The sequence below is a fragment of the Spodoptera frugiperda genome, chromosome 20 (genome assembly GCF_023101765.2).
Source record: "Spodoptera frugiperda isolate SF20-4 chromosome 20, AGI-APGP_CSIRO_Sfru_2.0, whole genome shotgun sequence".
Lineage (NCBI taxonomy): Eukaryota > Metazoa > Arthropoda > Insecta > Lepidoptera > Noctuidae > Spodoptera > Spodoptera frugiperda.
This window is the reverse complement of record NC_064231.1, coordinates 7,276,024-7,420,202: the sequence shown is the minus strand read 5'-3', so window position 1 is coordinate 7,420,202 and position 144,179 is coordinate 7,276,024. Positions and strand designations below refer to the sequence as shown.

The 144,179-nt window shown below is 35.0% G+C and overlaps 14 protein-coding genes across 17 annotated transcripts; all 14 read right to left on the bottom strand.

Moving 5' to 3' along the window:
* Nucleotides 1–1,101: 1,101 nt before the first annotated feature.
* LOC118282346 (larval cuticle protein LCP-22-like) lies at nucleotides 1,102–5,693 on the bottom strand. Of its 2 annotated transcripts, none has more exons than XM_050701295.1 (4): nucleotides 5,606–5,693; nucleotides 2,049–2,230; nucleotides 1,770–1,941; nucleotides 1,102–1,417 (listed from the first exon to the last, which is right to left on the bottom strand). In XM_050701295.1, the coding sequence occupies exons 1-4, from the start codon at nucleotides 5,615–5,617 to the stop codon at nucleotides 1,334–1,336; spliced, it is 450 nt and encodes a 149-aa protein (XP_050557252.1). In that variant the 5' UTR covers nucleotides 5,618–5,693; the 3' UTR covers nucleotides 1,102–1,333. The 2 variants fall into 2 exon arrangements, with proteins under 2 accessions (XP_050557252.1, XP_035459277.1); XM_035603384.2 differs by lacking the exon at nucleotides 5,606–5,693 and adding an exon at nucleotides 2,322–2,468.
* On the bottom strand, nucleotides 4,680–11,812 carry LOC118282347 (larval cuticle protein LCP-22-like). Of its 3 annotated transcripts, none has more exons than XM_035603387.2 (4): nucleotides 11,658–11,812; nucleotides 5,333–5,514; nucleotides 5,054–5,225; nucleotides 4,680–4,877 (listed from the first exon to the last, which is right to left on the bottom strand). In XM_035603387.2, the coding sequence occupies exons 1-4, from the start codon at nucleotides 11,667–11,669 to the stop codon at nucleotides 4,794–4,796; spliced, it is 450 nt and encodes a 149-aa protein (XP_035459280.2). In that variant the 5' UTR covers nucleotides 11,670–11,812; the 3' UTR covers nucleotides 4,680–4,793. The 3 variants fall into 3 exon arrangements, with proteins under 3 accessions (XP_035459280.2, XP_050557253.1, XP_035459281.1); XM_050701296.1 differs by lacking the exons at nucleotides 5,054–5,225; nucleotides 5,333–5,514 and adding exons at nucleotides 11,106–11,277; nucleotides 11,385–11,566 and having other exon boundaries at nucleotides 11,658–11,811; XM_035603388.2 differs by lacking the exons at nucleotides 4,680–4,877; nucleotides 5,054–5,225; nucleotides 5,333–5,514 and adding exons at nucleotides 10,568–10,751; nucleotides 11,106–11,277; nucleotides 11,385–11,566 and having other exon boundaries at nucleotides 11,658–11,810.
* Nucleotides 11,813–13,933: 2,121 nt separating this feature from the next.
* On the bottom strand, nucleotides 13,934–26,516 carry LOC118261726 (uncharacterized). Its single transcript, XM_050701518.1, has 7 exons — nucleotides 26,182–26,516; nucleotides 25,948–26,055; nucleotides 24,812–25,446; nucleotides 23,695–23,853; nucleotides 19,597–20,269; nucleotides 16,171–16,379; nucleotides 13,934–14,484 (listed from the first exon to the last, which is right to left on the bottom strand). The coding sequence occupies exons 2-7, from the start codon at nucleotides 25,966–25,968 to the stop codon at nucleotides 14,007–14,009; spliced, it is 2,175 nt and encodes a 724-aa protein (XP_050557475.1). The 5' UTR covers nucleotides 25,969–26,055; nucleotides 26,182–26,516; the 3' UTR covers nucleotides 13,934–14,006.
* Nucleotides 26,517–32,388: 5,872 nt separating this feature from the next.
* Nucleotides 32,389–35,295, bottom strand: LOC118282342 (larval cuticle protein LCP-30-like). Its single transcript, XM_035603380.2, has 5 exons — nucleotides 35,174–35,295; nucleotides 34,881–34,927; nucleotides 34,410–34,625; nucleotides 33,222–33,440; nucleotides 32,389–32,959 (listed from the first exon to the last, which is right to left on the bottom strand). Exons 1-5 carry the CDS (start codon nucleotides 35,186–35,188, stop codon nucleotides 32,491–32,493), a joined length of 966 nt encoding a protein of 321 aa, XP_035459273.2. The 5' UTR covers nucleotides 35,189–35,295; the 3' UTR covers nucleotides 32,389–32,490.
* Nucleotides 35,296–44,322: 9,027 nt separating this feature from the next.
* LOC118282344 (uncharacterized) lies at nucleotides 44,323–54,965 on the bottom strand. Its single transcript, XM_035603382.2, has 7 exons — nucleotides 54,814–54,965; nucleotides 54,259–54,626; nucleotides 45,859–45,931; nucleotides 45,444–45,736; nucleotides 45,083–45,155; nucleotides 44,906–44,995; nucleotides 44,323–44,548 (listed from the first exon to the last, which is right to left on the bottom strand). Exons 1-7 carry the CDS (start codon nucleotides 54,823–54,825, stop codon nucleotides 44,450–44,452), a joined length of 1,008 nt encoding a protein of 335 aa, XP_035459275.2. The 5' UTR covers nucleotides 54,826–54,965; the 3' UTR covers nucleotides 44,323–44,449.
* A 5,856-nt stretch (nucleotides 54,966–60,821) lies between these two features.
* On the bottom strand, nucleotides 60,822–61,602 carry LOC118282304 (endocuticle structural glycoprotein SgAbd-8-like). Its single transcript, XM_035603324.2, has 2 exons — nucleotides 61,528–61,602; nucleotides 60,822–61,301 (listed from the first exon to the last, which is right to left on the bottom strand). The coding sequence occupies exons 1-2, from the start codon at nucleotides 61,537–61,539 to the stop codon at nucleotides 60,915–60,917; spliced, it is 399 nt and encodes a 132-aa protein (XP_035459217.2). The 5' UTR covers nucleotides 61,540–61,602; the 3' UTR covers nucleotides 60,822–60,914.
* A 3,964-nt stretch (nucleotides 61,603–65,566) lies between these two features.
* Nucleotides 65,567–74,857, bottom strand: LOC118261727 (uncharacterized). The gene is made up of 9 exons (XM_050701517.1): nucleotides 74,718–74,857; nucleotides 74,107–74,435; nucleotides 73,694–73,784; nucleotides 73,443–73,518; nucleotides 72,426–72,706; nucleotides 69,245–69,382; nucleotides 68,855–69,030; nucleotides 67,760–67,880; nucleotides 65,567–65,916 (listed from the first exon to the last, which is right to left on the bottom strand). Exons 2-9 carry the CDS (start codon nucleotides 74,433–74,435, stop codon nucleotides 65,755–65,757), a joined length of 1,374 nt encoding a protein of 457 aa, XP_050557474.1. The 5' UTR covers nucleotides 74,718–74,857; the 3' UTR covers nucleotides 65,567–65,754.
* A 3,766-nt stretch (nucleotides 74,858–78,623) lies between these two features.
* On the bottom strand, nucleotides 78,624–79,577 carry LOC118282151 (larval cuticle protein 1). The gene is made up of 3 exons (XM_035603089.2): nucleotides 79,417–79,577; nucleotides 79,186–79,301; nucleotides 78,624–79,070 (listed from the first exon to the last, which is right to left on the bottom strand). Exons 1-3 carry the CDS (start codon nucleotides 79,525–79,527, stop codon nucleotides 78,854–78,856), a joined length of 444 nt encoding a protein of 147 aa, XP_035458982.2. The 5' UTR covers nucleotides 79,528–79,577; the 3' UTR covers nucleotides 78,624–78,853.
* Nucleotides 79,578–85,079: 5,502 nt separating this feature from the next.
* On the bottom strand, nucleotides 85,080–86,808 carry LOC118282159 (larval cuticle protein 1-like). Its single transcript, XM_035603102.2, has 3 exons — nucleotides 86,648–86,808; nucleotides 85,765–85,883; nucleotides 85,080–85,463 (listed from the first exon to the last, which is right to left on the bottom strand). The coding sequence occupies exons 1-3, from the start codon at nucleotides 86,654–86,656 to the stop codon at nucleotides 85,247–85,249; spliced, it is 345 nt and encodes a 114-aa protein (XP_035458995.2). The 5' UTR covers nucleotides 86,657–86,808; the 3' UTR covers nucleotides 85,080–85,246.
* Nucleotides 86,809–90,672: 3,864 nt separating this feature from the next.
* LOC118282178 (larval cuticle protein 16/17-like) lies at nucleotides 90,673–91,581 on the bottom strand. The gene is given in 4 exon segments (XM_035603125.2): nucleotides 90,673–91,116; nucleotides 91,232–91,268; nucleotides 91,271–91,346; nucleotides 91,573–91,581. Coding segments are annotated over 4 exon segments (339 nt in total). The 3' UTR covers nucleotides 90,673–90,899.
* Nucleotides 91,582–95,419: 3,838 nt separating this feature from the next.
* On the bottom strand, nucleotides 95,420–96,593 carry LOC118282167 (larval cuticle protein 1). The gene is made up of 3 exons (XM_035603114.2): nucleotides 96,427–96,593; nucleotides 96,002–96,117; nucleotides 95,420–95,867 (listed from the first exon to the last, which is right to left on the bottom strand). Exons 1-3 carry the CDS (start codon nucleotides 96,433–96,435, stop codon nucleotides 95,651–95,653), a joined length of 342 nt encoding a protein of 113 aa, XP_035459007.2. The 5' UTR covers nucleotides 96,436–96,593; the 3' UTR covers nucleotides 95,420–95,650.
* A 3,406-nt stretch (nucleotides 96,594–99,999) lies between these two features.
* Nucleotides 100,000–101,270, bottom strand: LOC118261853 (larval cuticle protein 1). The gene is made up of 3 exons (XM_035572853.2): nucleotides 101,098–101,270; nucleotides 100,769–100,890; nucleotides 100,000–100,476 (listed from the first exon to the last, which is right to left on the bottom strand). The coding sequence occupies exons 1-3, from the start codon at nucleotides 101,161–101,163 to the stop codon at nucleotides 100,260–100,262; spliced, it is 405 nt and encodes a 134-aa protein (XP_035428746.2). The 5' UTR covers nucleotides 101,164–101,270; the 3' UTR covers nucleotides 100,000–100,259.
* A 4,739-nt stretch (nucleotides 101,271–106,009) lies between these two features.
* LOC118261996 (origin recognition complex subunit 3) lies at nucleotides 106,010–116,444 on the bottom strand. The gene is made up of 12 exons (XM_035573079.2): nucleotides 116,306–116,444; nucleotides 115,625–115,771; nucleotides 114,869–115,044; nucleotides 114,383–114,491; nucleotides 113,617–113,831; nucleotides 113,048–113,195; nucleotides 112,423–112,548; nucleotides 111,688–112,002; nucleotides 110,749–111,132; nucleotides 109,276–109,509; nucleotides 108,704–108,888; nucleotides 106,010–106,219 (listed from the first exon to the last, which is right to left on the bottom strand). The coding sequence occupies exons 1-12, from the start codon at nucleotides 116,330–116,332 to the stop codon at nucleotides 106,123–106,125; spliced, it is 2,163 nt and encodes a 720-aa protein (XP_035428972.2). The 5' UTR covers nucleotides 116,333–116,444; the 3' UTR covers nucleotides 106,010–106,122.
* A 763-nt stretch (nucleotides 116,445–117,207) lies between these two features.
* Nucleotides 117,208–135,579, bottom strand: LOC118282254 (T-related protein). The gene is made up of 8 exons (XM_035603243.2): nucleotides 135,284–135,579; nucleotides 123,989–124,150; nucleotides 121,195–121,315; nucleotides 120,704–120,847; nucleotides 119,143–119,419; nucleotides 118,798–118,914; nucleotides 118,248–118,587; nucleotides 117,208–118,111 (listed from the first exon to the last, which is right to left on the bottom strand). Exons 2-8 carry the CDS (start codon nucleotides 124,147–124,149, stop codon nucleotides 117,865–117,867), a joined length of 1,407 nt encoding a protein of 468 aa, XP_035459136.2. The 5' UTR covers nucleotide 124,150; nucleotides 135,284–135,579; the 3' UTR covers nucleotides 117,208–117,864.
* Nucleotides 135,580–144,179: the final 8,600 nt, after the last annotated feature.

The following is a 144,179-nucleotide window of genomic DNA, read 5'->3' as shown; positions in this document are numbered from 1 at the left end:
GCTTTCTACTGGATGTGGATGTTTCGATGAATTACATGAATTCTTGCTGAACTCGATGGCCGTAGGATGCCTCTCCTTCCCCAAGTAACTCAACGTATGTTGAGTCGGAGGGTCCATTAATTGAGTTTGCTAGTGACCCCCTGCCTGTTTATCCGTAAGTATCAATATTGATCAGGAGCAGGGGCCATAGTATACCATACTTTACCGGTTAACTATTCTATAGCCACCCACACCCATACCCCTATAATTTCTTTTTACCATATCTTATGGTTAGTATAGTTCTGCATCAACGGAGGATTGTCCTTGGGTGTACTTCCATAGTGCATAGAGGGATAATTGTTGGCTGATGTCCCATTTCACTTAAAAGAAAATAGTTCAACGAAATTTTCGAACGAACGTTCACGAAATTTTATTAGACTGGAATTGCATTAACACTGAGATTGAGTTCAAGAGTAAACGCACCAGTTCTGGAAAATGCTCTTGATATTCCATGTAACCATTGAAATCACATTTGTTGGCAACTTGGAAAACCAAGACTGCACAATCTTTTTTTATCACTTTTTGGCATTCTTTTTTTATCTTGGGAGCTCAGAACATTCCTTGTCAGCTCCTCTAGACTAATAAGCTGTTCTTAGCTTTGCTATATAATCAAATAGGTATACTGATAATTTTAACATTAACTCCAAAACAAACCTTTTTATTATAGTATGAGTGTGCTGGATTATGGGAACTATGAAGAAGATCAAGTGAAAATTTTCAATATCTTGCTATTGACATATGTCAATAGTCAACATATGTTGATGTTAATAATCATTTTAAATCTTTAAGGAAGATAAAATTATCTGCTATTTGTATGCAAATACATGAGTCTAAAATTGTCATTCGCTCCAAAATTGTTTTTTTTTTATTTTTATTATTTAAATTACTTTACGCTGTTGTAGTACAATGTCAAGGTATTTTTATTCTTTGAATTCCATTTAATTTTTGTCAGCTATTTCTTTAATATTTGAAATATCTTTGATAATTAAGTATATAATGCTCTAATTAATTTACATTGGGGTTATTAGGTGAGTATAAAAAGTATGGGATTAAAACAGAAAATTTGTAGATATTTTTTAATGCATGTTCTTAATTTGTAAACCGTTACATTATAAATAATAATTTATTTCCAATTTAAATATCACGTCCTGCTTATGAGCGATATAGGCATCGTTTTGATTATTCAGTACTAACATTCATAAGTAATGAAGTACGAAATGCAGCTATATACAAAACTTAATGAAATCGTGGTCCAGTGGTTGATTTAAATTGGTCAAACTAGTTTATTCGTCGTTTACTTCTTCTGGACCTTGGAGAGGTACTCCAGGGACCTGAGGATAGCTTCAGGGATTGCGGGGGCGGTGGGGATGGCGTCACCCTGCAAATATAAAAAGCAAATGTCAGTTTAACAAGTGAAAGCATACAAATTCAGGAATCAGTATAAAAAGTAAGCAACAGCCTGACTACATTGACACGTGTGTTCAATATTCATATCAACCTTTCGTCTTCCCGCACATAATCTCCTTCGCTCATGTGTATCTCTAACCAGTTCCTCCAAATCTGATCAATGGACACTCCTGGGACTTTTAGACGAGTTTTGTTACTTTTTTCTTGTAATTACGGAAGCTTTGGCATTTGGATCACATCCGCTTTTAAAAGAGCTATAATGGTCATCAATAAACCTTAATTTAGCAACCATGTTGTATAGTTTGTCAAACACTGATACTTACAGTGGGCTGGTATCCGTTCTCGTCAGCGACGTATGAGATGACGATGGGCTGACCCTCAGGAGAGGTCCATGAGAAAGATCCCTGGGAGACGACTGGGACTATTGGGGGGTTGCCGCCGAAGTCTCTGGGGGTTCCTTGAGCCGCAGCAGCGATACCGTTGTCGGTTTCAAGACTGTTAAAAATAAGAGAGAATTATAAAAATGGGCACAAGAATAATATGTAAAAATTCAATGTTATTGTTTTTGATTGAGGAATGATAAGGATGTATGAGATACATACGCGTAGCTGTAGCTGCCGTCAGGGTTGATGACGTTGTCGTAACGGAGGACGTTGGCAGCTTGGTCGCTGCTGGAGACGCGGCTGGCAACCGCTGCGGGCTTGGAGGGGGCAGCGGGCTTGTAGCGACCGTACTGGTCGAATCCGGCGGCTGAGACAGCCATGATGGTGGCGGCGAAAACCAACTGAAGAAAAATAATAAAATTTTAGAAAAATCTTATTCTCACAAACCCAAAGATAACTCAATACAATGTTTCTTATACTTGTTATACTCACAGCGAATTTCATTTTTGTAAAGATTGTTTTTTTTTTCTTTTTAAGAAAAGATGAGTAGATCTGATGATCGTTTATTAACTGATGTCTATTGAAGATTTTTTTGATACTTTTATACCAATCCAATCCATTTATTTACGCAAGACGGCATTGATATTGTTAAATGTTTGCATATGTATTAATTACTAAAGGATGCAACATTTAGTTGTCAACAGAAAGCATCGACTTACTTTTTACTCTTCATCTTAACCGTAAATTATACATATGTATGTAATGTAATTTATGTCTTAAGGTACGTTGATAAGTTAGTTTCTAAGAAAATTTCGATTCAGCTAAAAAAACCCTTAATTTTTTTCTGATGAAAACTTGTTACAGTCATTAATCAAATAGGAATGAAACCTTTCATTATACTTAGTCTGGCCATAAATACTGTTACACTTAAAAACAAAAATATTACATTTGAATTTCGAATCTGTCATTTTTTTACGATTGTTAATAATAAAATTGTGTTTTCTCATTTTGGCGCCAATACATTATACAACCGAATCACTGTGATTGCATCACACAAAGTAGGTATGGAGCAAAATGCAATTTTTAAAACTCTCCATACACTTGGTATTAGTAAAAAAATTTTGTGTACCGGGCGGGGTATTAATAGATACAATGAGACTTCCTCTGTTTGTGACAGAAAAAGATCTGGCCTTTCACGTAGTGTTCGTACGAAAAAGGTAGCCAAAGCAGTAAGCGAAATAATTCGAAGAAATCCTGTCCGAAAGCAAAAGATTTTGTCGGAAGATTGCTAGTTGGGATAACACCTAGAACAATGTCGCGTATTATAAAAGATGGCTTAGGACTTGCAGCCTATAGGAGACGCACTGCTTATTTCTTAAATGACAATTTAAAGAAGAATAGTGTGGTAAAATCGAAACAACCACTGAAGCGGTACGAAAAGGGAGGTCACAGAAAAATTTTGTTTACGGGTGAAAAAAGTTTTACAATTGAGCAACATTTTAACAAACAACATGACCGTATTTACATATGCTCAAAGCTCTAAGGAAGCTTCCCAATTAATCGACAGAGTGCAACGTGGACTTTATCCGACTTCAGTGATGGTTTGGTGGGGTGTTAGCTATGAAGGAGTGACTGAGCCTTTTTTTGTGAAAAAGGTATCAAAACATCGGCACAACTGTATCAAGATACCATTCTTGAGAAGGTAGTTAAGCCCCTTAACATCACCATGTTCAATAACCAAGTATGGTCCTTCCAGCAAGACTCGGCGCCGGGTCATAAAGCTCGGTCCACGCAGTCTTGGTTGGAAGGGAACGTTTCGGACTTCATCAGAGCTGAAGACTGACTATCGTCTAGTCCCGATCTTAATCCACTGGATATGATTTATGGTCAGTTTTAGAGAGTATAGCTTGTTCTAAACGCCATGATAATTTGGAGTCCCTAAAACAATCTATACGATTGGCAGTGAAGAATTTTCCCATGGACCGAGTGCGTGCTTCTATTGATAACTGGCCTCAACATTTAAAGGACTGTATTGCAGTCGACTTATTCGTCAACTAGTTTTACAGTTGAGCACCCACCTGCGGGGCAGAGGGAGATACATACAGCTTTATGTAAACTTAATAATGTAAACTTAATAACTAGCTTCTGCCACCGGCTTCGCCCGCGTACCCGTGGGTTAAAGTTGACATTAATTCAACTCCCAATCTCTGTTTCAAATTGCATCCTGTACCCTTAGTATGAGTGTGCTTTACGTTTAAAGAGATCACATTTGTGCAACTTGGAAAACGAAGACTGTGCTCCTCTTGGCATTCCTTTTTGATCTTGGGAGCTCAGAACATTCCTTGTCAGCTCCTCTAGACTAATATGCTGTTCTTAGCTTTGCTATATAATCAAATACTTATTACTAAAACATTGGTAATTTTAACGTTAACTCCTACTGTAACATTTTTTTTATTATGGTATGTGTGTGCTGGATTATGGGAACTATGATGATGATCACTTGATCATCATCATACTTCAAAAATGTATACTTGTACATTTTCGATTTATTGCTATAGCCATATGTTGATCTTAATAATTTTAAATCTTTAAGGAAGATAAAATTATCTGCTATTTGTATGCAAATACATGAGGCCAAAATTGTCATTCGCACCAAAATTGTTTTTTTTTTTATTTTAATTAGGTACTTTAAGTTGTAGTACAATGGCAAAGTATTTATGAATTTCATTTAATATTTGTCAGCTATTTCTTTAATATTTGAAATATCTTCGTTTATTAGGATAATGCTGTGATTAATTTAAATTAAAATTATTAGGTAGGTATCAAAAGTAAGGGAATAAAACAGAAAAATAGTTGATAATTTTTTAATCACGGAAACCATTCGGAATGGCATGTTCTTATTATAAATAATAATTTATTTTCAATATAAATATCACGTCCTGGTCAAACTAGTTTATTCGTCGTTTACTTCTTCTGGACCTTGGAGAGGTACTCCAGGGACCTGAGGATAGCTTCAGGGATTGCGGGGGCGGTGGGGATGGCGTCACCCTGCAAATATAAAAAGCAAATGTCAGTTTAACAAGTGAAAGCATACAAATTCAGGAATCAGTATAAAAAGTAAGCAACAGTCTTACAACATTGAGATGTGTGTTCAATATTCATAATTATTAACCTTTTGTCTTCTCGCACATAATCTCCTTCGCTCATGTGGGCTGGGTACTTACAGTGGGCTGGTATCCGTTCTCGTCAGCGACGTATGAGATGACGATGGGCTGACCCTCAGGAGAGGTCCATGAGAAAGATCCCTGGGAGACGACTGGGACTACTGGGGGGTTGCCACCGAAGTCTCTGGGGGTTCCTTGAGCCGCAGCAGCGATACCGTTGTCAGTTTCAAGACTGTAAAAAATAAGAGGGAATTATAAAAATGGGCACAAGAATAATATGTAAAAATTCAATGTTATTGTTTTTGATTTAGGAATGATAAGAATGTATGAGATACATACGCGTAGCTGTAGCTGCCGTCAGGGTTGATGACGTTGTCGTAACGGAGGACGTTGGCAGCTTGGTCGCTGCTGGAGACGCGGCTGGCAACCGCTGCGGGCTTGGAGGGGGCAGCGGGCTTGTAGCGACCGTACTGGTCGAATCCGGCGGCTGAGACAGCCATGATGGTGGCGGCGAAAACCAACTGAAGAAAAATAATAAAATTTTAGAAAAATCTTATTTTCACAAACCCAAAGATAATTCAATACAATGCTTCTTATACTTGTTATACTCACAGCGAATTTCATTTTTGTAAAGATTGTTTTTTTTTTCTTTTAAGAAAAGGTGAGTAGATCTGATGATCGTTTGTTAACTGATGTCTATTGAAGATTTTTTTAATACTTTTATACCAATCCAGTCCATTTATTTACGCAAGACGGCATTGATATTGTTAAAATGTTTGCATATGTATTAATTACTAAAAGATGCAACATTTAGTTGTCAACAGAAAGCATCGACTTTCCCTTTATTCTTCATCTTAACGGTAAATTATAAATATGTATGATATTGTAATTTATGTCTTAAGGTGCGTTATAAGTTAGTTTATAAGAAAATTTCGAATCGAAATTCAGCTACTTATAAAAACTCTTAATTTTTTTCTGATGAAAACTTGTTACAGTCATTAATCAAATAGGAATGAAACCTTTCATTATACTTAGTCTGGCCATACATACTGTTACCTTAAAAACAAAAATATTACATGTGAATTTCGAATCCGTCATTTTTGAAACCAACCTTCACGGAGCAGATCAGCACCGTCATCCTCATCGCCATCTCCCTCACCCATCACTTCTCCGCTGAGCGGTAATCAAGTCGCAGCCAACCAGCATCCTCGGCCTTATCAGGGACCACCACACGCTACATCGAAGATATGCAGCCTGGTTCTTCCCTACGGCCTCATCAGCGTCTAGGCAACAGCACTTTGCACACGGTCTGAGGACGTCTTCCTCCCGTCAACGCAGACGCCAGCCACTACGCACCTACCCTCGCAGCATCTATTCCCCGACTCACTGTGGGACACTGCGAGCTTCATTACTCCGACTCACTGGAGTATCACCCTGCACCGCGCACCCGACTCACTGGGCATTCAGCGGCACAGTTCCGACTCACTGGAACTAGGGACATTCTTCACTGGCTCTGGCACCGCTCATCTCAAGCATCGACAGCCGTCTCAACAGGATCGACCTCCGGTCTTGGGGGGGAGTGATGTGGCGACACTCTGACAAGTGACAGATGACAGATGACAGAAGTCGCACATAGACTATCGACGAGCAAATCAACGGATGACGTCACAAATATCCTGCATCGCACATACGAAGTTTACATGCGAATTAACACGGATAGAAAATCCCAACGAACAACAGTTGGGCAGAAAGCCCGCCAGGCTGATCACCTCGCCTGGTCGGAGGATCCTCCTTTTCTTAGGTAACTTTACTCTCTGTTCCCTAAACAGTCATTAATCAAATAGGAATGAAACCTTTTATTACACTTAGTCTGGCCATACATACTGTTACACTTAAGAACAAAAATATTACATGTGAATTTCAAATCTGTAATTTTTTAGGGTTCCGTAGCCAAATGGCAAAAAACGGAACCCTTATAGATTCGTCATGTCTGTCTGTTTGTCTGTCCGTCCGTCCGTCAGTCCGTATGTCACAGCCATTTATTTCTGTTGGGCTTACATAGTTGAAACTTTGTAGGATGATGTATTTTGGTAACCGCTATTCGAATTTTGAATAAAAATTTAGAAATTTAGAAATTAAAGTGGGGCACTCCATACATGGAACTGATTAAATTTGTTTTTTCAGCTAACATATACGTAATGGGTGTCTTTAAAAAAAACATTATGTTTCTAAAACCAAAGTTAGACGCTTCCAAAGTGGAAAAATTTAACCCCCCCCTTTAACTTTTAAAGTAAGAGAGTGAGAAAACTGAAAAAAATATATGCTGTAGATTTCAATGGAAACTAACAACGAAAATTGGTGTGAACGAGATATCATTATTAGTTTTTAAGAAATAAAACATTTTCAAAAACCGCAAATATAACTTTGTCGTTCATACAAACTCTATGTAAAACCATGTTATTTTACAACTTTTATATTATGTCATCTACTTGCTGTTAGAACCAGAACCCTTCATGGGCGAGTCCGACTCGCACTTGGCCGGTTTTTTATTTTACGATTGTTAATTCTATTTTCTCATTTTAGCGCCAATACATTGTACAATATTTTGCGATAATATTAAAATGGAGTGATGGGTGATAGAGAGAACCGAATCGCTGTGATTGCATCACACAAAGTAGGTATGGAGCCAAATGCAATTTTTAAAACTCTCCATACACTTGGTATTAGTAAAAAATGTTTGTGTACCGGGCTATTAATAGGTACAATGAGACTTCCTCTGTTTGTGACAGAAAAAGATCTGGCCTTTCACGTAGTGTTCGTACGAAAAAGGTAGCCAAAGCAGTAAGCGAAAGAATTCGAAGAAATCCTGTCCGAAAGCAAAAGATTTTATCAGAAGATTGCTAGTTGGGATAACACCAAGAACAATGTCGCGTATTATAAAAGATGGCTTAGGACTTGCAGCCTATAGGAGACGCACTGGTTATTTCTTAAATGACAATTTAAAGAATAATAGTGTGGTAAAATCGAAACAACTACTGAAGCGGTACGAAAAGGGAGATCACAGAAAAATTTTGTTTACGGGTGTAAAAAGTTTTACAGTTGAGCAACATTTTAACAAACAACATGAGCGTATTTACATATGCTCAAAGCTCTAAGGAAGCTTCCCAATTAATCGACAGAGTGCAACGTGGACTTTATCCGACTTCAGTGATGGTTTGGTGGGGTGTTAGCTATGAAGGAGTGACTGAGCCATATTTCTATCAAAACATCGGCACAAGTATCAAGATACCATTCTTGAGAAGGTAGCCTCTTAACATCACCATGTTCAATAACCAAGTATAGTCCTTCCAGCAAGACTCGGCGCCGGGTCATAAAGCTCGGTGCACGCAGTCTTGGTTGGAAGGGAACGTTTCGGACTTCATCAGAGCTGAAGACTGGCTATCGTCTAGTCCCGATCTTAATCCACTGGATTATGATTTATGGTCAGTTTTAGAGAGTACAGCTTGCTCTAAACGCCATGATAATTTGGAGTCCCTAAAACAATCTATACGATTGGCAGTGAAAAATTTTCCCATGGACCGAGTGCGTCTGGCCTTAACATTTAAAGGACTGTATTGCAGCCAATGGAGACCACTTCGAATAAGCTTTTTATATTTTTAATTGTTGTATATTTATGTATTAAACTAACACACTGTCAAAGTAATAAATGTTATTCGCAGTTAAAAAATATTTTTTTCTTTATTACAATATTTATGGCAAGACAAATTGAATTAAAGAAACAACAGGAACCGTCAATTCTTTGATGAAGCCACAAGCATGGTGCTGCTGTAAAATATCTATATATTAATACGTGATGCAAAAACTTTGGACCACTTTTTACGATAATTGCGCGGACGTAGGAGCATAAAATTTGGTACACTTATAGTTTATGTGTAGGAGAAGTACAGAACGCTAATATTTTTCAAAAATAATACTTATAAAGTACATTAAATCAATAAATAAAACATTACACACACATGCATAGTATCTGATCGTATTTGACAAAACGTCAAAATCGATAGACATTGCGATGATATTCTCACGTCTCATATGAAAAGAGTTTTATAAAAGAGTTTGAGTTAAATAAAAATTATCCTTCAACGTACGTTAAGTGGTATTGTAAATTAAATCATATATGGTCGAATTTCGGCCACTAGGCGACCACTAGTAAAAATGATTCGCTGAATGTGTTTCTAAGCGCAAGTCTCGATTTCCCCACCTGCGGGGCAGAGGGAGATACATACAGCTTTATGTAAACTTAACTAGCTTCTGCCACCGGCTTCGCCCGCGTACCCGTGGGTTAAAGTTGACAGTAATTCAACTCCCAATCTCTGTTTCAAATTGCATCCTGTACCCTTAGTATGAGTGTGCTTTACGTTTAAAGAGATCACATTTGTGCAACTTGGAAAACGAAGACTGTGCTCCTCTTGGCATTCCTTTTTGATTTTGGGAGCTCAGAACATTCCTTGTCAGCTCCTCTAGACTAATAAGCTGTTCTTAGCTTTGCTATATCTATACATTTAATAAATCCGTAGAAGGGTCAATTCTGTACATTGAAAATATTGAAAATAAATAGCAGGGGGTGTTACTGGATCGATACCAAACCCAAATATGTGATTTTTTTTTTTGTCTGTCTGTCTGTATGTTCAGACATCGATGAAACTTGATATAATTATACCTTACTATCCTGGGCATACAAAATTATAAAATACCTATATCCTGGAAAAATACGTAGATTTTTTTTTTCAGTTTTATACTACAGAACGCGAGCTCAATAGCAGTAGCTCAATACAGGGATCTCCTTAATTATTATGGGCCTAGCCGTATTTGGGTCCAATAGATATATGTCATTGTCAAAGTTACTCAAAATGGAGTAATAAAACATACACGCGAAGACCAACATCCGCCCGGACGAAGTCGCGGGCGGAAGCTAGTAATCAAATATTACTAAAATATTGGTAATCTTAACGTTAACTCCTACTGTAACATTTTTTTTATTATGGTATGTGTGTGCTGGATTATGGGAACTATGATGATGATCACTTAATCATCACCATACTTCAAAAATGTACACTTATACATTTTCGATTTATTGCTATAGCCATATGTTGATCTTAATAATTTTAAATCTTTAAGGAAGATAGAATTATCTTTTATTTGTATGCAAATACATGAGGCCAAAATTGTCATTCGCACCAAAATTGTTATTTTTTTTATTATTTTAATTAGGTAATTTAAGTTGTTGTAGTACAATGGCAAGGTATTTATGAATTTCATTTAATATTTGTCAGCTATTTCTTTAATATTTGAAATATCTTCTTTAATTAGGTTAATTCTCTGATTCATTTAAATTAATTTTATAAGGAAGGTATCAAAAGTAAGGGAATAAAACAGAAAATTAGTTGATATTTTTTAATGCATGTTCTTAATTTGTAAACCGTAAACATTATACTTAAATAATAATTTATTTCCAATTTAAATATCACGTCCTGCTTATGAACGATATAGGCATCGTTTTGATTATTCAGTACTAACATTCATAAGTAATGAAGTACGAAATGCAGCTATATACAAAAGTTAATGAAATCGTGGTCCAGTGGTTGATTTAAATTGGTCAAACTAGTTTATTCGTCGTTTACTTCTTCTGGACCTTGGAGAGGTACTCCAGGGACCTGAGGATAGCTTCAGGGATTGCGGGGGCGGTAGGGATGGCGTCACCCTGCAAATATAAAAAGCAAATGTCAGTTTAACAAGTGAAAGCATACAAATTCAGGAATCAGTATAAAAGTTTTATGCAACAGTCTTACAACATTGACATGTGTGTTCAATATTCATATCAACCTTTCGTCTTCCCGCACATAATCTCCTTCGCTCATGTGTATCTCTAACCAGTTCATCCAAATGTGATCAATGGACACTCCTGGGACTTTTAGACGAGTTTTGTTACTTTTTTCTTGTAATTACGGAAGCTTTGGCATTTGGATCACATCCGCTTTTAAAAGAGCTATAATGGTCATCAATAAACCTTAATTTAGCAACCATGTTGTATAGTTTGTCAAACACTGATACTTACAGTGGGCTGGTATCCGTTCTCGTCAGCGACGTATGAGATGACGATGGGCTGACCCTCAGGAGAGGTCCATGAGAAAGATCCCTGGGAGACGACTGGGACTATTGGGGGGTTGCCGCCGAAGTCTCTGGGGGTTCCTTGAGCCGCAGCAGCGATACCGTTGTCAGTTTCAAGACTGTAAAAAATAAGAGGGAATTATAAAAATGGACACAAGAATAATATGTAAAAATTCAATGTTATTATTTATGATTGAGAAATAATAAGAATGTATGAGATACATACGCGTAGCTGTAGCTGCCGTCAGGGTTGATGACGTTGTCGTAACGGAGGACGTTGGCAGCTTGGTCGCTGCTGGAGACGCGGCTGGCAACCGCTGCGGGCTTGGAGGGGGCGGCGGGCTTGTAGCGACCGTACTGGTCGAATCCGGCGGCTGAGACAGCCATGATGGTGGCGGCGAAAACCAACTGAAGAAAAATAATAAAATTTTAGAAAAATCTTAATCTCACAAACCCGAAGATAATTCAATACAATGCTTCTTATACTTGTTATACTCACAGCGAATTTCATTTTTGTAAAGATTGCTTTTTTTTCTTTTTAAGAAAAGATGAGTAGATCTGATGATCGTTTGTTAACTGATGTCTATTGAAGATTTTTTGATACTTTTATACCAATCCAATCCATTTATTTACGCAAGACGGCATTGATATTGTTAAAATGTTTGCATATGTATTAATTACTTAAAGATGCAACATTTAGTTGTCAACGGAAAGCATCGACCGCATACGAAATTGAATACCAAATATATTTTAATCGTGATATGGTGAAAAACATATCGAAATAGGTTCTAGTGCAGTCACTTGGTGATAGTCAAGGAGATTGGTCACGAAGCATCGTTACGTGTGTATCAGGTAAACCAAAAAAAATACGGGAACAAAATTATTCAAAAGTAATTAGCAACTATGAAGTCAAATCCATAATTGCATGCCTACTCATAAAAATAATATACTTATGGGTAAATCATTTTGAACTAATTAATTAATTTATAAATTCGTACTTCATTGTAGATACCGAACTTAAAACATTGTAAGTTAATATACTTTTTATTTCAATATATGTTAAATCTATATCTTAACTTAAATCGTCAATTTTATTATCTGATTTTTATGTAGTCTTTCATGATAATTGCTTCATTAATTTAATTATTATATTATTTTTTTAATTAATTTATAGTTTAGACTATTTCTATTTATAGTTATTATTTCAATGAACTTATTAATAATTTCGTTCATAAAATAAATTGCACTTTACAAGCTTTTAAAATTAATTACATTTTCTGAAGAAAAATTTGTTCGTTAATTGGCTCATCGTATTAACCTTTGACTCTAGATGCAGATCTCGATTAACGCAGATAGCCTCATTAATTACCTCCGAGGCTCTGGGGTCGATAACCATTAAACTTACATATTATAAGAAACATTTTATACTTATAGGATATTTATCCTTTAGTCTTCATCTAAACGGTAAATTATACATACATACATATGTATGTAATGTAATCTATCTCTTAAGGTACATTGATAAGTTAGTTTCTAAAAAAATTTCGAATCGAAATTCAACTACTTATGAAAACTTGTTGCAGTTATCAATCGAATAGGAACGAAACCTTGCATTATGCTCATGCATCTAATTCCTCATGCAAGCCTGATGTTAGTCTTTAATATATAATGAATCGCTGACTGTGTTTCTAAGCGCAAGTTTCGATTTCGCAAATTCTTTTTTTTGGATTTTTATGGTTAATAGAAGTGTCTTATGTAATAAATAAATAACAAAGATGAGCAGAAAAATTTTCAAGGCGAAACAAAGTTCGCGAGGTTTACTAGTTGAATATAATTATGTACGCTTTTTTGAGGGGGAAATCATCTGATCTCTTCTCCTGCCTTGAGCGAGACGAGAGGGAGTGTCAGACACATACTGACTAAAAACAACCCCGTTCCTATTTCTGCTATTCAATCCGGAGCCAAGGTAACCCGCTAGACAGTCCGTAGCTCCTAAAGCTATTTGTGTTTGAACAATCTAGCATTAAAAACAGACAAGTTGTAATGAATCCATTAACTTCTTTTAATCATCCTGCCTTATGATTAATTTTAAACTAGTTTTTAGTGTTGATGGATTACCTACCTATCCTAAAGAGTTTTTGCAAAATATTGTAGCAAAAACTGACAGCCTCATTATATGTTTTTTATAAAGATTCTTCAGCGCTCAAAGAAATCATTTCTATCTGTTAATAATAAGTCAGTTAAACAGGAAACTCAAAGGATTCCTGCATAATATACTTAATTTTATATAGAGCTTTCTAGAAGTCTAAAATTTACATCTACGTTAACGGAAATACTTTTTTTAATGTAACTGAATTGACCGAAGCCATCACGCCATCGTCAGCTGTTATTCATCAAACCGAAACAGGCTAAGAGTTGTCTAGACTCGCTTGTGACTCACACATTAAGAATGTTACAACAATTAGTTTTAATTTATAGTGTCACTGTCAAAATCACAAGTCCGAGATAACTACATAGGTTTTACATATTTTTAACAGAATGACTAAGCGATACAACAAATTCTATCAATAATCAATTGTAGCTTTCATAACCTCAACAGAGTCAAAGTACTTGTAAAGATATGGTAATTCCATTTAGTATTATGCCTCATCGAGATTACCCAATAAACTGAGACATGCTTTGTAAGGCAAAGGATGTGGCTCCGCCTACGGGCTATAAAAGCGCAGGTAAGGAATAAGCTTAAAATACCTCTTTTGAAAATAATAATAAAACAACGATGCTTTAATTTTTTTTAATTTGTGCTCTCGAAATATTTTACGTCGTATTTAATTTATTATGACTAATTTGGTTAAGGGGCTTTGGGCAGATGAGCTCCGCTCGCTCTGAAACCATTCTCGTCGGCGATGTAGTCGACTCTGTATTTAAGACCGTCATCGCCTATGTATTCGTAGAATCCCTTAACCCTGGTACCTCCACCGACTCCATTGTGAGAAGCGTCAACAATTCCGGACTCTTCAGCGGCAATGCCGTTGTTGGTTTCGTAGGCGTAGTGGTAATTGTTTTCATCGTAGGTCCTGTCTTCTCTTAAGATAGTTGCAGCAGCATCGGAGACAGACTTGTGGTAAATAGCTGCAGGAGCCTTCTGGGAGACAGACTTCTGGTAGACTACAGGTGTCTTCTCAGTGACAGACTTCTGGTAAACTATAGGAGCCTTGGTGCTTAAAGCGAACGGCTGCGGGGTTGAGTACACGAACGGGCGGTAAGTCACAGGGGCGAATGGAGTGCGATATGACACTGCTGATGTAGGCAAAGCCTGTTGTTCAACGCTGTGAAAGATTAAAATAAATTGATTACTCAAATGTTTTGTACATAACATATCTTTGTTTTTCAAAACTATGATTACAAAAATTCTGTCGTAAATTGGATTAATCAAATAAATAATAATCAGCTTAATTTGGAAAGAGCTGTGGTGAGACCAGAGACCCACGCCTTAATTACGAATTCGTTACACGTGTTCGTCCTTGAACTGTCATGGGTAATGTCATCTGTCACGTTGGGCGCGGACTGGCAGCTACGCGGATGTACTAAACACCTCACACGAGATACAATCAGTAAACACATTTCATCTCCAACTACCAGATTAAAATATTAAAAGGAATTATATTTTTAGATTTATTCCACAAACGGTTCAAATGTAATACAATATCCTTGGTTGTTGAATAAAATGAAGATTATTGTTGACATTTAAAGAGTGTTGAAAATATTGTTAAATAATATTTTTAGCAGGTGCTATCTAGCTCATGACTTTAGTTCTGCATTGTGTTTAAAATAGGATCATATTTTAAGTCACAAATATCAAGATTTATAGAGCGTGGCAATTAATATCGTTTCGAATATATTATTTTGAATTGCGTTGCGATCTTCCTGGTAAATATCAGACTTATTAATTTATCAACCAAATGATACCCAAGTATTGGAACCTAAGATCTTAAAGGGCATTAGTTCAATAGTAATCCTGAACTATGCAAATGTGGGCGCTTCCTGCTTGACATTTAGTTTTTGCTCATTGATATAATCCTGTTTGAAGACACTGTGATTAGATCGCGGTTGGTAAGTATGATTGCTAAATATAGTCTATGGATAGTTGCATCAATGAATTTTATAACTAAGGGATTTTGAAATTAGACACAATTTTGAATACTTTCACTTCAATAAACATAAGACACATAAAACACTCACGTTATATAGTTATCTTAAGTTCAAAACTAGTATGAGTATGTAAGTCATGGTTGCGCGAAGGTTCACGACGCCCGCGCCCGCTTCTTATGCATGAGGGCACGGGTTCGAAATCTACCAACGGCAAGTACCAATATATTTTTTTCCAAGTTATATAAAAGGAAACAGGGATTATACTATATAATTATGAATATGTTGAAGTCGCCAACCCATTAAGCAAGTGTGGCGATTAATATTCTAACTTTCCCGTGTCAGACGAATCCTTTGGTCAGCAGTAGACACTTATAGGCTGTTAATGTGTGATAAGCAATTCTACAGACTCTTTTTAGATCTATAATTATTGAGACTAATATTTTAACTAGAGAAATAACTGATACCGATTCCACAAACACAAATTAAGTATTTATTATGGGTATTATGGGCGTGAGCTACCCGACTAAGCCAATATTTACCAAACAATGAAGGAACATTTCATTACTTAAATATTTTTAATTTCAAATAATTGTAAGAATTAGAACCATCTATTATACCCCATTTAAATACCTAATTAACCAAATATCCAGATTCCATACGAAAAGATTTCAATTCAAAGTATCATAAAATTCAAACATATGAATTTTAAACTTCAGGAGTTTCTAGATTCTGCTCATACCCAGTAGTTGCACGCATAAATACTAGTATTTATAATCGAGGCTAGAAAATTATACAAACTAATGCTATAGTATTACACAATTATACCCTAAAATTACCCTAAATAGTTCAACAAATAGTCTTACCTGTCTATGGGCGTCAAAAGCTCACGACTTAGCGCCTGATAGTACTGTGGTTGATACGCGTTGTAGATCGACCCGTACTTGCCATTCCTTCCCGCCAGGTAACGCCCATCGTAGCCTCCGTAGAGTTCAGGATGGTACCGACCGTCGTTCACCACATGACTTACATCAGCTTGGGAAAAGCTGACCGCACTCAAGGCCAAGACAATGAACTGAAATGTTAAAAGTCACAATTATTACTTAGAAACCATTTTAGAAGTTGTTAAGGTTATTTTGCGAATACTAAAGCATGCTATAATTTGGAAAGTGCCTAGATGATTAGCGCGAAATGTTGCAGCTAGACTTATAGTTGTGAGTAAACGTGTAGGAGATATTGGACTAATGTTCTTAAGGGTGATGATTTAGAGTTTCTATTTCAGTGTTTCATGAAAGATGACGTGTAATAACTAATAGATATGTTAGAAACACGTAGGTACTCTATAGTTTAGTGTTAATCACGTTGTAACTTTTTAATTGAGACACTAAATCTAGGTTTAAGTTTCACTAGTTTAACTTAACTGCAGCTTAATTAGGGAACAGTTGTAAATTCATTTAATTACTAACAAACTTCATTTTTATTTCTTAGCTCTAGAAGTAGCTTGTACTTAATAGATAATACCAAATTTTTTTTTCAATATCAAATTACACGTCACCGTTTCAAAGAAAAAATGTTGCAGGTGGTCAGTTAAGTGGTTTAGTGAGCTTTTTTTATTGAATTGGCAATTTTATTTCGTGTGGTTTTGGCTGATTATTATATTTCTTTTTTTTACATTAATAACTAACTAAAGCATTTGTATCAAATAGAATAGAAGCAAACTATTGGTATAATCAAAATCGAATTATCCGCTAACTTGTGAAACTGAACGCCTATTGTAAAGCGTAGTTTCATAGTTAGGCTTTATCACAATTATTTTAATGAACAAAATCCCTTATTCCTACTCACAGTGATCGTCCTCATTGTTACGCCTAGCTTCTTAACAATAGAATAAATCGTTTACGCCTATCGTTTCTTTATATACGATCGTCAAATTCTTAAATGGAGTATTTATTGCAACAATACCTACGTTTAAATTGCAAAAAATGTAAATTTTGTTTTGTGAAGGCGTTCGAAGAGGCTTATTTGGGCCGCTGTGTGATATATTATACAACTGACCACACCCAAAGTGGAATACTTAGATCACTCGAGGACTATATCGCCCACTGTAGCCATACTATTGCTAGAAACTTGACAAGTATAAGTGTTCTACCTTAAAATAACGAACGAGAGCTTGTTTTGACAGCATTTTAAAATACTTTTGTTTTCATTTTCAAAAAGACTATACAGGTATCATAAGTGCTTAACAAATGACTAAGATATTATTATGGACTGAAGAATCGCCTATCTGGTGCTTAGGTTTGAGTTAGTGTGTTTTTAGCTTCAGCATGTATCTAAAACTGAAAATCCTAATCAACTTTACCTATCTGTACATCTCTATATATAAAAAATCAAATACAATAAACTCAAAAAGGGTTGGACCGATTTGGCAAATTTTGGTCTTGAATTATTTGTTGAAGTCCAGACAAGATTCAAAAGGTAAGAAAAAAGTGTTTGCGGTGGTACGAAGTTTGCGGGCCAGGTAGTTAGTTAAATAAAATCCTTCAAAAGCTTCTTTCAAACTCTGTTATATTTTGCGTTCTCTTGGCCTTAATCCAATTAGTTTTTGGGGACAACGCTCCATACTGTAATTACAGAGGAGATTTCAAATAATGAAATAAATAGTTTACTTTATCTAGAAATAGAACCTATAATTGGTAGTAGAGTAGTAACAAGGCAGTACGTGTTTAATTTAGAAATACGTGTCTATTAATTTGGACAAATTCAAAAATAATACAAATCCCAACTATCCCAACTAATATTATAAATGCGAAAGTAACTCTGTCTGTCTGTCTGTCTGTCTGTTACGCTTTCCCGCTTAAACCTCGCAACCGATTTTGATGAAATTTGGTACAGACAATCTTTAGACCCTGAGACAGAACATAGGCTACTTTTTATTTCGAAAAAAAGGGATGAAGGGGTTGAAATAGAGGTTGAAAGTTTGTATGGGATTTCTTAATTTTAAAAGATAAAACCATGAAACTTTATATTTAAGCACTTGATAAGAAATCATTAAACATTTGTTCTAGCATTTTTGAAATTTCGACCAGCTAAGGGGTGAAATAAGGGTTGAAAGTTAGTATGCAAGTTCGTCAAATATCACGTCATAAGAAACAAAAAATCGTTTGTTCTAGCATTTTGAAATTTTTACCAGTTTGGGGGTGAAATAGGGGTTGAATTGAAGATAAGACCATGAATCTTGGTACGTAGGTCTCAAAGGATGTGCAGAATTTTTCTACAAACGGAATTCCCGAAATTCGAACGGAACGGATTCGGAACTGGAACTACAAAGCCAAACTTTTTGTATACGAAATCTTAATCACTGAACCTAGGAACATGTAATTTAGAAGTTTTGGGTGTATCAAGTTACAAAAAAGTTCGTTTTTGAAGTTTAAATTCCTTTTAACGAATACTCTGCATCGCCGCCGCTGCCGTCGGTCGTCGTCGCGCACATTCGCCGAAGTGTGGCGGCATCTGCGGCAGGCAACGGCGCGGCGCTGTCGTGTGGTGGGGGAGCGCACGAATCTAACTATGCCTACCCGAACGGGCAGACACGTGAGGGCAGACGTCGTTGTCGGACGCATGCGATTAGAGAAATTTGCGCTATAGAGAATTACATTTTTCGATCCAGTAAAATTATTTTTTTTGTTTCGTATAACTTTTTAAGTGTTTTTTATTAATTAGGTCCTGTAAATTAATTTTGTACATACTTGATATTTCTTTTAGTTCATAGTTAAAAGTAGGTAAGATAGTTTCCGTTACTTTAAAAAAATCCGATTTGCTTTTATTTCCTTTTTTTAATTAATCTAAGAGGTCGTAGTAGGTGTAAAACTAACCTAAGCTACTAACCTCCTACTTTTTTATGCATTGGTTGTAAATAAATATTGATAATTTAATTTCTTAGTTACTTTTTTTCCATTTAAACGTGACGGACGATGTGTTTAATTGACATCGCCGTGGGATGAGCGCATCATTTTTACCGAGTAGGTGCTTATTAAAGGTTTTTTTTAATATAATAAATCTTAATCTGTACATCTGTTTTGTTCGATTCATTTCATTTTTGTTTTTCTACGATGCCTCGCAAACGAAAGTCCAATTTAGCTAATAGCTCTAGCAGAGCTCGGGCTGCTAAACTTGCTAGAACACTGGAATCAGAAGAGGATTCACAGATCCGTCGGACTTTAGATGCCGAGCGTCACGCAGCTCAAAGGGCTGCTGAAACTTTTGAGCACACGCAGACCCGTCATAATTTAGACGCTGATCGTCATGCTGCACAAAGGGCTGCAGAGACCCCTCAGCAGACCCAAGCTCGCCAAGTAATTGATGCCGAGCGTCACGCGGCTCAAAGAGCTGCTGAGACCTCTCAGCAGACCCAAGCTCGCCAGGTCATTGATGCCGAGCGTCACGCGGCTCAAAGAGCTGCTGAGACCTCTCAGCAGACCCAAGCTCGCCAGGTCATTGATGCCGAGCGTCACGCGGCTCAAAGAGCTGCTGAGACCTCTCAGCAGACCCAAGCTCGCCAAGTAATTGATGCCGAGCGTCACGCGGCTCAAAGAGCTGCTGAGACCTCTCAGCAGACCCAAGCTCGCCAGGTCATTGATGCCGAGCGTCACGCGGCTCAAAGAGCTGCTGAGACCTCTCAGCAGACCCAAGCTCGCCAAGTAATTGATGCCGAGCGTCACGCGGCTCAAAGAGCTGCTGAGACCTCTCAGCAGACCCAAGCTCGCCAAGTAATTGATGCCGAGCGTCACGCGGCTCAAAGAGCTGCTGAGACCTCTCAGCAGACCCAAGCTCGCCAAGTAATTGATGCCGAGCGTCACGCGGCTCAAAGAGCTGCTGAGACCTCTCAGCAGACCCAAGCTCGCCAGGTCATTGATGCCGAGCGTCACGGGGCTCAAAGAGCTGCTGAGACCTCTCAGCAGACCCAAGCTCGCCAAATCTTAGATGCTGAGCGTCAAGCTTCGTACATAGCCGCAGAGACCTCCGAAGAAACACGTAGACGACGTTTAATTAATTCCGAGCGGCAGCAACATTATGTACAAAAATGTTTTAAATTAGGTCATTTAAAAATATTTTTGTACACAACGTGAGGCTGGCCCCTGTAAGAGTCTCTTAGACATAAAGGACCAGGATTGACAAAAACTAATTTCACGCGGGCGAAGCCGCGGGCGGAAGCTAGTTATAAATAATAAGAGTAATTCGGCAGTTAGTTAGTTAGTTAGTGCTTAAAGTCATATTTTATTTATTGATGGTTCTTAAACTTCTGTTGGTTATTGAACTTTTGGGTTGGAATGTCGAGAGCACCGATCCCGAATTCATTGTAAAGGTACTCAAGTATCTATATGAGTGTATAATATCAACGTTAAACTACCTCCACAGCACAGGAACTCTTCTTATTGTGGAATGATCTGCAAGTTACGTCGGTCCAATATATTTTTTCTTTACCAAAAAATATTAAAAAAATCCTTTTTTTATTTGTAATTGATGTACAAATTTCTATAGACCAGTTAAATTGAATTCCATTTTATTGTTGTGTTTTATACACGTAAAAGTGATAGGATATTTGTAATTAATTACCAAAGGCATGTTTTGGTTGAAATGCCATAAACCTTATTGTTAAATAAACAAAATAAAAAACAATGCAAATTGCCAAAAGTTTACACCATGACAGAATTAACAACCAGGAAGCGTGAACACAACACTCCAATATCTCTCTTCAATATTGCTCACACCCAGAAACAAAAAAAAAACAAAAGAATTTATCGCCATATCCAAAAAAGGCGAAGCAAAAGTTTATAAATATTAATGAAGATTTTATTATCATATTCCAACATATTTTCTGATATTACGTAACTCTGATCTCGTATTTTAATGTCCTTTAGAATAATATAGAACGAAGAACATCTTTAATATTATGTATCTGTAACATTTTTGTTGAAACAAGTTTGAAAGAATGTGTTTTTTAGGGTTCCGTAGCCAAATGGCAAAAAACGGAACCCTTATAGATTCGTCATGTCTGTCCGTCTGTCCGTCTGTCCGTCCGTCCGTCCGTCCGTCCGTATGTCACAGCCATTTATTTCCGAAACTGTTGGGCCTATATAGTTGAAACTTTGTAAGATGATGTATTTTGGTGACCGCTATTCGAATTTTGAATAAAAATCAATAAATTTAAAAATTAAAGGGGGGCACTCCATACATGGAACTGATTCAAAAAAAAATTTTTTTCAGCTAACATATCCGTGATGGGTTTCTATGGATAGGTCTTTAAAAAAGACATTAAGGTTCCTAAAACCACTTTTCGTCAAAATCAATCGTTTGAAAGTTAGACGCTTCCAAAGTGGAAAAATGAGTGTCCCCCCCTTCTAACTTTTAAAATAAGAGAGCGAGAAAACTGAAAAAAATGTATGCTGTAGATTTTAATAGAAACTAACAACGAAAATTGGTTTGAACGAGATATCATTATTAGTTTTTGAGAAATAAAATAATTTCAAAAACCGCAAATATAACTTTGTCGTTCATACAAACACTATGTAAAACCAAGTTATTTTACAACTTTTATATTATGTCATCTACTTGCTGTTACGGAACCCTTCATGAGCGAGTCCGACTCGCACTTGGCCGGTTTTTTCTGTTTACTGCATTTTTATTTGAAGGTCAAATACTTTATCCTGTTTCATGTTTGTTACAACGATATAAGTGAATCGCTTTAGTATATATCCTTTTTGGAAACTAACGATAATCTTGTGGTTTGATATTTTTTGCAATTTATTGTGTGGTTTTCCTGTAAAATGCACGTTTTAGCGCATATTCCACGAACGGAAATCGACGTGAAGGCGATCAAAATTCCATTGAAAGAATTATATATATACCTACTCGTGATTTTATGGATTCAAATTGTAATTCAAATGTATAGGTAACAATAAAATCATATTTTTGCAGAAGAAAACTAATAAATACTTAATTCTATGAAAATGTACTGAAAGTTTGAAAATTGTATTCTTTTGTTACTTCTTCCGTGTTCAACCAGCTCAGTTCAGGAATAATTGAATATGCCTCTTATGTCTTTGTCTGTTTAGGAATAAATAAATAGTTAAATATCATTTACTTTTCTTTTTCGTTTTATACATACGACTTTAAGGGTAAATCACAACATAACTTTTGTTTTTCCCGTAAACTTGGGCAAAAAGGTATTGAATAATATATTGGGAAATACGCTACTTATCGTACCATAAATACCAATATCCAAAACTTCCAAATCAAAGCATTTGCGTTGTAAACTTGTAAAGCGCCTCATTAAGTCAAACTTTTGTTTGTTTTGGATACAATAATTAATATTATGGAATGTTTTGATACTCCTTATCTTAGTTTCGCTTACTTATCTTTATTAGTGCAATTTTATTTTATCTTTTACGACCCAGAGTTTCTTCTACGCTAGTGCTTCTTTTGTTATTTAATAGACCGTAAACGGAACTACAAAACTTAGATAAAAATAACATATTACTTACTAGAGTATAATCCTAGTTCAGCACACGAAGTCTTTCAGCTGATGATGATGAGATTTGTATTTTTATTAAAAACTAGCTACTTTCTGCTCAGCCCCCTATAGATCGTAGCGTTATATTTTATAACTTACTACCATCCTCAATAAATGGAATATCCAACACAAAATCTATATATATATATTTTTAAATCGAACCAGTTGTTCCACAGATTGGCAGGTTCAATCAAACAAACTCTTCTGCTTTAGTATGTTATAAGATGGTAGAAAATACTATCAACAATGTTTGTTTAGACATAGGTTCTTACATCTAATTTTAGTAATAATATTTGTTATAACGATCGGGTGCACTAGTGTAGTAAACATATCTAGCATAATTTGATAAATACTTCATCTAACGAATATTCAAGAAAACATAAACAAAATATTGTTATCTAGATCAGATTGGCTGATACCAATTTTTTTTATGAGTGAGGACTCATAAAAAGATTACAATAAAAAAGAAACTTCAAACAAAACTTCCCCTAAGACCCCAAGGTATTTACCAGAAATTAGTCAACAAAGCAATAAAGCTCAGCGGTCACCAACTCCCTTTTAACACCCAAATTACATTAATTTATTTATATATTGACCATACCTGCTACCAATAAAACGACCCTTTAACAAAGAGCAGGGTCTTTATGTATGTATGTTGAAAAGCGCAACCTGCGTTGACAAACACCTAAATATTTTACAATCAAGAAATAATAAAACATCATTTAAATATTTTACAGCTTATATTTTAATTAACATTAATGCCAAATCATATAGTTTTATAAATATCACGGTTATAATACATTAAATATAATGACTGGTTCACTCTGTAGTTGTATCCACAACTCTTACAAATACTTCGTACTCCAGCTTTACTTTGTTTGTTAGAGAATTTTTCACAGTATTTAGGACTTTGGTGCCTCTGAAACTGTAGTAGGAACCGAATTTTTCACCATGAGGGAGCTTCAGCGTTGGAGGATATCTGGAAAGATAAAATATTAAAGTTTTTAATACAAAGACAAGTTAAAGGTGAAATGAAAAGATATTCGTTTCTGTAAATAGCTTAAACACATCATTATTTTTAAACTAATTTAGAAAAATATTTCCTAAAGGCCAGACGAAGTAAAATGGGTATAGGTCAACCCAATCACCAGGCAAAACTATATGATTCAAAATTTTAATAAAGGTACTAAAACAAAATAAAAATACTGTGTGAAACCCATTTGAATATATAAAATGCAAAAAAAAAGCAGATTTCAATCGCAATAATACTTATATTGACTGTATATAACTAACTTCTCAATAATGTAAAAGTATAAAGGAAATGGGTTTTAAACAAATAAAAACTGATAGTTCAGAAATGAGATATCAAATCAGTACAGTAAGAAACAATCGTAAACAAAGGCGTATTCTTTCTATGACACTTTTCGTACAGAAAAGGGTGATGACGGGATATAAAAATTAAAATTCTATTTAATCCGTCAGTTAGGCAGTTAGTGACAAAATATTAACCACGTATTTTTTATACAAGATAACAATACTTAGATAAAACGAATCAAAGTTTAGGAGTGAGAGCAACGCCATATCTGCGTATAAAACATACCTAGAAGTGACGTCACGCGATATTTCAAATAAATACATCTTCGAAAGTATTTGTTTTCGTAAGAAAATAAAAAATACGTGTCAAATATTTTAAAATATTCTATAAAACGGACATTGAAATAAAAATTAGTCATCTACCCTATTCACCAAACCAAACTATAAATACACATCGCAAAAAAACAATAATAAAATTCTTTCTTAGTTTTTGTGCCAGTAAACCAGAGTTGTACCGTTATTCCAATTCAGATTCATAACTGGATTTTTTTTCTTTTATGATGTGACGAAGTTCTATGCACTATCATGTTTGTAAATACAAAAGTATATTTATTTCTACTTACTGAGTCACAAACTCCGTCTGGTTATGAGTTGGTTCCAGATATCTGCATTTCACAGCAATCTCCTTATCAGCATATACCTTTCTGTAATGGTTTGTGCTTCCTTCGAATTCATCTCCAAAGTTAACAGCCTCGTCTGACACATATTTATCTACCAAACCCTTGATGACTTTATGAATGTAGGGATATCTGTTAGCATAGGTCTTTGAACCGATGTAATCGATACGGTTTGGTGCTCGACCACCAGGGCCAGGTGGGCCAGGTGGGCCAGGTGGGCCGGGAGGACCTTTAGGGCCTCGGGGTCCATTGGGGCCATTCGGTCCATTTGGTCCAAAACCTCCATTTCCTCCATAACCCCCATTTCCTCCAAATCCACCATTACCTCCAAATCCGCCGTTACCCCCAAATCCACCATTCGGTCCAACTTGGTGTACGTATCTGTAGTCGCCATCATCCTCCGGGTATAAACCTTGTTGGTAAATGTATGTGTACTTTCCTTCATCCCCGGGAATATACTTGCCTTCATCCAAAGGCCTGTAGTACCCTCCATCATCGTACACTCTGTATTTCTTTGGATGGTACTTCCCGTCGTCATAAGGCGAACATTGTATCACCGCCCATAAAGACAGCACAAATACCTGGAATTCAATCATGAATATTCATTTAATTACATATTTACCTTGACACGTTTAATGCACTAATTTAAATACGCATTATTTTCTATGTTCCAACATTCTGAAGGCATGCGAGTATTTTATGTGTATGAATAATTTATTAAGAAAATTCCTGAATGATCGTTATTTTCACTCAGATTGTACAGTTTATTGAAAGTTTAAAAATAATTATTAACTAACATTAATATAAAGCAAAGCAGAAGGTTCAAAAGTTATTTAAGCTCTTAAGAACAAAATTTTAAATACTATAAATATACTAATATAATTTTAAATAGTTTTTCTAGATAACAATCGAACAATGCGCTTCAACTATAAGTCTCTCGAATAAATATTATTATAATCATTTATTAAAATGACACATTATTAATATTTAAATAAGCTTTCTAAAACACAAATCAAAAGAGGTTACAATCTGTGCATATTTAAAAAAATATGAATTATGATTAAATAAAAAAATGCACTTACAAATTTCACAGCACTCGACATATTCACCAGCAAATATTCGTAGTCACCGGAATAAAATCGTCGCACAGTCGGCTTGCTAACTCCACAAATAATCTTACGGATCTGAAACTAGATCAAAAAGTGTCATAGGTTAGCACCTCCGAGGATATACATTTATATTGTCAAATTCATCTCCTTCATCATTGACATTTAAATTAACATTTAAATTAATTAATAAATTGTATTAAAACGTACCAAAAGTGGAACAGAATCCTTAAATCAAGGTGTGACGAGGTCAGATAAAAGTATTAGCATAGCTTATAAATTATAATAGTTCCGTAGCAACTTGGATGAACGTTATTAATGAATCACTTCTGCACTTCAATGCTGCTTTTTTATATTAAAATATTTGAGTCACTAACAGAGCAATCCCCGTGCAGTTTGAGACGACCGACTTGCAAGAGAGTCGTAATTCTCTTATGGAATGTTTGAAGATCCACTTCACACATCGATTTGCATAAAACAAAAATCATTAAAATGCAACAATATAGTGCCCACTGCGCTCTCAAGACCTTATTGATTCACATGTAGATTCTTAACATGCTTGACTTAGGTGACACACGAAATCTAGTCCGCTCGTCTTTAAGTAGGTGTCGGGATACCTACGTGCTGTATTATGACATGAGTGACATCTATAAAGACAAATATGTAGTCTATAACCACTTTATTATGCCATTTGCACTTTTCTAGATAAAATTATTCTCTAAGTGGTTACATAACGCGTCGTATTTTCTTAATATTTCCATTTAAACGTGTAAATCTAGAATTTATTAATTATTAATAATCTACGTTCATAGTTCTACTAACATTATACTGAAATTGGAAGAGCTCATTTTAGGAATGTCCTTGTTATTTTTGTATTTAAGTAAACATATTTGTTATGACTCCATAAAAAGAATCTAAACTGACTATGTTTTTACTTTTTAAATCTTAATGTTGTTTGATTTTTTACTTGTAAAATGAGACTTAACCTAATTATTATATAAAATCGTGTCCTATGAGTTAATCTCCGGACACCTATAGAAGTACGGTATGTCACTGCAAATGCATTGACGGTACATGCTAATTTAATTGTTATTTAGAATCTTTTTCACCATAGACTCTCTCTTCCAACGTTTTTTACCCAAAGTTTTTTATATAAATCGTGGATCGTCATGCTTTGTATCCCCAAAAGGATAGGCAATGGTGCACATTAAGGCAAGTAATGCCATTATACGTACAATGTACACCCATTTTGCACCAATTTGTGTGTGTTATAAGTCCCATGTAATAGAGGGTGAACCTATTTCCATATACTGGGCACAATTTCAGACTCCATGCTACGACTGAGAAATTTTTGAAAAACCAAAAAAAGCCCGGGTGTACTTTGCCCTACCCGGGAATCGATCCCGAGTCCCAATTCCGGTAGTCGCTTGCTCTTACTCTTTCTATTTACTACTTACTCGACCAACAAGGCAGATTTTATATAAAATACTAATGAGTTTATCCGAAATCCAACAACAATGCTCAACAATGCAACAATGCTGAAAAAATTCCTATAGAAGGCGATCGGGTCAAGGGCCGATATGGAAGCATTTATTCTCGCGTTGTGAAACTGAAGATCCGAATTCCGATACCAATCGTATGTAACTTGAAATGGGAAGGTGATGAAATCACAAGTAAAAACTTGTGTGTATTATTTTGTGTATTTTTCAAATACTATTTAGCTAACTCTTCGTCTGTGACGTGTGTAGTGTACTAAACTAATATCAAAAACTGGGTAAGTATCATTTTGTGGAAATCCACAAAAAGGAATAATACGTTATCCGAATATACGTAATATAATAAAACAAATAGGGTCAAAAGATCATTAAAATAAAACAATTATTTATGCGAAAAGACAAAATAAATAGTAACTATCATTATCATTTATTTTTTATCAAGCCAACACTTGATAATAAATAGCAAAATAAATGTGATTTTTTATTTTTATAAATATCATACAAGTTACATATAAAAATATTTTCTTTCATTTATATCCAACATGAAAGTAGTTATGAAAACAAAATACTTACATTATAATATTGTATGGTCATCAAGATTACGAGACGGACCAAAAATCGGATCGAGCTGTCGCCAAAAAGGGAGTGAAATTTCATTTATTTGACAAAAACCAACAAACAGGTAAAGTTACAGAAAACCGTTGAATATGAAATAACCATAATTTAGTAAAAAGCATCAAAATTCTGATAACAAGTCTAAGAATCACCCTTAGTGAGTTGTCGTTCCGTGTCAAATACTGAAATTCAGTAAATATTCGTGATTTTATGTGTGAGTTTGTTTGTTTGTTTTTTTTTTTTTGAGGGGGGAAAATCATCCAATGACTTTTCTCGCCTTGGGCGAGGCGAGAGGGAGTGTCAGACTCTTACTGACTAAAAACCACCCCGTTCCTTCTCCTGCCTTTCGAGCAAAATGGCTGAAGGGATCAATATGAAATTTGAAATTTGGCAAAATTATGGTCTGGAATAACACATAAGACATTTTTTATTCCACAGGACTGCGGGCAAAGCTGCTGGAAGTAAACAGTTTTTAATATTTGAAAAAAAAAAAATCCTAATTTTATGGGTGACATGCCCTTGGCTATTGGCAACATGAGTCATTTGAATTAAAAGGGACGTGATCTTTAATTTTTCCTTGAATGGATTTGATTTTCAAGAAACATAAAATATTTGTAATTCTTGTAAAACCCACTTTCCTGTTTGTTTATTTCTTTTGAATTCTAATTAGCAAGGTTATTAGAAACCGCAGTGTCCCGGAACTAAAATGGAATTCTTGTGTTGATGATACTAGTTTCTAGACAATATATCTCGATTAGATAAATTTAAAAATGGAACTAGATTATCTGTCACCCAAATTCTATAATTTATAGAGGACTTGTAAAACTGGTCGTAATAAATAGTAAAAAGAATAAATACTTAGTTTATAAAAACCAAATAATTCATGCGTGTCTCATCTTTTATTTTATTCATTAGTAGATAAGTGACACCTTGACATAATATTATAGAAGGATTAAGATAATAATATTACAATGCAATTTTGCATACTCACCTTGCCCCATAAGAATTTACCGTATAAGTAATAACAAAGGCCTTATATGCCACAAAAGCACATACAAACTATACCTATTTAATGTACATACAATGCAGAAACCCGTTTACTTTAGGTCGATGACCTTAAAATAATTATTAGATCATACATAGATTGATCAAACAAAACGGTACGGTGTATCGATAAAAAAGGTTAATTTATGTACCGACAAATTGCCAATTACATTGAATAAACTGTAATTAACTTCGCATTTATAATAATAATTATATTTGTTTATTTAATTTATGTGTGTGCAAAAAAGCTTTGCGTGGGTTATGAACTGTGACTCATACAGTCACCGATATTCGAAGCATAAGTTTTTGCCCCGGTTTCATTATTATGTTTTAAGTAATATTATAAGGGGAAAGCTCTTTCCCAATGAAGGTCCTTTGAAGGCAAACAAACTTTGTGAAGGAGATAATAGTATAATGTTTATAAAACGTGTTTTTTTTTCAATATTAATTGCAAAAATAAACTAAGCGTTTAACCACACTGGGGATATTTACAGAGAGGCTTTTGTTCGTATTGTAGCTTTTCGCTCTTGCAGCTAATGAAAAACTAATCTATACCTCTCAAAAATCATATTACAAAAACCTTAATCGTGGCATGAAAGAAATACGTACATGCTTAAACAGTTTAGCATATGTACGAATAATATTACCAGGATTGGAATTTCTTCCCTTTTCACGACTACTTTTTCCTTAATCCGACTAACTATCATACTCAGAGACATTTGATTACTTAAACTACTCCTTAGTAACGATTTTGTTCCAAAAACAATTGCGAAGGACTCGGTTAAATAGCCAATATATGGCTCTGAGTATGACGGCAAGATCCATATTTTTTTCCATAACTCGTACGTTTGCATACACAACATACACAATTTAACGTACAAACATACATGCAATATTTTCCTTCTATTTGGAGACAGTGACCGCACGGTCACCGATCCTGTGTATATTTGAACGAACGTAAACTAAATTTTGGGATTTTGCCTTTCTCTGTAACGTAGCTATAAACTACTACACCCTTCTTTAGTTATTCTGTTTACATTCCTAATACATTTATAAATTAACATTTTGTCCACTAGTACTTTAATAATAGATACTTTTATAATCTAGTCCACTAATACTTCAATACTTGAATAATCTTTTAAAGTTACAACCACAAATCTAACTATTTATACGAGTATAAGGTAAAGTACATATTTTTACTCACGGCTTCTTTATTCACAGAATAAATTGAAGACAAAATATCAAACAATGAAACAATCATTCATGTACCGTTCTGCCATCTGTTATGAGCAACAGAAACTACACAATCTAGACATGGTGACAAAGATCGATTTTCAATAAATTATTTATGTACCGTATACATACATATGTGGATCTTTTGTGCTAAAAATTCATATCTGGGAAGAATAGGTGGCGCTGCAAATAAAGTAACCATGTTTATACTAGGCAATATAACATAAATCGATGTCAATAGTTAGTTGTATGTATATTATAACTTTCTCTACAAAACAGTGAAAAACAATGTTTTAGATATAAATAACTGTATCTTAAAAATAACGTAAGAAGTTTGATATAAAAAATCCTTAAAAGGATCCTTTGAAAATGATACCGGTCACAAAAAAAAGTAAAGAATGTTTAATACCTATTTCTTCGTAACTGATCTTATTTTTAAACCAGGGTGTTTGTTCATATCGAATCACTATCGATGGTTGCATACCATGATGATGTTTTACATATTTTTTTTTCTTTTTACAAATAAAATATGTGGAGCAAATATACATATAAAAGTTACTAGGTACGTTCTACGACTGTAGATAAAATTCCAAGCAACTCTTTTTTATTTTTATTTTTTTAATAGCTTTGTCTCAAAAAAGGATTTTCTCTAGTATCGTGGGTGCGTTTGCAAACATACAATTTCACATGCACATGACACGCGGACCCGAAAAAACAATTTGTGCATCACACCCTAACGAATCGAACCCGCTATACGTTGCACGGCAGCCAGTGCAGTCACAAAATTCATAACATAAACTAATTTGTTTTGGTACCTAACCAAAACCATAATACACATTAGAACTCTGCTTACTATGACCAAGGTCAATACAGAATTTCCGTTACAATGTCAGAAAGATACCGGTAGTTTACCATAATAATCTGCCAATAAAAATAGACGCTTATAATAATAAAAAAGAAAGAAAAAGGTTTCACTTTTATTAGATATACCTACTGTCGGTAAACTAAACTCATCAACCTTTTTCATCTTGTCTTTTTTTTTAGGGCAGAAAATCATCCACTGTCATCTCTCGTCATGGGCGAGGCGAGAGGGAGTGTCAGACTCTTACTGACTAAAAACCATCCGTTCCTACTTCTGCTTTTCAAGCCGGAGCCCCGGTAAACCCGGTAGGTAGTCCGCAGCTCCGGATCAGGGATCAGCCCTACTGGGCCCCATCTGTGGTGGTCTGAACGCTAAGAGATTTATGATAAGTGGAAACTCAACTTAGTATAATATTAGGTATTTATAATTACCTATATTATATGTATATGACCCTAACCGTATAACGCTCGAAGGAAATAAAAGACCTGTTTTGTTAACGCCAATGACTATAAAGAATGTCTTTATTAATTAAAACTATGATGTGCTATTGAACTATAGCATTTGACATATTTTTTATTTATTAAGGTTAGATAATATCTGACCTTATTATACTCAAACTGCATATAATTTATGAGGCCATTCCTTTTTGGAGGTTTCGATAAAAGGTTAGGTTTTACAAATAAGCATTGTAGCTAAACAAACAACGCCAAGCTTTTCCATAAAGGGTTAGGAAGAGGCGTATTATAGGTACTTTGGTTCTTAAGTTCTACGTCAATCTAGAATTTATGTGACAGACAGTCATTCAACAGGTATTCATACTGACATTTACCTGTATCCGGCTGAATACCGCAAAATGAGACGATTTTAATGAGTTAGCATTAAATTATAAACTTGTAATTTTGCATAAAATATGTCGTAGTATGTGGCGGAATCATCATGATAAATTGCATGATTAGATAGTTATCGTGTTCACTACCCCGACCTTTTCTATTTCTCAGAGCAGTTTTCGATTTTAAAGAACATTTCAAAAAAGAGTATTCTGTTGAATCTGTTACTCTGTTATCTAGTTTCAAGAGTTAACTACGTTTTTTGTTAAAGTAAAGAGTAAAATATAATAGTATAACTATGTGGCCATTGTAGTAACAAAAATCACAAAAAAAAACTCAGTAATAAAGTAGCATCTTTATTGTACTTATTATGGGCAGGTACAGTGAATTTTATTAAGTTCTTAAAAAACTTAATGACCCCTAAAGTTTATGAGGAACTATTTTAGACTATTTGTTTGGGATTGGGGATGTGGGCACCACTGGGGACGAAACCGTTCTCGTCAGCGGTGTAGTCAACCCTGTAGGTGATACCGTCGGGGCCAACGTACTCGTAGAATCCCTTAGCCCTAATTCCGTCGCTTTCGTTGTCGATCTGCTCGAGTTTGCCAGCTTCCTCAGCAAGAATCTTGTTCTCGGTTTCGTAGAGGTAGTGGTAACCGTCGGGAAGAACGTCAGTCTCCTGACGGATGATGCCGTATTTGTATTCGTAGCCAGATCCAGCAGCGGAACCGGATCCCTTGTAAGAACCAGAGCCGGAGCCGAGTCCTAAGCCGCTGCCTGATCCACTGGGCTTGCCACCAGCGGAGCCGGAGCCCTTGTTCTTGTCGCCAGTGTAGAAACCTCCAGCAGAGCCGCTGCTCTTGTCTCCGGTGTAGAAACCTCCAGCAGAGCCGCGGTCACCACGGTCACCGCTGTTCGAAGAGAATAATTAGTTAGGCATCGTTAAATCAAAGAATAATCATTAACTGTTGAATATTTAAATTAATCTAATTAACACCTGCTGATTAATGGGTCGCTCGAAAAAAAATGAATTCGATAAAGATCACGGATATTAAAGCCTAATTTTATCATTGGTTTGATCGATATTTTGAATATATGGCACAAAACGTGTAAGTAGTTCGAGTATTTTTTTTACAGACTTAAAAGTGATTTAAATTGTGTAGTAATACTCACTTGTAAGCACCGCTGCCATCAGGCCTGTAACGTCCAGCATCGTCGTTTCCACTGTAGAAGCCACCGGGACCGCCAGCGCTGCCAGAGCCAGAGTAGGCACCACCGGGACCGCCGGGACCGCCAGCAGATCCAGATCCGGAGTAAGCACCACCGGGACCACCGGCAGATCCAGAGCCAGTGTAGAAACCTCCAGCACCACCGCGGTCACCTCGGTCACCGCTAGAAATTAAACATTGTTAGAACTGACGTCTTCTTTCACTCTTTGATTGGTTGGCACAGGATTACATAATGTCCTGTTTATGTACCACCCCAAGGTAGACTGGTAAAATGGATGAAATGTTAAGTAAATAAAATTTATTTTATCATCTCGCGCATATATAATGCATTTTATCTAACCTTTCCCAAATATCTGCAACTTTATTGCTTCAGAAGGCAGATATGATGTTTGTAATGTATTTTAATATTGTTATTACCGAATAAATGCATTGCAAAATGTCCAATCACCAGATTTAGCTTTAATTTAATTATTTTATCAAGGTTAAGTCACGATAACAATATTCTTAATTTTACGATCAAAACATTGTCGTGGATGGAATTTTGTAAATGCTACGCGTACTTAATACACACGTACCGTAGTTAAATTTTTATTGCATTCTGTTTTTTAAGCCAGTGTAAAAACCAAAATTGTAATCACTTGGAGTCACTTCTCTAACATTTTATTATTTTGAGCTACGAAGATTATACATGTATCACTGTATAATTTAAAATTATGCAGTAACCTAGTAGATTTGAAAGACCTAAATGTGATACAGGTCTACACTGAAAAATATTATTTTGCTTGTTTCAATTTGACTATTCCCTAAATAGTTTGTGATAATTTTTATTCTCAATAGGTCTCTAACTTCGAAAAAATATTGTATTTACTATATCCTCCTACTTTATCTAGGAGCTGTTTAAATAATATTGTGTGATTTATTCTAATTGCAATAATATTAACAAATGTATTATTATTCTTCTCTGGAGCCCTAACCACCGGTAGCTTGGATCATGCTCCCGCTACCGGTTGGCTTCTTTTTTTATATATATTTTTAAATATTATTTTATGTTGTATTTTATAAGTAGTATTTAAAAATGTATTTTTAAATAGATATTATGGAATAATACAAATATTACTTTGAACACACTTACTTGTATTTGCCAGAGTCGTCGGGGATGTATCTGCCAGAGTTGTCGTACTGACCGGGGTCGTAGCGACCGGCGTTGTCACCGTTGTACTTCTGGTTGTAGTAGCGGGTTGGGTTGTAAGGGTTGTAAGCGAAAGGCTTAGCGGTGGTGCTGCTGAAGTAAGAGTACCGACGAGTCGTTGGCGCGAACGTAAACGGAGCGAAGGTACTATATGCGGGCCTAGAAAGAAAAAAAAATGTATTAAAATTGTGTACACAATACATATAGCGTTCAAGTGTTAGTGAGTCTAATGAATTAGAAAAAATCGTCGTGAAAACGTTGATTGCACTACAATTTGACGCATCTATATTATATGGAAAAAATGCACTAATTATTAATATCGTTCAATCTAATTCTTCTCTGTAAACTATTGCTTCTTTTGCACTTTCACTTCAAAACACCTTTAAAATAAAAGGAAACATAAATAATTCTTACCTTGGTGGGTCAGCCGCAAGGGCGGCTGCCAGACACAGGCAAACAACCTGAAACAGTAAAATCAAAGCTGAAACCTCATCGATTAACAGAAATAAGGATTTTTTCAAAATAATAAATTATATTAACAAATATCGGCAATCTGACGTTAATTCGCTAATAAATTAAATTAATACTTTATAATATCCGTTAAACTATGTTAACACTCAATAGCCGGTAAGGCTGTATATTAATGGCGTATCAAAGCCATGCTCGATGGTGTTCACAAGCTATGTACCACATCACTTGACACTTACCAAAAAGACGCGCATTTTCGTTGTTATCAAGCGGACTTAACTACTTGAATGTGCTCTTCTATAGATCAATGCCTATTTATACCTTTTTTATCTAATTTTATAATGTTCCTCTGTCCAGTTCGTCTCATTTATAATGTGATGTCTGACGCTAATTCATTAGCACAGTGTTTCTCAATCTTCATTCATGAATTTTGTAGCTGCGACAATATGAGTAAGGGATTATTAGAAAACAATCATTTGATGGTAAATTTTATGCTTTTGTCATATTCTTTTACAAATCAATAAGTTATCTAGTGACATACGGAAACTAATGTTACAAGCATGTTATGAGATAGCATAGGTCTACAACACCATATATCATAATATACCAAGATAGTTAATTTTATCGTCATAAAATTACTATTTTGTTTTCGATAATCAATTAAAAGACAATGTTTAGGTACATAAATAAATATTTTTACTTCAAATAGTCGTTCAGCGTAGCAAAGCTCATTAGTATTTTTTCAGCATTTAGGAGGTTTTAGTTGGTAAAGCTTTAATTGTTTTACTAATTGTAAAACCAACAAATCCATTTTATGAGATTTTTTACTATATTAAAATAACAATGCTAAAGTTTTAAGTATCATACAATTAAAAATTATAACTTTGAACAAGTCATTCACACTTCAAAGGTGTAAAATTTAGGTGTGATCGTACCGATAAAGCTTGGCATTTAGAACTAATTTCGTAATAATATATAGCATTTAAAACTATTTATATTATTCACGGCAATTTTTTTACAGAAGCGCCTCGGGCAAAGCATCAATAAAATTTAATATATTTTTTATTGCAAAATTCAGAAATTGAATTTAAAAAAAACATACTAATAACAACTTACCTTCAAGTAAATGGAATAAAAATTTAAAAAATTCAAACTTCTAAATATTTTTCATAAATACTACGTAAAACTGCTTCTAATTTACAATACAGAAATCAACAAAAGTAAAAAAAAAGAAACACTCCACAAGGCTGTAATTCTACCACACAGCGTCAGAAGCTTTTGTGAAAATTTCCTTCCATACTTTAACACAATATTAACAAATAAGGAAAATGGTTTAAAACAATAAACTGATTACTTTAAGATTAATATAAAGTTTAGTGATATGTGCATATGGTAATTTAAAACCTAAACCTTTTAGTCCATAATATTTAGCATGTAGACACTTTACGATGACGATTCTCTAGAGACTTATATGGAGAACAGATAATATACATTTTGTATCAAATATTTATATGCTTCTGATGGTACTGGTATGGTACTCAACACCAAGTATGAGGCCGTGCCATTTCCAAACTATGTCATGCTAGCCAGTCTAACTAGATATTATATCTGCATGCTACATCAGAACAGTTAGTTATGGTGATGATTTTAAGTTGATTTGACCTTATCAATACAAGCTTGTAACAATTAGACTAATGATAAGCAATTACACTGCTACTGCTACCCACATGAACTGATGTACCTTCATCGAATTTATTCACTACACATCCTCACGCAGACAACCGTGTGTTTAGTTGACACTGGTTAAAATTTATTGTTATGGGCGCCTATAAAACGGCCAAAATTAATGACCAATTTCAATCCAGTACCAGGATCCAATAAACAGGTCCTGTTTCTGGAATAAATGTAGATCTTTGACAGTAAGGGTGCTTTTCCACCAGAGATGTACTATGCTACGTTGCTGTGGATGCGTTTGACTTCTACCAATCATATTCATTGGTACACATAGCTTAGCACTAGTGGAAATGGACTTAGCTAAGCTATATTTTTATATGGAAATATTCGTGCTATAGATGTGTGCTATAGATTTAGATATCTATTCCAATATTTATTCAAAAAGTTTCCATTGAATTAATCTTCACAACCAATTATACAAATTTAGCTCAGTACCTACTGCACCATTTTTCAGTTGTAAGCGTTGGAACAATTTCAGTGTCCTTCAGTCAATTTTTTCTTTTCGTTTTTCATTTTAATCTCGTTAAGCTCATTTTATGTTAAGCTCATTTATAATACAAATTTAATAAAATAAATGTCTGAAAACAAATGAAGTGATTAAATACATAATGACTATTTAAAAATCTATTTCGCAAATCGTATGATTCGCATAAATGGATGAATCTCACTGCAAAAAAGGAAATAGCACTCAAAATTGACCTTAACTTTTCTGTTTTTTATTTCAGTTTTATAATAGGTATATAAACACAATACAAACATGCAGATATTTTTCTATTAATTATTTGTGTAACGGTGCAAATAAACAGGTTTTCTTTCTTTCTTTTCTTCTATATAAAAACACCTTTCTACCAAAGTTATATTGAAAAACCTAGTCCCACTTTGAGAATCGTTTTATGTATATTAATTAATTTTATTCTTCAATAAGATCCGAATCATAATATTGTAATACAGACGACCAAACATATACCATCTCAGCATTTCCGAGGCCAATGCCATCTTCTATTATATTACCGTTGAAATTTGATCCAGTTATATGAACTACCTGATTTAATAATAGAATATTGTGTGGTTAAAACAATAGGAAAACAAATTGCAAGAAAATCTGACCGAGCATCAAATAATTTTAAACATCTGCAATAGCACAAAAATCAAACGAGTAGTAACTTTTTTCCATAATTATACAGTCAAAGTCAAATCATTTATTCCATTTAAAGTATTTAAACCATAAATAAATAGATACTTTTAAAATGTCAACAGTTGGTACCAGTTCAAAACGCCAGCTTTATCACTAATTGCGATCATTTAAAAAAAATTGATGATTTATATTTGGATAAACCGTAAACCAAAAGATAAACTTTCAATCTTTTGTATATGAAGGTTTTAATAATGCGTAAACAGTAGTAGTAGTTTTTTATATTCATTTATTAGCTCGATACCCAGTAATAGATGCCCACGAACGGTATAATTGGACCATTATGGTAATGAAATATATTTTTTCATTAAGACTCTCAAGAAACTTCTTTGTTCTTTTATTTGTTTTATATGGTAGGAAATAAGCGTCCGACCGAATTAAGTTAATAAATTCATCTGGTATTATTTACTTTTCATTAATTAGACCCAATTACACGCTTTTTTTGTTGAACTATACTTAAAAGTCCTACGTTTTTCATATTATTCGCTATATTTAACTGACTGCAATTTTGAAACGTTGTGCAACATTAGTCTAGAATTTTTTTATTAATAAATATCTAATACTTGAAATACTGATATTATTTTTAAAGCATAAGATCCGGCTAGGTCAATGAAAATGCTCTCATCAATTTATTGACATTAAAATTTTTATGTTTATAGCCGTCGATGATTACGTAACCCCGTTAAATCAAGTTAAAATTCATAAATTGGGTTAATTTAAATAAAAGGTTGATTCTGCTGTGTCTTGAATGACAGTATTTAATTAATATTGAACGCCCATCATTATTAAGGTAGCCCTCATAAATTAAACAATCTATTTATACTCAAAATGCTTTGAAGTGATATTCATTTATTCGCTACTCGTTCTTAAAGTAACTCAATCGTTGACTCATATAATATTGAAACAATATATAACAACTTGTTACAAAACAACTTCCTTAAAAAAATGCATATTATAATCTGCATAGTCAAAATATTTCCATTTTTGAATTTGTTCTTGAAAGATTAATATGGACAGACAAGATATGTAGAGCTTTTTTTATATATAGATGTTATGTCATAGGTCAGACTTTTGCTCTTTTTATAAATAAATTGATTGCCTTGTAGATCCAATAACGTCGAAAATGTCACTTATTTAAGATGTACATTTAGATAATTCAGTCACATGTTTAGTCATGCCTGATTATTGAGACTTTGTATTATTACCTACCTTGTCTTATACACACCTACACCGATTAACATCGGGGAATACGATTGCATTTCTATAAACAAAGATGCGTAGGTAATTGAAAATTCTATAGATGCCATTACGACTAAATTATTATTAATTGAACATAAATTTACAACTTAATCGGCGCAACCTCCATTTGTAACATGCAAATTTTCAGTTGAAAACATATTAGTATGTTATTTTTATTGCTTATGACATGGACATCCTCGATATAGAAGTCATAATTATAATCATATTCACAGATATTTACTTCACAAATGGCTCAGCATTGAATCTAGCATCTAACCTCTAGTATACCTACCTGCCTTAGCGCATAACATTTACACCAATTTCGGAATTTGTTTGAATTTTAGTTAAATATTAATATGATGTTAATTTAGTCGAAATCTTCGTAAATAAGTAATAAAAAAGATAAATATAAATTAACTAGATCAATAAATTTTTAAGTAGTCTATGACAAGCCAGGAAATTGATTTGTTTTCCTTATTTTCCATTCAAACGTAAGAATATAATCAAAATAATCTGACACAAATAGATAGATAGAGACAATATACGGATATTTCACCTAATGGTAAAAAATACAGGTTTAGTACCTTAAAGCAGCAGCTTAAAGCCATGGAGTTCAACTAAGCAACCAAGAAATACATTGCATACAAATAATTCTCAGGCGCTATGTATCTGCAGTCATTAATTAATCTCTTTCTTATACATAGGTGCATGACACAAAAAAGTAATGTTTTTACATTACTTTTACTTCGAAAATAAAATATTTTCAATAATTTACAACAAAGTTTCGAGCTCATCTTCGAAGCTTAAATAAACACTTAAAATAAATAAACATACACATTTTTTATCCCTCTAGCTCTTCTTGTTGATTTATACGATTCTAGATTCTGTGTTAAAACTTAGAGTTTTCTAACAATACCTACACGCCCGCATAGAAATTTATAGTTCACCCTGAGTAAAATGTCTTTGTCTTGGAAGCTCAAAATTCTTTAACATGAAGATTGATATTTCATCGCCTCTTTTATTTTCGTTAGCAAAACTTTGTTCTTTGCTTTTCTATTCATATTTTAACAGGCGTAATATTATTACAATGCTGATTACGACCGAAAAATATTTTTTTAAAAAATCTATAATTATGGAAGCAATACTGTTACTATCACATTAAAAATAACGGCTTTCAATACTAATCTATTTTTTTATTTTTATACGATTTTAAACTAAAAATATGAAGCGTAAAAATTATATTATAAAAAAACACTGTTCCAGACATGGTTCTAGATTTTATGTTTATTAATGTTCATTAAAAACTAGTTCTTTCTTATGCGTCTTATCAAATTTATGATATTAGTTTAGTTCAAGAAACTTTTGTGGATTCTAGAAAAGTCAGCGCCTACCTAAAACTATCTAACGTCTGTTGCTAAGAACTAAAATAAAACTACTTTCTTATGCAAATCTGTACCGTACAAATGTAAATAAATCACAAATTCTGTTGCTAAGCACATAAAAATATCCGGAGCTGCGGACTATTTAGCGGGTTTACCGGAGCTCCAGCTCGAAAAGCAGAAGTAGGAAGGAGTAGGGGTGGTTTTAGTCAATAACAGTCTGACACTCCCTCTCGCCTTGCCTAAGGGAGAAGCCATTGGATGATTTCAACCCCTCAAAAAATGCACAAAATAATACTCGGTAACAACTGGATCTTTGTATAATTACTTTACTTCGAGTATTTTATGAAATGCGGTATTTTTTTATGAGGAACATAGTTTTGAAAAATACAAGAAAAAATGTAATTACTAAAAATTGAATATTTTGACTCTCAATAAAAGAAATACAATTCTTTAACTTATTTTATTCTAGCTTAGGCGACCTTCAACGTGATACAAAGTTCCTGGAGACATAACGGAATTATGCTAGTAAAAAAATAAAGAAATTAGGTGATTTTATTACCTAATGAACTTTGATATTCCTGGTCATTATAATGAATTAGCATTGTTTATTCGACTACTGACGTCATTCGCGCAGTATAAATATAAATTATGGCTTCCGAGGTGAATCCGGCTATTTTAATACAACCTGCTGTGAAATAATGTTCTAAAATAGTATTAAATTATATTTTACGAACATAGAGAAGCTACTGTCTGCAACTTTGCAATTATCATAGATTTTTTTTTTTATAAAAACAATTAATTATACAATGTGATAGGGGTGAGACTTCTAACCCGTTAAGGCTGAGTTCTACATCAAATTTTATCTACAATTATGGCTATTAATACCTAAAAATTATGGCTATTTTAATAAATTTTTTTACTTTTTTTGATATCAAAGGTTGTATGCGTCGTAGAAACAAAAAAAAACAACAAACGGTAGCTAATAACCTTGGCTAACTAATTCATTACTTTTTTCATGTTAGATAATGTTTTAGTGAGAAAAAAAATCATTTCTGAATTATTTTTACCGAAAAATCACTATTTTTTTATATTTGCAATTGGGGGTTCAACACCCCATATTATTTTTTTATCGATAAAATTAGATTTAGTACTCAGCCTTAACGGGTTAGAAGTCCCACCCATATCACATTGTATAATTAGGAATTTTGCAGACATTAATATAAGATGTAAGTGTGTTTATGGCTATTACTGTCAAATTTATCAGTCAATTGTCTCCCCAGTGTCGGCTCTTTGCATCCAGTTACTGTCAGCTACCTGGCGTGTACTATCACTCCACCTAGCTGAAAACAAGCACAATGCCAGACCCTATACTGCCTTTATCGAGACGTGGTCGCCACTCCAGAAAACGACTCCCTTTACAGTTATTAGTTCTTCAATAAATATAATCTGCACACTGCTACTTCAGCTTACTAGTGACGTCCTTTGGGCTATGTCGCAAATTTAAGCACTCTGTCCTATCACCTCGTCTCCTATAAATAGGGACAATTCGTAGGCCACATTTTTTTATCTTCACCGATTATTCGAAGACGCTTAAATCGATTTGAATAATTCTTTCTCACATGTGGTCCAATGGTCACCAGGCCAAGATCTGATAATGGGAACTCAGGGAAAACAAGGAAAATTTGAAAAATTGTAGGGACAACTAGTGCGACTGTATTATTTTTTGTTAAATATTACAAAACATTAAAACCACTACAATTTGGTAAAGGCATGGAGTCGATCTGATGATAGAGCCGAGAGACAGTCTAGGGAACTCCTCGAAGATTTACTTTACACTTATATTAACTTTACTGCTGCCTCGTTGGTCGAGTGGTCGCAAGTGCGACTGCCGAACAAGGAGTCTCGGGTTCGATTCCCGGGTCGGGCAAAGTACTGCTGGGCTTTTTCGGATTTTCGAAAATTTCTCGGTAGTAGCACGGAGTCTGGAATTGTGTCCAGGATATGGCAATAGGCTCACCCCTATTACATGGGACTTATAACACAAATGGTGAAAAGTGGGTGTACATTGTATAGCGGCATTACGTGCCGTAATGTGTATGTGCACCTCTGCCTACCCCTTCGGCGATAAAAGGCGTGACGTTGTGTGTATGTGTGTTACATTAACTTTACACCTAGATAGGCTGTTATCGTCATTAAGGGCCCGATAATCGGTAACGGTATACAGTTGCTATCTTGTGTTTAAATTTGAGTAATTTGTATTGATGAGAGATGAGAGATACTGTGTGATAAAATTGTATACAGCTTAATATAAGGTATCTATTAAAGTTTTAATGAATACTTTTGTTTAAAACTTGTGGCATCGAATAATAATAGTTGTTTTATTGGTTTTTAAAATCAGCTTTTATAAAAACAGTTTTTTAATTTTATTAACGAATTTTGTAAGAAATAGGTCAAGGAGGTAGTCAACAAGTGATATACATTATCATAACATAACTTCGCCCACTTATTGCCAATTTGGTTAAAAATTCGCATTCGTGACTAGCAAAGGATTCGCTCTCAATATTTTCAGTATCTGAGTCTCACATTAGGTGTGCAGCTTTAAGATAATTATTGAAACGAGGTAATAGGGTCCTCCTTGAGAAGAAACCGTTCGTTGCATATGAGACCAATCACTATAGTTTTCTATTCTCTCTCTTTCATTATTAAATGCGGTATACATAGGAGTTTCGAATACATTATAAAAATATTCAAAAGGTGAATGACCTGTTTAATTATGGAAATTATTTGCATAGAACGTTCACCTATTTGCACTTTTCCTTTTTTCTTTTATTTAAAAGTGTCATTGTTTTCTTTTTAACTTTGTGACATCATACATTCGTTGCGGTAAATGTTTTATTTTTTTATGTTGCGGTTCATTTAATCTTATTAACAATATTTTGTATCGTAAAATAAATAAATAAAATGTGTTACAAAACAATATATTACTTTTTAGTTTGAATTTAAATAATATTAAGAAAATTTACGAAATTAGCAATTAAAATTCATTCAAAGTTTTGTACCGATTCAAATAACACAATAGAGTACCCATACCTACATAAATCGTTTTACAATGACGTGGATTGCCACTTCATCATTACTACTACTAATAAATTATAATAGTACTAATAAATTATAGAGTTTATTAATTCCGTGACAACTGATATCAAAACAAAAAAGCCAAACCATTATTTTACGAATCAATAATTTTTGTTTCATTTAGAGACATTATTTTTATTAAGTCAGTTTCCTAATCTTTTATTATTTTGAAATCAATGTGAACTATTGCTGTGGTCCTTTTTCATTTTTTTTTCTTTCAATACGTATTATCGCATCCAAGGCAAAGTATTAAAAGACAACTTATTTAAATATATTAAGAAAAAGTATTAAGAATCTATTTTCAGTAAATTTGTTCCAACTTCTACTTATTACGACACAGGTATGATCAGTATTTTACATAGAGCGACTGCCCTGGGCCCTCGACATGCTAAGGATGAAGCCACGTTCCTTTATCCTTGTGTCAAAATCTGAGTCTTTCATTACCTAACTAAGATGAAAGTAAAAGGAAGGTTCTGATTTTTTTATCCTATGAGGATAAAACTAGTTTCTAAAATTGTTAAGAATCATCTAAAAGTACTGAAGGTAATTTCGTTACAGACTATTGTTTAACGAAAAAATAGGTAATACACAGGTGTAGAGTGTGTGAAGTTAAGACTTGTAGAGCTCAAACCTGGATCAGAGTTGCATAATTTTAGCTATAGTGATAAAAATAATAACTTGGTTGGGGGGATCAAAAATACAAGTATGAAATGATGGCACAGTTCCTTTATTTACTCAAAAATCTTTTGCAATTCAACATCAACATTCCCATAATCATGACTTGTTGTTTCTAGTGAATTCGCTGCTGTTTTCAGTTGGTCAGGTCAATAGATTTAGTATTTCTTCTCAACCTGGGCGGGGTGAGCGGCGATGTAAGCGAGAGCGCGGGCGATCTGAGGGGGAACCTCAGGGGCGACGGGGAGGAGGTTGCTCTGAAAATAAACAAACGATTATACTTCTGTTAACTAAACTAAGTACACATTATTAATCGGAAGGTGTTCTCTTTTGAGCAAGTACTTCTTGAACCTAATTTACAAATCACTTTCCTAAGAAACCAAAATTTACGTTTAAGCTTTAAAACATTTCACTACCACATACAATCCATTTGCTTTAACTACTATCTAATTACTGATCATTAAAATAAATCCTCATAATTGTAGCTATCCTTCGTCATGTTACTATTTTCTTTTGATGACAATATCTAACCAACATACATAAATTTAACGTTAACTATTTGAATTAATTCTTGGTATTCTTCGTGGTAATTCATAATGTTACTGGTTATTTACCTGGGGCTGGTATCCGTTCTCGTCAGCGGTGTAGACTACTTCAACGGGGGTACCGTCGGGGGCGACGTACCTGTAGGAACCCTGGGCAACCTGTAACGTATAACATTGTTACAACATATATTCTATATTGGGTATCTGTGTATTTATGCAAATTTTAGGTAAATCAAATGTACTTACAACACCAGCGGATTCGCCAACCTGCTTGAGGGTACCGACGGATTCAGCACGGATACCGTTGGCGGTCTCGTAACTGAAAGTTAAAAGTTTAGTATGATAAATTTGGTGCAAGTAGTATGACATTACTGTAATCACTTAGAACATATAACAGGTATTTATTAATTCGTCGCAAATATGGCAAATATTAAGCTTCAGCCGCATTATTTTTCATAGATTAAGGCTGACGGTATACAGATAAGTTTTCTAGATCTTTAATTTAGATTTTCAGATCTCGTAATAACTTTAAAGAATTAATTATAATTTATGTAACTTTTCTTATTTCAACTAATTTAATACGTTTAAAGTTTAAGTGGTAACTTACGCGTATTTGTAGCCTTCGGGGGCGACATCGTTTTCGTAGCGGAGGATCTCGGCGTCAACATCGCTGTTGTAAGCCTTGTTAACGACCTGTTTGGTAGCACCGTAGGTGGAAGCGACGGCCTGGGCGACGGGGACGGCCACGGGGGCGGCAGCCTGGGCTACGACCTTGGCGGCGGTGACCGGGGCGTAGGCTACAGCCTTAGCGGCGGTGACTGGGGCGTAAGCTGGGTTGCGGAAACCACCGAAACCGGGGTAGTTTTGTGCAGCCGCAGCGCACACGCACAGAGCAAGTACCTGCAGAATTAATAATAATTATTATCACTTATCAATTTATCATTTACTGTTGACATTTTTTTATGTTTACTCATATTGTTTTGAAGTATTAAAGTTATTTGTAAGCATTCGTAATATCTTACCAAGAATTTCATTTTTGCTGAGATCTGTACGACTGGCAGAAGCAAACAGGTGCCATCCCATAGTTTTTTAGTCCTTTTATATTAAAATACAAGTCAACAAAAAAACGCCTAATTCTAAGGGTATTGACACGCAAGAGTGACCTTGACTCTAACATTAATTTCTCGTTGACAAGTAGAATATCATTAAGACTGGACCTATTATCAATTCGTAAAATCTATAAGGCTATTATTTAACAACCAAATACTTCTATGTATAATAAATTATTATTTACTATGGAATATGAAATGGTTCCGTCGAAATGTTGGTATAAAAATGTTTAAAGAATAGCTAGAATAATTGAAGATGCATTTAGTGAAATTTAAATAGTCTTAATTAGGTAGTGACAGATACATGATATTCACCTTTTTGTGTTGCAAATATAATGCATATCGAATATCTAGCTCAAAATTTTACGACTTTATTAGTTCGGAATTATTAGACTAAATTATCTAAATTTAATTTTTATTATCGCCGACTTGCACCACAACTATCTGGGCGCTGCGCAATAATATGGTTTACACCACGTTTACACTGTATTGTAATCACCCCAATGAAAGATTTTTCAGAAAGAATATCTGTACAAGGTCATTTAATTTTTTACTGAAAAGTACATACCCATTCCTTTTATGATTAATCACAACTGTGTAAAAAATACCTAGGTCTCAACAAGGTACTAGATTCGCAGTAAGCAGTATTGATTTGCTATTATAAACATGCCAGCCTGCAAAATTGAAGCTTTACTGCATGAATATGGTAGATGACCAGTTTTTATTTTAATGTCCGTCTTGTAGATTATTTTAAAATATTAGACACGTATTTTTTATTTTCTTACGGAGACAAATACTTTCGAAAACACATCGATTTGAAATATCGCATGACGTCATTTCTAGGTACATTTTATACGTAGAAAGTACGTATTTACTCTCAGTTTCATTCGTTTCATCTATAAGTATTGTTATCTTTTTAGGGAACAGAGAGTAAAGTTCCCTAAGAAAAGGAGGATCCTCCGACCAGGCGAGGTGATCAGCCTGGCGGGCTTTCTGCCCAACAGTTGTTCGTTGGGATTTTCTATCCGTGTTATTTCGCATGTAAACTTCATATGTGCGATGCAGGATATCTGTGACGTCATCCGTTGATTTTTGCTCGTCGATAGTCTATGTGCGACTTCTGTCATCTGTCATCTGTCACTTGTCAATGTGTCGCCACATCACTCCCCCCCAAGACCGGAGGTCGATCCTGTTGAGACGGCTGTCGATGCTTGAGATGAGCGGTGCCAGAGCCAGTGTAGAATGTCCCTAGTTCCAGTGAGTCGGAACTGTGCCGCTGAATGCCCAGTGAGTCGGGTGAGCGGTGCAGGGTGATACTCCAGTGAGTCGGAGTAGTGAAGCTCGCAGTGCCCCACGGTGAGTCGGGGAATTGATGCTGCGAGGGTAGGTGCGTAGTGGCTGGCGTCTGCGTTGACGGGAGGAAGACGTCCTCAGACCGTGTGCAGAGTGCTGTGCCTAGACGCTGATGAGGCCGCAGGGAAGAACCAGGCTGCATATCATCGATGTAGCGTGTGGTGGTCCCTGATGAGGCCGAGGATGCTGATTGGCTGCGATTTGATAACTGCTCAGCGGAGAAGTGATGGGTGAGGTAGATGGCGACGAGGATGACGGTGCTGATCTGCTCTGTGAAGTGAAGGTTGCTTCAAATCATGTCGGGGTTTAAGGAACAGTGAGTAAAGTTCCCTAAGTAAAGGAGGATATTCTGACCAGGCGAGCTGATCAGCCTGGCGGGCTTTCTGCCCAACTGTTGTTCGTTGGGATTTTCTATCTGTGTTAATTCGCATGTAAACTTCATAATTATGTGCGATGCTGGATACTTATGACGTCATCCATTGATTTTTGCTCGTCGATAGTCAATGTGCGACTTCTGTCATCTGTCACTTGTCACTTGTCAATGTGTCGCCACATCTTATATGACAAAATAATAAAATACGTGTCTAATATTTTTTCATTACCTAACTAACAGGGTATGAAAATTAAATTTTCATACCTTGTCTTGATCCCTAATCCACAACCTTTAATTAAAAGTTTGGTAAACGAAGTTCACTGGTCCCTATTTACTTTTTTAATGGTGAAACACACCTCCTATTTAAGCCATGCTCTATGACGGTAACATTAAACGAAACCTGCATGATGTCTTAAATGCATAAGTATATGCTCTGTTTAAAAAATATTATCATTTTTTTTGTAATATTCTTTCTACCTAGACTAATAAAAGAAAGACTCATCACTTCAGGCATAGAGAGAAAGCACGCAGGTTGAATATTATGAAGTAGGACTTTTTGTAAGTGATATTGTGGTTTGAAGCTTTCTGAACAAATGTTGTATTTCATTATTTCAATCATACAAGTGGTGTTAAGTAATTTAGATAAAAACGTGATAAATAGAAGTAACTTTTTTTTAAACGTCTCGCCTTTTATCCCCTAACTGATCAGACGTGCCCATTACGGTACGTAATGCCGCTGAACAATGTACACTCACTTTTCACCATTTGTGTTATAAGTCCCATGTAATTTTGGGTCAGCTTCTTACCATATTCTTACCATACTGGACATAATTATAAACTCCGTGCTACTTATAAGTATTTTTTTGAAAAACTAAAACATGTCTAGCAATATTTTGAACGACCCGGGAATCGAACCCGAGACCCGTTGTCCGGCAGTTGCACTTGCGACCACTCGACCAACGAGGCAGCAAATAGAAACACAATCTATTATTTCTATATGATAATATGGTAAAGAACCCGCTCACTATATTTGTCGCTCATCGATCTCAAAGTTCAATTTGAACTATTATAAAGTATATTTAAATATCAATGCTACGATTTAAATTCACATAGTCATAAAAACAACGGATAAAGAAAAAGGTTGATTTATCTCAGTAGGTAGTCTCTGTATGAGCTCGTCTCTAATATTTGCATTAAAAATATACCTTACATTCCGATGTCAGGGATGTAATTAATACCTAGAGTGCCTAGTCCATGATAAAAACTAATGTAAACTTTATCTTTATTTATTTAAAGTGAATTGAAAGATTGTTTAATTTGTCAAAGAAAAAAAATCTAATACAACGATCTGCAATTTCGATAATCATTAAAAAAGCAGTATTTTTTTCCTTTTATCGAAATGCCATTAAGCCGTGGGATACAACGCCCACTTAGAGTTATGAGATAAACTATGGATGAGATACACCCTAGTTAACCTTGGCGATAGAAGACCACACTCTTGAAACGTGACATCTGCCGAACGCACAAACGTACGAGTGCCTCTAGAAAACTAGTTTCGATATTCAAATGTCAACGACTATTATTACCACCTCTACAGGTCATCAGGGTGTGACCCGCAGATCTGCAGCACACAAATCACGCCATGCTTTTATGACAGATATTATAAATTATATAATAATATTTTAAATTAAACAATTCTCACAGAATTTACGTTCATTATCACCTTTGTAATGCGGTAATTAATATTGTTTCTGGGTCTACAAGGTGATGTTATTTCTATTCGATGAAATAAAAATGTTGTCAATCTATAATATTATTAATGAGTACTAAAAATAAATCGTATAGGTATGTCACCCATAAGATTTTATTTTTAAGCATCGCAAAGGGACAGTTTATTTTTGAATATGACATGAACTTTAATATTTAATTTTATTCTCACAATTTATTAAAGTAATATCAAAGTAAATTCTAATATTTTAAAAGATATTTTATTACAGATATAGGTACGATGTTTTATTATTCAAGGGTATACTTTGACACATTGTTATAATTGCTGTTAAAAGCTAGATTTAACCGCTTTTCAATTACCTACAATATTTAAAAAAAAGATCCTACCCAAAAATACGAGGGTGAATATACTCATTATAAAACACGTGTAAGAATATAAGAGTCTAATAATATATTTTAACAGATTAATTCCTCCAGAAAGCCATTTTATTTGAATACATTAAACCAGTTTACTTAAAAATAATGTTTTCTACCTAACAAAAACTTGATTGAACTATGAAAAAACAACAGTCTGATATAAATATTATGTCATAGGTGACAAACGTATTTATATCGAATTAATTTAGCACCTGCAAGAATTATGAAGCTTGTCTATAAAATACCTATACAAAGTTTCTGGAATTATCTTTACAAGATATTACATACAATACAGTAAAATCATCGAGTACTTTCCCTTCATGTAGCCGTAAGAAGTGCCACATAAAACTCCAGAAGTTACGCCATAAGTCACCGTCGAGCAAGTTCAAGAAAGTTCCAGGAAACAACGGAAATTCAAGAATGCAGTACAAAAGCGACACCTTGACCTGGAAGATGGCTGACGCTGTCCCACTCCCCCCCCCCCCCAGTTATAAATAGACGCTTGCAAAGTCACATCACCTTTCACCTTTCTAAGAACTTTGAACGTATCGCAATAATGGTTCAAGCACGAGACTATGATAGGTTAATAGTACGCTAAGCATTGACACCCAGCATACTACTGCCAATTACTATTGCTAAAAGAAACATTATGTCTTTAATAAGATTTGCAGTTATAGTTTCGTAAGTCGTAGATTATGCTGCAATTCTTTGAAAATACACGAATGTCATGTTTGTATGAATGTATCCCCTGTTTCAAATGCTATATTCATAGTATTTGGCATATAGATTGGGATTAAAGTTTACAAATTACTCAAGCAATCTATTAAAAGTTACTTTAGCCACGAGTATTTCGATGCTGGTCTAGTTACAGGTATGTAAGTGAGAAATAATTGAAATCTTAAACTGGGCGTAACGTGTCTTTATTTACCTTCTGGTCGTATTTTTACGTTCCCCTCACACTAGGATCTTTTTCTGTATCATGGGTGCATTTACAAACAAGTTTACATACTCAGACCTGAAACAACAATTTGTGCCAAAACCATACAAGTTCACATATACATGACACTCCGACCTGAATCAATAATTTGTGGATCCTTAGGTGCGCCTTGCAGGAATCGAAACTGCTACACGTTGCGCGGCAGCCGATTGCCCTGCCACCGCGCCAACCGTGCAGTCAAATGTATGTCTTAGAATTCTTTTCTAGGAACTTCAGCCTGGAGCACAATAAATACTATCATATCATAAGACAAAGAATGCATTACATCACGTTGACAGTAATACAACCACGTCTAGCAGAAGACGTGTTACAAAACAATGTCACAATGTTCGCTAAAAATGCTGATTGTCACTTGTCTATCAATTTACAAAAATGATTGATGGCTCTGAAAATGGTAGTAGCAAGAGAATTCTATCGCTATGTCAAATCAGTCGAATTGCCACATAGCGTCACGATTGATATTTTGCAGATGATTTTTGTGACCAGTGTTACTGATTATCACTACCTGTCAAGTGGCTAAAGATCTGCACAAATTTCAATAGGTACTTTAGCTATTGCCTAGAATGGTAATAAAATGCATTTCATTATTATGAGTTATTGAGTTTTAATGTCCTATAATTTATGAGTTCTCTATTTTTAGTAATCAACATGAAAATCTGAAAATCAGAGCGATCAAGCTTTACGCAATTCAAATAATACCAGTCATTTTTTTATATAGCAAAATATTTGTATAACATCTTTGTAACTGGTTCTAGCATCACTTAAAGATGAAATTAAATGTTAAAAACAACGCCATCTTTCTATTAACCTATGAAATTATAATATAGAATCTTGGCTTAAAATTTTAAGCAACAAAGTTGGTATTATTAAGAGATTTGATATTTAAATGAATTCAAATGCTTACGTGTTCACTCATGCGTCGCTAGATGGAGCCGTATAAAATCATTAGGCGGTCAAGAAATTATCATATTATAACCTTTAATTTATATTTTCAAGAAGATATTGGTTCTGGTTCTGATCTACCCCAAAGTCAGATTTGTTGCAGCCGCAAAATATGTGCATGTTCGAAATCTCTACAAATACACATTGAACAAAAAGTTCGTCAATAATAAAAATTTTTGCTAAAAATAAAAGCAACAAACTTTATCCCTAGACAGAAAGAGCTTGTTAAATAAAAAAGCTTTCATAAAATTTGTGCAGAAATATGTACCTATATGTATAATCTTAGAAGAATAAACTGTAATACGAACATTAGATAAAATAAAAGTAATAACATATTACTACAAGATACTTACTGTTTAGTGTTTATTAGTTTTATGTTTACCCAAATAAAAAAATCGTTTCTTTTTTAATGTTAAGTTATTTACGCTGTAAAGAATGAAAAAAACAATTAACCAATCAAATATCTCAACCAATCACTTAAGGCCATAACTTTCTATAATAATCAAAATGATAAAAACCATGAACAAAGGCCGCATCCTTGAGTATTTCTCCACGCATATTTACATTTGTTATCAAGTAATTTCCGATTAAGAAGGCTTTGCATACATCAAAAAATTTCAACATCATGTAAAAAGTAATTCTCTAAAAGAAGCAATATGTTCTTACGTCGTTTCGATAATTTTGGCATAATGAAGCGTGAACAACTAAATTACTGTACTAATAGTTTGGTTGCATATAGTTTATTAAGCAAAGTCGGTGCATCTGTTGTACTATTTAACTGATTTCGTAAATGTAGGTGAAGTACACATATCACAAACTCTTGTTTATTATTGTAATTAGTATATGTTATCGGCTTTGTATTGCCTAATCACGTTTCAACCCGCCTTACCTGTTTTTAAAACTTAATTATAGGTTTATTGGTATAACAACGCGATGTCAAAACTCTCAGGGTTACCCACGCATGGCAGTTAGGGCGCTTGGTAACGTGTTAACAAACATAATACTCGTTTGATCTCTATCTACTTCATCTTACCATTCCAGATTACGACATTTACTTGTTCAATATTTCTTTAACAAGTTATGGATAATATTAGTTAACTTATCACTAACATCACCAATTTCATTAAAGTGGTGACATGTTTGGATCTTAGAAAATTTTCCGTCTACTATTACTCACATTTTTAACATTCATACATAACGTAACAAAATGCCTCGCCCAAGTAATAAAAATCGTAATAAACTTTTGAAAAACAAAAACATAATATATTTTAAAATTCGGCTCGGATCGGCTTTTGTAGATATATTTTTAATAATACACATCATTGACATCATCATATGCCTGTAACGAACTATCTGTCGGACAAAATACTACCAATCGGGTCAGATACTGTTAAGCAAAATTTTCCTTATTATGAAAACGTTTTCTATAGTTCCCCTGCCTTGGAAAATGTGGGAGACCCATGCTTCGCCACGAATGGGCTGGCTCAATCGGAGTGATACCACAGCCTCACAAAAAGCCGACGTGAAACAACGCTTGCGTTGTATTTCGTTATGCAAGTGAGGTTACCGGAGGCCCAATTACCTACCTTCCCAATCCCTCTTCCTGATTCTAACAACCCTAAAATTCCTAAAAGGCCGCAATGCACTTTTAACGCCGCTACTGGTGCTTCGGGTATCCATGGCGGCGATTGCTTACCATCAGGTGATCCGTCTGCTCGTTTATCAGCTTATACCATAAAAAAAATGGTTTGGAGATCACCGTTAATTCACTGACAGCTTTCAAGATTGTTAATTTACTAGGGAGTGACTACTTACTGCTAATTTCTGCCTACTCACAAACAAATGTATTTCGTGATTTAATGCATGTTTAATATAATATGTGTATGCATAATTCATGCATTTTTAGTAATCAAGGGGTATCATTAGAATTATTTATTGAACATAAGACTACGTCAAACCAGTGTAAAAATACCTTGACCTACATGGTTTTGACCATAAATTCATACTGTTTAGTAGTTTTGAGGATCCCCGTGCATTTAGATTTTCGATTTTCCATTATTTTGTTACAAATTACGCAACAATAGGTTGTAAAATACATGAAAAATAAGCTTTTATTTGTGGGAAAATTCCTTTATAGTCGACTTCAAAAAAAAAAGATGTGTTCAATTTGACTTTTTTGTGTTGTACTTATTATCTTTCATGTTTCTCATGTTTGTAAATTATAGTATGCTTACATGTGTGTATAAACTTACGAGGTGTAAAAGTAAAGGTTAGATTAAGAGTTTATAGAAAATGCAACAAATTTTTCTTAATTTTTTTATATTTACATCATACAAAACAGTTTTATGTACAAAATAAAAAGGTATAAAATAGGAAGTTTCTAATAGGCTGAAAATATTTCATAATATTTACATTAGACCTTGTCTAGTGAAATATTAAGGAATACTTTATAAGTTAAATTACATTGAATAGTGCTTAACCTAAAGTTCAAACATGAAATTAGTTTTCAGGTTGGGGAGAGGCGGTGGCGAGGTAAGCCAGAGCACGCTGGATGGCTTCGGGGATGGGGTGGGGAGTGGGGAGGTGGGCACCCTGGGGCTGGAATCCATTCTCGTTGGCGACGTATGTGAGCTGGATGTTGCCACCATCTTCGCTGGGGTAGGAGAACTGGCCCTCAACCTGCAGGGCAGGCTCTTCAGCACCAATGTTCTTCAGGGCTCCTTTCTCGTCGGCAGCAATACCGTTGCCGGTTTCGTACGACCATTGGTAGGAGCCATCGGGGTTGATCTCGCTCTCTTGCTTCAGGATGGGGATGGGCTCAGTGGGAGCTTGGGGAGCGGCGAGGGCGACAGCCAAGAAACCGAGAAGGACCTGTAACAAGCGAACTTACTGTAAATATTTTGAGCACCACTGAACATTGTTACGAAGAGCGGGTGGAACTTTCTATTTTGATATTTTTTACTGGGAATCCCAGTTTTTGTGGTCACAACACTTTGATCACAAGGCACTTTCGTAAGGGTATCCAATAGTTGAAGGTATGCACTATCACAACACTTACAATGGTTTTCATGTTTGTTTGTTGGTGTTTGTTTGTCGGTGAAGGCACTAGACAATGTTGATCTAACACTGTTATCGGTATATATACGGACGGGTCACTACACCGCCTACCACCTCTGGATGGTATTGCACCATTTGGCACGTCAGAATAAATTCGACAAAATATGTGCGTGCCTACTGTAGTCAATGCGCTTGCGTGATATTTTCTGCATCACCGTTTAATCGGCCCTCAGTTAGTTCTTTGCCTTTGGGTGCGATGGGGCTGTCAGCAGCAAATTCATTATAACATTTTTAAGCTGGCATATTAGAATATCTACCAAACTCCTTCGTAAAAGTGCTAATAAGTCCTATATCCTATATATTTCATTCACATGTAGGTACCTGTTTAGAACAATTTGCACACTCTATGGGTACATATTTACATGTATATTATGAATACTTTCTAACAGGATATAGCATAAAATAATTTATTTCTTGTAACAATCAAAAGTTTCTCTGGAAAATACAAAATAAAGTCGTCATCTCTTATTTTTAAATATATATGTTTAGGTATTTAATAAGACGAATCCGTGTCGTATTTTGTGTATCAACACTATCCACAGGGGTTCTGGGTTTAATCTTTGGGTTGAACAAATCATTTTAGTTCATTCGATTTAAAAAAATCTATTGTGTCTGGCTTTTCCTGAAACATATTAAACATACACCAAATCCGATTTCAGTTATAATAAAACTGCTTCAATAAGCTCGTTTCCTACTAGTCAAATTCAATACTTTTTTCGAAACGTCAAAACCGATATTTTCTATGAATTTTGTATGAAATAGTGCATTATGACGTCATAAGTTTTTGACGTCAAATAGCAGACTTATTTCTAGAAATTTAGCTAGAAAAAATCGAAAATTATGTAGTTCATCAAATTTATGAATGAGAGTGTGATTATTTTTGAATATTTTATTGTATTGAAAAGTTGTAATAATTCATTTTTGACCGTGGATACTACCCAATTGTTCACATCGCTGATCTATTACTAAGTCATCCTAATAACCGACTGGCACATTAATACATTTTAAATCTAAATAACTTTCGTTATCTTCACTTTCTTGTAACGCTAAAAAAAATACCTACCTATCACGTTTATCTATTTCTATTAGCACAACTCCATAACATGTTTGTATAACGATAATTTTATTCAATAATTCCAATAAAAAGATGTCTTGAAAACATTAAAAAATACAATAGTTTTGCTGGTTTTGCGAAACCGGTAATACAAGGTCGTATCATTATAAGACAGTAGGTACGCAAGTATAAATATCTAATCAAGAATGTTTTTACAATTTATTGCGAAGATTTTTCGAGATGACCAAATAGTTTTTGAAGCAAAAAATCGTCAATGCTTCAAGCATGTTAAAAGCTTTTAAATGGCGAATATAATTGAAGTCCCACAAACTACATTAAAGGCTAAAATAATTCCAGTAATTCAACTAGTATTTACATTTATTATGCAATATTATTTATCAACATGTTCTTTCAATTTTGTGTTAGAACAGACTATTTCAAAATTTGTGTCTATAAATCGAATTACTACATTTGACAAGAAACTTTTGTGTTAGTTTTCTTTATATATTACTTATTAGCAAGTCTCACGTGTGAAGGCTATGTAGGAATGACGGTCAAGTTATCCACAAAGTGTTGTTTCTAGTCTGAGTGTCATGTGTTGACATATTTGCTAACGCACCCACGACACAGGAGAAAATCCTGGTGTGGGGAGCAAAGTTTTATAAAAAAAATGAATTATCTAATTTAATAGAGATATTATTTCTGTCGTAGCGTTGAAGGACGTAACAGATATTTTATATAATTACTTTTTATCTAAAAACAGTTATTCTAAATCTATATTAGCTACTACTTTCCAAACTTACTATCGACACACTTTTATGACACGTCTAGTCGACACTTGATTTGAATATAATCATGTTATACATATTTTAATTAATGAATAGGTAGTAAAGACCTCATAAAACACTTGCTTTGCATCAATTTAAAATTATAACTACAAATGGTTTCCGTTTCGCATTTTAACATTTAAATAAAGTTAGGCTTATTTTGTAGTCGTTATATTTAATGGGAAATTAAAAACAGTTTTTTTTTTATGTAATACGACTTCCTTTGTAATTTGACTTAATACATAATTTAGGTTCTTTTTTTTATTTGACTTTGAATTTTGAATTTGAGTTCATCCGTGATCACGGCGCTTGCAACAGTGCCGAAATATCGGAAACTCAACGACTTAAACAAACATGGTAAATATCCCGGCTCAAGTTCTAATAATAATTTAGGATACCTACCAACAAAAATTCATGATCACGAAATATATATTGCTCTACTTTAAGACAAGCGCCCACATTAATTAATTAACTGGACAAAAGTAATGCATGCGACAACTATTTTCAAATACATTTCAACAGATATGTTACTACACATGTAGATAACATTCCAGTACATATTACGAAAGTTGAAAAATTCCATAATAATAAGTTCTATAGTATCTCATTAAAATCAGAAAATGAAAACAAAAATGAACAAGATAGTACATAGCCACTAAACTTTAGTACCTAGAAAATATAAAACTTGAACTTAAACATTCTATACGCTAATTCATATTTATCTTACAACTCTTTAAATTTACTAACCGCAATAGCTAGGCTAATATTTATCATAGTTATTATATAATGTACATCAGCACAATAGATATATGTAAGGAGATAGCATATTAAATGAATGAAAACCGCAAACCAAATAGGTTTCTTGTATTGTTCAAATAAACTGTCATTATTATTATTGATTGCGGTTACAACTACTATCAGGTGTCTTAAGATTAAATGTATGATACTCAGTGAAATTATCCGAATTGCTCATGAGTAATAACTTGACTGTACTATTAGGGTAGCAGACAGGATACGAAAATAAATTATTAGTAATCATAGTCTAGTCAGTTAGATAATGAGTTTAGGCATGTATTTTTTATTTTATTTTGTCATTTAGGTATTTGGATGAAACGGAGTTAAGTTTAAGGGTTCGTGGGAGATCGACACGTGATATTTAAAATCAACATATTGTCGCAAGTATTTAATTTTGTCAGAAAGGAAAAAATATGTGTCTAACGTTTTAAAATAATCTACGAGAGCAACATTAAAAGATATTTAGGATACTGTCCTTTATATTATTGGGGACATGGCTCTATTGTCATAGAGAGATGATGAGATGACGATGATGAACCATTTCTTCGTGTGAAGGCAACATAAAACACTTCATAATCAAAGCGGTTATATTTATTTTTTGAGAAATATAGTCAAAATCAAATGTATAAGACCTTGCACGGTTTTGAGCCGTTAAATTCAAATCACTGAAATCACTTGAAAAGGTCAATTCAATTGTTCTCACGTTGTAAGTGTTATTGTAATAAGTCCATTTATTTTGTTATTTATAATATTATAATTATTTATCAATAACACCATAACGTACATATGCCATATGCAACACAATTTTATCGAACTGTTATAAAATTATGTTCGGTTTAGTCGCAAAAGTTGTATCATATGTTATCAAGCTGTTTGCCTGTTTTATTAATGTAAAATTGTTACGGCTTATATTATACTGTATAAATACTAAGTAATAATTTAGGAAGATAAGCCTTCCTAATACTTATTTAGTAGTAATAAACATTATTATTCCACTTTATACACATTACCAGTAACTTGTTCATCAAAAACGCACCCGACGTTTTTTATTTCCATAAAGAAACGAGACACATGTCTGTCACGTGATTTTTAATAGATTTTGAATTAAGTATTAATAAAAATTGACGAAAACGTTCTCCAAATTCAAAAATAAATAAAATAAAAATAATAAATATTAATTTAATTATTATTCTAGAGATGTTTGTAGTTTTTTTTTTATTAATGTAACCTCCAAGTATTTTGTAAGTCAAATGAACGTTCATTCTTAATGATCATTCGTTTCACTAAACCGTGTCTAACTGAATTACTTTGAGGTTTTATATGACTTGTTCTGTATATTCAAATTCCACTTAAAATCTATAAAAGCTAGCTTCTTCAATATGTAGGTACTAGGACCAACGTCCATTAATATGCAGATCATAAAGTAGTATAGTTACTAGCGGACATGACAGACGTTTTGCCAAGACCCGAATTCAATGACATCGTCCTGACGGCTTTAATGGCATATCAAAACTAGCTAAAGATTCACTAAAACTAACTAGCGTATCATCAAAATAGAAACAGTAGGTAGTCGTTATGAAAAATTAAGAAATATACTATAAATATACTTATATCATTTGACTGCCTAGTTGGTCGAGTGGTCACTAGTGCAACTACCGAGACAGGGGTCTCGGGTTCGATTCCCGGGTCGGGCAAAGTATTACTGGGGTTTTTTTCGGATTTTCGAAAATTTCTCAGTAGTAGCACGGAGTCTGAAATTGTGTCCAGGATATGGCAATAGGCTCACCCCTATTACATGGGACTTTAACACAAAATGGTGAAAAGTGGGTGTACATTATATAGCGGCATTACGTGCCGTAATGTGCACCTCTGCCTACCCCTTCGGGGATAAAAGGCGTGAAGTTGTGTGTGTGTATCATTTTTAAAATAAAGTTTTGGAAAATTACTTGAGAAGAAGCATTAAATTAAATGTCACAATTGTAATATGTTGACTAAAACTATTCCCAATTCGATTCAAAACTTGTAATACATACTTTGCGCCATGACCTTTTGACACTTCAAAAAGAAGTTTCGCGCCGGTTCTCATTAATATATTAATATTTAGGGATAATTATCAATAGCCTTCGAACATCATCAATAAATAAATAAAACTATTAGTTATAGAATTACGAGTATTACACGTAATCGTAATGTAAGTACTTACAAGAAGACATCAATTTTGTAAGAACTCTTACGTACGTTCTACTAAATGATACATTGTCGTTCGTCGGATCAATAGATAGTAATAAAGTTTAAAATTTCTCTGTCAGAGGGCTTGAATCGGAACACATAATATTTAGAAGAATCTCCTTTGCCCTTTAGGAGGAACCTATTTAATGCATAATGTTCTTATTCACCCCTAGTTTAAACACATATAGGCATACCAAACATAATTACTTAAACAAAATCCTAATCCATGACCCGACACTCATCATACGATCACTGATACCATCTCCCGCTCATTAAGTCCTTGTTGATTGAATAAACTAAGATTGTTAACATAATTAACAAATATATGCAGGGTGTGCCGATACCAATTATCTGTTACAGTGATAATGTCAGAGGTAATCGATTACCAACTCTAACATGCTATTAATATTTGCAAAAACACACCGATTACGTATTACCTATTAATTTTTGAAGCTTTTATTTTAAGTTGAACAAGTAATCGGATATTCGTGATACCTCGTAGATGAATAGGCGCGGTTTAGATTTTTGATATTGATAATCTAATAATGCGGTTGGGAGCTAAAGGTATTAATTTAATAATGTTGTAGTTTAAGATTGATGATGATCAATTTTAAAGTATTGTGTAATGATATATCACAAAAGAGAAATAATAGATACATCGACTGACATAGGAATTGAAATTATAAGACTTCTACACGGGAAACCACACTTGTAATCAAAACATTTTTACTGAATCTAATATTAAGTTCTAGAAAATTCAAAACATCTACTGATTTTTTGTAATATTATAAATCTATTTATTTTGGTGATACTTAAAATTAATTAGATAGCCGACGCCGGTTTGGCCGGTTCTTCATCAAATTGTTCTTATTCATATTACTTGACCTTCACATTTCAAAAAATAATAAAAGAGAGTAAAACATATTTTAAATAAGCATCATTAGTTCAGCTTGTGAACTAGTTATTTTAATTCAATAACGAGCATTAAATAGTAATTATAATTAAATTTGATTTAAGTAGGGATTGGAGAATGAAATTGCTTAGTAATGAGTTACGTTAGCTTTATTCATAGTAGAAAATTATAAAATACGCATCACAATGTGATTATGAGTATTATTGCATCAGCCAACTTGAAATCTATTGTGCCTCAGCAGCTTGAGGTGGGGCGGCGGTGGCGAGGTAGGCGAGGGAGCGCTGGATGGCTTCAGGTACTGGGGGAGCGGTGGGCAGATGGGCACCAGTTGGGTGGTAGCCGTTCTCGTCAGCGGTGTAAGTCAAGTGGATGGGTTCACCGTTCTCGCCAGGGTAGGAGAACTCTCCCTGCACTTCCAAAGCATCAACCTCTCCAACCTTCTTCAGCTCTCCCTTCTGGTCAGCAGAGATACCATTGCCAGTTTCGAAGGCATATTGGTAGGATCCGTCACCGTTGATCTGGCTGTCATCCTTCACAATGGGGATGGGTTCGGCAGGGGCTCCTTGTTGTGGGGCAGCGAACGCCACCGCAACCAGCATACAAGCCAACACCTGCGTTCAAAAAATATAATTAATAAGTGAACTTAATTAAGCACAAAAACAATTATTTTGATAACTAATTATTTTCAGAACACTAATATGATTGAGATAAATGTCTGTTTTGAAACGTTTGTTGTTTATATTATATTCCAACTAAAGCACAATACACAAAACTGAGTTTTTCTCTGAACACGTGACTGAACTTGTGATTGGTAACACTGAGGACACAAACACTTACAATAGATTTCATTTTGTTATGTTTAGTGATGGTGTAACAAGCAGTGATAACTGTTGTCGACTGATGCTTTCAGGCCTGAAAATTTGAGTTTTTATAGTTATCACACTTGCCCACCTCCCTACATCCTAGTTTCACAATTCATTGTTGTGTCGCAAAATCTATGAAATAAGTAAACATTGGGTGCATTACCTCGCCTCGTGTATGTCAACTTGACGGCGACGTAATGGTAAACAACAAACATAACGGATCTCCCATATATTCAGTATTGGCCTTAGTAGCGCAAGCTGTGTTTACCCAAAAGATTTACATTCATACAAATCGACAATTGCCCACGGCCGAATTTGTCACAGTTACTCAAATTCTCAAACGTACAGTACGTTCATCGTAATCATCGTACGATTCTAATACTAGACTTCATTTCCATCATTGGCATTTAAAAATTTATTGAATTTATAATATGTGTATTTTTGTAGTAGGTAGTAGGTAACATATTAATAGGCAATAAACTAGTATATAATTATCATATGTACACGCGATCTGACTCTTCTCGAGGTGAAGTTCACGACACGGGTGCGTGATAATAGAATTTCTTCAATGGCTCGTGGCGAGCTTCAAGTACCGCCCGTAGTACAGCACACAGCGCCAATTACGTAAAGTTCTCGAGAGGATCCATGACACATCGATCCAATCAAGTCTATAGTTTCGCCATCGTATCCGCGGATAATGAGCTTGGTTATTAACCTCTCTACCTATTACCTATTTCGTAATGTTGTCCATATTTAACTGTCATCATATAACAATTATACGAAAATGATCTATGTCCTAATGTTAACACGATGCTGCGAATAACAGGCACTACTTAAAATAAATCCGATCCGATCAATCACAATATTCTTCAAAAAAATATTCATCGTTTAAGTTTATCTTAGATATTTATCTAAAGTCGAACCTGTAAACTGTTTCAAGCTTTATACCAAGCTTTTGTTAAATAGGTACCTAGCAAGATTAGTTTAAAATCCTTTTAAAACAGTTTGTACTCGTACTACAGAGTTCAGAGTTTGTACGAAAAAATACGTTTATTTTGTATAAAATTATGAAGTATTCAGAAATACATACTATTATCAAATAAAATAACTGCCACTGATAAGTTTGTATAATTCGTCTAAAGCACTAAGAAATGTAAAAGGTCATAGGTTCAATTATAATATGCTAAACCACAGAGCTACAATAAACGATGACGTTGTCTTAAAGAGTGGGTTAATACTCAGCGTATTTTCCCAGAATAAAATTAAACAAGCTTTTGTTGTTCAGGTTTGCCAATAAAATAGAATCGTAAAACAACATGTTAATAAAATATTATAATACCTAGTAAAAATAGAAAAACGTGTCAATAAAAGTCTCTCGTCTTTTATTGACATTTAATTTTTCAATTCCTAGAATACCTAAATAGAACTAAGGTTGTAAATTGATAACAGAAACTCGTCAATATCTAGGCATTGTAAACAGTATTGTCTTTGTTCTACCAATTTGCACAAGTTCAAGTCGTACATTCTATTTTCACTAAGTACTTTCAGTTTTTTCTTTTTTAACACTGTGGTCTTGATTTGATCGTCTGCCTTCACCAGCGACAGTCGTTTCGGTGAGTCTCATATTTTAATATCTAAACTGTCGTCTATTTTGGTTACTGCTTGAAAAAGTTATATTCTTATGATTTCTAGCTTTTTTGTGGAGAGAAGTTTCTAGTTAAGCACTGAGTCCTAGACCATATATAACATTATATTATATTATGCTTTTCTTTATGATTTGAGCTGTCAGCTTTTGTATTAAACATGATATTATGTGTCAATACTTGGTGATTCCATACCTTATGTTACAATTAAGTGCGAACCTATGAATAGCAATTGCCAAGTCACTCTGACACATATATACTCAATCATTTAAATTGTCGGTATCGGATCAATACTGCCTACAGTATTATGCAAGTGAATCCATCCATGGTAGTCTTTATGAATAGGTATTCAGACAACAAAAGATTTCTCTTATATCTCTTATGTAAATCGTATTGTAGATATTTTAGTGAATAGAATGTCTTCAGGCAATTTCTGATATTGCTGCATTACCATCTATTTGTTGGGAGTGGCCCCACGGGTGACTTATGTATGGCTATGATAATTTGATGAAGTCATTTGACATTTAAATCTCCAGTTAATATTTGTTCAAATAACGATATTTTTTGCGAATAATCCAATACTTTGTTTTTTACAGCGTTACGTCTCTTCAGATTTCGTGGCAGCTGTAAGTCTTTGAACACGTGAGGTGCACGGCAATATAGGTCATCTGATTAGTACCTATTTAAATGTATGTAATGTATACAACATTAATGTCATCGTTCCAAAAAGAAGATGACAGAATAACTAGTCAAATAGAACTGAGACCTTGTCACGTGGTGGGTGTAAGGCAGCTTAAGCCTTGATGAGGTCAGCTTTCTGGGTTTATTTGTGATACAAACTTCAAAAAAAAACAGCCTAAGTAACCTCATAGTATTTAATAAAGATTTGGTAGTAGTAATTCCCATACCAAACATATAAGTGGTTAACTATTTCGTAACATAAACAATTTCAAACAACTTTTCTCATTTTGTTATTTTAAAACATATAAAAAAGCCCAAAGCTGTTTAAATGCTACTAAAAAATATTTAGAGTGTACCCATAAAACACTTGAGTACTACGACAGATATAAACAAGTGTTTATTTTTCTTTTAAGTAGGTAAGTACATGTAGGTAGAGTAGGTACGTAACATACATACACAAACCTATTACGAATGAACACAATAGATGACAGACTAGAGCTCTCATTGTATGCAAAGACTTCTCGTGTGGTAGCGATTTTTTTATTTAAAGTATCATGCACAAACAATGCACCAACATAGGTGGACTTAATTCCTAAAGCATTCTATACTAGTCTAGCTGAGTACTTGACACATACAGAGACAGGGCATGGCAGATAAAATAGCATTAGAGTATAATATTGTGTGTGTGTGTGTCAGTGCCACACTTATGTGAACAAAAAAGTGGACACATGTCTGGCGCCAGTATTATAAATACTTATTTCTTATTTTCTTTTATTATAATATCTTGTTTCTTATTAAAATGAATAAGTTACACTGTCTAGTCTACCCGGATAACAACAAAACATTGCATTGCGAGCCAGACGTGTCGGATTACGCAAATTATAACCTTCGTAATTAGCCATGATGCATAGTTCTCTTCTTTTGGGTGTTCTTCGATGTTTTTTGTACCTGTATGGGGCATGTCGATGTTCAAGCGACCTTGACACGGAGTTGCAGGGAAAGTGAACAGACCGGTTATTGAGTAAGGGGTCGAGCCGAACGAACTTCAGCCGCTTAGGACGCGGACATATGTAAGTGATGGATATGATATTACGATGGTAGGTATTGTGATCATTGTATGTATAGCCTAATGTACTAATTATTGGAAAAAAATTGACTTTCATTAGAACATTTAATTTGGAATTCGTTGAACTAATCAAAGGAATATTGGATTCTGACTGAGATAGCGTTAATAATTAAGTGTAATATTAGGTTTTGTACACATATCAAAGCGGTTGTTTTAATATTTGACAGTCCTCGAACATTAAAGAGCTGTCCACGCCAAGCGCAGGGTGTAATTACCATTGACAGCCCGTGAGACGATAATCACCAGACAGTTATAAACTCTAACCTTGTGAATGAACAAACAAACATTTAATCTCCAGCTTACGAAATGAAATTATTAGATCAAAATAAACGGTTTTTAATTGAGCTCTAACTGGCCACCAATTATTTTGCGCAATCCTTATACCGACTAATTTTCTTCTAAACATATTTTTTGTACGTCTATTCCTAATAAATCTTACTCTGATTAATAATTTTCTTACATATTCAAGTTTCGACGACTTGTGACAAAAATAAAATCAAGTTCTTATCAAATATCAAAAGGAGATAACTTGTTTTAATAGAAATTCCAATAAAACGAGACACTTAACATAAAACCATAATATATTATACTTTGCAAAAAATAAAATTATCTTAACTACCTATCAACAGATCACGTATTATGTAACATCCTTTTTTTGTTTTTTTTTTATGTTTAGCGATATAACTAGAGTGGACGGGTAACCTATGACTGAGTTTCATTTGAATAAATCCTAGTCCATTGAATGATGTGTCTAATTCCTTCCATAGTCTCTGTTTTCTGGATTGGGTGGCGGTAGAGTGGCGAGGTAGTCCAAAGCGCTCTGGATTTCTCTAGGAATCGGTGGTGATGTTGGAATGTGAGCGCCCTGCGGCTGGAATCCATTCTCATCTGCTAAGTACTGCAGCTGAATTACCTGAAAGATAAATGGAAAATGTTTGAAGTTTAGAAAACACAACCTTACTACTTAGGTAATAAGTACTATTTGCTCTGTATTCTGTAATTATGTTCCTTCGAGGAATTATAAGGATGACGTTATAGTATGCAAATTTTTGGATGAAAAAATTCTATGATTACAGGCGAGACGACCTTTCATCGGAGGTATTTATTATTTTCGCCTTGGTAAGTTATATTACCTATGTATGAAGGTAACGTGTCATCACTTAGAATGTCAGGAAGACAAGTTAAAGGAATAATTATACATGTCCTACAAATAACTGCAATGGTTCTATGCAACAGTACATTTTTTCCATGGACCACGGGCAAAGTCGTGGACGGGTAGCTAGTAATGACACATAAAAATATTTTTCTGTTAAAAGGTTTTAATGTATGCGAATATCAAAATAAAGATAGTGCCCCAATTATCAGATCGATCTGTCTTCAGGAAAGGCGTAAAATTTCAATGATTAGATTTGACCCAAACAAACTAACGAGGCAAACTAAATAAAACTATTTAATAATATTATACCACAAAGTCATTGAAATATTGATTGTTTAAATATGTCTTCGTTTACTTGAATCATGTTTGATTCTTAGACTTTTCGTGGACCTTAAAAATGTTTGCTTTGACACATTGTATCCGGTCTCTAAGTTATAAAGTCGACAAGGAAAAATATATTAACAGCATCCTATAATTTCCTGAAATAGATATATCAAGAATTCTGTTCTATTTATTTGTACAAGTGGATATATTTGAAGCCAATTGAGGACAAAATTGAAGGTTGTTAGAGCAAGTATAAACATCTTCACAAAAAAAAGATAAATGAATAGCTTGTCAGTAGATTAATCAGTGAATAGGCGGAAGGCTCAGTCATATATGACAACATCATTCTAAAATTAAAGACAAGTGTGATTCCGTAACCATTGTTCAAATATTATAGTTAGAAGTTTGTCATAAGTTGAAATGCCTAGCTTTTAAAATAATGCGTGGATATTAATTTTTATGTTTGAACTTTGCCTGACCCGAAAATTTAAATCTCAGAATGCTATAATATTGTTTGTGGTGCCACCTGTTGTTCAATCAAGTCGATTGCAACTTGTAGTAAGCCTGCAAAAGTTTACTATTCAGTTACTTATCTAAATAATGCTTGCTCTACCATTTCTCTTAGGCGCATGCGTCAAAAGTTACTAACGAAAACCAGCGTAACATTAACGAAATACTTTGATTTATGTACGAATAAATAATATATAAATTTCAATATTTCACTAAGCCTCAATATTAGGCACAAAATTATTATAAATTGTTGAATAAATGCACATAATTTTCGATTTGTATCATTAAAATTCACATACATTTTAGTAATTTACATTTTGCAGACTTTTTTAGTAGCTTCAACTATTTTGTGTAAATAAAATTTTAAAAGACTTCATTTATTTTCCAGCTAGAACTAAAAACGTCTTGATTTTGACAACACGTGTTGTGATTTGTATAAGCAACATAGATTTTAAACGTACACTTTGTCAATAAAGAAGGACAATACAAAAAATGATCATGTCGTTTGTTATTTGAAGATGTGTAATACGTGCAATTTATACTACAAACTAATTTGTAAAAAAAATACCCGTCCTATTCGTCGTCGGGTAAAAAGAGGTGAGCCTATTCCGTACAACGAGAACAAACCAGTCTCTTGCTCATGCTCATAATTAAGAATTTCAAAAATAAAATCGCATTATAACACTACAGTAATTTGTTCAAAACTCACGCTTGTTATCACTACGACGTTGATAGAAAATATATAGCAAATAATTTATTTATATACCTGTCCATCAGGTGCTGTGTACTGGTACTGTCCCTGGGCTACTTGAGCTTCCTGCTCGGGTATACCTTGGTTCTTCACATACCCTTGTTCTTCTGCAGATATGCCGTTGCCCGTCTCGTAACTGAAACATAAAAAAAATATAGATCTTTTCACTACCTTCATATAAGTACCCTATAAACTTATGTGACAGATGGTTCACACAAATTACGCTTTAATTCAAAACAGACTCTAAGGTGGATATCATTAGTTGTAAAATTAAAAAAACATATCTTAATACAATTTCGTGAAGATTGTACCTAATGAAGTTTTTAATTTAAATTTGAAATTTTTTGGAAGTGACCTTTAAACAAAAATGTAAAAGTTTTTCAAGACGCTTGTATCTTATATCTGTGAGTTTTGTTATTTAATAACTAAGTATAATAAAGATTGATGGATAACCTTCAGGTTTAATACATATGTTAAATGTAACATCTTTATATACGAACATAATTCAATCTTTCATATTCAAATCTATAAGTATATTATTAATGAATGGGAAAATAAATATACTAACTTATACTTTTGCTTTTGTATAATAAAACATCAGTTAAATAGTTATGCTTATAGCGTAATTATATAACGATCACTAAAGCGACATTTATTATGGGAACTCGTTTTTACACATTTGTTGTTATTAAGTTCAATAAGTTTTACGTTAACTTAAACCTCTTACCGCCGTACTCAGAGTCATTTAATGGTTACTTAACTCAATCCTTAGCAATTGATTTCGATACAAAATCGTTACTAAGAAATAGTTTAAGTAATCATTAAATGTCTCTGAGTGCGGCAGTTATTATGTATCTTTATATTTAATACCGTCTGTTGTCTATACACAATACTCTAAAGCTACTCAACTAAATAAATTAAAATTATATTACTTGGACACTTTTAATTTTTAGAAATGTTTAACATATTAACATAGAGACTCAGCGACCCCACAGTCAAACCATTACAACGGTTTTGTGGGGCTTAGTATATTAAAATATTACATTTTAGGACTGTGTGGAAATGGAATAAATAAATATATAAAATAAATAACTAAGTTTGAAGACCTACCTCCATTTGTAAGACCCATCAGGATTCTGGACATGTTCCTGTCGTATGATGGGAATGGGTTCTGTGGTGTACTGCTGAGGCTGTTGTTGTTGCTGTTGGTATATGCCCTGTGGTTGGAAGGGCTGGAAACTACTGACGTCAGCGTACACTGCGCCAAACACACATGCTAGGAGTATCTGGAATTAAGGATCAAGGGTATTAAATTAATAATGATAGACACTTACTTGCAGAAATTTGGTAACAATCCTAGAGTTACTTTTTGACTGTTTCCACTAAAAACAGAAAAAACAAGGAATTCTAACTTGAAACTAAACTGTACAAATGTAAATGCTCACTACTCCACGAAAGTATGAGAGTAAAAATCCAAAATTGAGGGCCAATGAAACTCACAATGCACTTCATGTTGAACCAAGTAGAATGCAGTAAGAAGGATGCGTGTATTACAAAAGCAATGGAATGATGCATTTTGGATTCACCCCCGGTATTTATACCGAAAACTTTTGTCGCAATTACACATCGCAACGGATTCTGTATATATTTTATGATCATGTGTACAACGAAGGACAGTTGGCGTCCCTTATGGTACCGAAACATCGCAAGAAACAATTGAATAAGGACTTAATTCTCTTACCAATAAGGCTTAAATGGCCCAATAAAGCTCAAGATGAAATTGGAAATTATTGCTTTTTCGTAAATTTTTAATACATACATTCATTTTAATTTTATTGCTATAGTTTTTTGTAATGTTGCGTGTTGAGGAGTAATGAGCCTGCTAATTAGTACGTGATCAGAATTTTTAATGTTTATTATATGAAGCGCTTCAGTTCATTAAAGAAGTCTTTACATACATAGGCGTGTAAAACATCACATTTGAGAGCTTAATGTTGAATTTCCTCTTATGTAATATGGTTCGTAGAAACATTGTGATCATAATCTAAATCTTAATGCATCAATCTTAATGAATAATTCAAATAATACGATGAGTAGATCAGTTTCATCTTAGTTTTATATCTCCGTCGTGCTATTGAAAACCTTCGCTAAAAACCGAGCTGTCAAATATAGACTAATTTTATTCAAGTTAAAATTATGACGTCAATGAATCAATTATGAAATGAAAGAATATTAGAAGTTGATAACGAATTTCCTAACTTTCAATGGAACTCAAAAGCTACGGTACTATAATAGAATTTCGATATGACGTCATATGGCCATGACGTCACTTGTCTGTATAAAGCTAAGCTTAAGTCTTTGGCTGAAAACTGTTGAAGGCAAATCATCCGCTAACGTCGGTCACAGGTGACCACCATGGCGTTCAATGTGTTAACTAGGCGAATCAGTGGAGGTGAATCCCAGAATTCAGTCGCATCCTAATTGTGACATACTATATAGTTCAAAGAAAAAAAATGTCAAGTACAATTCGAATTCGGGGAATTACTATTTTATCCTCATACATAAGGATATAATCATTACGAAACAAACTATTAATCAAACTTTCTTATTGAATTTTCGACTCTGATTCATGGTACAGAAGGTTGGTTATTTCGTGGCCGTGACCACTGAAATCTTATTTGCCTAAGCAAAACGTTAAATCAAATTTTAAACGTTAGGAAATAATAAATGCATTATTTCTGTGCATACAGCTAAAATAGTGCATTAAAAAGTATTTGTCTCATTGAGTAGAACGGGGATTACAGAGGGCTTAGTACAAGTTTGTTTTACGTTTAATGAAATCGAAACAAAAGCGCGTTCGGCGCTCTGATTGGTTGGTTTATTCAAGACGGCCAATCATAGCGGCGAACGCGCTCTCGTTTCATTTTCGTTCAACGTAAAGCAAACTCATACTAAGGGTACTGGAAAAGTCACGAATCTCTGGAGGGTTTGATACTTATTGTAACTTTCGTGAGACATACTAAATTAATTATTATGTTAACTCTCAAAGAGTTCCTCGTCAAAACATTACGTGAGTAAGCCGATAACATAATAATTGATTTGATACTTGATTTGAGAAAGGTATCAATGAATCTTTCGCTCTTTAATATTGGCAATAAGTAATGAAAAGAGGCCATACTGTAAATTGACTACTTCGTTGGTCGAATGGTCGCAAGTACAGCTGCCGGACAAGGGGTCTCGGTGTAGTTTCACGGGTCAGCCAAAGTATTACTGGGGTATTTTCGGTTTTTCGAAAAATTTCTCAGTGATAACTAGCACGGAGTCTGAAATTGTGTCCAGTATATGGCAATAGGCTCAACCCCTATTACATGGGACTTATAACACAAATGGTGAAAAGTGGGTTTACATTGTATAGCGGCATTACGTGCTGTAATGTGCACCTCTGTCTACCCCTTCGGGGATAAAGGGCATGACGTTGCTTCGTACTGTAAATTCTGGAATGAACACTTGTGGTGTTACATTACATTTATGATAATTTTGACACGAACTTTTTGAATGATTTAAGTCACAGGATCGTAAGTCACGCAGCTGATCTCAGCCACACACCTCGCAACAATCGTACTCCTCTGAAGTTATGACTCGAAACATGAGTATAAAAATTCTTATGAACATGTACATGAAAAGATACGTGTAGGTATTCTGGTGAAATCTTGTCTTACGGACTAATTTATTCCTCTGTGGTAGGTACTTGGTTCTGCACATAATTAAATTATGTTTCTGTCTTTGACTTATTAATTTGTTTCAATATATTATTAAGTTTCTAAGCCATTTGGATTTCATATTTATGTCTAACCGAACAACGAATTCTAAATATCTTGTGGAAAATAAAGCAAAAAAAATACACTTATTACACTTATCGAGCGAAAAACCATTGATTTCATAAACATTTATCAAAAAGTACTTTATTAGGTACTCGACTGAATTGGGATTAAACATGAATTAAATAGATAGACACCAGCTTTTAAATTTGTATAACGAATATAGCATAATTAATTAATAATGCAGTAAATAAACTATGTAAAAACGTCGCGCATTAAGCTTTCAGCTATTTATCTTAAGTGCCATATTGATTAATATAAAGAGCGGCACACTGGTGTGGGTGTTACGCAAACCACGGTATGCAACATCTTTAAAAGCCGCCGAAGGTAAGCAGCCAATGGAGTAGGGTTTTAAAAGGGATAGGGAAAACACTAACTTTAAACCTTCACGAGCTATTAAAGAGCTTTAAGTTGTTTCATAGAAGCAAGTTTAATAAAGAAAAAAGAATTTATCAATACTTTCCATACCAGTTTGATAAAACTGACGCACGAGTTGACGTCAAACCGAAATTGCATTTAAATTATTCAAAAACAGGTTGCTGTTTTCATAATTGCCAATTAATACTTGTATAATAAAAATTTTCAAAAAAAGAATTATCGTCTTGTCGCCCTTCATCGTTAATAGAGGGCAGACCAGTCGTTCCGCGTAACATCTTGTCTAGCCAATTTTTTTCGATGTAGAAAGAAATTAAATCAAACCACTTACTTTATATCACAGTTTTTATTCATATATACCATTACAAATATGCATTTTCGTTTCTATCTACAAAGAATTTGCATCTTATTTATTCGTTTTATCTTTAAGCTGATTCCTTTTTATTTTCTTGGTTAGAGTTATTGTTTTGGCCTCCGTTGCGGTAAGGGTTGTAGGTATTAGGGTTGTAGTAAGGGTTGATCTTCGTAGGGTCGTAGGGGTACCTGGGGTCGTAAGGCCGGTTGTAAGGTCCAAAATTGTTGTACCTGTTTCTGTAAGGATCGTAGCGGTTGTATGTCGGGTCGTAAATTTGTTTATTAATTCCATCTACAGGTAAAATGGGTGCAGTCTTTCCGTTAGCAGGAATGTGCACGCCTGAAGGTCTGAACCCTGGAATTTAAAAGAAAAAGGTAAATATTTAATGATAAAAGATTTTTTAAAGTTCACATCTTAGGTTGTAAAAGCACAAAAGACCGTCGATAGTGATTTGCATTAATCAATTATAAAATTATAGTGTTCGTGACATTTTTCAGTACTTAAATGGCAGTATTTATATTTTATCTGAATAAATTTGAATAGATTTACTCGCAACGGCGCCTGACTACATGTAACACCATTTATGGGGTTTGCATCATACGATGTAAGAATTTCCTTTTCGTATGACACTTTTAAGCGACTTTATTTTACCTTACTCAATGTTATAATGAAATACATGATTATGAAGTCTTATTATTTTCTTGAGGTAATACTTTGATATCGCCATGAATGGTTATTTTTTAATTACTCACATCACATCAACAGCCTGTAAGTGGCCACTAGTAACCAAAACGCCTCTTCCCGCATGGAGAAGGTTTGAGCATTAATCACCACGTTTGCTCAATGCGGGTTAGTGATTTCACATTTATAACTAGAAATCATAAGCCCAAGTTTCCTCACGATGTTTTCCTTATAGTCAGTGGTGTCTAAATAATCTTAGAAAATACATATAACTCAGCAAAAGTCACATTGGTATTTTACCGTTGTTAAGTTTTGAAACCTCTGGTCCACCACGACGTTTTAACACATCAATTTTTAATTGCTATTTTTTAATAAATCTATCGAGAACACGCAAAGCAAAATATTTTACCGTTTTCGTCGGCGATGTAGCTCACTTGAATAGGTGTGCCTTCAGGCGAGATGTAGGCGTAACTTCCTTGCACAACCTGGAAGCCAAAGTAAAATTAATAAATTAAAAAGAATTTATTGACATTCTACACCACATAATAGCAGTAAAGTTGTGTGAATAGCATAAATATATGAAAAAAGGGATGGAAATTATATACTAAGAGCTAGATTTTAAAATTAACCACGTCATGTAAAAAAAATATTTATTTTTACCTGTGTCCCTTGTGGGTTTCCGGCATTATCGATAAAAGCATCTTTCAAATATCCACTTTCTTGAGCTTGCTTACCATCAGCGGTAGAAAAGCTGAAACGTACATACAAATTACTATTAAATACAATAAAAATAAAATAATGCTCGAAAACTAACCTGCCTACTACAGAGAAACTTGATAAACACATTTTTAATATATACTACACTTAAATTAAATCGTAGATATACCAATATAGTTTAGCTAATTGGCGCTTACACTCATATCTAATTCCCTGACTATAACACTAAAGTTGACTTCAACACTTCAGTAATTTCAATCAGTTCTATAAAAACCAAATTGTAATATACCTATATTTACAACGTCCACCAAACTTTAATTTCTGAGCAAAGTAGAAATTAAACAACGTGCACTAACCTGAAGGCATAAGTTCCATCAACACCATGTTCGCTGGAATACGACAGGATAGGAATAGCAGGGCCACCAGCGTAGTTATAATAAGGATTATTGATGCCAGGCAAAACAGGCCTAGCACCTGGAGCAAGTGGAACGGGAGTAGGGATCACCGGCCTGACTGGTGATGCAAAGGGAACCGTAGTTGGTACTACCGGTGTGGATCCTGGGACAAATGGAAAAGGCGTAGGGACAACAGCAGTAGGTGGTACTACAGGCGCTGCAGGGAATGGAAATGGAAATCCTGCTATCAAAGTGCTGTACAGCAACACACAGCTTACGATACGGAACATCTGAAACACAAGAAGGATAGAAAAGGTAGAAAAATATAAAAATGTTAGATACGGTTATGACAGTTAACCCAGCTGCTTATCCATCACATCACTATACAGTAATAGTAGTTACCCTTACTGCACGCTGGACGGAATTCAGAGACCAAAACACCTTAACTTGATTATTACCAAAATAATAGTCGAATTTTGTATTTAACTTTTTGCACCAAGATAAAAACAGCACTTAATTTTAAATATGAAATATATTTTTAGAACAATTCAAGTCGCAATTTATTCATTTACCTCAACAATTCTCAAATCGGACTGCACTCGTTGTACTCAAACTGTAACTGTTAGCGTGGGATCCAAATATTCCATTTATAGGCAGCAGGGTTGCTGTGTACGGATATTTTTTTGTTGAGCCATCGCTCAAACGTGAATGTTACACACGTCTCTTTAACTCATCAGCTGTTATTAACCGCGTTATAGTTACAAACACCCAGCTGGTAGTAGTGCACAAAGCTCAACACGAACACGACGGTTGCAATCACTTAGCAATTTTAACTCCAAATTATGCTAAATGTTACAGGGCGCAGTTACTTTAAGACATCAACACAATTAGGCTTATTGCAGAATATCTAATAGCTGGGTGGTCCATAAGCACTTCGCATCCTATTCGCAAAATATACGAATTTCAGTCCCTCTTTTCAATTATGAACCTAACGACAACTCCTAATTTTAGCACACTGCTTATTTAGACTATCATAGTACATATTAACGATTATACTTTCCAATAAGGTCCTGAGTTTGACAAATTAGACAAAATAGCTCTTTATGGGCATTCCAAACCTATCTAGAAAAGTAGATAGGTTTTGAATATTATTAGACATCTACATATGTATCTAATACAATAAGTATTCTTTGTATCTTTCTCAATGTTGATTTTAAATAAAAGGGCTGTGGACCAATCACATTTGTCTCAAAACTGATAACTGACGGAGTACACGTAGGCCCTTTAGCCAGGTGGGATGATAAAGTACTTCCAAAATGCCATCTTATCAATGCCTTTCATAAATAAATAGACAGGACGTAGACTCCTAGCATAAGTGGCATGATTTTTCATAATTATTATAAGAATACAAGAAGTAGAGGCATAATTACATATAATTTTAAAATATTATGTAAATAAAACTATAAAAACAGTCCCACCAACGCATATTCATGACAATAGTTAATAAGAAACATTATTTCATTATGTAAGTAGAATTTAATTAAGTATTTCATAAGTTTCCCGAAGCCAACACTTTTGTTACGCATAAAAGTAGGCACTAGCCTAGCTAGTGTTCTAACTTTAACATGTATATTTGCACTCATTAGGCTCTATAATTACAAGGAGGCCAAAAGTTGGGGTTTCATTATTCCGTGGCGTTAAGATAAAGATCTTATTGTCAATTTATTTACATGAGTTACACCAACGCTAACTAATTACACGAAGAGTAATTTTTTTGGTGCATTATTACGGATCTTGTGAATTAATTCGTTGAATAACATGAATTAATTTATCATGTTTCTTAATCTGTTTATACAGTGAACACTGGTGTTTTGGTTAAGGTATAGTAGTAGATGGGTCATCATATCATCATATCTGAAAATTCAGCGTGCATTTAATAAAAATGTTGTGGCGACACCTGACAAGTGACAGATGACAGAAGCCGCACATAGACTATCGACGAGCAACAACGGATGACGTCATAAATATCCTGCATCGCACATATGAAGTTTACATGCGAATTAACACGGATAGAAAATCCCAACGAACAACGGATGGGCAGAAAGCCCGCCAGCCACGATCACCTCGCCTGGTCGGAGGATCCTCCTTTTCTTAGAGAACTTTACTATCTGTTCCCTAAAATGTACACCTCTGCCTATCCCTTGAGGGATAAAATACGTGACGATTCGATGATAAAAGATAGACTACAATCTTACAGTAAACGAATTTGTCAAAAGTTTCTTTCGTCGTAATACAGAAGCTATATGCGTACAGCGTAACGCAATAATAAAATAAAGGTTTACATAATACGTGTACATGGGAGTAACTAAGTAAAGTCACGATCACAGTTCTGTTTAAAAGTAGACATTGGTTGTGAATGGCAAGTGATGAACATAATTAGACGGTAGCATGCATACAGCACTAAAGTACGACCTACGCATTCTTGGAAAATCTTAGTACATAGTATAGTAGGATACACGTTTCTTTAACAAGCTGCGTTTAAGCAAGTTGAAGATGAAATACGTTCAAAATTGAAGCTTTACACAACAATTCAATTGTACTAGATGCATTATTATTTAAACAACATCTCATCAACATTTTAATTAAAGCCGAGTTCGTTTCCCACGATGAGGGTGTTCTTAATTAATTGGTATTACTTAAGTCAGTGATACCGTGCTAATGTAAGTTCACTATTACACAGCTTTTGTTTACTTATCTTACTGGTCATGGTCTCTTTGTCTACTCGTTGTCACTCATTGATCGATGGCCCAAATTATGACATAGTTAATTAAATAAAACATACATAATAGTGCCTGCCTTGTTGGTCGAGGTTCGATTCCTGGGTCGGGCAAAGTATCACTGGCCTTTTTTCTGATAAAAGTTACGTAATCCTATTACATAATTAATATTATTGATATGAAAGTACGTATGTTTGTTTGTTACTCCATCACGTCAAAACAGTTGAAAGGATCGAGATGAAATTTGGAACAAGGGTAGATTATGGCCTGGAATAACACATCGGCCAGGTTTTTTATCCCATGGGCAGGCGGACAAAGCCGCTGGCAGAAGCTAGTGAAAATTCAGAGTGACAATGTAATTACAAATCGAACATTAAACAAAAACTGTCTATTAAAAAACTGGGTTTAAATCTGTATCTTTTCACCTACTTTTTTACATAAAAGTATGGCCCACTGGTATTATTTGCCCCTGTGTTGTTTGTGCATTTATTATTACTCTGCCTAGGAATCGAACCTGCTACACGATGAGGTGCGGCCGATCGGCAATGTCCAAACCGGCCGGCCACCAGTAAATTATAAATGTATAATATCATTTAATTTTTTTTTTATTTGACACACAGCATTCTAAAATGTATATTCTATTTCAATAACCCTTAATTAGAATAATACGATGATAAGGTATAATTATTTCCTGGATTTTTTAAATATTTGATATAAACAACCTTTTTTAGGGTTCCGTAGCCAAATGGCAAAAAAACGGAACCCTTATAGATTCGTCATGTCTGTCTGTCTGTCCGTCCGTCCGTATGTCATTTCAAGCATGTGCTTGAAAATCTACAATATTTAGACATATATCAGTGGTCTCAAATGTTTGCCTGATTGAATAATATATACTGACTCGTTGTTCTTCATCTCCCGTAGTTAACCAGCCTTCACTGATGAAGAAAGGACGCCATTCTCAGTTAATTCTTACCTTAGTTGATTGGTTTGAGTGGAAGTTCAAAAAAGTATGAGTTGAAACAGACTCGGGGGACGGACATATCTCAGTAAGATGGTGGCGATGGGGCCTAGTAGGGCTGATGCCTGATTCAGAGCTGCGGACTACTTAGCGGGATTACCGGGGCTCCGGCTCGAAAAGCAGGAGTAGGAACAGGGTGGTTTGAGTCTGACACTCACTCTCGCCTCGCTCTGGCGAGAGAAGTAATTGGATGATTTTTACCCCCTTTAAAAAAAGAGGTTGGTACAAATATAGTATTGCAAAGTAGGTACCGATAACGCACATAATATACATAGATATACGCATGCTGATTGTGCTTAAATATGTGATCGACTGTGAAGAAAGTAAAAGAAAAAGTAGTTTCGAGGTTACTATTTATTTTTATTTATTTTACTTTGCTTTCTCTCTATCTCCTTGGGACCAGACGTGAATTCATATCCTTACATAAGACACTTTTGTACCGGTTTGACACAAAACAATATAATATATTACCTACTATACCTACTCATTTGATGAAATTAATAAAAATGGGAAAAACATTCGGTACCTATTATTCTCTACAATTTAATTATGTAATGGGTCCTTCAAATAAATTACTTTCTATGTTTCTGAACCATACCTGTTTTCTACTTTTACTATTCGGGTCATAATAAAAAGGAGAGGATTTTGATGTAGGTATAAGAGTCATCATTGAAACGTATAAATTACTTCAACTATTTTTTATTTACAGTGTCACTATTGATAAAACAACTTGTATAAAAATGTACATATGACTAAAAATCAGTAAGACTAAAGTTACATAGGTACACTAGATACGTCTATGTCATATTAGTATTAGATGTTCATCTAAAACAAAGATAAAATCAGTAACAATTGATTAATTCATGTAGTCCCGAATCAATCAATTATTAATGAAAGTGTCGTCTGTGGTAGCTTATCTCCTGGCAACGGGGACCTTGGGGATGGAGTCTCCTTCCGCGTGGAATCCGTTCTCGTCAGCGTAGTAGCTAATGGTCTCAGGTTTGCCGTCGACGTTGGTGTAGGAGTAAGAACCGCGGACAACAACGACGGACTGGGGCTTGTTCTCCTCGTCAACAACTTGCTTCACCTGACCTTCTTCCTGGCGGTTGATACCGTTCTCGGTCTCAAATCTGTAGGTGATACATAAATTATGATTTTGTTATTCAGTCCTCTAAATATTAAAATTCTACCACTCTAGTTAATATTCCATCAGTTTAATGCCCAAATATTATGTAATTGTCTTACACAAATTGGTAGCCTCCCTCGGGCTGCTGGTCGAATTCAGAGCGCAGGATCTTGATGGGCTCGTCGACGGGGATAGCGGCGGCGACGGCCACGAGGGCGAGGGCGACAATGAGCATCTATATTACACAAAACACATTGTTAAAATACTTTCAATTTTTAAAAACACGACGACAACGACGAGTAGAAGTCACATAACTAAATAGTTAGTAAATATTGTGAAACAGAACGTACCGATTTCATGTTTGGTTTTTGTTCGGTGGCTGGTAAGCAACTGATGCACAGACGATCTCGGAATAATCTTTTATACGTTACGAGACGCTCTGGCATAATGTCAACTGTCATAGACAAAGTCGTTAATCCGGATTTAGTAATTGATAAATAATAATATTAATTTAATCAACGAGATTCATATCCAACACTTCATTAGTAGTATCTAGGAGACATTTGGAGACTCTCTTTGTGACATTACCTACATAATTATCACAGCATGCTAAGAGGTGAGGTAAGGAGCACTGTTTTCTTCTATTATGCTTCGACCCCCGACTTTTCTCGAATAAAATTAGATATAGTACTCAGCCTTAACGGGTTAGAAGTCCCACACCTATCACATTTGTATATAACTTCACGGCCATGGTCTTTAGTACGTACACCTTACACATTACAAAAAACATAACTACAGAGCAAAAAATGTGTTAAATATGCTTAAGAATACTGCGACATACCAATCTACTCACACCTTCAGAAAATAAGAAGCGAGACATTACGTTATATCACGTTGTTAATACACATTTAGCACGGATCTATTTTTATAGAATAGATTGCAATCGATCAGATGAGTCACCTGATGGTAAGCGATCAGCGGCGCCCATGGACACCCGCAACACCAGAGAAGACACAGGTGCGTTGCCGGTCTTTTAAAAAGGAGTATGCTCTTTTCTTGAAGCTCGAATAGGTTCGGAAATACCGCCGATGACATCTCATTCTACAGTTTTGCTATGCAAGGCAGAAAGTTTCGTTTAATTTGTTTGATGATATTACTCCACATAATTATGCCATATCGCAGCGTTACAACAATTCTATATATCTCTTCTTTAAAAACATCAATTAATGCAAATATTTCAAATGACATTGCTAAAACATAAGTTACGACAGAGTTTTAAATGAGATGGTATTCGATTCAACATTTTTTTGTAAGTATCTGGATCCGTACAAAAAAGTTTTTTTTTTTCTTTTCCGCCTGTTTATAAACATAGTAAAATATACACCTATTTTTCAAGAGCTTTCTCAGGAATCACTCTATCTATTGGTGAAAACATACAAAGATCCATACAGTAGTTTTTAAGTTTATCGCATTCATACGACAAACAACGGAGATTTTTTTAATAGTTCGACCTTTCATACGAATTTAAAATTTGGTGATTAGTTTATCATACAATATTATGGTACCACCAAACTGATGTGATAAATTGAAAGATGGAACCTTGGGCTACCTACTAACCAAGATATCGAGTTTAGACTCATTAGTAGTCTTTTTCTCATTAGGTATAATGATAAAAAGTGTTTTAGTTTTGATTTATATTTTAAAGAATGAGCTTCTGCCCGCAACTGTGTCCATGTAGAATATTGACTTTAGTTAGCCAAAACTAATAATTATATTCTACTAGCAAACTCGGCGAACTCCGTTTCCCCACAAACCACACGCAACCAATCCACCGGAACAGCCATCGACACTTGTTTCGCTCTTTTCGCGCATGTTCTATATTGTTATATATTATGGTTATTCTGTTTACAGCCACAACACACCACTGCGTTATGACACAACTCTTTTTAATGAAAAGTGAAACAATTAACTAAATTATCATATGTAAAATGTATTGTAGGTATTAATGTAACATGTATTTACTAGTTGTCATACAGAAAGTAATAACAACAAGGCCGGATCAGGAATGTCGCAAAATCACCTTAATATGACCTTGAACAGCACATGAAAGCATACACCTTTCTAACTTGCTATTTTGGCATGATGCGCCAACACGTACTTTAATTATTCCTCCTACTAAATCGTTTGTCTATCAACAGTAAACTGTCTACATTTGATTAAATTTGATGTCGCCATTGTTTAAAAGTGCTCTCTAGTCTCTAGTTCATAGTTATTCGAAAAAAACTTGAAAATGAAAAGTTGTACTTAAAAGACATTAAAATGTAATTATAATTTATTTACAGTACGAATTATGCTTCTAAAACCACAGTAACATAATAATAGACAATAAGCATCATATTGTTTACTAAACGTCATCAGAATATTGGAGTACATTATTTGCTGATGAATAGTTTATTAACAATATTATTATAATGAATCATCTGACCATTCATCTGCTCGTCGTCAGTAATAGCTTATCTCCTAGCCGCTGTCAGGACTCTCCGTCCCCAAGGTCCGTCAGCGTGGTAACCGTTCCCATTAGCGACACAGCTGATGGTCTAAAGCAAACCGTTGGGATTGGTGTAGGGGCAAGAACCACGAAAAGCGACGAGCTGCATTCACTTCACTTTTTTCCTTTGTTTCCTGATGGCATGACAGAAAACTGCAGATGATAAACAAACTTTTTTCTTTTTCATAACAAAGTCAAAGTCAAAGTCAAAATCATTTATTTCAAATAGACCAGGAAGGCACTTTTGAACGTCAAAGCAAATATAATAATATTAATAACGTCTGTCTGTCGGTCAGTCCTCTAGTGAAGCTATTTGCTCGTTCCAAAGTGTAGATTCCTATGGAGAAGAACGAGCAAGAAACTCCATAGGTTACTCTTTTTCAATCAGATTCACAATACAATTCTTGGTTACATTGTTTCGATTACTTCAGCTATGTGAGAACAATGTAAAACTTATATACAGTCAAAGTGACAGAAAAAGAAAATAACCTAGAGGACAATAAAAATTAATGCAGTCCGGAGCTGACCAGTCCCAGTTGACAGCGCCCGTTCACGAACATGACACGTACACCAGCACCGCCCAACTCAACCATGTTGCAGGGAATCGAGCGATCCAATGCCCGTGCCACCGCCAATGAGACCTTTGAGTGAGCATGACAACTCCAAGCTGACATAAATGCATTCTACTAGTCTAATTTGATTTCAGTTAATTACAGGGCTCTCACATTTACAATAATTGTATAAAGTACAGAATACATCGAAATAATATGGTTATATTACTACGTTTTATTAGTTATCCTGTGGAGCCGGACCAGCTTGCCTCCAAGCATTTTTATCTTCTATATAATCATTTAGTTTGTAGTATGCTTGTCTACATAACGTTTTTTTAATACATAGTTTAAATTTTGATTCATTCAGATTCTGTATTTCCATTGGAACTCTATTATAACATTTAACACAGAATCCCATAAATGACTTACTTATTTTTGACAATCTAAAAAATGGTTGACTTAATCTATCCTTATGTCTAGTTTGATAGTTGTGTCTGTCAGATACTTTCGCAAACAAATGTAGGTTTTTTCTAACATACATAATATTTTCATAAATAAATTGACATGGAACGGTCATAACAAAATCAATATATCGACTATAATTTTCTCTTCTAATACCTAATTTGTCTAATAATTTTCAGTCAAAATCACTTTTGACCAATCTGTTCAATCAAAAGTAGCCTACTTTTGACTGATTTTGCTAGTCAATAGTAGTTTTTAACTGGTTAAGAGTTTTGAATGTAACATATTCATATCTCTGTCATATAACGTAACTTCTAATGTACGTCTGTGTAGTAAATCCGGATTCGATATTGATAGGCACAAACGTGCGTGACATTTATTTTTAAGTTGACAATAACCTTTAACCACCTTTATGGTAATACTTATTATGTAAAAAAATGGCCGTTTAATATTTTAAATAAATATATTTCGTGAATAATAAACTAGTTACGGCACTTTTTAATCAATGGGCTTGATTTTGGTCATAAATATTTATGATCGCACTATAAATATACATATGTATAACTTTTATTTCTTACTTTTGTAATGACGAGAGTAATCTCGCCATTACAACTGAAAGGTTCATCATTGTATTTTAATTATAGGCAATAGTAAATCTAACTACTTGAGACTGAACAGTGAAAAGACTCTTAAACAACAATGTTCCTATATACCTATATTTTTTTAAGATTCATAAAGGAAAAGAAATGTTTCATGAAAGAACTCACTTACATAATTAGACAAATGGTGTCAAGTAGATAGCTTAGTGTATAAGGTCATTATAACTCAAATACATTACAGACTCAACGGCAAAATGCGCGTGAAGGTCACGCAACGGCGCGAAAACCGCAATCGCTTGACCCCTGGCGAATATTGCCATCCATCAAAATGAAAGACCAAGTGATAATTCACAATACAACATACTAATTTGAACAGTACTTCAAATCATTCTTTCATCATAAAACTATTGAACTGAATGTGATTTACTTGTGTAAGTATATTGCGATAAGTACCGTGCCTAAATAGACATACATAGGTACGTTATATTCTACGCAATATCAGTCTGTGAACTAAGCCACTATAGATTAAAATTTCTTCTCATATATAGAAGAAATAAGCTTTAAACACCACTGTTACGGATGAAAGTCCCTATCACAACATATCTACATCCTATCTTACATCTATTATATAAATACTTTTTACAAAAAAATAAACCGACTTCACTAAAAAAGTTAAAAATAACTTTAATTTGGAAGTTGGTGTTTCTCGGTATTATTTGTTTGTTACACCGACTTCCGAAATTAAAGTTATTTTTAACTTTTTTTTAGTGAAGTCGGTTTATTTTTTGTAAAAAGTATTTTATTTCACTCATTTTAGTTGCGATACTCAGTATCGCGACTAAAAAAGTCGGTTAAAATTCTCTATCTCAATAACTACTTTATTTATTTGTATTGTCACAGTCACTTAATTAACTTTATTGTGATTTCTATGTAAGTATGAAGTTCCATTGGCCATTTCTGGTCTTCTTCATCAGTTCCACCTCTTCAAAGGTTACTTTTTGACTGTAAATGCTTCAATTCTAGATGAATATACCAAAATCATTATATAGTTCCCTATAATATTTGAGGAGTTCCCTCGATTTCTCTAAGATCCCATCATCAGATCCTAACTTGGTGACAATGGGACCACCTCAGAACTATCTACTTTCAAACAAAAAAAGAATTTTGAAAATCCGTCGACAATTGACGGAGTATTCGATGAACAAACATACAAAAAAAAAAAAAAAAATATACAAACAGCCGAACATAGTACCTCCTCCTTTTTGTGAAGTCGGTAAAAATAAACATAGTAGACGTTTGTTACTGTTTCACGTCAAAATGGCTAACGGGATCGGGATGATATTTGAATTAGGCAACTTTTTATCCCGGCTGAAGAACTGATCATCCGTGTTCATCCATGATAATGGCGCTTGCAACAGTGCCGAAATATCGGAAACTTATTTAAATTAAAAAAACATGGTAAATATTCCGTATCAAATTCTAATTAAATTAACTATTAATTTAAAAGTCGATGCGGTATTTTGTCTGAAAGGCATGCGCTGAGTGGATGTACATACTTAAGATAATGTTGCTCTTTAGTTCAAGGCCTAGAAAGAAGCACGAGTCTGTGGATGGCGAGCAAGGGTAGCTCGCTGCCTGACCAGAACCAGACCCGAATGTACCGCGCGTCCCGTTACACGCGCTCTTCAAAGAACATATAAAATAGCAAAAAGGTTTTAAGTTAATGCTCTTACTTACTCTACTGTTACCTAATTCAGCAAACGGTTTCACTAATTTTCAAGACGTTTTTCTTTTAAACAATCAGTTGGCAATGTATAATTAAAATGGTTAAAACTTGGTAGTAAATAACAATATTTTAATTTTTGAAAGCTATATTTATTAAGTCTAATGACATTAATCAATAAAACTCATTTGAAAAAGTCTTATGATACAAAATCCTTAGGCAATCATTTTAAGTAAATGCTATTTAATATTGCTTGTAATCAGTCGTTCGTTCATAGGCGGGGAAGTCAGTAGCAGCTTATCTCCTGGCAACGGGGACCTTGGGGATGGACTTTCCGTCAGCGTGGTAACCGGACTCGTCAGCGAAGTAGTTGATGGTGTCAAGCTCGCCTTCGTCGTTACGGAAGGTGTAGCTTCCACTGACAACAATGACCCTTTGCAAGTTGTTCTCAGCATCCAAAGCTTCCCTCACAACACCGGTCTCCTCACGCTTGGTACCGTCCTCAGTTTCATACCTGTTGGAAAAAAAAAGGTTAGAAACAAATAACTTAATTGTCATTATAATTTTATTATAACGTTCGTTAGACATACTAAATTAATTATTATGTTTTTAGCTTAATCACGTAACGCGATATTCGCCGCGTCGTTCGTCGCGGAATGCTGCTCATGAACATGAGCCTCTAGTATGGCTTGAAACTAGTCGAGTTCCTCGTCAAACAGTTACGTGAGTAAGCCGATAACATAACAATTAACTACTTATCATTCATTGGTATCAGCTAAATCAGTTGTTAATTAGTTAAAATAAACTCTACATACTTGAAAACGTAGGAACCTTCGGGTTGTTTCTCAAAGACGTAGCTGATGATCTTTGATGGCTCCTTCTCGACGGGAGCAGCTGCGGCAACAGCCAGGAGGGCAACGGCAACAAAGATGATCTAGAACATTAAAAGCATGAAACAATAACTATAGAGAAAACCAAAATACATTAGGTTGAACGACTCGTCAGGCACAGCTTAAAGTAAACAAAACAAAACATGACAAATATGGTATTATTTTTACGTATATCATCTCCCAACAGTTTTTGTTCAATTAAATACGTTCACATTCGGCTTTAGTAGTGACATTGATATACAGCAACAAACATTATATCTATTCATTTAAACTCTCATTAATCTTAACGACTAATGCTCGTATTGTATTTATATTGTGATAGTGAACAAGCTTCGTTCGTGCTTTCTACTAACATTCTGGCTGTTTTACAAAACATGACTGCCTCGTTGGTCGAGTGGTCGCAAGTGCGACTGCCGGACAAGAGGTCTCGGGTTCGATTCCCGGGTCGGGCAATGTATTACTAGACTTTTTTCAGCTTTTCGAAAATTTCTCAGTAGTAGCACGAAAGTCTGTAATTGTGCCCAGTAGATGGTAATAGGCTTGCCCCCTATTAGATGGGACTTATAACACAAATAGTGAAAAGTGGATGTAGGTACACTGTATAGCGGGCGAGCGATCTTCGGGGATAAAAGGCGTGACGTTGCTTATACCAATCAACTTGATCAGCTTGATTTATATAATTAGATTACCTCTACCAGTCGGCAATCCGTTTCAAAATCAAAGGTTTAGAACCTATATACTAAGCTAGGGTACTCCTTAGAAGCATGAGGTAATTGTCTGCTGTAAGTATAATATAAAAATAACTCACCGATTTCATTTTTGGATTTGATTCGTTGTCTACTTGGCGAGCAACTGATGGCTATATCATCTCAATGTGACCTTTTATACATTTCTACTCCAACATAAAACCTGCATTTATTAAAATTCCTATCAAAATCCATAAGAGATTAGCACACATGTAAAAAAAACGCACATAATAGTATCATACTACAGGTACGTGTTATAAAAAAAACTAGAAATATCACTTTTATCCAAATTATAATAGATTTAATATTACAAAAAACTTGATATAGAAACTAATTTTAATGTACTTTATCAAACAAATATTAATATGATAATCATTGGAATTTAGATGTGGTTTCGTCGTCACTCCATACAAACGTTTCAATATATTTTATTATATGTATATGTAAATCGTAAATAATTCGTTAAATATATTATATATTTTTTAAAACTTTGACCCACGCTAGGTGTTTTCCTGTGTCGTGACAAACACACATGTTCACATACACATATCACCCAGAAACAAATCAATTATTTCGGTTAGTGCGGTGGCTGGGCAACTGGCTGCCTCGCTACGGGTAGCGGGTTCGATCCCCGCACGGATCAAATCTTTGTGTGATCCACAAATTGTTGTTTTGGGTCTGGATCTCATGTGTATGTGAACTTGTAAGTATGTGTAAACGCACCCACAGGAGAAAATCCTAGTGTGGGGAATCGTTTAAAAAAACCTATTTGTGGCCCACACAAAGAGTTGCTGTTCACTCTGCGGGAATCGAACCCACTTACGTTACGCGGCAGCTGGTTACCCAGCCACAGTCACCGTACTAACCGTGTTGCGCATTGCTAACAAGAGTTCGAGTTCGAGTGACTAATTAGAAATTAAATTACACATTTCTGTCCTATCGTTCCCACTTCACAACTACAAATTTTTTGGTGTTCAGACACGCACGTACAAATTAGTAGCTAACTACTAATTTACTCGCTACTCAGCTAAAATAACTGCCTCGTTGGCCAAGTGGTTGCAAATGCGACTGCCGGACAAGGGGTCTCGGGTTCGATTCCCGGGTCAGGCGAAGTATTGTTGGGCCTCTGTCGGTTTTTCGAAAAGTTCTCAGTAGTAGCACGGAGTCTAGAAATGTACCCGGTATATGGCAATAAGCTGCCCCCTATTACATGAGACTTACAACATGAATTGTGAAAAATGGGTATACATTATACAGTGGCATAACATGCCATAATGTGCACCTCTGCCTACCCCTTCGGGAAAAAAAGGCTAAAATACTAGTATTGTGTGTGTACCTAGCACGCGTGAGTAATAACGTCACAGGGATTTAAAGGTATTTAAATGTCATTTCCTTTAGTAAAAACAAAATCTCGATATTTTTATGTACTAGTAGTTAGCCCTATGTTCCATCAGTGACCTTCAGTCTTCCACAGTATCATCAAACCTTCTTATTGGTACGATAATATTGCATAGTCATATTATCTTCAGATAAGTTCCAGAGTTGCGGGCTACCTAGCGGATTTACCGGAGCTCCAACTCGAAAAGCAGGAGTAGGAACGGGGTGGTTTTTAGTCAATAAGAGTCTGACACTCCCTCTCGCCTCGCCCAAGGCTGAAGAAGACACTGGATGATTTTCCCCCCTTAAAAAAATCATTACATAAGTACCAAGTTCCATGATGATACAACAATTACGTGTGTAATTCAGAATTTCAGATTGTTATAAATTTTGTTCATAGTTCGTTACAGGTTGACCTAATAAAAGTATGTTTTTTTTTTTTGAGGGTGGAAAATCATCCAATGACTTCTCCCGCCTTGGGCGAGGCGAGAGGGAGTGTCAGACTCTTACTGACTAAAAACCACCCCGTTCCTACTCCTGCCCGTCGGCCGGAGCCCCGGTAAACCCGCTAGGTAGTCCGCAGCTCCGGATTAGACATCAGCCCTATGGGCCCCATCTGTGGTGGTCTGATGGCTCTTTGAGGCGCGCGCAGAACGCGACGCGCCGCACGCACGGGTCTGGTTCTGGTCGGGCGGCGAGCTACCCTTGCTCGCCGTCCGCAGACCCGCACTTACGGTGGCCGGAGATCGTCGCGCGATCCCCGACGCCCGGAGTGTCTCTCGCGACGGCTGGGGCGTGAAGAGGTTCGTTCTCTCACGCGCCCCGCCTCCTCCTTAGCTAGCATGACTGCTTCGCAGAAGGAGGAGACGGCATCCCAGTCCCCCTCGCTCCGCACCATGGCTTGTATCAGTGCCGGACGCGAGAGGGCGCCGTCGCCGACCACATCCCTGAGGACACGGCGGTGCTCAACCCACGCAGGGCAGACCGCAAGCGTATGTTCCACCGTGTCCTCCGGGCGGTCTTCGCAGTGATGACACCCGGGCGTTTCCTCCCGCCCAATCAGAAACAGGAACCTACCGAAGCTTCCATGTCCGGTAAGCACCTGCGTCAGGCGGTAGGTGAGGACGCCGTGGCGCCTCTCTAGCCACTCCTCAAAGAGGGGACTTACCGCTGCAATGACAGCGAGCCCAAATAAAAGTATGTTAAAAGTGCAAAATATAGATATCTTCAGAAAAACTAGTTTCGCTAATCTTACATTCGGCAACTTACTATAAACTTAAATCTTTGACGTTCAAACTTGGTGTAGCTATTCTTTTTTATGAGATTTGGATATTTTTGAGATTTCTAATTAGATTGACTTCAAAGACATCAAGGCAGACAGAACACGAATTATAAAAATATTTTATGAATTCGTTATAAATGTATAACAATACCCTTTGATCAACCAGAAAAATGATAACGTTCTTCCACCCATTACAGCAATATTTTTATCTCGATTTACGGATAAAAGTCGAATCGCCTCTACGATCTCGACTTACATATTATCATGTGCGTAGCTAGCGCCGTATCTGCCGCATCAATTATACGGGCCCCAAACCACGGGGGCCAACGTGCGGAGCAAAAACTAAAAACTTCCCAATTTATTTTTTATTTCAGAAATCACAAATGTCAATAAGTAAAGCATGCGTTTAAAACGGTGGAGAATACACTGGCGGTGTGCACGGCATGGGCTGAGCACCGCCGCGTGACTTCTCACGTCCGGCTTTGGTTTAGGCCATGGTGCGGAACGAAGAGGAATGGGACACCGTCTCCTTCTTCTGCGAAGCAGTTATGCTTCTATAGAGGAGGTAGAGTGTTGTGCCGCTGCAGGAGACATTTCGGGCGTCGAAGATTTCGTGGTAATCTCCGGCCTCCGTACCTAAATGCGGGGCTACAGACGGCGAGCAAGGGTACCTCGCCGCCCGACCAGACACAGACCCGTGCGTACCGTACTGCGCGTCGCGTTCTACGTGCGCCTCCAAGAGCCAGACCACCACAGTTGGGGTCCAACAGAGCTGATGTCTGACCCGGAGCTGCGGACTACCTAACGGGTTACCAGGGTTACGGCTCATACAGGAGTAGGAACGGAGTAGTTTTTAGTCAGTAAGAGTCTGACCGAGGTATGTTTTAGAACAGGAGCCCTCATTGAAGATACAGATAAATCCAGGCCCTGCAGTTTACGGCAGGCCCGCCGTTCCTAGCCACCGTGGTTGCGGTCAGGGTAGCGGTGGGACAAGGGGTGCTAAGAATCCCCGAAGGTGACTTACTCTGGCAATGTCCCTTATTGTGTAAGTTAAACCATCAAAATGTACTCGTAGCTAAGAGATACCTTCAATTAATTATAGGTATGCTTACATTTATGAGACGAAAATGCGATTCAACACTTAAGTTGTTAACTCGCTGTAAAAATACATAGGTAAGAAAAGACTAAATTACTAGAGCCTACAGAGTCTGCAGAGAGGAAACTACGGTATTCCAACACACCATTGCAGATGCCAGATTTTGGTCCTGAAAGTCAGCGAAGGATTCCGTGGAAAAATCCATAAAGTCTTAAGATTTTGGACCTCTTTTTTTTTAAGTTTTCATAGTAATTGGTAATTCATACGTAAGTTATACATTAGTATGAGTGAAGACAAAAAACATTAAAATGACTATAAAATAAAAACGTAAGTTAAGTTCTTAAAAATTGTATTTATTTACATTGCGATCACATTAAAATAAAACTCAACAGGGTAACAGAATTAAATAACAAGGAACGTTAAGAAGTAACGATAGCAGTAATGCCACCACGCGCTCCTGTCTGACTGGTAAACTTAAACGATAACAAAGTCATTAGGCACAGCAGATCATTGTCAGTAAAGCTATCGAAGTATGTTTAAGATCGATGGGAAGTCATGCTTATCTCCTGGCAACGGGGACCTTGGGGATGGACTCTCCTTCCGCGTGGTATCCGGTCTCGTCAGCGTAGTAGCTAATGGTCTCAGGTTTGCCGTCGACGTTGGTGTAGGAGTAAGAACCGCGGACAACAACGACGGACTGGGGCTTGTTCTCCTCGTCAACAACTTGCTTCACCTGACCTTCTTCCTGGCGGTTGATACCGTCCTCGGTCTCATATCTGTAGGTGATACACAAATTATGATTTTGTAGTTCAGTACTCTAAATGTTAAAATTCTACCACTGTAGTTAATATTCCATCAGTTTAATGCCCAAATATTATGTTATTGTCTTACCCAAACGAGTAGCCACCATCGGGCTGCTGGTCGAATTAGAGCGCAGGATCTTGGGGGGCTCGTCGACGGGGATAGCGGCGGCGACGGCCACGAGGGCGAGGGCGACAATGATCATCTATATTACACAAAACACATTGTTAAAATACTATAAAAAGACGTTACCGTACCGTATTCCGAAATGGGCTTGCCATCTGGAACTCTCACTTGTCAAACGAAATACAAAGCATTATGTCACAAATCCACGTTGGTATTCTGTTAGAGGTAAGAGGAAGAATATTTATTTAGATAACATTTCAAAATTATGCAGATCGTTATTTAGTAAATATTAAAAATTAACGTACGGATTTCATTTTGTTCGGTAGCTGCTGAGCGACTGATGTCAGACCTATACCCAAATTGGTTTATATACATTTCTTCTGCTTATATTATAATGTCAAACGCACAATGTCACCAATCCAGATTCCTTTATTGAAAGCATACTACGAGTATTAGTGTGATATCCATTTTTATGTGACATTGAAATTAGAATAATCAGATGTAAATCAATTAAAATTTAATTTTAGTGAAACATCGTAGTAACAGTAATAAAGTACTAAAACATAAAATTAAACCTAAATAGATCAGACAAGAGAATCATGATATGAATCATGTGAAAGCAGTAGGAGATAAATTTCTACATATATCTGCATTTTAATTATGGCATTGTAGAATGGATTGTATTAATGTATCATAGTAAGTAAAGATCAAAGAATCAAATGGTGAATTCATGTACTGGTACCATGTACGCCAGGATCTAATAGCGACGAACCAAATTCGAAGTCAAAAGCATTTAAGTGTGAGAGAGCCATGCTTCTGCAGGAATGGGCCGGCTCGACCGCAGTGATACCACGGCCTCACCGAAACCGCCAACGCACTTGTAACGCCTCTGGTGTTTCAAGTGTCCATGGGCGGCGGCGATCAGATGATGCGTCTGCTCAATTACTGCGTGTTCCATAAAAAAATGCAATTGAACCATATTGGTACTTTTGAAACGTCAACAACTAAATAAATAATAGTGTAAATGAAGTAAATAATAGTTTGGCAATCCGCAAGTCAGTGAGGCAAGATGATGCTTGATAAGGTTTGTCGCTTATAAACGCTAAAAAGCATTATTTGCTTAGCATGGGACAATACATGGGTAGTAAAATAGTCAATAGTTATCACTTTCTTACCGATTGTATGGGTAAGGGCTTGAGACTGCTTCCTATAACTTAAACTGAAATCTGCCGCTATAAGGCCAGCTCTTTCTTCTGTAACTCCGTAATATCTCTATCCATCTTCTATAAACATATTTTTAATTTGGGACAAGCCCGCCACAACCCCCATTTACCGCTGCAACTCCTGTTAGCCAGGATCTACAATAGATAGAATCACGAAAACACCGGAACACTGAAGTCCGGCGCGTCTGATCCCACAACGAAATAATTAGAGGACAAGAAAAGAAAACGATAGTTTCCACTTCCCTCGGTGAAATTTAACGCAGGAGACATAATTACTGAAGCCTAAATGCACAAAAAGAGATTGCACAACTGAGGGAAGCCCAGTCGTTAAGCAACATGGAAGTTTGAATTAAAAGTAAAAAGGTCCTGTGTGAGCTGTTATATATATTTGCTTCCAGTAAAATGTATGGCAAAAACGCCTAAACGCACGGAATTTTGTTCTAGATTCCACAAGATCCGTATAATAAACTACACCTGATGAAACAATTAAATTATCTAGCATCACGTTCACATTGTCAGAGACTACACTCCCTAAGTATGTGATGGACAGACTGCTCGTATTGCAGTTCCGCTGTTAAATTTGCATTGGCACCATGGTGAATAAACAAGTTTAAATTAGAACTATTTGCTTTAAAGTTACCCTGTAGCCAGTAAGAAATTAAGCAACACAGTCCAACGTGTTCTCTCCAGCCGCTCATACACTGATGGACAGAACTGATAAAGGTGGCGGCCCTTGATGGAAGAAGCCCAACTACACTGCCATTCAATTATTAGTACATCCCAGATGTCAGATTGTTTTGATCACATTGTGCTAGAAAGCCCGCAGAAAACTTTGGGCTCGCATTGTAGTACTTACATAGCAGCACATCGCTGCACCCCAAGATCGACTGGAAGTAGTCCCCCGAGCACAGATACTGCCTCCGTCCTGTAAGCCTATATACATACAGGGTGTCCCTGAAGTCGACGTCCAACAGGCACCAGATGATCGGCAAGGTTCTAAATGTTATCAGAAAAATATAAAAAAAAATCTAAGTCCTACAGTTTTTAAATTACAGTGACTTATGTGTTATCCACGAAAAAGTACACCCTGTGCCAGTCTTTTGACTCTTGTTGCTACAAATCTTTATTTTTTCGTCTGCAGTCTTCCTTACATTATCCTGAATAGTACTCCAGTAATACGGAATCATAAATTATTAGCCAACTGCTTTAGACTGGAAAACATTGTTAGTTTTAGAGGAACCAAATGCTCTGAATAAATTTTTCACCTTACTTCAAGTGACTGTACTGATTAAATTATGTATGGCGCTAGTAGTGGCAAATTTCACCAAAGTTGGCGCATTTAATAAGGATTCTAAAATGGTATAGCACTTGCCAACGAAAGCAGCAAGCGAAATCATGAGTAGACAGACAATATTGTTTGACTAGAGATCCTCGCTGATTATCAACATGCATGATAACAAATCGCGTGCAAAGTGTTGTCTAGTGCATACGAGGTTATAACGTATGATTTGAGTACACTAGAAGAAATATTAGTAAGTTCAAATAAATTCATCGAAACCGAGTTTCATTGAAAAATCTTTTTTGTGTCGAATTTAAGAAATAAGGTGCAAAGTGCTATACCATTTTAGAATCCTTATTAAATGCGCCAACTTTGGTGAAATTTGCCACTACTAGCGCAATACATAATTTATTCAGTACAGTCACTTAAAGTAAGGTGAAAAATTTATTCAGAGCATTTGGTTCCTCTAAAACTAACAATGTTTTCCAATCTAAAGCAGTTGGCTAAGAATTTATGATTCCATATTACTGGAGCACTATTCAGGATAATGTAAGGAAGACTGCAGACGAAAAAATAAAGATTTGTAGCAACAAGAGTCAAATGACTGGCACAGGGTGTACTTTTTCGTGGATAACACATAAGTCACTGTAATTTAAAAACTGTAGGACTTAGATTTTTTTTATATTTTTCTGATAACAGTTGGAACCTTGCTGATCATCTAGTGCCCGTTGGACGTCAATTTCAGGGACACCCTGTATAATAAAACTTCAGAAGTATGCACTGCTTTAGTAGAAGTAGAAGTATGTCCTGCTGAATAAAACTGCTCTTTGGCACGTGCCTAATTGATTGCCATTATTGAGTATATTGAGTGACATTTTATAGAAAAATATTCATAACTCAGGTGCAACACATAAATCATCGGAGGCCAATGTATGTGCGCGAACGGCCACGCAACACGACAATGGAGGGCGGCGTAAGCGCAACGGTGTAAGCAAAGAATACATTACGAGTACGATTCATTCAGCGGTTTAGTCATCAATAGTTTTTATGAATGAAACTGTAACGGCCTCATCTCTTTATAATAATTGTACAAACCATGTTGTTTCTATTTTAGTTGTATGTAATCAATGTAACACCAGCCAGTCGTGATTATATTGCTGGTATTTATTTATTTATTAAATAGATACATGGTAAAAAGAGAACAATCCAACAAAACTAAATTTAATTTGCGGTCACCGCAAAATACATCTATAAGCGGAATGAAAACTAAAAATCTATTGTACTGTTAGTGCAAAACTTTTTGCAATATGCCCATAATTTCATGTGCAATACGGTAAGTGACGTCACTGCGTCTTGTTGGCATCACAATATTTGCAACGCAATAAGACTCCTTTTTTCATGGAACACATAGTCATCTTGGCAGAGAGTCCGTTTTGGCAGGTAGAACTAATGTAACTGTATAGTTTAACATATTATCAACAGAAATTACGGGAAACATTGGATTACATAATTAAACATAGTTTATTAAATTTTATTTTTTATAATAATAGTTGGTAAACATCGTCGAATGAATTACGAACCCATTATTAAAACCCACTGACATTTTTGAAAGTGACTCTTGAGAATAAGGAAACATTAAAATACACAAAATTTTAGTCTTCTCATTTTCATTTATTTACATTGCGATCACATTAAAATAAAACTCAACAGGTAACAGAATTAAATAACAAGGAACGTTAAGAAGTAAGGGTAGCAGTAATGCCACCGCGCGCTCCTGTCTGACTGGTAAACTTAAACGATAACAAAGTCATTAGGCACAATGGATCATTGTCAATAAAGCTATCGAAGTATGTTTAAGATCGATGGGAAGTCAGTAGCAGCTTATCTCCTGGCAACGGGGACCTTGGGGATGGAGTCTCCTTCCGCGTGGTATCCGGTCTCGTCAGCGAAGTAGTTAATGGTCTCAGGTTTGCCGTCGACGTCGGTGTAGGAGTAAGAACCGCGGACAACAACGACGGACTGGGGCTTGTTCTCCTCGTCAACAACTTGCTTCACCTGACCTTCTTCCTGGCGGGCGATACCGTTCTCGGTCTCAAATCTGTAGGTAATACATAAATTATGATTTTGTTATTCAGTCCTCTAAATATTACTGATGGAATATTAACTTGAGTAGTAAAATTTACCACTCAATCTAAATCAGTTTAATTCCAAAATATTATGTAATTGTCTTACCCAAACGCGTAGCCTCCCTCGGGCTGCTGGTCGAAATTAGAGCGCAGGATCTTGGGGGGCTCGTCGACGGGGATAGCGGCGGCGACGGCCACGAGGGCGAGGGCGACAATGATCATCTATATTACACAAAACACATTGTTAAAATACTATAAAAAGACGTTACCGTACCGTATTCCGAAATGGGCTTGCCATCCGGAACTCTCACTTGTCAAACGAAATACAAAAGCATTATGTCACAAATTCACGTTGGTATTCTGTTAGAGGTGATACTTCCCCGGCCGAGCCGACCCATTCAGGTTATATATAGTAATTAGGATCAAACAACGTACACAGTGATATGCAATCTGATTTTAAAGAATATTTATTTAGATAACATTTCAAAATTATGTAGATCGTTATTTAGTAAATATTAAAAATGAACGTACGGATTTCATTTTGATAGGTTGTGTTCGGTTGCAGATGTGCGACTGATGTCTAAGCTGTCGCGAAATAAGCTTATATACATGAATTTCTCCCACTTCTAATTCAATGTCGAGTCAATATAGCATAGCTAATCCGGATTCGTTTATTGATACTACAGCGATTTGATTTTTTTTATTTTAAGTTGACATTAAAATTTATAGTACTTAGGTGTAACCTGTAATGGATATGCAGATGATGACGACAACCAGAAAAAAGAATAAAATATAGAAAACTAGCACAAATAGGATATCACCACGACGACAGATTATTTCTTTTCTATTAAATTAGATTGTTTAATAGATCTGTCTAGAACGGAAACTTAAAAAAATAAGAATCGAAAATACATAGGTATTCCAGTAATTAGTAGTTTGATTGATAACGGTGAATTTAACAATTTTATTAAATTTGATGGCTATGTTTTACCCTACTATGAACATCGGGTAAGATTTGTTAAGTTTTCTATATAATATGTATGTTTCTATGACAGCTAAGTGTGTAAGATAGGGACTGCCAGTATATAAAAATAAAAATTTAATGGCTTCACTGTTATGTATTCATCATCAGATATTGCATACTAATCAAGCAGAAACAAGCACACATTTTTTCTTGACTTTCTATAATTATGTTCATTGTAATCTAATCCTTTAACAATCAATTTATAATCGCGTCCTTTTTTATATTTAACTAATAAATGTAAGGAGTTTTTTAACCTGTAGGTAGGTACGCACTTCTAAAAACCATTTCAGAGAATACATAATAATACCTACTTATATCACGTGATGGTAATAAATTGCATAGAATACCTAGATAAAATATTAAACGCCATTTTAATATTATTTGTTTTTTATTGAGCTAGGTACATAAAAAACGAAATAGAAGACTCAAACTTGTAATACGACTATTTTTGACTGCCTAATGATTTGAATCTTAATACGTTGCTGTAGGTACCTTTTTTGTGATGGGGGAAGAATTAAAATGGCGCCTAGCTTTTTTAGGAGAAAGACTCAGAAGTATGGTAAGAATCCCTACTAATATTAATCGAATGGTCGTCATTAACCATTCCCTGCTATAAGTGGGCCACGTGGCGTGATCTGATACTTATGGTGCGGCCCATGCCATCAATGGCAGGTTTAGACCATCTCCGATATACCTGCGTCCCATATAAGAATCAAGAATTTATTTCCCGTTTATTTTTATTTTCAACCCGGGTATAAGTCGCGTAACAATGTACCACCGTAAGATTGCCCAGGCCTTTCTAGGACTCCTATTGAAATGTAGTGTTCATTTAGTTTTATGTTTCTATATTTGTTTTTTTACGTTTTTCTGCATATTAAACAATAATAAAAGAATTTATGAAACAAAGATCGTAGGATAGAATGCCAATCACTTTCAAATGGTTCGAAAACAGACTTATGAATTTCATAGTATAACATAAGATACACAAAAAAAAGATTATAGAAAAAGCAACTAATTCATTTTTATTTTTGTTACTTTTAAAGTCCAACTGAAAAAAATATTTTATTTTGTATATATTTTATAGCACCATTGATGATCTTGGTGGTACCTTTTTTTTTGGGGGGGGGGGGAATCATCCAATGACTTCTCCCGCCTTGCGTGAGGCGGAGGAGTGTCAGACTCTTACTGACTTAAAACCACCCCTTTCCTTCTCCTGTTATGAGCCTGTTACGTTATCCGCAGCTCTGGGTCTTAGCGGTACCTACAGTAACTTATAGCATGTTAGATACTACATAAGTAAGCCAAGATCTACAGTAGATACAACCATGAAAACACCGGAACACTGAAGTCCGGCGCGTCCCAGGGAAATGAATGACTGTCTTGGATCCCGCAACGAAACAAATCAGAAGTTGTTATTATAGGAGAAGAAAAAGAAAGTCTAACCAGCGTACTCAGAATCATTTAATGATTACTTAACCTATTCCTATGATTACCAATTGTATCCTGAAAACAATTACTAAGGACTGGGTTAAGTATCCATTAAATGATTCTGAGTACAGTAGTTAAACTCGTTGGCAATGTGTGTCTACATTCGACTATTTGTCGTTAAAATGCACACACGTACAAGTCTGTCGTTTGCCATGCAGACGGTGCTGTGACCTTGACCGCCAACCGTCTTGTACGCATTCCTATACATTATGTACGCTTCTACACTTTTTATTGCTAATAAGCTCAGAATTATATAATAATGGTATTCCTTATTATTATTTTATAAACATACCATCATAGAGTGCCTCATTAGTCGAGTGGTCGCAAGTGCGACTGCTGGACAAGGGGTCTTGGGTTTGATTCCCAGGTCGGGCAAAATATTACTGGGCTTTTTTGGTTTTTCGAAAATTTCCCAGTAGTAGCACGGAGTCTGGAATTGTGCCCAGTATATGGCAATAGGCTCACCCCCCATTTCATGGGACTAATAACACAAATGGTGTAAAGTGGGTGTACATTGTATAGCGACATTACATGCTGTAATGTGCACCTCTGCCTACATATTTAATCGAATGTAACAATTTGTGACCAATATTTTTCACTATAATACCTTGTAAGTCATTTATAATTTGGCAGTTATGATATTTTAAGGTCAATCGCAAATAAAACGACGGATTGCAGCGGCCAATCACCAACGTGAAAAGTTCAAGCTAAAGTTGAATTGGGGTTAAGATAACACAAAGCTTGCAAACAAAAATTACTTAAACGATGCAAGAATTAAATTTTAAAGATGTTAATAAAATTATTCATCAAATGTTTTCAAATGGCATAATTTCATATCATTTTGTCGATTTTTATTATCTTACAATTTAAATATTATTAACAGATGATCAGACCAATGGCTTTGGGAAGGAAGACACAAGAGTTACCAAACAGTTTTACCTACAATAAAGTTCAGTAAAACATTGTAGAAAATAATTACAATTATATTATAAACAAGTGAGCATTCCACGGATGAACTCTCATTTCAGTTCATCCGTGATCAAGGCGCTTGCAACAGTGCCGAAATATCGGAAACTCAAAGAAATTAATAAACATGGTAATTAAAAACTTATATTCCATATTATGGTTAGTAAAGTAATCGATTACAACTTTTTAGTCACAAATATATTTTTTTAAAGAGTTAGAGTGTTATTTTATTTTTTTGTTTTATACAGCACATTACTATAAGATGCCTAATGCAGAGAGACAAATATTGATATAACCTTCAGAAAGCTTAAACTTTACTAAAAATATTAAAGGTCAGTAAGTTGTTAAGTACCTGCCAAGCTGCCTCACAAGCAAAGACTCGTCAACAACGGACAAATATGAAAATAAGAAAAGATATTTACAAAGGAAGACTAATGAAAGATTTCATCAAAGGTCATCATCGTCAAACTACTAAGTGCAGGGTGACATTTGACTGATTCTCCATTTATTGCCAAATGAATAGCCGTTTGGGACCACTAAAACAACAAGCTGTTGAGTAACAAATTCAGTGTTACTGTTAACCTTTCGAAACATAGTTATCGATTAAGTAAAAGAAAACAAACATATGACTTCAATTGAAATTTAATTGCTACATCACAACAAATAATATAAAAACGTACAAAAATATGGCAGTGAGTGACAAGTACCAACGAGCAACAAAAGGTAAGCGCGGATTATCTTCCGCACCACACTCTTGCCTCATCGTAACCATTATATAAATTCCTTAAACGTTATCAGGTCCTTAACATGGTAGCTGATAAACAACCAATTAATTGATTTTTTCATTAATCAATTGATCATTCATCTGCGTGTCGTATTTGGTAGCTTATCTCCTGGCAACGGGGACCTTGGGGATGGATTCTCCTTCCGCGTGGTATCCGGTCTCGTCAGCGAAGTAAGTGATGGCAATGGGCTTGCCGTCTTCTCCGGGGTAGCTGTAAGATCCGCGGACAACAACGACACTGTGGGGCTTGTTCTCCTCATCCAGAGCTTCCTTCAATTCACCAGTCTCGTCACGGACGATGCCATTGTCAACTTCAAATCTATTAATATAAAAATCATTAATATACACATAGATTTTTTTATTATTATATTAAAGTTAATGTATTTTTGCAGTCCCGGAAATTTTAATGTTATTTTTTTCTTCAGAATATAACGAAACGAAAGGTTATTTATATTTTATATTTAGATATATATCCCAAAAAGTTAGCCAAACAGTTTACTTAACATAGTTACTAACCTAGACTATAACCACATTCATAGTACGAAAATCGGAACAGTAGAGTTCAAGGTAATTTTACGGGAGAAAAAAAGAATAATGATAGAAGTGCTTACCCGTAAGCGTAGCCACCCTCGGGGGACTGTTCGAATGCTGACCGAACGAGCTTGGCTTCATCAGCAGGGGCGACGGGCACGGCCACGGCGACGGCCACGAGGGCGAGGGCGACGACGATCATCTGGAAACAAACCACAACGTAAAGCTACGACGCACTTTTAACTTAAAGCCTCAAGCCAAAAAATATCGGACAAATAAAATAAAAGGCACTAAACACTGATGGTATCACATTTACAATAGATTTGGCGAAAAATAAAATTATGTTTCAGTGAAGAAAATGACAATTACAATAACACTAATAAAATCAATAGACAATTTAAGGACGTACCGATTTCATTTTGGTAAGTTTGGTTCGGTGGCTGATGGGCGACTGATGCACCTTCATACGCATCATTATCTTTTATACATTTCTCTAGCACCTAACGTAATGTCAAACGACAGCAAACAGACGATGTCGATATTTTGGATGCGGTCATCGATGTTCACAGACATACGCGCTTGTGTACCTACACACACAGGCAAAACAAGTTAATTTAGGAATATTATATTAGTTTGTTAGTACGCGTTCACGCCCAGTGTGGATGGCACGTACTTATTTTAAATTATTGATGTAAGTTCTATGCAAGATATTATTCGGCAACTTCAGGGGAATTAAAAATGGTTATCGGGACAAATACGGGAAATGTTTTACCTAGAACTATGAAATGTGGCAAGTAGGTAGGATTATTTTATTTTTAGTACAAATACAGTTATAAATTTGAGAACATTCGAGGAGGGGTAGGTGCTCAAATTGTGACATGAATTATCCCTGTCATGTGGAGATAAGAGAGAATAAACTATAAATAATAAAGGATTTCATTAAAAAAGCTAATGTCTCTCTTTAGCTTTAGCTTATTAAAAAAAGCTAAAGAGAAAACATTGAACTTAATTTTAACTCAATTTACTACCACCATGTATGGAATACTCGGTGTTTGATTTGCCACTACCTGATTTTTTCATTAATTCTACAAAAATAGAATTAATATTCAAATTATTCGGCCTATTAAAAGCAAATCGGATCCATAATGTTAATAATAATTGTTGGTTAACATTAGCATAGGTAAATTACTATAATATACTAAATAGCATAAATTGCTAATGTTAACCAAGTGTCTTTTTTGATTCTACGATCTTGAAGTTTATACTTTTTCAGGGATCCATGAGATCCATCAGATCTATGAGTCAATTTCTTCAGGCATTAACTAGGTTTTTTTCAATTGCACAATGTATATGAGTTATGCAATCAAGACTGAGAAGTAAAACCCTAAAGAGATCTTCTTCTGTATTACCGTAACTTTAACACACCCATTTGTTTCGAAATTTTAGGGAGTCTTACCCTATTTGAACCGACGTTCTAGTATCCGATACTGACTGCTTGAATGGGCTGCCTTCTTCCCGATCGGAAGTAGGTACCATCCTCTCTCTAATGGCACACACACCATGTAGGTACTCAAAATACCTGCTTGGTGATGGTGTGTGCCCGGAAGCGATGGCTCAATTAAATAGTTTCAGTAGATGGGCCGCAATGCATTATTATAGCTACCTCTGGTTCTCCACGTATAGTTAAGGTACGTACAGCACGTATAGTAAGCTTTGTTTTTACCAATAGCAGTTTCGAACTGTATTGAGTGAGGTTCGGCCACTGAAGAAGAAACCTTTTGCTCAGCAATCGCTCTTGAGAGGAATTCTAAGTCCTAAATTCCACTCTACTGAGTAGATTAGACAACAGAGAAATCTTATTGGGCTGATTAATTAGGAATCGAACCTGTACCAATCTGAAAATTAAATCAAAATAATCATGCACCTATAAATTGACACAGTCTGAGTACGTAGTTGAAAACACCTATCCAAGTAGATAGGTACCTATACAAACAACTAAAATGAAATAACAAACTAAAAAAAAATGGGAATAAAACAAAAGAAGATCCCAAACGTTTCCAACGAATTAATATCGAAAAGGTCAGACGGCAAAAAATACCTATCCGAATCTAGTTTTATTAATCTGAAAATAACTCAGGTGTAAATAGGCTAAAACTTGTCCCGCGGTATGCATGACACGAATAAAAGTGATGTACTCTTAACCTTTCCAGAGGTCAGGACCATACTTTATATCGTGAAATTATAATTCAAGGTCGGTTTGTTTTTTACAACACAGGTTGGTAGTCGGATGTGTTTAATGTCGGTGTTTTATTAACTACTAATTAAACAACAAGGCCTCTGTGCCATCGGTTACATGCTAGTCCCGAGTAGCAGACAAACATGAAACTGATTGCTAAGCTTGCAGATACCTAAGTGTCGAAGCTTCTAACCATTTTGTCTAGAAGTTGAATTCATGATCTGAATCCCGCTCCAGCGCAGGCAAAAAATTGTCGCCCTTTATATTTTTTATTTTTACATCAACTTTTCTATTCTATTCTATATTAGGGTGTAGATATGTCATGCCAAAAATTGTACCCAATGTTTTTCGTAGCTCGCATATGTATATTATTATCATGATAGGTACTTACTCAGGTTACATAGTCTACCTACACTTAAGCTGAGCCTACTCATTCGAGGAAAACAATAAGCGTGACAGGTACCTTGCTATTAGACGACACTTTGAGACCTACACATGTCTATAATAATATGAATCTTATTATGAAAGCGAAAATTTGTATGTATATGTTTGTTCCACAATCACATCAAAACGGCTGAAATTTCGAACAGGGGTACCTACCTAGAGTATGGTCTGGAATAACACATAAGATACTTTTTATCCCACATGTACGTACGCGGGCGAAGCCGCTGGCAGAACCTAGTATATACATAATATAATATACCTCTGTAATAGTATTCTGTTTGGAACCTTTATTTGAAATCAAGGATTAGCCACATAGCGCCAACTGTAGCCAACAGGTGTCAATTTATTTTAGCTATTTTAATTTATTTTTTTAAACATTTATAAATAATTCAAATTGAATAAATAAGAAGAGGCTTAAATCAAGAAGTCCAAATCGCGCAGTATTATTAGTGTTTCTATTTCAATAAAATACTCATTTAAATAAGGAGGGTGGAGATAACACGGGGTGAATAGAATTCGAGGGGTGAAAAGAGGCAGTAAAGGTGAATAGATATAAGGTTTGTGGAGATCACACTCCGCTTCTATTTTCATTCCGTTTTACCGATAATGCGTAAAGATATTCAAGTGTACCTATGAAAAGTTTAAAATAATAATATTAGCTGAACTTAATAATAAGTACCTTCAGTGTCATCTTCAAGAAAGAAACCAGTCAAGTCCCGGATACAATCATACAACCTACACATCAATCTTACTGGCTAACCAATGTTTACGTTTATTTAAATTCAAGTCTGCGACCGACACGTTTGGAATAACCTACGCAATATTTGAACTTTGTACAAGCTGACTTCTACGAAATATATCCAGTAGGTTTGATCATCTGTGAATATGTGATTCTTTTTTTATGAGTCCTATGAACCTGATTTTGAGTCACAAGTGATTTGTGTCATAGTTAAAAATAAGACCTTCGGATTACCTAATTTCGTTGATTGAGTCGTAGTCACAAGCACTAGGTCGTTCTTAATAAAACACTTACGCATCACTATTTTTGTTACCTACCTAAAGGTAGGCAAACAGGTGTGGACATAATAAATACGCTAAAAATAACTTTTTATGTAGATAAATAATAGGTGACGCTATTAAGAACCTACTAATACTAGAAACCGTGCTAACACATTTTTTTCCATATCCAGAATCGAACCCCAAGTTCCTATACTAAACGGTTGCGTTTGCGACCGATTGCATAACGAGGTCAATATCTCAGTAGTAAGTAGTAGTACATAGTAACAAGAATTTGTTTGTATTAGCAATTAGGCAAACCACCTTTTACATACCATCGATAAGGCGAATATGAAAAAAGAATGTAAACGCATTTGAAGTTCCATAAAAAAGCTCCTATTTTTTTTAACGTTGATAAGTCTTCTTTTGGCCACCAACCCGCTTACTGCCAGAACGGCAAAGCGAAGATGTGGCCGAAGATGGAGCACACAGACTTAGAAAGTACCTATTCACTCTGACCTTGAAAAGACCTTAATAATTATAACAAATCAGTTGTAAAATAAAAATTATCATTAATTTGACACGAGCAAAAATAAAATAAGGTATATAGGTAATACAAATATATTCTCCGTTACTAGTTACCACATCTATCTTGCTTGTCGTTACTAGACTTAAAGGTTTTGCGTCATGAACTTCATGATTGTGTAAAAAAAACATGTAATCATTGCAGTTGTATACATATTGAACATTTAACAGAACCTCGGCTATGTTAGTTTGTTTCGACAACTGTCCTTGTAGACAGCGGGTAAGTAGAAATGTAAGTAGGTAAGTAGAAAAATAATCTTATATTTAAAAAATATATCTCTATGTCCCTTGCTCATCGCATCACGCGTTAACTGGCTGAACCGATTCCGCAATAGGCCTGCACCGATGTTGCGGTGGCTGGACAACCGGCTGCCGTGCAACGGGTAGCGGGTTCGATTCCCGCACGGAGCAACTCTTTGTGTGTATGTGAACTTGTATTTTCTCCTGTGTCGTCCCACAGGAGAAAAACCTAGTGTGGGCCAACGCTTTAAAAATTTATGGTCAGAAGGTTCTTACCATAGATATAATAAAATTTCTAGGGATCATATCGTGGTAATCAGGAACAGGCCGCTACTATTTTACTTATTTAAGATAGTTAGTATTTCTAAATATGCCATACTATTCATATTGTTTTTTGGGGGTCAATCAGAAACTAAATATGAAAATCAATGAAAACATAATGTAAGCTGGTGATGTCCTAAGTGCGAAGTATACTATATATTTTTTTCGAAATTTCATATGGAACAGCTTAAAATCGGTATTTTATGCGACACAAATGGAAACCTGGTATTTCAATAAAACCAGAATCATCCCTCTGGTAATTTCTGTAATCAATATATTACAATTATATTTATTAAGACGGAATCGACGACTTAGCTTGGTCACAAACATTAATGTGCTAAAGCCACCTCTGTTTGTTTTAACAAGTTTTTTCCCAACATCGACATTTTCTGGCCACGTGACCTCACTGCCGACCTCGCACGCTCTGAACCCGTACGTACAAAAACCAGGGGAACTAGTCTGATGGATGACACGTGCAAATAAAAAATATAATACGAAATAAATTCAAAAAATGTTTAATAAATTAATTAAAAAATTGACGTTCCATTCCTCTCTGCCTACCCTCATGGGAGACAGAAGTGAGGTTATGTATGTACTGAACAAACGGTAAAATCACCAAGTCAATCTCATTACATGATCAGTTTTTCTTTTTGATGATTTTATGAACCCGAGGAATTGTAGTTCAGCTACAGCGCGGGTGAAGCGTAACCTAGAACAAAAATAACATACACATATTAATTAGGTTTAACATGAAGCCATTTACGGCACCGAGGGGCAGGTATTGATTGTTATGTTATATTGTATAATAGCCATGCTACTGTTAAGAAACATTAACCTCTTGTATGCCGTATATAACAAACAATAGAAAATGTATTATGTCTCGCGTGGATCTACGTTTCGGCACATGACAGGTTAAGGAAACCCACTACGAAAGTCGAATATGTAAGCCCTTGATAAGCAGTTTCACTTTCCACCAATCAATAAACGAAACTAAAAATAAAAGAAAAAGCACAGGACTTATAAAGGTCAAAAAATATTTTTCTTTGTAATAAAATTCACTTTTTGTCTACGATTATAATGTATTTTTAAACTATTAACATAATGTCTAACGATAAAATTATTATGCAAATAAACGTATGGTAATCTGGCAAAATCTAGACTGATTCTTTTTGTATAAAAAACATAGTCTATTTGTGACATCTTCAACTTGAATGGCATGGATACAAGTAGCACATACTAATATCGTGATTATAAAGGTATGTTAGTAGTCAAGCTAGAAATATAATTTGTTTTATTTACATAATTTACGAACTAATCTGTAGGTAACGTCGATTCACAAATAATAATATTCTTAAATTAATTAAGTAACAAGTTCAGAATTATCTGATTTTATATTATTTTTTAAAGTCCACAGACGACCGGATAAAGGTCGCGGGGAGCGGCTGGACGCAAGTGGCTCTTGAAAAATCTCGACTTCGAGACGAGTTGAGTCGAGATTTTCAGATTTATGGCCGGGCAACAACATTAATGAGTACAGAATGTTGATGAAGACACAGATTACTATTTTATTGCTACACGTATTACATTTATCATGTATTTCTGGAGGAACTGACTCCCAAGTCACAGGCAATAAGCCTAGTTTGGGAGCCAAGGGTATTTTAATGTGTTCAATGTATGTTATGAATAAAGTTATTTATTTATTACTAGCTTTTGCCCGCGACTTCGTTCGCGTGGAATAGTGACTTCCGGCAAATTTTTGGTTTTAACCACATAGTTCCCGATCTCGCGGGATCTCTTCAAAAATGAGATGTGGAAGATATTCCAGGGAACTTTCAAAATCAACATAATGAGCTCTGCGTTTGAATTTAATAGATGTATACTCACTTAGGGTATTGAAAAAATAGTTTAAAAATGGACTTAAACTAACTTAAAACTAAAGAAAGCTACGAATTACGAATTTATAACAATTAAAAAAGAAACTATATTACAACCTATCCTCTATGCTATAATAACCAAGCCTAAACTAAATAATTTAAAAGAAACGACTTAAATCTAATCTAATTAATTTATAAATTAGACTTACAATTTTATTAAAAAAACTAACTACAGTAACTACTAATAATCGATATCAAATTAAACCTACGTTAAATAGTTTAACGAAAACCAGGAAAACCCAACAAATAAACTTATTAATTGACAAATACAACGAAACCAGAATATACGTAACAGCAGGACCACTACAGACAAATGTCATACGACTGATAATACACTTTTTCTACGATAGTACCGAAGCGCTCGTCCGATACCCAACCAAATGAATGTAACGAAACCATAGCGCGATCTATTTCGATCCCAACGCCATCTATCGAGGATAAAGACAACTTGGATTATTTATTTATACTCCGTTCGGGCATTTTCTTTCTACTAAAAGTTTAATTATATTGATATTATTTTTTCATACCTTTTTACTATTTATTTACTTTTTTTCGATGAATTAAAACAATAACATGAACCGAAGTTATTAACGATCGACAGTAGAATTATCATACTCCGTTAGAGCAACAAATGTTTTATTATATTGATATTATTTTTTTCATACCTTTTTACTATTTATTTACTTTTTTGTGAATTAAAACAATAACATGAACCGATGTGTAACGATCGACATAGAATTATTTATAAATAATTTACATTTTTATTTTTTGATTTTTGAAATAAAAATATATCTATGAAAGGAAGGTTCTAATATATCTGTACAAATTTCAACCAAATCCGTCAAATAGTTGCGGAGATAATTATAGCATAAATGTTCGACGTGATTCTTTAATTTACATAACTTTTTTATTTATGAACTTGAATGAAACAAACACTTGTAAATGCATCCCACAATATATTCGTAAAACCGCATCCAACTCGGATCAGCCGTCTAGATTAGACAGACGAACAGACAAACAGACAAACAGACAAACAGACAAACAGACAAACAGACAAACAGACAAAAATTTAATCTTAATTACGATTTTTGGGTTCGACATCGACATAACAATAACCCCTTATTTTTTAAGCAAGTAATGGCAAAATTTTTATTTTCAATGTACAGACAGCACTTTTCTACGATTTATTATATGTATAGATTATTTGTACTGAACCAATGTGGAGTTGGTAAAAACTTTCAAGATGTAATAAAACTCACTGTATAGTAGCATCGTTGTGTCGTTGCTCGTCATCATCATCGGGCCGCAGTACCGCGGCGAATGCTTGCAGCCAGTCGTATAGGTTGATGTGCTTGCCACACTCGCGGTGCAACTTGTACGCCAGACATACGTCCGGGAGTGTGTCTATCACGCTATCTGATGACGGCAACTGGCAGCACGAACACTGTGGTACAAAGGAATTTGTTAGCATGGAACTACGTCAAATACTATTATTAGTCTGTCATGTGCCAGAACGCAGATCCACGCAGACACAATGGATTTTCTATTGTTTGATTAATCCTTACTTTTCCATCATATTGTAATGCGAAGTATCTCGTCTGCTAGTACTGATTCTATCTGTTAGATACTCTACAAATGTGTTTTAACAAATTGATTCAAATCCATGTTTGCTATTAAATGGACATAGCAAGACAAAACCTTATTTTACTAGTAACATTAAAGTAAAAACGAGGGACATGGTTATATGACAGACATCTAAACAGATAGCTTTTAAAAGACAAAACATAGGTTAAATAGCCAACTTCTTCCAACCAATAACAGTGAGACAGACCTGTAAGTAATGTACAGGGTTGCTGAGCGCAGTGTGGACGGCGGCTCGAGGCGCACCCACTATGTTCTTCCGTACAGATGCCACGTCACTGAAGGCCAGCACTTCATGGAAGGTTTGTCCTTGCATCGACTGCAGCCCCTTACTGAACATCTCCTCCAAGTAACTCACGAACCTACTGCGAACCATCTCAAACTCCGACTGGACACGGTCCGCTCTCGTCGCTTTTAACAATTTCTGAAAACAAAGGGTTCTCTTACTTATATTATAAACTAGCTACTTCCGCGCGGTTTCACCCGCTCTGCTTGGCTTCTATTGGTCTTAGCGTGATGTTTTATAGCCTATAGCCTTCGTCGATAAATGCACTATTCAACACAAAAAGAGTTATTCAAATTGGACCAGTAGTTCCTGAGATTAGCGCGTTCAAACAAACTCTTCAGCTTTATAATATTAGTATAGATACGAGAGTTACATATTACATACATACAATGTGTGTTTGTAATTCAAACACGTCAAAACGGCTGAAGGGATCCAGAAGTTGGAACATGGATAGATTATGGTCTGGAAATAATATATAGGCTAGGTAATTTAATCCTAAGGGAAAAGAAAGGTAATTCTAATAAGTAAGTACATATATGAATATCTAAAGGATGGACTATCCTTTATATTAGAGTTTAAAATAAACGCGTGACGTCTTTTAATATTATTATTTTATAAACCTAATTTTTGCACTGCACTCTACAAAAAGGACGTCGTTTGACCTACCTGTCAAAAGAAAACAATCATCTTTTTATGCTCATCTAAAGGTTAGAGATGATTGGACCACTATTTATTTTTCCTTAAATATTAATTCGAACCTTTTTTATTAAGACGTATGTAAAAACATAATCATCTATCATTTAAAGTATTGCCAGTAATTTAATCTTAGGTTACGATTTTTTGCTAATTTTCAGAGATCTTTTCCCAACTTGTTTTATGTAAGCAAGTAATGCTGTTTGTGCATTTATGGATATAACCCACCATAATGCTTAAGATAATGTAATCTTATTGTTATGTCGATGTCGAACCCAAAAATGTAATTAACCCTCTGTTTGTCTTTTGTCTGTTTGTCTGAATGAATGTTTGTCATGTTTGTCTGTTTGTCTGTTTGTCTGGTTGCCAGTTTGTCGTTTGCTGTTTGTCTGTTCGTCTGTGCGCGAAATCTCCGAAACGGCTGATCCGAAGTTGCGTTGCGGTTTTCACGAATATATTGTGGGATGCTTAAATTTACATTTAGTGTTTGTTTCCGGTCAATCGGTTCATAAATAAAAAAGTTACGTCAAATTAAAGAATCACGTCGAACATTCTATGCTTAGGCCATTAATCTCCGCAACTCGATTTGACGGATTTCGTTGAAATTTGGTACAGATATGGTTTAGAACCTTAGAAAGGAAAGATATACTTTCTCATCTACACGATAAGTATGCAAAAACTCACCTCTTTCAATTTATATCTATTTCCAGGAACATTTTCATCGACATTTTCGGAGTCCGACACTGCGCTCGTGGTGACAGTCGTTTCTGTATTGGCATGTTCTATTTGCCTTAGAAACGTTAACAAATGTACTCTCAAAGACTTCACGAAGTTTTCGCCAAGATCATCACCCAATGTTATCTTATTCAGATTGTTCTTTGAAGGCGTAGACCTCAGGGGTTTGACTGGTGATGCGTTTTGTAAATACGAGTTGACAATCTTCAAGGAGCTCTTTATACTTTCAACCAATTTCACTTGCGATTGAAATTTTAATAGCTGCATGCAGTCTTTAAACGCCGAAGTGCCTGTCACATTCTCTGAGGCGCACTTTGTGTATATCTCACGGACCTACAATCAAATAAAACAAATAACTAGTACCTAAACCCTATGAAAACGATATAAGTTTTTAAACTGACATGATTACTAACACTAACATTGGTTTCGTTAGAACTTAAGTTTATTTGGATCCTGGTGATCAAACGCTTACAACAGTGATATCGAAATAGTCTGTAAACTCATAAATAAACATGGTAAATATCCCGTCTTAAGTTCCAATGAAAACGGTCTTACTTTTCTCTTTTTTTATTATGCTTCTATTATTGTTGTAAAATACAATTAAGTATTAAATGCCTATTAATTAATTTAATGCAGTTGATTACGCACTACGCGATCCTATGAGCCTCTCAGTATAACTAAACTGCAAATCAGAATAAATGACTACTACCATCAATGTTATACTGTACCTATATCTATCTCCTTACTATAAGTATTAGACTGGTTTGACTGCCAAAAATATACCTACATTGTCATGTACAATTTACTTTAACTATATTGGTCCTAAGCAAGGTCGACACATAAATAGCGCCGAGTAATACCTACATAGTATGTACTTCATATACTTACAGATTTCCCAAGCATATTCTTTGGCAAATCCTTTACGAACACACATAGAAGCCTCAAACACATATAGAAACTATACAAATAGTCGTGTAATCTGTTCATCTCCTTGTAAAGGGCTTCTTTAAAGAAATCATCATCGTTGAACAGACTAATCTTTGTTCTACAATCCTGTTTTTCTAAGAATGGTCTGAAGGACATTAGTTGCCGTATGCTTTCGAGATCTTCTGCAGTTAGCTGCATTATAACATCTTCGAGTTTGTCTCTGTCACAGCATAGTGATTTTGTATTGTCTCCATAGTAATGCTCCATCATGCAATACTGAAAGCAGAAAAAATATATTTAATATTACTATTATTTCCAAAGCTGTAAGCTGTGAAGACATCTACTGTTGAACAAAGGCAAGTCTAGTCGAGGAAGCTTTGACTTAGCGTAGCTTTGGCGACATCCAAGATCTCAAGATTTGTCACTTGAGATTTAAACGTTGCTGTTGGCCATCTCCCTATTGTTGGATCGCAGTTTTGAACATGATCAGGGGCCATCAGTTTGCATCGAAAGGTCATTTAGTCGCAATCAGACACGTCTTGCCTTTATTATGTAACAACTTGCCTCCAATTAATATAGAGAAAAAGGGAAACCTAATCAGAATCTGACACAATTAAATACTAGTATTCTTAATACTTAGTGTTCAGATTCTCAGTCCTAAAGAATGCATGAAAACAAATATTTAACAGTACATACCTTTATACTTTGAATCAGGCCAGTGACAGAGAAATCGTAGAAAAGAAACACATCTGTGAGCAATTCAAATGCCTTGCCAGACAAATGAAAAGGACTTGTATGTGTTAAGAAAATATCCTCCAATACCTGAAATGGAGAAAATCTTTTACACAATTTTAAGAAAAAATGGATACATTTTTGTAGTCGGATGATGTGAGACAGATCAGAATGGTAAACTACAAATTACTGACTTCAAATACATATAAAGGGTTGTTTGCCGCCTTGGGCGATTAGATGGAGTGACATTATTTTATTTACTGACTGAAAAGTCACCCCGTTCCTACTATTGCTTCTCGTTGTCGGAGCCCCGGCAAACCCGCTAAGTTAGTTACAGTTCCTGTTCAGAAATAACTTAAGGATAGGAGTTGACAATGAATTACTGAGTTATGTTAATATTGTAATTAATACATACAACTAAATTGTAGCGATTTCTTAATATTGTTTCACAGTATTGTACACTATTTTAAGTATTCTTATCCTAAAGATACTCTGTCTTGTCTTAAGTATATTTATCATGCAACATTCGCCTTTTATCCCTGAATACGCAGAGATGTACATTACGGCAATTTATTTTAAAAAAACTTACCTGATTCATATAAACAGGTGATGCATGTGAATGGAACACTTTGATCAGTAGTTTAGAAGACACGTGGTAGGGGAAGGACTTATGTAGTGCCGACACTGACGTCGCCACTCCAAACACGAATACTATCGGCATCGTTGATACATAGGAACTGTAAATATACAAAATTGGTGTTTAATATATTTAAATAAAAGTACACTAGTTTTCTCCTATACAATTTCACATACAATTATACATCACACCCAGGCCCTGAACAACAATCTGTGGATCACACAATTCAGAGTTGTCTCGTGCGGGAATTGAACCCGCGACACATTGCCCAGCCGCCACGACAACTTTGCAGTCAAAATAATGTTTAGGATACCAAGACAAGTTCATCTTCACTCAGTAACACAGAAGCAAGTCACTGAATATGAAACACCAAACTTTATTACTAAATGTCAGCATGGGCTATGGTAATCTCCTTTCTCTCACATAATTTTTTATTTCAAGTTTGGATGTTAAAAGATCATACATCATTAACTCCAGATTACCTACAACATAAAATCACATAAAATGAATGGTTAAATTACCTGACTATCATAACAAAGTCTTGTAAAACATTACAATTGAAGCTCTCAAAGTCAGGGATTATAATGACCAATGTTCTTCTAGTTTGTGGTGATTTCTTCTTTGGTGGCGATGACATACATTTACTGTTGTACCAATTTTTTAAAGCTTTCATTGTACATTGACTCTTTCGTAATTTCTTGGTTTGAGTAACGACTCCTTCTTCATCATCGTAATCCTGGAAACAAAAGCATACATTTGTGTTAACCAATGACAATTTGAACCAGATCAAAATTGTTATTGTGATACCAATTTCAGAATTTATCCACTTTTAAGCAACTGCGAAATCTTTAGCAACTATGGATGGAGTATTACTGTTTTGAAATTCTTATTTAGACTTAATCATCATAAAAGCCGAGATTAATTAACATTAATTAGTTTGCTGAACAAAGGCGGTCCCCTTACCCTCCATCTAGAACAACAAGGCTTCCTATCCACTGGTTCCCGTAGCTATAGTATACTTTCAGACTATACCCATACCTTATGTATTTATTAAAATTGCTGGTTACTGCCACTCTGCAATCGGCTTCTATGGTCAAAATGTTTTATAGCCTTTCTCGATAAATGGACTATCCAACACCAAAATAATATTGTAATTCAAATTGAACCAAGTACCAAAAAAATTCTTATTCAATTTGAGTTCCAGAGATTCAGCGCATTAACAAACAACCTATTCAGCTTTATATATATAATATATATAATAGTGTAAAGATTATGATTGAATCTTACCATAACTTGATCCCCATGTATCAGCTGCCAAACAGCATTCTCTACTAGATGTTTCACAGAGGGTGCATCTTGTGAATTGACTAAAGCAACATGTGGAGTCACTTCATTTCTGAAATTGTGCACAAATTGTTATTTAATATAACTAGTTTTCTCAAACATTAAATACAGAAACTATTGTTTTAATAAAAGAAATTACATGCTTTTTAATAGAGCCACACATCTAATTTTTTTTGAACGGAATCAGTCTAACCATCAACCACACTGACTGTATGACAAAAAATACTCTGATATTAAAATACATGAAATTAAACTATAAATATTTTTATAAGTAAGGTATCCATAGGCCAGAAAACGGTGTAACAACTTCGATGCAACCCTTAAATTCACCAACAAAAGAATGACTTGTAACATGGTCTTTCGGGTTTCCATGGGTGGCTGTGTTACCAGTTGATCATCTGCTTGTTTACCAGGTAAAAAAAAGCTTACCTGATAAGATCAATAAGTGATGTAAACTGAGAGACATGGTCTGGTTGATTGACTCCGGTCAACAGAGTAGCACTAGGAATGATTCCTTCCAAAGTAGATGATTCACTGATACCTTGATTCTTGATGTAATTTACTATGTCATTCAGCAATAGGCTGTGTGTTTTGTGGTGAAGTTCCTGTGAAATATGAAGCAATATAATAACTATTTGTTTCTTTCTTGTTTTGGAAACAATTACTTGGTGAGTTATCATAATAATAATAAACTCTATTGACAACAAGACTATTTTTAGATAGAAGTGATCACTAATTGTTGTTATGCTGTATGTTGACCACCGATTCACGACATACTCTTTGTGGTGTTATTTTGTCATTTCTTTTTTATAACAACCTAGCTGTGCCCATGGCTTCGCTTGCATTCCCATAAGATAGAAAGTATACCTATGTGTTATTTCAGACCACAAAATATTCCTGTTCCAAATTTCATCCTCATCCTTTCAGCGATTTTGATAAGATTGAGTAATACACAAACACACAATCTTACAAACTTTCATTTATAATTATAACAAGTTCAATTATAACAAGGGGTTATAAATCTAACCGTCTTTGTTTAACCGGCTTTATGTTATTTCAGACTATAGTGCTTTCAGTAGTTTATTAGTTTATTCATAAAAGTCACATACAGTCACAATCATTCAGATTACAATATTAATAAGAATGGAAGTCTAATATTTTTATAAAAACCTTGTTCTTAATTACCTGCAGTTCATTTTCAATGGAATACCAGTTTTGTTTGTATGTATCATACCAAAGTTCATTTCTAAATATCTTTTCAAATAATATTTGATTGTTTTTCTTCTTACTAGTTTTACCCTTTTTAAATCCATTTGGGAATAGGAAAACACCCTGGAAACAGAGAAAAATATTACATTAGGTTAACATCAATGAGAAGCTGTATCCAATAGGTTTTAAAATTGAAATTAAAAATATTGCTTTTGCAGGCTCTCGTCTCCTGCATTAAATTCACAAAAGGAAGTGGAAACTACTGTTTTCTTTTTCATCTCTCCTAATATTTTATTTCTTTGCTGGATCCAAGACTATACAAGAACAATAGGGCTTCAACACTGATGAATTGGTAAGAGTATTTCGCAGTATTTGCTGAACTATTAGGTTTTGTAGCACGGATTAAAATGTGGTTAATTAATCAACTTGTTTATTATCACAAACGCATCACTTAAAAATGAGAAATAACATTGAAAACTCATATTTGAATGTATAAACAATCAGTGTTTACAAAAGCGTCCTGTAACAATCCCGTTGCTGTTGTTGCCCGTTGTTTCGATTTACTAACTTACATTTAAAATTATTACAAAATATTAGTCTCTGAATATAATGCTTTCAAATTGCTCTACAAAACATGCACAATAAATTTCTATTTACCTTAGAAACCGACACAGTAGATTCCATTTCTTTCTTCAATAACACGCGCCAAAATTGTAACTTTTCGACTGACGTTTGACGTTTCGACTGTTTGACAATTACAGACAGTCAGGGTCATTGACACGACAATGACATTGACATGAATACAGTTTTGACAGCTTCCGTGTGCTGCCATTATAAAAAAATGTAACTGAATGCATAGACAATATTCAAATGAACAAATCGAGTCTATGGTACATTTTGGTGCACCACTAGTCAAGTACAGATACTTTCAAAATACAAATTCTTTATAATAATATGTAGGCTACGTGGGTTGCATGATTGCATGTGTATGTATCACACGTGATTATCCTGCAGTCCTTGAATGGACGTAGGTATTAGAATGCCAACTTGAGTTCCAATTCAGACATATTCCACCACATATTGAATTATTATCAACCTGAACCAACTCAACTCTTATTAACCTGAAACACAGGTTTGCGCATAGTTCAGGGTTTATATACTTTAGAATTTGTTTATAGGTAATAAGATTTATTTTGTAATTGGGCTTTTTACACCAAATAAACATTTTATTATATTATCTTGGGGTAGTCACGTCAACAGCGATTCACTTATAAATAAATATTGTATGGCGGGCTCGGGGTAGGCTTTTTGTCTTGTACCTACGTGCATTGGTAGTAAGTATAGTCGTGTATTACTTTTTGCGCTATCTTTGCTCTAACAGCCCTTTCTGCCGTGTGGTTCATGCCTAAAATTGATGGAAGCATGATATCTATTGTACTGCAAGTACATAGGTAGGTTGCCTACCTACATACTTTTTACTACCTATTTATTTGTTACCGCATTAAGATATATTGTAAGTATAAGAAAATAAAAATACGTTTCTTAACAGAAACATGATTTATTGTCAACACCGCAAAAGTTATTTTTCTTTGCGCTTTACACAATTCGATCTGTTAAGTTTTACATTCGTAATTTATTGGAAAAGCATATAATACTATTTCATTTTTTTAGAACAGGGATAGCCGTGGGTAGCTTTCTTGCAAGAGACGCTAATACAATAGCGAAGATTTGTATTAGTAGGAAGGTGGAACCTACCTACCCATATTTCATCTTGTTTACTATAAATAGACAACTCTCAAGTAGTACATAAATAATGAAAACTAAGTTACACCTGCTAGAGCGATTGTTACTGTTTACTGAGCCTGGGTAGTCGTGAAGCAAGCCAATTTCAATCGGATATGTGAACGGAAATCTATATTACAACGTGCAAAAAATACTTAAAATAAATTGGAACTATTACATTACGTATTTTATTTTTCCACTCTTATGACATGTATTCCAAACTTATTTTAGAAATACATTATTAAATCTACTAGTACAATATATACACATCTCTCAAAAGGGAACAACACAATACACCTATGCATTACTACCTAGATAAAATATTTTCTTTAATTTCAACCCTAAAAATCGTAAAATACAAAAATAGGTATATTTTAGAAGGTTTCGAAATCCATCCTTATTATTTGCAACTATCTTATGAACTAGGTTGATGGTCACTGCGCTGGTGAGCGTGGTGGTAGTGCCGCCTCGTCACACGGTGACTGACGTTCTTCTTCGGCGCTAAACTTGTATTCTCGTTCGCTTTGTGGGTGTTCCTGTCCGGGGGGCGTGGCACGGCCTTCGCCGGCTGCGGCGGCTTCGAGAGAAGGCCCTGCAGGCCCAAAAGGCATGCCCTCGGCACCATATGCCACTTCTCCACTTCCGACGTACTCAGATGGTTGGTAACCGTAGCTGTTCAGACTGAAAAATACAAAATTGTGTTTAAGTTGATTTTTAAGAGATGCGTACTAAAACATGGCAAAGTAAATAAAGTCCAATTTAGATTTCATTTTTGCTATATTTTATTTTACAAAACTACAACAATGTCAACACCTACCTATTAGGCCAATAAGAAATATCTTCAATCGCATGATGCGCGTACGGTGCATAGGCATGTTGGTAGTAGGGTGAATGGTGTTGCGCTGGAGTTTCGTACTGGAGGGGGTAGAGCGGTGCGGGGGCTGATGATGGCGCTGATGTGCTTGTAGGGGGCGCGGGCGCATACTCCAGAGGCGCTGGGTATGCATGAGGAGGGGTGCGGTATGGAGCTGGAGAAGTATTCGGCTGTGGAGAACTGCTGCCCTGCGTGGAGTTCCAGTACCCACTGCTGCTGACCCAAGTGTAACTGCCGCTGCCATTCGTCGCAGTTGTCGTCCGTTCTGAATTGCTGTACGACGCTGTTGAATGAAAATTAAATTAGAATGCATTACCCTTCACAGATCTCTAGTGTTCTCAATTGAATACAGATTTTATAGAATAATAAACCTTCTAGACACAGAACAATATTAATTGTATTGTGCATCACATAAATAATACATTATATCGGGTACATTAATTTAACCAAAAAAAAAAAACGTTTATAGATGTTATTACACAAAAATGCTTACAAGGCGGTGACAACGTTCTTGGCCGTGACGGTGGTCGCGGAGGATAGGGCGCTGGTCTTCTGGATGCTGCATTGCTGCTCCCATATAATGACTGAGAAGTAACAAACCATCCACCGACTGGAAAATAAATAGGTATTGTATTAAATAATCTGGTATAAAGTGCTTACGTACAGTCTAGTATGGTAGGACTTAAAACTAGTAGAGCTTTTCTCGAATACTTCCCGTGCACGTGGGTAAGTCGTATTTCTTAACTCTTATATTACAATTAATGTAAACTGAGTCGATTTTTAGATAACGCTTGTAAAATAATAACTAACTGTTAAATGAAAATTAAATAGTACTCACATTGCGGATACTGATGTGGCGAAGAGCTTTGTTGAGGGTAATGCGTGCCAACAAAATCTCTTTGATAATAACCCTCAGGTCTTTCTTTAGCATCTAGGAAGGCTTTAGCGAAAGGATTGTATTTTATCTTCAACGAAGTCACCTCTTCATTCTGGTAAGCGGTGACTGCTATAAACTGAGTCTCCGGGAACGGGTATGTCATTATTCGACGGAGATCGGTGCCGACTTTTACAAGGTGCACTCGAGGCTCGTATTTATGCAAACTATTTAACATTATCTGTAACCAAAAAATAATAAAATTAAGAACTGCCTGTACACGAAACATTTACTTACAGTAACTACAAATAGAAAACGACAAGGCTGCCACGCGTCGAAGATATAATGTTATAATTGAAATGCAATGAGACGTCTACATGAGTGGTGTTAACATAACGACCACAGGGGGCATCTGCTTATTTTTAAGATATGTGTAATGTAAACATAGCGCAGAGACAATAATTATTACAAATGATAGTGCGTACAGACACCCGCTAAACAGTTGGTAAAGCTACAGATTTCACACCGAGCCGTCAACATATGGATCTAGATGTATCAGATGTTTGCTTTCATATTCATTCGCACCACATACAACCGTGAGAACTCGCTTCTCCGAACTGGCGATAGCGGTAGCCACGGAACTGTAGCACACTCACACCTTGCAGCGAGAGCTTTCTGTTATAAAATTACTATTCTGACAATACCGTGAACTAATTATTATGCTCGGTCAGGCACATAATCTGGCGTAGATCCCGCTATAAATATTGAATCCGTAATTTGTGTTTATCCTGTTCGAAACTCATTTATGCTTATGAGAAACAATGTAGTTAAACGCTCGTAGTAAACTCTACAAAGTATCTCGTAAACAGACGTCTGATTCGCAAACGTACTTTTATTTATGCAGTCGGTGTTATTGAGCTATTAAATGTACAGAGATATAACCTAGGTACCAATATAGGTATATCCTTATTCACTGTAAATAGTTGCATTCATTATTTAAAATCTTGTTCTTGTTTATTCACGACAAATAGTACCCAGTGAAATCGAGTATTTCATCAGTTTCAAAATAAACTTTGTTTTGTTTGTGCTATAGTCTATTCAAATAAAAAATCTATTATCGATTGAATCCAAGTGCTCAAAGCAACAGTTTTGGCTAAGCAGCTAAGCTAGGTATTACCTAAATATATGCAATGAATATGTTACCTACGTATACGATTTTCTGCATGAAGAAAAATTAAAGAAGGAAAAAATCTATTGAAATATTTAGAAATGCCTATGTATTAGTTTACGTTTTAGTTTAATAATTAACATCGCTTCCGCGAGACCCTCAATCAGCGTTAATATTCAAATCTAGTAGGCAACTACTGCTTTGAACCGTTTGGGGTTAAACACTTGGGCTACGAGGTCCCAGTGCGCATTCGGTTTTCAAAGAAATTGCTCGCAGGCTTATCTATATACATAACCAGGCTTGCTATTTTATTATTATTTTAAATATGCATGTATTAGAAAATATGTTTTACTATACCTGTCCATTTCCATTTGTTTTATTCGTAAGTTTGACTTTAGCGAAGGATATCGGTTCTTTCATCCAGTGCGCTCCAAAGTTTGGGCTCTCGGGGTGTATGTAAATTGCGTTAGATGGAGGCACTTCCGCCTTGCCGCCAGGTACCTAAGTAGGAAAAAAAAGTATAGACATTAGATATTGTATTGAAAATAACGCATCCATAGCACGTATCTTTCCATAAAAAAACAAACATATCTTAGTTGAACCCGTTTCCACCAGTTTTAAGCTATGCGTACCAATGAATATGATTGGTGGAAGCCAAACGCATCTACAGCAACGTAGCATAGCACATCTCTGGTGGAAAGCACCCTAAGAAAGGATTGCACATTTAAGAGAAGTCGGGCGGCAGTGCTCTTCAAATAACCTGAGATTTTAACAAACCGCTTTTATGTAAAGGAGGCACAAAGTCTAATAGTCCATATTTATCTAAAATTGCGAATTAGGGCACGTACCCATTCTCCATTAACATATTTCCAGCGATGGGAGTCGACTTGCACGAATTCTAGCAGCACGGTGTACATCGCCGTCGGATCCAAGCCACTAGCTGTTACTTTGACTACAGGGAACATTCGTCTGAAACAAAACATATTTTGTCAGTGATATCTAAATAGAAAATTTATTAAATATGTATTTTCGATTTAAGTTGTGAGTATGTACAATAATTATCTTTGAAAAATATTAGGACAAGAATCACCTAACGTATTAGTTGCTTTTTCGGTTAATTTCTCTTGTATGTATATTCCATTATGTTTGTTTACTACTACTACTAGTTTTCAGTTAGTTATCTTACACGCGTGCAAGCTATTGCCGTACACAATCAAACTGAATTGATTGTGTAATGAACATAAAATTCATATTCCTGATAACATTAGTTTTTCTTTGTTTTTTAAGCCCACCTTTACCTTAAGAGTAACAAACCTTACGGGAATCACGAGACATCTAACGGTAACCAGTCCGAACCACAAAGAAATTTTGAAGAATTTTGAATTTTAGTCACAGAACCAATAGTAAAGTTAGTTAGTTGTGTTATACCTACTTTTAATTAATTTATTACGTTCCGAATTCCCTATTCCTGTCGATAAGAATGCCCAATTCAAAGCCAGATAAGCAGATAGTAGCGATAACATTTTTTTTTAACTTCCCTTTTTCAGCTCTTATCTGGTGAGTCGGCGGAGTAGCCATACAACAGCGAACAGGTAGTGGTCAAATATGGCTTAAAGGATATTCTCATAGCATGCCTGGCTATGTTTACTCTGTTACGATAACCTTTTAAATGACAAAGAATAGTTAAATATTGACATATTGCAACAATTTTATGCCGCAACGGTGGTATATAGGTTGGTACCATGGAACTAATGCTAATTTAAAACGTTGATGCATGCTAGTCTCTCTTTCTCTGGATTTATCTGTTTTTGTATGTAAATCGCATATACGAAACTCCAAGTAACCTGCACACTTTAAAGTAACTAAGTATGTCTACAAAAATCAATTACAAGTTATTACCCTTTCTGAGCTACGTATATGTCGGTAATTTCTAGCGTATTAAAACCTGCGACTCATCATATTTCCTATTCAACAAAGGAATAAGCTGGCAATTTCCGTTCATTCATTGAGATTTTTTAAAAAGGAGAACACATTGCTCTACTCACAAATAAATATCACAATGAACTCAATTCCTAGAGATAAATCTACCAACAAGGCAATGCTGTGATATCATTTCAAAAATTGTAAACATCCACGAAAAACGTTTCAAAGCAGTTCCTGCGTCATCTTGTTACAAAACATGTGAATGTTAGAAACAATAGGTTATTATTGCCTTACTCTAGAACAAAACGTCATGACTCCGTCAAGGGTAAGGGTTCCATTGCTCATCGGCTTCGGGCGGTATCATTTAGCTGTATAGCGTTAATGAGTAAGACCTACCGCGTTAATAGCTGAAAACTAGCCGCCGGCCGGCAGGCGGTTAGCACTGGCAAAATGTGACTGTGCAAGTAACTACATACTTATGCTATCATTGTATTCGGAAAAAAATATTCAGTTCATTAATAAATCTACCGTACAGTTACTATAATCAACTGGGACTAAAATACTAGAGAAAAAAAAGGATAATTGCGTAAAAAAGCACAACAAATACAGATTACACTACAAATACTACAAAATTTTCGGAATATGAATCAGGATCAGGTGGTGATATTATATTCACCACCTTAGTGATCATCTTATGATCTTTTTCACCAGACGATATGATCTTTTGCCCCAAAATGATTTCTTCCGTCTATTAACTAAAATTTACTTAGCACCTAGACAACTCCTTACTTGTACTACCCACCTACCTGTTTTTTTTAAGGCGAAAATCATCCAATAACACTTCTCCCGCTTTGGGCGAGGCGAGAGGGAATGTCAGACTCTTACTGACTAAAACCTACTCCTGCTTTTCGAGTACCTACCTACCTAGCCTAGCTTAGTGGTTCCAAAAATTAAGGAGATTGGCGAAAACTAGCATCAGTTTTACATAAGAAGCTACTCCCAAAATTACTGAAAACTTTGAGCCACATAAGTAAAGGCACGCACGCCACTTTCTGTAACGTCTAACCCATTGTATTATATTACTCTAATGTAATTATGACGAAAACGTTGTTTACTTTTTAGATAGGTGTTTGTATAACACCATGCTGCTAATGCGTTGCAAATCATTCATATTTTAAAGCTATTATTTATATTTCAGTTCTCAGTTCAATAAAACTATAAGGTAACAAATTGAAAAGTCCATAGTGGAATTACTTGGACTATGTGTGAAACCGAAATTATAGTTAATGCGATTATTTTTCAGAGGACTCTTCCTGCCTTGGGTGAGACGAGAGAGTGTTAGACTCTTACTGACAAAAATCATACCGTTTGAACTCCTAATCTGTTCCGGGGCCATTGTATATGGCTAGAATCGCATGCAACTAGACATATGATTCTAAACCCGGTAAATGCGGTGTTCAGGTAAAAAACTAAATATTGATACTATTGCAGATACTATTGCTAAAATCAATTTTGTGATTTATAACGCTGCCAAGTCTTTTGTAACCGTTGCTAGATTAGCTCAGTACAAACCAATCTTCCTATTAAGTGCAAAATCTTAAATGTCTAAAATCTGAATAAAATTGTGCTACGAGTATATTATGCAAAATCAATCTTGATTTTCTCAACTGCTAGCTGACTAGCTTGGCTGGATGTATATAATCAAAGGTTAATTCTTACCTTCCATTCTTAGTGACAATCATTTCGTTGGTGAGGGTCTGGAACCGCACCCAGAGTTCTCTGTCGTCGAGCGCTACGTTGACTTCCCTCTCGCGGCCGCTGCGCGAACTGCCGCCGCCGACCGTCGGCTCCACAGCGCTCAGGATGTGCGATGCTGCCATCCTGGTAATTAAAAGAAAAAATATGTTAGTAATTATTTTTAGTGGATAAAATAAAAAGTTTTATCTTGTTTACAAGTAGTACCTATTTTTAGCTAGTTTACAAGTAGTACCTAACATATGTTAAAAAATATTAGTGTACCTTGTTTAGTCGTATAAAAAACACTTCTGTTTACTACCATAATCCAGAAAAGTGTTTTAATAATCGTATTTTTTTAATGGGCTCGTAGTTTTTTTTTATCTTTTCATTAATATTTCAACAATTTAGAGCAGCTAGGCACTAACTTTTGTAACTGCAAAATCAAACTTAAAAAATGTGCTCGATTGCATTTTCGCCCATCATTGGTCGAGATTCTTTCCACAACCGATGACATGGCCAACCGCGATCGAGTTCCCTTCCATCTTTTGAATTGAAAGTTACAGAATAGCCTAGCCGATACTTATCTCACTAATCAAATAACAAGAACATTTTTCCAACAGTTTTCGCGTAACTATAAGTGGTAACTAATTATAATTAAAATTTATACCACTTGTCTCAAAAAGGGAAACATTAGGTTTTTCATGGTATAAGAAGCAAACCAGTATACTGATCGTCTTATGGTAAGTCAACACCAGAGATTTTCACAGTTTATAATCGTTCATATAGTACCTATGACAGTAATTTAACAACCGATCAGGTCAAGGCTCAGTCAAGCAAATACAACAGACTCGATAGATTACGGAAATAACAAACAATTTAAAATACCTTGCTTGTTTAGTGACATCAAGTTACGGTTCACCAAAAATATTATTTATTTATTATTCCATATATTTATTTAAAACACTCTAAAATTATATTTTTAAACATTACTTATAAAAATAAAAAAACAAAATAACATTTATTTATTTATTATTATAAAAGAAATACATCATTTATTTGAAACAATCTATCACAAAACCGGTTTATACATTACTAGCTGATCCGGCAAACTTTGTACTGACCCAAAAATGTTTTTTCACCTTTTAAACCTTCCCTGAACTTCTAAAAATAATTCATGACTAAAATTTGCGAATTCGGTCCACCCGTAATCGAGTTTCAGCGCGACCAACGAACAGCGAACAAAAAATTTTAGTAAAGTATTAAATTTAAAAAATATCGATAAGTAGAACTTATAGTAAAAAATCTAACAAACATATTTTTAAGATTATCTGTATGTTTTTAGTCGGTTAGCTTTAATAAATAAATAAATTAACTCTATATTAAACTAAAATTACGTTTCGTTCATTTAGAAACTTACCCACCTCCTAATGTCGTAAGGTGACATTAATTGTAAAAACATATCAATTCAATTACGACGTAAGCATTACGCGCTACTTCATTACGCCATCAGTGTTGTCTGTGAGCAAACGAATTGGCAACAAACTTTTATGTAAGCGTTTATATACTACACCTAACAATCTAAGTTCCGGATTGTAGACGGATGTGTCAAAGAAAAAATTTGAATTAAAATGTGAATTCATTCAATTTCAAATCTGGATATACGTTCTTTATAATTATGATGAGGTTTGATTCACAGAGCGAACTAAAACAAGCTTTAACAGATTTTCTAAGAAAATGTACATACTATTTCGTCATCATCAAGACATCATTTCTAACACATTAATTATTATAGAGGGATTTTGTGTAGGAAAATCATAAAATAAGTCCTCCCGCCCTGGATGAAGAGTGAAGGAAGATAATATCTGTACCCTTAGTATGAGTTTGCTTTACGTTTAAAGTAATCAAAACGAGAGCGCGTTCGGTGCTCCGATTGATTGGTTTATTTGAGCCGGCGAGCGTACTAAGGGTGTACAGACTCTTAATTATTAAAAACTACGGTAACTTATTACGTTTTACCTACCAACCCGAGCCGAGAAAAGAATAGAGGTATCACTTGTAGGCGTATTATATATTTCTCGAATCCATTGCGAGACAATTGATCGCTTTTGACATTAAAAATTACATACATAAGTGTTACATTTGTATATTTATAACAGCGTGTCAATCTAAAATCCAAAGAATTTCTGCTAACACACAAAACATATTGTGAAGAAATGTGTTTGTTTAATATCTTAACAGACATTTCGTTACGACATCGGTGGTAGTAGGTCCTTGAATGTAATAAATTCGATTGTACTGCACCTAATGCTCACAAAAATTTATCGTTTCGCAATAAAGATGATTTTGATTTTCTGAAATAGGATATATTTTTTATTGCAAAAGAAAATATGTAATATTTGTATGATCACAAAAAATAACTGAAGCAATTGTAAAATATTAGCAATGTGCATTTAATTATGTACAGTATACATACATACCTCAAGGGATCATATTAGAACTAATCCTGATTTTATTAGGTAAAGATCGAAAGTAAAGAACGTGCATCTTGACCATTCCTCCAAACAAAGAAGAAATAAATCCTTTTAGTCTCAAAAAAGAAGAAGAATCCGACAGACAAACTAGATATATAGTTTTGTCGGACTGTGCACTCGTTCATAAGTTCTTTAACATGTACCTTTTAATAAATAAATAATAGAAAGGTATAATAGAATTTAGAATCTGTGACGTCTACAACAATGGTAATGTAAATTATAAAAATAATACTTCCCTGAAAGTCTCGCGCAATACATTCGATTATTAAATTCATACGAACAAAAACAGATGATGACGTCATAAAGAAAACTTATATAGTAAAGAGGAATAGGTATGTGAAGACATGATCAGTTCGTAAAAATGTCGATACTCAGTAGTAGTCTAGAAGTTGTAAGTACCACAAAACCCAGTACTTCGGCGGTAGCAAATAAGCCGGATATTTTATAGTGAGTTTGTCTCGAGCACGATCTCCTCGCCAATGTTTATTGTACCCATTATCACCGGCTACGTCGGTTCAACGTCCCAATCCTTCTGACTCGGTATTTTTGACAAATTCAACTTCTTAGCGAGTAGAGTTTTACACGTCTGCGCTTGTAATCTCATTTTATTTGAAAGTCTATCTTTGGAATATTTTTAACTATCGTTTATGACGTCACAATTGTTTTACGGCCAATTCCAATAACTTACCTATCGGTAGATTAGCCTAACAGAGGTAGAAATTTGACACATTTTGTATGGAGCTTATGTCAAAAACTATCTCTAGTAAGCAAATCTACCGATAGATAGGTTACTGGAATTGGCCGTTAGTCGCTGCCCCGCACTAAGATTTTGTTGTGTGTCGTGTGACTATTAATCATGATGATGACGATGATGATGGCACGCCATCCTCAATAACTCTTATTTATTTTTCTTTTTTTATGGTACAATAACAAATAACATAGAATTCGATTTACGCCTGACGCCCGTACGTTACGCAACTACCGCTCATACACTTGATATTTCGGACAAAACGACAAGAGTTTAGAACATCTTTACTATATGTAGTCTTGACATGAAGCCTCAAACACTCAATTTTGAACGGCTCATGCAGACAGCCACTTTTATGCACTTTGTATCCTGTAGTACATATTTCTAAATATTCATTGGTACCTATTAAAACAAACATCAAAGTTAACGTTCGTCAGCCGTAAAACGCGCCCAGTGCTCAGCGCCCAGCGCCCCGTGATCCCGCTTCATAGTTGAATGTTCTTGCTCTTGAATATCTCTGAATAATTCTGACAAATAAATTCATGGATCATGAATGCAATATGTGGACTGTTTTTAGTGAAGTTAATTGTACATATCTTTTTTTATGGAATAGGGGGGTCACCTGATCAGCGCCGCCCATGGACACCCGCAACACCAGAGGAGTGTTGTGTCCATGTGCATTACCGGCCTTTTAAAAAGCTCTATTCTTGAAGGTTTGAAAGATCTTTACTAATAATATCAATTTAACATTTTGTTTCTCTTTCTCATGCAATATGTTTCATGGAAATAGGATATTTTTAAAAATTTCAAATTCATGGCACAGTCTTGAAAAGAGGTCATAACGATTAAAACGCCTCACACACTATCTACATCTACCATATATGTCTGAAAAAAAAATACAATATCCCTACAAATATGACTCATATTAAGTACTCCAGAACTACACCACATATTGCCATTAAAATTACAACTCTCACACAATGTAATTAAATATATTATTGAACTACAAAAACTCACCACAAACCGCGAAGAGTTCCTTAAAATATTTTAACAATGAGTGTACCGAGTTAATAAGCTATTAGATTAGACAATATGAATATTTTTTCTGTTTAATAATAACTCTTTCAGAATTAATTAATTTCTTTCTAAATTATAATTAAAAAATGAGTTTTTTTTCGAAGACAAATTCCAATTCCGTTAAGAAAAGTCCATAAGATGGGATATTACGGCTTAAACAGAAAGTTTATCCCTCGTAGCCCGTAGCCGTAGAACAAAAGACATCAACGCGCGATTAAGACGACATTTCCCAGAAGTGTTTTATGTTGTTGTAGTTGATAAACTAACACATATTGTCAAATATTACTATTGAAACTTCCCTTTAAAATATATAATATGCTTATATGTAAGTACAAGCACACTGTCTTTTCCAATTCTGTCGGAACGTTTTGTTATATAATTATACATTTGAACATCAGACTCGTTATGTTATTTTAATAGTTTTAAGTATTCTGTTGTAACCTTTTCAAGTATCAAGATTTTAGTACCTACTGAAATAATAGTTATGACGTAAGTGTTAACAATAGACGAAAATTATGGAGTATATTGTTGTATTTTACTTATCATTGTATTATTTTATTCTAATAAAAACATGAAATTTTCCAGATCAGTAGATATTTAAATGAATTTTAATTTACTTTATATATAATCAACGAAACAGATATGTAAAGTTCGCTCAATCAGATAGAACTATGTTATATGTAGTTGAATCTTTAAAGAAACATGGTACATTTAACGTTAGGCAAAAATTATTTAGAATCAGGTATGTTGTAGTAAACCCACTGGAGCTTCCTGATCAATCAGCTGGCGGTAACAAGTTCGACGGAGGAATTGTAAATGGAATATATTTTACTATCTTTTATTAGTTGTTCAATTCTGAAATGCAATTTAGCTGCAGATGCTAGATAAAATAGAATGTACACTTAGTTAATGGTCTGGTGCAGCAACGAACACTAAGCATGGGCTACAAAATAGTTTGCAAATATTGAAAGACCTTTTCTTGTGACTGGAGATAAAATCTACTCGAAACTTTATTGAAAATAATATATTTATCATAAAGGCTCCGCGAAGGAGAAAGAACTCATAATTTGTTTTTACGTCCACATCAGAGAATAGATCCGAAGGTCCGGATCGTATTCCTACAACATTTAAGCATTAAACAACAAGAAAGCAACCAACGGGTATGTATAAAAGCGAAGTAATTACAGCGTTAGCCCACTCGACTGCAGCGTCATTATTCATCGTTTTACGACTGCATGAGTTATAAATATTAAACTTAGTCGTATAGATGTACTGCGAACATTTTCTTTTTAATGGCGAGGTTAAATAATATGATGCGCGATGCGAATGTCGGCCCCGGTTTCAGTCGCAGCGTCGTACAGCCGCAACAAACTGCGGCCGTCGAGCTGCGAGCGTGCCGCACAATGTCAATAGTTATCGCCTTTTAATTACGTGTAATAACGTTTTATCTACGCGCCTCGCTTCATCCCTCACGGAGCGCAGCTGACGACGTGTCGCACCGCTCCGCTCCGCACCGAGCGCGCTGCCTGCCTGGAATGTCGCTTAATCGCGTCGCAGCGCCGACGTTTTACAGATCCTATAAAATATCAAAGATAACAACGAGTGGCTCTGAAGGCTGTTTCGAAAAGAACCAGGGTCCAGTGATTGGACGTTTATGGCATTCGCTTCGATAAATGTACGTATTATGTGTGCGGGCGATGTCGAGCCGCAATTGTCCCGACGAGCCGCGCACCTCGCCCGAACTCCGCCGAGAGGTGCTAATTATCAAATGCAAGACCGACCAAACCGATATTGAAACCATTGAAACAATACATCTCATGTTTTCTTTTCCAATTTCAAAGTTTGCAGAATGGCTGTGTAATGAAGGCCGAGAAGGCTATGCAAATGGAACGATGCCGAAAACTCAAGTAAGTATTTTAATGGTCTTGCGTCATCCATGTTTCAAACTTGAATTTTCATTATCACTTTACGTGTAAACCTACTACAGCAGCCTTGATATGTTAATCAAACAATAGACTAAAATCAAATAACCGCAACACATGATCAATAAGATTCGACCTTACAAATAAAATATATTTTTCTACTGTTGACTAACTGTTGACACAATATTCGATTAGTTTGTATGTACTCTGCCTATAGTGCGCAGACACATATGTACACATACGTACATATAGTAGCCATCCTTATATGATCATGTGCGTACACAGTCTCATGTAATAACATTTACACTTTATGTTTTCCTTATTGTTATTATTTTGGATATTCCACACCACATAACATTAAAGTTATGCATCGCATAATATCGCATTCTAAGAATGACTTTATAAAGGAATGTATTTGAAGCTTAGTAAATTATTTATTGTTCTAAATATTTAATTAATAGATAGTCAACTAAACGGTTGCTTAAAAAAGTGGTGTAAATCAGAAGAGGCTATTTCTATTTGATCTTTATAGTTATTTAATATTGAACACATAGTTTAATTTGGCAATGAAAGCTAGTTTTACAACCTTTGATTTATTTCCTTTATAAATATTTGTCATTTCATTAAATTTTATTTGTTCACGAGCGGAACGAGTTCTATTCAAAACCGTATATTTATGGAGCGCAACCCACGTATAAGCAAATTTAACACTAAACATTCAAATGACATTCAGGTACCTACCTACTCCTATATAGATATAAATTACACATATACTGAGTATATCCATTGTACGCGTGCTTTGAAGATCCAGTGCCATGCTACTCCATGGTTCATAGACAATTACTTTGTTGCTTTTTGTTTTTTATTACTATTCAGTGTAAATATTCAAATTCGGAAGCTGATAACCGCAATCAAACTTTTTTCGGGCAACATTTCAATTAAATTTTATTCCTCAATTCTGTGGTTGTCATAAAACTTTAAAGTTTGACGAGTAAAGCCCATTGAGGAACTCCGAATTGATATTAATTCAAATAACTCGGGTTAAAAAGTCAGGGTTTTATGCGTGTTGTAAAAGTTTATTGTAGGGCTTTGTGGCGAGCCGGACGCGCCGATAGGCCTCGCGGCCGATGACGGAACCTGCGCCGCCGCCGCTGTCCACCGCGCGGCCTTTGTGCCCGCGCCCGGCCGCCACAATACCGCACGCGTCTTCACCCTATAAATCCCGACATCAGGTGCTACCTAACGCCGCATAGTGCACCTTTTATAGCCGCAACTAAAACCAAAACTGGAGACGGACACTGCACCGGCGCGATACCAGCTATATAATTAAGTTGCGCACCTCCATCATAAAATAGGAGAGGAAGAAATTGCACAGGCAATATAAATTGACGCGTCTTACTTACAGAACTTTATTGTACAAGTCAACACCCTCCATATCACTTCGCTAATGTGGACCTTTTATAGGCTCTTGAAAGCTGGCATCTGGTATTGTAAACACGTAAATATCATAATAAGAATAAATTAAAAACTAAAATAGTCATTTATTGGAGACGTTGCTTTATTACAAGTAGCCCTTTTTGTAGTTTAACTAAATCTTAACTCATTACAGAAGTAAATCTTGATCTTTAACCTGGGACTAGGTACCTCATCTGCAGATTAACGGACCATTAGATACTGTTAAAAGCGCATAATGGTGTTACTTAATCTTCCATTTAAGCAGGCATCTCATTGCACGTGTCAACGAATACATTGTTACAGTATAGGTACGTAAATCTTTATTACCGGAATGTATTAAAATTCCAACTGTTTCTATGTTCTTCTTTACACACTAGGTAACGTGATGTTTCATTGTCTATGTTTTATATTATATATACTTTCAACCGGGATATATCTAAACTATTTAGTACATATAAATAATGAATTGCCTAATAGATTCTATGTTTAATTGGTCCAAAAATATTCTTCAGTACTCCATCCCTACTACAAATGTTGATGCGAAACTATATGTCTAACTTTCACGACCAATTTTAAAACAATTAAACTTTGAATTAGAATAAACCCTGATGAAAAGTCTCAATGGTGTTTTTTTAAGACGAAAGGGACTATTTAACTTTTACTGAATAAAATAAACCCGAGCGGACACTAGAATTGTGATGGGAACATCAAGGAAAGGAAGCAGATCTGAACATACTGCGTGTCACATTCTGCGCGCGCTCTAAAGAGCTATCAGACCACCACAGATGGAGCACCACCGGGAACGTCTGTGGACGACCATGTGGGTTGCCGGAGTTTAGGCATGAAGCAAGAGAAAGAAAGGGATGACATCTAATAGTCCTTCTCGCCTTACCTTAGGGTGGAGAAGTGAATCAGTGATTGAAGCAGACTGTTTCTAACAGAAGCAAATACAAAAATGTCCTAAAAAATAACTAAGTCGAAAAAAATAATTCGTATAGGTGTGAGACAAAACAACATGGCCGGTGACGGTGAGTCTGCAATAGCTGTCAGACAACTCTATACAGTACGAGTGGCGACGACGTGGCTCATTTGAATGAACTTGTTTTTCAGAAAATATCACTTCTTCTCATATTGAATCAACTTTGTTAGTAGTGACTGGAAGTTCAACACTCGCTTCGAGCAAAATATAATATGCATATAAACTTTTCTAGTTTTATGAAATAGGAGAGAGCGCCAACGAGCAAGCTTCAGTTGCTTCAGCAGCCTATGGACAACCGCAATAATAGAGGAGTTACAAGTCCATTACTTGCCTGTCTTTAGGGTCAGAATTTGCCCACCTGTTCGGCATCGGCGACCAAAGAAACCTGTGCGTCATTTCGGTTATCAACGGGTTGATTATCTCAGCGTGGTATTAGTTTGCAAAATAATTCTATTCAGCAAAATCTGTTGAAGTTTCAGACTTAGTGTCGTCTTCAACCAAATAGGAAAAAGGCTACGAAAAAGGAATTGTAGTGATCTGCAGACTAATCTCTTTGGAACCTGTAATTAGCTTCCAATTTCAGTGCTATTTGCGAACGAAATAAGTGCTGTATTGGTTTAATTTGTACTTAATAATTGAGTTTTCTTTGATGTCACGTTGTTAAGTATCACGTCTAGAGGTAAGATCGTTCTCTCTATGACAGATATTCATTTCACAATCTTAGATATTTCTACCAATTTCATGTATGTAGGTATCTCTCTTTCCATCCATATTAGAGAAGTGTTAATGGTCTAAGTAAGATTAATATTTGCACTCTGACTCACAGTGAAATAGTTATTAACTTGAGATTAGTAGGTAATCTTAAAGATTTAAAATTTTCCGCTATCTTTCATATTGTGAATCACGTCATCTCTGGACTAATAATAGGATTTTCTTTTAATATAAATGCTGTATTTATAAAATTGTCATTAGCTATTTATGATTAAATTATTTTACTTTTAGTATTAATTTTTATTCTTTATACTGTAACAATTATTACTTTTGTTTGTATGTATTTTTGGTGCATAATGCCCGGTGCCGAATAAAATATTTTTCTTTGTTTCTTTCCTTCATTAATTTATATTTTATTTCCAAAAGCACTATCAAAAGAGAGAGATTCAAGTAGTGGAAGAATAACTTGTTAGTTAGAGATAGAGCTTTTAATGCATTAAAGCAGCACTCAGATCTAATATATAGCACGGATGTCACTAACAAAAGACGTAAAGATCAAGTCTGTCCTCAAAATCACACCAAACATGCTTTCACATCGAAATTTTACCTGTTTCTTGGTCCTCTACTTTACAATAGATTGAACGCGAAGGCAAACATATATTGCTTAAATAATGTTAACTGTAAGAGAATTCTTAAGGAAACTCTTCAAAAAATGTCCTACGATGATACAGAGAAGTTACTACTTGTGCTAAAGTGATTTTGTTTCTATTTTGCTTTTTTTAACATTTTTGGAATTTTTTGTGTTTTTAGACAATTTTTAATTTAAGAATATTGTTAATTAAGAATGTAGAAGTTAAGATTTGGTAATATTATTATAATAGTATAAGATATCTTGTCCTCGTTTACAGATCATTTAATTTATTGTATTTTAGAATCCTTTTGATTATTTGTTAATTTTAAATTATTTTAGCTCTTCTCGCCTGAAACACAGGATATCCTAGTTCAGGCATGTAAGACTCGGATTTAAGTTTAATATTTAAGACTATATGTAATTCATCCTGTAAAGAAATTTTTGAATAAAATATTTATTTATTTATTTATTTATTTATTTATTTATAGTCTGGTAGTGGATTATCGTGAGCTATTGAAATATGTATTTAAATACTACATGTACATGTGACTTTAAATATATATACTTACTATATTAAGGGAACAATTTTGATTGTGGATTCCTGTTTAGTAACTTCTGACAGTACTTTACCCGACCCGGAACCAAAGCAGAGTCGTCGGGTTCGCCACGCGACCATAGAACCTTTGTAGCAACCCTTTTTTATCAACTGAACTGGCCAAGTCTTGAAAAGGTTTTATGACAGTCCTATGAGGGTTGTGGAGACTGATAACATTTGATTACTTAACTTCAGGAAGAATTTAGAATAATAATGTTTAAAAGTCTTTTGCCCTTTAAGTTGTTGACTATTTTTTTAGGTTTTTAGATCTACAGATATTGCCATTTCTGTTTATCTTTAAAAGGTTCGCCCATCACTAGTAAACCATTAATAGTAGTTAAACCATAGGTAGAGCTGGCAATGATACACAATTTTTAAATTAATAATCACCGGGAACCTTTTTTGTAAAGGATAAAGCATGAAGCATTTTCCAAAACTTGAAAACTTTAATTGGTTGGTCCGCCTCCTTGGTTAACCAATTAGGTACAAAGTAGTCCCCATATATTTAAAAATTAAATAGACTTTGCCATCTAGCATTCACAATAGTTTCTCTAGACTATAAATATCATAGAACTCTGTAGACAAATAAATAAATTAGTTTTAAATAAAAAACTAATATAAATCTTACCTTTCGTCGCCTGTTACTTTGTCCTCAATTTCGGCGGTTTATTAAACACATTCAAACAATAAAGAATCCTTTATTTCACTCCAGTTCACAATCCACGGTTTAACACATTAACTAAAACAAAATACATGGTTCTTCTTTTACACAAATTAATTTAATAGGGCTAACAGTCAATAAAGCAAGTTTATCGTTAATTGATATTATGAAAATTAGTTCCTATATCTGTCACAAATCACAAATCTGTGCTGGCGTGCCAACTGCATGAGCAACTACCGCAAACTCGACCGCACTACACTTCATTAGCGCGTATACAGCGCAACATACCCACTACAATTTGGATGAAACACACAATAATCACCCATATAACAATGGTATAGAACTTCTTTTCCTATTACATGTTTAGGATTCATCTTAGAAGATGACAAGGGAGTGTGTACTTTATGTGTATTAGTATAGAGTTGTGTATGTAGTGTGTTCGGTAGAATGATGCGAACAGGCTAACTGGCCGAAGCCCCGCCTCTGACGTATTGACAAACAAAGCGATTGGCGGCGAGGTGAGCGCGCTAGCGAGGCAATCCTGCGCAACATTGAGGCGGTCACTTAGATAACACTTGTATTTCCATAAATTTTACCGCCAATTACATTTTATGAAATATCTTTCAATTATTTTATCATATTATACTCGTAATATCAAAATATTTTTAATCAAAACCTGTTCATGAAAAAGAAAAGAAAAATTCTAAATAATTAAAAAAATAATTTGGTTTTTTAATTATTTAGAATTTTTCTTTCAAATTCCTGTAACTCTACGCATTAGGTCCGCAATAAAAATAAATTAATTATTTTTTATCACAGTCCTGATATTTTTTAAACCGAACTATAGGTAAGTATAAATAAATATGTGCAAAATTCAACCCATATGTTTCAATATTGAATTACAACTAATTTTGTCCATCTTAAAGTACCCACTCTTTTATCATATATCTTACTTTTTGTCATATATCATGCTCTTTTATCATATAAAATCATATATCATATATCTTGCTTAAGATCTAAGCTTACCATTTAGTCTCTATAGTACCACCATTCCAGGACTGTATCACGCCGTCGGCCATCGAATCTTCTAAAGAATCAAGCAGCACTTGTAGAGCCGCGGAAGACTAAAACGGGGCTCCGGTCGAAGAGCTTAGTAAAAACGTGTTGCTTTTTAGTCAATAAGACTCTGGACTCTCCCGGTCACCCTCGCCTCAACCAAGATGGGAGAAGTTACTGGGTGTTTTATCCCACAAAAAAAAAACACTCATAGCTTAACGTTCATAAAACCATATAAACAATTTATGTATGGTGATTCCATGTTTCCTAATTTGTTGAACAAAGCATACTACACCACCTGACAGGTCGTGTGACCCCATCATTGCCACTGCACTGCTTAAACGAACAATGGTAGAGGGGCTCGAAGATCTATAATTGGCAATGAACGTCCTGTAATTGATTATAAGAATTATGATGACGACATGTGAAAGGACAGGCAACTGGCGATAAATAAGCAAGTCTACTGTGGATGCAACTAATATGCTTATATCCATATGCTTGTTGTAAGAAAACGTACATCGGTAACATTGAATTCAAAGTTTGGCCCATTGTAAACGACGTATATCCAGCGCTTTTAGCTTCCTGCGAACATTAACAGGTCACCTAAAAAATGTTGGAAACATCTGCATATTCTTTAGTAATGAACGTGGATGGGATACCTGTAATAGTAATTAAATAGGTATTTTCGTTTATTTTTTTTATACTGAGGCGACATCTGACTAAAAGTTTCCGTTAACTTATCTGGTCGGTTTATCAATCTATACATATAATAAAATCGTAGAAAAGTGCTGTCTGTACATTGAAAATAAAAATAAAAAAAATAGCAGGGGTTATTGTTATGTCGATGTCGAACCCAAAAATGTAATTAACTTTTTTTGTCTGTTTGTCTGTTTGTCTGTTTGTCTGTTTGTCTGTTTGTCTGTTTGTCTGTTTGTCTGTTCGTCTGTGCGCGCTAATCTCAGAAACGGCTGATCCGAGTTGGATGCGGTTTTCATGAATATATTGTGGGATGCTTAAATTTACATTTAGTGTTTGTTTCATGTCAATCGGTTCATAAATAAAAAAGTTATGTCAAATTAAAGAATCACGTCGAACATTCTATGCTTATACCATTAATCTCCGCAACTATTTGACGGATTTGGTTGAAATTTGGTACAGATATAGTTTAGAACCTTAGAAAGAACATAGATATATTTTTATTTCAAAAATCAAAAAATAAAAATAAGAAATAAATTATTTATAAATAATTCTATGTCGATCGTTACACGACTTCGGTTCATGTTATTGTTTTAATTTATCGAAAAAAAGTAAATAAATAGTAAAAAGGTATGAAAAAAATAATATCAATATAATAAAACATTTAGTACAAAGAAAATGCTCTAACGGAGTATAGATAATTCTATGTCGATCGTTACACGACTTCGGTTCATGTTATTGTTTTAATTCATCGAAAAAAAGTAAATAAATAGTAAAAAGGTATGAAAAAAATATATCAATATAATTAAACTTTTAGTACAAAGAAAATGCCCGAACGGAGTATAAATAAATAATCCAAGTTGTCTTTATCCTCGATAGATGGCGTTGGGATCGAAATAGATCGCGCTATGGTTTCGTTACATTCATTTGGTTGGGTATCGGCCGAGCGCTTCGGTACTATCGTAGAAAAAGTGTATTATCAGTCGTATGATTATTTGTCTGTAGTGGTCCTGCTGTTTCGTATATTCTAAATTGGTTTCGTTGTATTTGTCAATTAATAAGTTTATTTGTTGGGTTTTCCTGGTTTTTTGGTTAAACTATTTAACGTAGGTTTAGTTTGATATCGATTATTAGTAGTTACTGTAGTTAGTTTTTTTAATAAAATTGTAAGTCTAATTTATAAATTAATTAGATTAGATTTAAGTCGTTTCTTTTAAATTATTTAGTTTAAGCTTGGTTATTATAGCATAGAGGATAGGTTGTAATATAGTTTCTTTTTTAATTGTTATAAATTCGTAATTCGTAGCTTTCTTTAGTTTTAAGTTAGTTTAAGTCCGTTTTTAAACTATTTTTTCAATGCCCTAAGTGAGTATACATCTATTAAATTCAAACGCAGAGCTCATTATGTTGATTTTTGAAGAGTTCCCTGGAATATCTTCCACATCTCATTTTTGAAGAGATCCCGCGAGATCGGGAACTATGTGGTTAAAACCAAAAATTTGCCGGAAGTCACTATTCCACGCGAACGAAGTCGCGGGCAAAAGCTATTGAAAATAAAAATAAAAAAAATAGCAGGGGTTATTGTTATGTCGATGTCGAACCCAAAAATGTAATTAACTTTTTTTTTGTCTGTTTGTCTGTTTGTCTGTTTGTCTGTTTGTCTGTTTGTCTGTTTGTCTGTTTGTCTGTTCGTCTGTGCGCGCTAATCTCAGAAACGGCTGATCCGAGTTGGATGCGGTTTTCATGAATATATTGTGGGATGCTTAAATTTACATTTAGTGTTTGTTTCATGTCAATCGGTTCATAAATAAAAAAGTTATGTCAAATTAAAGAATCACGTCGAACATTCTATGCTTATACCATTAATCTCCGCAACTATTTGACGGATTTGGTTGAAATTTGGTACAGATATAGTTTAGAACCTTAGAAAGAACATCGATATATTTTTATTTCAAAAATCAAAAAATAAAAATAAGAAATAAATTATTTATAAATAATTCTATGTCGATCGTTACACGACTTCGGTTCATGTTATTGTTTTAATTTATCGAAAAAAAGTAAATAAATAGTAAAAAGGTATGAAAAAAATAATATCAATATAATAAAACATTTAGTACAAAGAAAATGCTCTAACGGAGTATAGATAATTCTATGTCGATCGTTACACGACTTCGGTTCATGTTATTGTTTTAATTCATCGAAAAAAAGTAAATAAATAGTAAAAAGGTATGAAAAAAATTATATCAATATAATTAAACTTTTAGTACAAAGAAAATGCCCGAACGGAGTATAAATAAATAATCCAAGTTGTCTTTATCCTCGATAGATGGCGTTGGGATCGAAATAGATCGCGCTATGGTTTCGTTACATTCATTTGGTTGGGTATCGGCCGAGCGCTTCGGTACTATCGTAGAAAAAGTGTATTATCAGTCGTATGATTATTTGTCTGTAGTGGTCCTGCTGTTTCGTATATTCTAAATTGGTTTCGTTGTATTTGTCAATTAATAAGTTTATTTGTTGGGTTTTCCTGGTTTTTTGGTTAAACTATTTAACGTAGGTTTAGTTTGATATCGATTATTAGTAGTTACTGTAGTTAGTTTTTTTAATAAAATTGTAAGTCTAATTTATAAATTAATTAGATTAGATTTAAGTCGTTTCTTTTAAATTATTTAGTTTAAGCTTGGTTATTATAGCATAGAGGATAGGTTGTAATATAGTTTCTTTTTTAATTGTTATAAATTCGTAATTCGTAGCTTTCTTTAGTTTTAAGTTAGTTTAAGTCCGTTTTTAAACTATTTTTTCAATGCCCTAAGTGAGTATACATCTATTAAATTCAAACGCAGAGCTCATTATGTTGATTTTTGAAGAGTTCCCTGGAATATCTTCCACATCTCATTTTTGAAGAGATCCCGCGAGATCGGGAACTATGTGGTTAAAACCAAAAATTTGCCGGAAGTCACTATTCCACGCGAACGAAGTCGCGGGCAAAAGCTAGTCAAGTAATAAAGTTTAACCCAACTACAAGATTTTGCTCTCAGTCACGTAACGTCATTTAAATTAAACAATAGACAGTCATTGTTTGATTATAAAATTAGATAAGGAAAAAAGTATTCCCGCAAAAATGCTACGTCTCTATATAGGTATAATAAAATTTTACTATTTCGAATAAAAAGTCATCTATAAAAACCTGTTTGTCATCATTATAAATAAAAGGAAATAATTGAAAGTCATTTTAATTTGCCTCTTTTATTACCTTACTGTAAACTTAAACGCAGATATTATATTTGCATACAAATATATAAACACGTATGAACTTTTCTACAAAACCTTCTTAACTTCTCATTGTTGCACATGTATGTAAGTATACATAGTATGGCGTTCATTAGAAAACTAGATTACCCACTTATGTATAAGTAGATAGTTGCGAAAACTTTCCCTTCTTCAGATGTTCGAAATGAAATCGAACTAATTTGAACAACGAGTCTCTCTTCTCCGATATAATCGTCTCTAGAGTAGGTAGGTCCTACAAAGTTTATAACCCAAATATTGTTTAGAGAAGATACGATCAAAATAACCAATGAAATATAAAACAGCTTTCACAAGGTACAAGTTGCACGTCATGTGTATGAAGACAAATGTACCTCCCGCGAGGAACTGCTGTAGACACCTAGTCAGCATTCCAATGCATCGGCCCGCCTCACCCAGTTACGGTCTGCCGGCCGACCAAGTGCTAATTGGAAAAGGAAACCTCAAACAACGAGCCAGCTCAATGCTCTCCACAGAAATGTTTCATTTTTAAACATCTCAGTGACCGTTATAAGTGTTATAACCGATAGATAGATGCCCAATGCACTAGACGAGTCGATGACCAGAACTCGTGATCTAGGTTAGCTGAATACACGAAATTGTACGAACTCATTTTTATATTGCTCCTATAGTCGAGTAGTGTGAGCGAGTAACTTATATAGACAAAGCATGTTTAACTGTTATTATAATAAATCCAGTTAGGTGAAATTTCAAAAATGTGTCTATTTACTTAGGTAACAAATTAGATACCTCAGAAAAAGATTTTACTTTTATAGTAGGTAATGTGCGATTTCTGGTTGCAGAATTTTCATATTCTAGTTGTAGTTAATTTATATAAATATAGATATTACATAGGTAATGTTATGTTCTGTTTATATACAATAGAGGAACTTACCTACATGAATAAATATGTTTTTTTACGAAAAACTTGTCTCAAAACTTGCTTTGGCCGGTAAGTTTCAACCCTGTCCCTTCTCAGAAACTACTGAACCAAAATCCTGTCAGTCTGTTTACCCAACGATACAAAGTAGACAATTTTGGAACATTAGTGGTGCGTTCTAAAAATTAGTTTGACAAACTTTTCTTTAACTAAGGTCTTATGTTGACAATAATTCAACACAAAATTGTGTGTAGGATTTAGGTACCAGTTTACTAGTAACTTGAATCGAAACATCACTCCAATATTGACTAGGTACGGCAAATACAGCAATACTTAAATGATTCTATTAAAATCAGATATGATCACATAATGATTGAAGTACCTAAAGCACACAGCGTTAACAAACAAGACAACCGAAGGACACGAAAGGAAATCTGTCGGAGAAGCGTGGAGCGAGCACGCGCACACGGCTGCCCGTAAACTCAGGCGCAGTGTTTATTCGGAACCCCATGCTAACTCTACCGTTTAAACACTACGTGCTAGCAGGGCATGAATTAACTTTTCATATAAATAAAATTCACGCTACTCTAACCTCCTGAAATTAACACCTTGGCGTAAATACTATTTAGTCTCGTCATCTCGTGGTATCTCTTCAGTGGTTTGTTGAATGGCCGTGTCGTTTATGGTCCACCAGATTACGTTGGCGGTCGTTTTAATTGCCAACAAATACGTATAAAGCCAATTAGACACCTATTCGACAACCGTAGCTGTGACCGCGCGAGCTACTTTATTATTTTCTTGTGATTCTGTTTCATTATCGGTTTTTAACCTAATTAATTTGAATAAACTTGCTTTTTAATTGGTTTCGAATTAAGTGACTGCGTTTGTTCTAGTAGTTACTCGTAGGAAGAAAATTGTTAAGATTTTTACTACACTTAAGGCCTATTATGAAAGAAGAAGAAGAGACCTCTAGAATGAAAATGTAGAATCTTCTTACCTAAGAGAAAACTATTTAGAAGTAGGAACGAAAGTATCTAACCACCCATATAACGTACCAGGTTAGGTACCTTCTATTCAGGTAGTAGAAAATGATGATAGAAAGATTTGCTATACCTAACAGTCACACAGAGGATGATCACATTAATCACCCGACGGGCATGCGTCTTCCAGCACCAAAAGTCAGTCCCGATCTCCATGAAATCCGTTACCATATCTAAACACGTTCGGTACTAAATCTCTTCGGTTATATAAATACGATTTGAAAACATATAAAATATTTTTTTATATTTGCTCGTTTAACTCTAGAAACACCAAATATTTTAATGTCATTTAAAGCGTTAACAAAACGCTAAAGATAGCAGTTTCGGACTGTCATGATAGAAAATCAACATTTACATACCTCCATTTTGAATTCTCAACTTCCCAGATGTGTCTACAATACATAGATACATACAGTCAATATTTAGGGTACCGTAGAATACGTCATCAGAACCACAGCATTTGTTTATCGTGAAGGTTCATATTCTGAGCCTGATAGTATCCATAATACTTAGTGTTAGGTAAATTTAAAGCTTTACTTAGGTACCTAAATACAATTTAAAATTATGCTTTTGTTGACTTCCCATGTTCGTCTTTAATCGATGTAACCAAATTTACCTAAAGACTTGGTAGCTTGAAACAAATTATTCAGCCAGAATATCTATAAAACATTTTACCTAGCTTTGGGTACCTACAAACCTATGTATTGAAATTCTATTTAATTAATTTGAAGTTGCATAATGTCCTTAGATATTTACCTACCTAATTATCCCCTGAAAGCTACAATTACTTAACCCTATCAACGTGTTTGTGGTAACTTATTATCGAGTCAATTGGAAAACGTACAGGCCCTCGTAACAAAACAGCATTGGCTAAGTTTATTGAACCAAACACGTCGCTCTCACTGTCTCAGATTTTCTGTTAGTTCTACCTACTGCCTGCCTCTACTTTACGATTCCGTACGTAAACTTACAAACAACGTCGCACCGAGTATCCGCCATACTCGTCCACTTTACTGTTTGTTCATGGTGACATGAAACGTGTTCGATAATTATTGGAAGGATCAATAACGCCACGGCAAGTATTCGTCTCTCTGTCAACACGTTTTATGAGCCTCGCGACGCCCGCTGGACCAACGTTTCTATTTGAATGTTAATTTCAAACTCGGTTTATTTTAACTAACTCAATAAGCAATGCTGACGTGAGGGAATGAAAAGTTATCGACTAATTGCAAAGCTATAACTTTGCACTAAAATTTCGGTATTTTTCTACAATAAAATTTTACTGCCTAGGTGCTTGTCATGCCGCCGCCGCTGAGTAGAAAAAACTATCCATATCGGTTTAATAGTACCTACCTAATGCAGGCAGATAATATCTGAATATTAGATAGGGGTCCACTTGTAGATAGGGGTAGGTACTCTTGTCCATCGATAGACACACTCTTGGTGGGTATACCCACCTAGCTACTATAGGTATATTCAAGTCATTATCAGCACTAATCATCAGCATCTGTGGATATCTATGAGGGGCGGAAAATTATTTTAAATGTAATACTTAGGTAGGTATATTAACGTAGTTACTGTTCAAGGCCCAAATCAAGGGAGGCAGCAGTTTAAAATAGATAATCAAAAATCTCAATGAAAATTATCGGATCCCGGAATTGAATAGGTACGACAAAACATAGCGCACTTGTGACCAAATCAACGCAGCAGCGGAAAAATATCGGTTTCAATAATAATAGAAATAGTATTTGTCGTTCGCATAACATAATTTTATTAGAGTAAAAAAAAAATCACCGTGGGAGGTATTATGCAAATTATTTTACCTGTAACTCTGCCAGTATCCAAGACAAACAGAAATATGCCTTATCCTAGTTTGCTTAGGTTT

Excerpts from the sequence above, each read along its gene's own strand:
- LOC118282151 (XM_035603089.2), bottom strand. The coding sequence starts at position 79,527 with ATGACAGTTGACATTATGCCAGAGCGTCTCGTAACGTATAAAAGATTA. Across the intron at positions 79,302-79,416 it reads AAAAACCAAACATGAAATCG|ATGCTCATTGTCGCCCTCGC; the intron begins GTACGTTCTGTT and ends TGTGTAATATAG. Across the intron at positions 79,071-79,185 it reads GAGGGAGGCTACCAATTTGT|ATTTGAGACCGAGAACGGTA; the intron begins GTAAGACAATTA and ends TATCACCTACAG.
- LOC118282347 (XM_035603387.2), bottom strand. Across the intron at positions 5,226-5,332 it reads GACGGCAGCTACAGCTACGC|TCTTGAAACTGACAACGGTA; the intron begins GTATGTATCTCA and ends TATTTTTTACAG. Across the intron at positions 4,878-5,053 it reads AGAACGGATACCAGCCCACT|GGTGACGCCATCCCCACCGC; the intron begins GTAAGTACCCAG and ends TTATATTTGCAG.
- LOC118261996 (XM_035573079.2), bottom strand. The coding sequence starts at position 116,332 with ATGGAATCTACTGTGTCGGTTTCTAAG. Across the intron at positions 115,772-116,305 it reads CTACTGTGTCGGTTTCTAAG|GGTGTTTTCCTATTCCCAAA; the intron begins GTAAATAGAAAT and ends CTCTGTTTCCAG. Across the intron at positions 113,196-113,616 it reads GACTTTGTTATGATAGTCAG|TTCCTATGTATCAACGATGC; the intron begins GTAATTTAACCA and ends GTATATTTACAG.
- LOC118261853 (XM_035572853.2), bottom strand. The coding sequence starts at position 101,163 with ATGATGCGTATGAAGGTGCATCAGTCGCCCATCAGCCACCGAACCAAA. Across the intron at positions 100,891-101,097 it reads AACTTACCAAAATGAAATCG|ATGATCGTCGTCGCCCTCGC; the intron begins GTACGTCCTTAA and ends GTTTGTTTCCAG. Across the intron at positions 100,477-100,768 it reads GAGGGTGGCTACGCTTACGG|ATTTGAAGTTGACAATGGCA; the intron begins GTAAGCACTTCT and ends TTATATTAATAG.
- LOC118282159 (XM_035603102.2), bottom strand. Across the intron at positions 85,464-85,764 it reads GAAGGTTCCTACGTTTTCAA|GTATGAAACTGAGGACGGTA; the intron begins GTATGTAGAGTT and ends TTTTTCCAACAG.
- LOC118282254 (XM_035603243.2), bottom strand. The coding sequence starts at position 124,149 with ATGGCAGCATCGCACATCCTGAGCGCTGTGGAGCCGACGGTCGGCGGC. Across the intron at positions 121,316-123,988 it reads ATTGTCACTAAGAATGGAAG|ACGAATGTTCCCTGTAGTCA; the intron begins GTAAGAATTAAC and ends GTTTTGTTTCAG. Across the intron at positions 120,848-121,194 it reads AATATGTTAATGGAGAATGG|GTACCTGGCGGCAAGGCGGA; the intron begins GTACGTGCCCTA and ends TTTCCTACTTAG.
- LOC118282346 (XM_050701295.1), bottom strand. Across the intron at positions 1,942-2,048 it reads GACGGCAGCTACAGCTACGC|TCTTGAAACCGACAACGGTA; the intron begins GTATGTATCTCA and ends TATTTTTAACAG. Across the intron at positions 1,418-1,769 it reads AGAACGGATACCAGCCCACT|GGTGACGCCATCCCCACCGC; the intron begins GTAAGTATCAGT and ends TTATATTTGCAG.
- LOC118261727 (XM_050701517.1), bottom strand. The coding sequence starts at position 74,435 with ATGTTCCGTATCGTAAGCTGTGTGTTGCTGTACAGCACTTTGATAGCA. Across the intron at positions 73,519-73,693 it reads GAAACCCACAAGGGACACAG|GTTGTGCAAGGAAGTTACGC; the intron begins GTAAAAATAAAT and ends TTTGGCTTCCAG. Across the intron at positions 69,031-69,244 it reads GGTTCAACATGAAGTGCATT|ATACTCCTAGCATGTGTGTT; the intron begins GTGAGTTTCATT and ends CCTTAATTCCAG.
- LOC118261726 (XM_050701518.1), bottom strand. The coding sequence starts at position 25,968 with ATGTCGAGTGCTGTGAAATTT. Across the intron at positions 20,270-23,694 it reads GTGGATACAACTACAGAGTG|CTTGGGTCTGCTGAGAGGTC; the intron begins AACCAGTCATTA and ends AGATTTGGCGAG. Across the intron at positions 16,380-19,596 it reads TGTGCAGCATGACGATCAGC|TTCATTGTCTTGGCCTTGAG; the intron begins GTCTAAATTATG and ends TTAACATTTCAG.
- LOC118282342 (XM_035603380.2), bottom strand. Across the intron at positions 34,626-34,880 it reads CTTGCGGCTGACCCACCAAG|GCCCGCATATAGTACCTTCG; the intron begins GTAAGAATTATT and ends TTTTCTTTCTAG. Across the intron at positions 32,960-33,221 it reads GATGGCAGCGGTGCTTACAA|CGGTGACCGTGGTGACCGCG; the intron begins GTGAGTATTACT and ends CTCTTCGAACAG.
- LOC118282167 (XM_035603114.2), bottom strand. Across the intron at positions 95,868-96,001 it reads GAGGGAGGCTACGCGTTTGG|ATTTGAGACCGAGAACGGTA; the intron begins GTAAGACAATTA and ends TATTACCTACAG.
- LOC118282344 (XM_035603382.2), bottom strand. Across the intron at positions 44,996-45,082 it reads TTGGCGAATCCGCTGGTGTT|GTTGCCCAGGGTTCCTACAG; the intron begins GTAAGTACATTT and ends TATACGTTACAG. Across the intron at positions 44,549-44,905 it reads AGAACGGATACCAGCCCCAG|AGCAACCTCCTCCCCGTCGC; the intron begins GTAAATAACCAG and ends GTTTATTTTCAG.